This window comes from Balaenoptera acutorostrata, chromosome 9, assembly GCF_949987535.1.
Source record: "Balaenoptera acutorostrata chromosome 9, mBalAcu1.1, whole genome shotgun sequence".
Taxonomy (NCBI): Eukaryota; Metazoa; Chordata; class Mammalia; order Artiodactyla; family Balaenopteridae; genus Balaenoptera; species Balaenoptera acutorostrata.
In genome coordinates, this window is record NC_080072.1 from 105,255,879 (window position 1) to 105,380,460 (window position 124,582).

Consider the following 124,582-nt stretch of genomic DNA (forward strand, 5'->3'; position numbering starts at 1 on the left):
TTCTTTTTTATTTCCTGACTCGCCAGATATGAGCAAGTCAAAGCCAAAGAATGTGTCTTCTAATTCTTTACAATCGGGTCTGCACAGAACCTTTCACACAGTAAGAGTCCAATAAATGTTTTTCATTGGTGATTGCCTAAGAATGTGGGAATCTTTCATTACAGAAAATGGTGGCTATTTCCATTCCTTTGAGAATCTACAAAAATAAGTTGAAACTGTAAAGGAAAAGAATTAGGTTGAGGGCTCCTGTCAACGAATGGATGACCCAGTGAAGTGGTAGGATCTCCTTTAAAATGCTTCAAATATAGGAAAGTTTCTCTTGTGTCCAGGACAGTTTAGATCTGGCACCCCAAAGGACAGCAGAACGGATAAGATGAACTTCCAAGGGCCCATGGGTGCCAAGGATTCTCTTGTGTTCATAGGGCCCCAATAGAAGGTCAAAGACCAAGTCCTGTGAGGAGGAGAACTTACAAATTAGAGGAGTGGAACCAAAACGGAAATCCAAATCATTTGTTTGGCTTCCACAGCCCTTCTCAGCTGGTCCCAGCCTGTCTCTCCATCACATCCTGGTCATTCTCCCAGACACAGCTACATCGCTGCCACTTTGAACTTCCCAGTGTTTCCCAGACTCGACGGGTCCTTTACAACCCTGTGCCCTCTTACGTGCTTAGGACACCCTCTTCCTTCTTCGCCTGAGAACAACGACGACCCTTCCAAGAACCAACTCAGATGTCACCTCCGCAGTGAAGTGTTCCCTGACGTTCCCGGCAGAATTAGTCCCTCGGTTCACTCAGCAGCTCTAGCATTTTACTGATATTTCTCTCTCTGTTGTGACACTTGCCATGTCATATTAAAAACAAATTCATTAGGCTGTTTGGGTTACAAGGACAAAAGTGATCTGATTTCAAAGCCTGGACAACCTTCAGGGCACAGCTGCACTCACTCCTCAGACAGAAGCTCTGGTGCTAATGGGAGCCTCAGGCAGCAGTCACCTCCTAAAATCCGATGTCTCCACACCCCTCTCTGGCGAGTCTCCATTTCCATCACTTACCTTCCCGTCTTCATCCTCAATACCTCCCTGACCTCCCACCAGGCAACACTCCAGGTCCTATAAACTGAAGCCCTCGGTCCTTCTCCAGTCTGTCCACTTCTCCTTGCCTTTACTGCCACCGCCTTAGCCCCAGTGGTTCTCAACCCCAAATGCATATTAGAGGCACCTGGAGAGCTTTTCCAAACTTCCAGGGCTTTTCCCCTGCTCTTAGGTTAGAGGTCACACCTTTGCCTTGGCACCGAGGCCCTCAGGTCCGGCCCTCCCCAGCTTCTCCAACCTCACCTTGGGCCCCTCTCCTGCGCTCTCCACCCTGGCCTTTCTGTTTCTTACATGTGACATGTCCTTCCCTGCTGGGGCCGTTCTCAGGGGTGGTTTCCTCCACCTGGAGAGTTCTTTTCCTTTCTCCCTGCCTAGGTAACACCGCCTCTTCTCCTAGAGGGGGCAGAGGTTAAGAACAGGAGCTCTCGAGAAAGACAGCCGAGACCCCGAGACCACAGTCCCAGCCCCAGGACTGCATCCCCTGCATAGGTAACCTCGGGCATGGCTCCTGCCCTCTCAGCCACGATCTCTTCATCACAGCATTGCTGCTTAGGGCTACAGCTGCAGAAGGTGACTGTGGGCAGGGGAGTCACCTACCGGAGAACAGCATGGTAACTTATTTAGATGTCTGTCTTCCTACTTTCCCCTAATACTGATGGAAGAGGCTCGTGATTTGTTTACCTGGGACTTGTCACTATGCCTGACACTAAATATTCAATGTGCATTTTTTTTGGAATGAGAATGAGTCCTGTCTGCGTTCCTAAAACAGCCCCCTGCCTGGAGCTGCCTCGGTTCTTCTGGTGTTTGGGGTCCTGGATCATCTCCAGCTTTGCCCAAACTGGGCAATTTACAGCTAAAGAATCGTGACTTCCTCTCTCTCTCTCCCCCATAAAAAAGCAGAAAGTGAGTTGGACATCAAAGGCCTCTTTAAAACCAACATTTTGATGACTTAGGAGTAAATGAATGAGAAACATACGGCTTAAATTTCCTTTATGATACACGAGGGCTCTTTCTGGACTTGCTTCCCATTGCTGCCAAGCTCGTGATGAGGGTGGAAGTTGCCCAATTCTCACATCATCAACAGATGGCTCCCCATATTTGGAAAATGTTTGCAAGGCCGAGGAAGGAAATTGCCAGCTCCCCAAAAGAGTTATGTGCCTGGTGGTGCTTTTGCCTGCTTCTCCATCTGACCCTAGTCGCAAGCAACTCCACACCCAGTGGCCCCAAGGCCGGGGCAGTAGGGGATGCCCTCTGGAGCTAGCAGCAGGGCACAGAAGAGGGAGCGTGGGACCCAGCAAAGATGGGAGGCCCAGAAGCCAGTCCATATAACTTCACTGAGCTTCAGTCTTCTCAGCTGCAAGATGGAGATAGTGATCCTTATTCTATCCAGGACAGAGTTGTAAGGATAAATAAGATGACATACAGTGGTCACACAGCAAACAGTCAACACTAATTGACTAAAAACTAATACAAGTGTAAGGGCGCCAGGAGTCTTAACATTCTATGTTAAGTACATAATCATTCGCTGGCTTCTTCTGTTCCCTTTAGTTGGGGAATTGGCACTGCTCCAGCGGGGTGCAAGGAAGACCCATGAGGCTTGGCCTCATTTTGGTGCTGTGATCAGAAAAGGACCACATGCAGGTGCAGAGTCCAGATGGTAACTCCCAGGGTGCTGTATTCTCAGTGCAGTGACACCCCCATTTCCCCAAGGCCCAGTCTCACTTTCAGAGTCATTGGTGGATGGCTGTGATATGAATGCCATTTTTAAAACCTTCCCAACACCGACTTGGTCCGGCAGACAAAAAATATCTCAGAGTCACAGCCGGACCAAGCCGGCAGGCTTGAGACAGAAAGCATCAATATCCTGCAGCAGAAGGAAGGCCCAGCTGCATTCCCTGGGCAGGGCCATGCTCAGGCAGAGGCTGACCTGAGCTCTGTGGGCCCTCCCTTTCCTGTTAACATTAGTTGATGGTGAAAACCAGTTCAAGTGAACATCAAGCAAAGCCCAAGCAAGGGCGTGCAGGAGAGGTGGGGTGAGGGCTGGGAGAGACGGCAGAGAAAGGTGAGTGGCTGCGGCCAGGGCCGCAGAGGAGACACATGGCAGCCGCCTCCTCCTTCTGCCTCCACCTACTGTTTTCAAAATCTATTCACTGATTTCCCAAGAAGAGCCTGCTCTGGGCCAGGCTAGGAGCTGGGTCAGAGTAGAGAACAGGACAGGTAAGGTCCCTACCTTCATGGAACTCATCGTCTAGCAGAAACCAGACAAGGAGTGAGTTACTCCAAGGGCGCTGAGTATTTAGGAGACGGGCAAGGTGCTCCAGGAACTTATAGCAACTGGACTAAATGGTCTGGGGAGTCAGGGGAGGATTTCTAGAAAGAGTGATATTTAAGCTATCAATAGGAGTTTGCTAGGCAAAGGGACTGGGGGGAGGAGGGGGCCGGGGGGGGGGAGGAGTGTTAACAGGTGTCCAGGTAAAGGGACTGCATGTGCAAAGGCCATGGTCAATACTTTTGGCTTTGAGTGATTTTTTTCGGTCCCATTTTGCCTCCCTGCATTTACAGATTTGTAGATGGATCTGGACATCTGTGTAGATATCTGAGTTCTTTTCCATGGGGTTCCTGGGTGCCTTGCAAATGGGTATGTGTGGCACGAAACAGACGATTTCACCTCCCTTCACATTCTAGTGCATTGGAATTTTCACTCTGATGCGGGTAGCTCCCTGCTTATGTGCTTTTCTAAAAAAAATAAAATTAAAAAAAATAAAAACTGGTTTTTCTGTTTAAAAAAAAAAAAATCAGGAAGGGATGATGAAACCCCGCCTCCTCTCCAGGTCACTTGATGCCTTTTTCAGGCAAGACCCACCCTGCCGTGCTCCAACCAGGAGTCAGCCCAACCTATGACTACTAGAGTGTTGAGATAAGAAACTATCCTGTGGGGTAGAGGTGGGAAATCTAGGCACAACTGACCTTTTCCCCAGAATTCAGTGTGTCCTTCAGAGACATCCTCATCCCTTGCCTTCTCGCAGTTCCCCTCCTCAAGCAGCTTCACTGATCACAAAGCTGTAAAATGCTCTCTCTCCCCTCTCATGAGTGGCTCCTACAGCACGATGCTGTGGTTGAAATTCACAGGATCTGGAGCTCACAAATACCATGGGAAGTTTTAAAGCTGGCTTCCCTCTGTCCTCTAAGTAGGGCAACTACTAACATTGTGCAGGTTGTGCACTGCAAAAAGAGACACCAGTTAAGATGCAAATGCAGCTTCGGGCTACATTAGACCAGAAGAGGGTTGCCCTTTTCAAATTCACATGGAGACACGATATGAGCTGGTTGTAACCCTGCTCTCAAGTCCCCTCGTGATCTAGAGGCCACCACAGAGTCCAACTTCATCTAAGACTACAAGCAATCACTAGCCCTTTGTCTTCAGAAGGATCTTGAAGGGACATCATCCCTGCTTTTGAAGGCTTGCTAAGAGGCAAAGCGAGCAAGAAGATAAGGGTCAGCTCTCTCCTTTGAAAGGAGATCGTTTCCAAAGGGCAAGTTCTTCCCTTCCTTCCCCACTTCCTACAAGCTCTCAGTCCAGTTCGCATCCTCGTCTTCCTCCACATTCCTAGCCTCAGTGTGGAGCCACTTACCAGATCAGCCAGACAATTAGTGTCATTGAATCAGAGATAGATGGAGAGTCACAAGAAAGTTCCCTAAGAAGACTAATTCAGACAGATGAAGGGCAGAACAACAGGAAATAATAATACTTCCCACCATTGACTAGCACACTTACTTTATCCAAGTTATTATCCAGGTGCTTTACAGACAGTTTGATTGATCCTCACAACCACCTATGAGTCAAGCAGAATATCCTTGTTTGACAGATTAGGACATTGAGGCTCAGGGAGATTAAGTGGCTTGGTCAAGCCTATATTTAATAGAAAGGTGGTAGGACAAGTGACCCAATGTACACTTTCAACCTTGCATCTTCCTACAGACCTCCTCAGACAAAGACAGGGAGGTTTCAGATCACCTACTTCGTCATCCCTGTCACTTCCCATTTCCAGTCCATCACAAGTCCAGAGGTCCAGAGAGTTTTAGCTCCCCCACTAGTCTGTAAGCTTCATTTGAATGATTCATAGCAAGTGATGAAAATTATCAGATTAATTAACTGACTGATGGAGTGGGTGATGGGGAGGAGGATTAAGAGAAAGTGGAGAGAGGGAGCCTGGCCCATGGGATCACCAAGACTCAGCTCCAAGCTACATGAAGCAGGTGTCTCCACCTGCACTGTTTACCTCTCCTTATCTGTGAATAAAGTGCAACCCTCTTACTCATACAAAAGATGTCCACTGAAGGCTCCCCCTGAGCCTAGAACAGTCCCAACACATTGGAAATGCTAAAAATAAAAATAAAAAATAGAAAAAAGCAAAAGTCTGCCTGCCCTCGTGCCTCCTCAAGACAAAGTGTAGAAGGAAGTCCCATTGCTGAGGAAGAGTACAAAAGACCTACAAGTGAACACGGGATCCTGGGGAGCAGAAGTGACAGAGAAAGCAGAGTTCCTGCCATTTCATCAAACAAAGGGTGATGGGCCTATTAAAAAGTGCTCACAGAATTTTGTCCACAGCTGCCTCTATCATCTAGTTTACTCCTCACAGCATACCCTTTGAGACAGGAGTTGTGGAGATACTCATTTTACAGATTTTTAGAGATGAGAAGTCTAGGACCCTGAGACACAGGTGACTTGGCCAAGGTCACATGGCTGATCAATGACCCCACATTTCTTGCATTTGGGTGGGGATAGGAGCAGGAGGAGGGAGAAGGAAAGTCTAAAGAGAAAGGGAGCTTTCAACAAACAAAGCTGGGCCAACTGGATGTGCACATGCAAAAGAATGAAGTTGGACCTCTACCTCACACCATATACAAATATTAACTCAAAATGGATCAAAGACCTAAATGTAAGAGCGAAAACTAGAAAACTCTTAGCAGAAAATGCAGGCATAAACCTTTGTGATCTTGGGTGAGATGGTGGTTTCTAGATATGACACCAAAGACACAAATGACAAAAGGAAAATTAGATAAATTGGGCATCATCAAAATTCAAAACTTTCGTGCTTCAAAGGGCACCATCAAGAAAGTGAAAAGAGAGACTTCCCTGGCAGTCCAGTGGTTAAGACTCCATGTTTCCAGAGTTTGAGCCCTGGACAGGAGCTAAGATCTTGTGTTGCACGGCCAAAAAAAAAAAAAGGTGAAAAAATAACCCAGAGAATGAGAGAACATTTTTGCAAATCATATAAGAGACTTGTATATAATGAACTCTTACAACTCAATAATAAAAAGACAACCCAAGTTTAAAATGAGCAATAAATAAATAAATAAAATGAGCAAAAGATCTGAATAGACGTTTCTCCAAAGAGGATACACAAATGGCCAATAAGCACATGAAGCGGTGCTCAACATGATTAGCAACATAAAAATTCAAATCAAAACCACAGTGAGATATCACTTCACATCCACTAGGATGTCTAGAATCAAAAAGACAAATAATAGCAAGTGTTAGTGAGTATGTGGAGAAACTGGAACCCTCATACACTCCCGGCAGGAATATAAAATGGTGCAGCCTCTTTGGAAAACTCTCTGCCAGTTCCTCAAAGGCAAAACATATAGTTAACATTTGACCCAGCAACTCCACTCCTGGGTATATACCTAAGAAAAATAAAAACACATGTCCACTCGATATGTCCATAAATATTCAAAGAAGCATTATTCGTAAAAGGAGAAAAGGAGAAACATCCCAAATGTCCATCAACTGATGAATGAATAAACAAAATTTGGCATATCTATGCAATGGAATATTATTCAGCAAAAATATATATATAATATTGATACTTGCTACAACAGGAAGAGCCTGAAAAACGTGATGCTAAGTGAAAGAAGTCAATCAAAAAGGATCACATATTGTACGATTCTATTTATATGAAATGTCCAGATAGGCCAATCTTAGAGACAGAACACAGATTAGTGGTTGCCTAGGGCTGGGGAGAAAAGGGAGATTGGGATTGATGAATACAGGGTGTCGGGGTGCTGAAAATGTTCTAAAATTAATTGTGATGGTTGCACAATTCTGTGAATATACTAAAAACCATTGGATTGGACACTTCGAACGGGTGAATTTTATGGTATTGTGAAGTCTCAATAAGGCTGTTGGGGGAAGCCCATCATTTCCTCGGATAGAGATTCTTAGGGTCCATGAATCCCCTGGAATTGCAAAATAGTACGTGGGAGAGCATTTGTGCGTTTTCTAAGAAGGCCGGCAGCTTTCAAAAGATTCTCCAGAGGGTCCAGGCGACAGAAAGGAATCGCTGGCTTCAGGCTGACTGGAGGGGGAAGGGTGGGAAAGCGTGTCCTGCGAAGCCCCTTTACACCTCTTCCCGCGATCCGCTGTCCCGCACTGGTGGGAGAGGAGTGGTTCCGCCCAGCCCCCCCAAACCCCCCCACCCGGGGCGATTACACTACCGAGTCTGTTTACTTACTGCTCCACTGCGGTGTGGAGTCGGGTTGGTCGCAGCTCCCCACAGAGCAGCGCTCTGCCCACAGCCTGGCGCCTTCCCACCCGGGACCCTCCTGCCTCCCCGTCCCCCCTCCCGCTGCCCTGAGAGGCTCCCCGGAAGCCGGGAGTCCTGGCTTCCAGGGCCCCCAACTCTGATGCTGGGGTGACCCATAAGTAGGGTGACCACAGTCCTGGTTGCCTGAAGACAGTCTTGGTCTAAGCCTGTGTCCGGGGGTGATTGTTGAGTGTCACGTTTGTCCTCAAAAGTATCCTGGTTTGTAAGGCATTTAATTGGCCCTTTGCCTAAAGGGGGAGTGATTGTGGGGAGGACTCCAGCATCCCAAGGCTGTGCCCACCAGCAGAATCGTTGGGACAGCCTTCCTGGCTCTGTGTGTGAAGACCTTAGCATGTGGTCCTTTGCCACCGCTCTGGCCCCAAGGCCTCACCTCCTCCCATGTCATCTGTCCTCATCCCCAGGACTCTCCCTACACCTACAGACCTTTGAAGGCAGTGGTGACTTTCCCCTGGAGCCCCTGCAGCCAGCAGCCTTCCTTCTCCTCCCCAGGCTGAAAAATCCCAAATCCTCACATTTCATTTCTACCCTTCCCCAGCTCCCCGTCCTCTCTGCTTTTTACCATCCCAGACCACGTCCTTTCTACTTTATACAGCTAGTGCCTATATAAAGTAGGAGGTGCTCCAGAAATGATTCTTTTTGAAAAGTAATTTTTGAATGAATAAAGCGCTGGCAAAATTATGCTAAAGCCGCCAGTATATCGCCCTGGGCATGGGCCCTGCAGAGCCCGGCCTCTAGGCGTGGGCAGCCCTGGATGATACCCTCTCCGGAAGAGTGGCACTGAGGGCGGTGGATCCCACCGAAACCTGCCCTCGGGGATGCAGGCAGGAGGGCGACAGACCAGAGGGAAGGGGCGCTTTCTGCTGTCCCCATAGCTATGACACACACGGGACCCTCCCCAGAGCCTATCCTTTTCAGCCAAACCCACCTCTGCTGCTCAAAAGAAGAAGGAAAAAACTGTGGTTTTATGAAGCGGCATCCAATGTAGAAAGGGCCACCTTACACTTTGTATCAAGGGTCCTTTCTATTTTTTTTTTTTTTTCTTTTTTACAGTATTTACTATCCCTTTGACGAGCATTTATTAAGCACGTCCTACGAACCAGGCCTTGCTCGGCTCTGGGATGCAATCACGAATTAGATAATTATCTCTGCCTCGTGGGGCTGTATTCAGTCGAGTCCAAAACTGGCCCCGGGACTATGTTTAGAATGCAATAAGACCATGATTTCTTGGTTCCTACACACTGGATATCTCAATTAATGGCAACCTTTACATAGGTCCATAACGGCAATGGCATAAGTATCTACTTAACAACAGAAATTTTGGAGTCAGGGGGAAACATTTTCAAATGTCAGTCCTGTGTCCTCTTGGGCACAAAGTTATTTAATCTCCATCCCGTTTTTGAAATAGAGATAACGCCTTCTACCCTGCAGGATCATGTGAAGGGCACAGCGGGGCAATGGCTGTAAAACATGAAGCACAGTATCTGATGTGTGGGGACATCCATAGATGGAGGCAACAAGTATCCCTGAGAACCGGAATTTCCTAGCCCGGTGACAGGATGATTCTGGCCAGTCGACGTTGCTGTGTGTTCAAAGACAGTGGTTACTAAACTTGGTTTGTTTTTTTTTTCCACAGGGGCTCACCTTATTTATTTTTTAAACATCTTTATTGGAGTATAATTGCTTTACAATGGTGTGTTAGTTTCTGCTTTATAACAAAGTGAATCAGCTATACATATACATATACGTCCATATCTCCTCCCTCTTGCGTCTCCCTCCCACCCTACCTATCCCACCCCTCTAGGTGATCACAAAGCACCGAGCTGATCTCCCTGTGCTGTGCGGCTGCTTCCCACTAGCTATCTATTTTACATTTGGTAGTGTATATAAGTGCATGCCACTCTCTCACTTCATCCCAGCTTAGCCTTCCCCCTCCCCGCATCCTCAAGTGCATTCTCTATGTCTGCATCTTTATTCCTGTCCTGCCCCTAGGTTCTTCAGAACCATATTTTTTTTTTAGATTCCATATATATGTGTTAGCATACGGTATTTGTCTTTTTCTTTCTGACTTACTTCACTCTGTATGACAGACTCTAGGTCCATTCATCTCACTACAAATAACTCAATTTCGTTTCTTTTTTATGGCTGAGTAATAGTCCATTGTATATATGTGCCACATTTTCTTTATCCAGTCATCTGTCGATGGACACTTAGGTTGCTTCCATGTGCTGGCTATAAACTTGGTTGTTTTTAAGAATCACCATGGGAGCTTTTTAAAAATACAGGTTCCCAAGCCCCACCTCAAACCTACTGAACCAGAAACTCTGGGGATGGGGCCTGGGAGTTTGTATTTTTAGAAGTCTCCAGGTTTGCAATCTATGCCTCTCAAATCCAGCCCCCGCTTCTATTTTCCAGAGCTCCTCTTAGGGAGGTGGGAGGTGCAGGGGCGCCAGTGAACCCTAGCCTGAGCCCCAGTCCCAGCCCTCCTTCTCCCCACCCAGGGCTGAGCATCCCCAGGCTGCGGTGGGTCCCTTGTGAGGGAGCTGCTCACTCGTAAAGCTCCTGATGAAAGGCGAGATGGACAGGAGAGGTCAGAGTTCACACAAGCTGCGCCGCCTTCTGTTTCATTTACAAGTGGCAGTCACCTCATTAACCCCAGGCCCCTCCACCCACCCTTCTCACCCACAGCCCCCCCCACACACATGCCCACACCTGCCCCTCCTCCCCTCAGCCCTGGCCAGGTGGCAACACAAACACTTGCTGGAGAACAGTGGTCCAGAGGCAGACAGGTGACCTCCCGGAGGTTCCACCCACATCCCGTTTGGCAAGTCCAGCCCCTAAACTAGCCCAATGCCTGGGGTAGAGAATGAGCTCAAAAACGATGTTTGTTAGACTCGGGTATTTATAAATGGAGGGAACCGCGGGTTGAAGGCTAGCACAGCCTGAACTTGGCAGTCAGCGCTGATGCCTTCAGGCGGGGTCCTAGGAGGTGGTGGCCGTGGAGAAAGGAGGTCACCCCGGCAATGGGGCTGACTGCTCGCCCCTCTGATCCGCAGTTCCCTCCTGCGGGTTCCCTCCATCCGCAGCTCCTGGGATGACTAAATCAGGTAGATGGTAGGAAAGATCCTAGTTTAGCAACCGGCACATTGTGGATTTTCAGTAAACCCTCCCTCCCCTGAGCCGCCGGCGGGCAGTGTCTGAAGGGGACACACATCACACAGAGGGGCCTATGTGATGGGGCAGGGGCGTCAGACTGCATAGAAGGACCCAGAGTCTGGCGGAGGGTTGGGCGGTGGTCCCCGAGGTGGGGACGTTTATACTGACGTCGGAAGGAGGGGCTTCAGCCGGCCTGGTGGCGGAGGGGAGTGCAGTGGGGGTGAGAGAGAAGCCTCCACGCACACAGACGCCCCCCTCCTCCCCCTTCACAGCAGAGAAGCGACACTCTGTGTGTGGGACCTGGGGACTCAGTGTAGGTTTGGTGACAGCCTTTGGGTGGTGGAGGCTCAGCATTTCCACCCAGGAGGGGTTAGGGGCGGCAGCCCCTCTGGCAGAGAGGGCGAGGGGGCTGGTCTGGAAACGTTAGTCGGGCAGGCACCTTAGTACTTCGATTGTTTGCTGCGGGAGCGGGTGGAGATTATCAGGAGCTAAAGCCGCCCCCCCACCACCCCCCAACCACAGGGCTGGCTTCCCAATGCCTGGAGGAGAGCCCGGTGGTCTCCTGGTCTCTGTGAGGGGGTCCTGGGGACGAGTGAGGCCGCTGGGCCTGCCCTGAACCACTCCTGCTGTATGGGGGGCTGCAGAGAGGATGTGGCTGAAGCTGCCACCAGAGGAGAGGAGGGACTTCACACAAAGAAAGCCAATCAGGACAGAGAAAATGGGGGCGGTTTGGGCAGAGAGAGAGGAGGGGAGACTCAGGTCTAAATAGGAAGGAAAAAGCACTAGATAGGGAACAGCAGAGGGGTGGATGCCAACAACAGCTGCGAGAGAGAGGTGGGGGGGGGGCAGATACAGAGAGACAGAGACGGGGCACGGGGCAAGACAGAGAGACAGAGGCAGAGTGAGAGAGGGTGAGAGGGTAGAGAGAGACCATAGCAGAAATGACGGACAGAGAGACAGAGGCAGAGTGAGAGAGGGTGAGAGGGGTGGAGAGAGACCACAGCAGAAACGACGGCAGAGGCAGTGAGACAGATGATGGACAGCCACTCGTATTTCAGAGCTTGACTCTGTTATGAGAATTCTTGGCCTCAGTCCCGGGCCAGGACCCAGGAGTGTGCCTGTCAGTGGATGCCTTCCTCTCCCATCTTTCTGATGGGAGCCCTCGAGGCCTCTGCAAGCCTCCCCATCCTCTCTGTGAGGTTCCAGCTGCAGCCAGAGACTCCGGGGTCCAGCCAGCTGGGTGGGGCTGTCTGTGGGGCACCAGGAGCAGAGCCCCTGGAGAGGGCAAGAAAGACCCTAAGAACCACCAGTCATACTGACCCCCCCAGGCTCCTTCCAGGCCCACGTGGCACATAGCAGGGCTGAGTGTGGACCTCGGACCCAAGAAGAGCCGAGGACGGGGCATCTCTGGGGGTTTTGAGACTGAGAGGTGGCCTGTCTGCGGCTGCTGAGGCCATGACAGTAAAACAGGCAGCTCAGGAAACTGTCCTTTAGTCACCAGAGCCTAATTGCACGGCTCAGGCCTCCTGGTCCCCATAGCTCGGACCCAAGACTGCCCACGACTGCCCACCGCCCTGGGCTTCCCGGCCTCACCCTCAGACTCCCTTACCTGCAGGTCACCGGGCCATTGCTCCACTCCCCAGCCGTGCCTCTTCCTGCCCCAGCTCTGTGCTCCAGCTACACCAAACCCCCTGCAGACCCACCTGTAATCCCTGCCGCTGTCTCCTGGGAGACCCCCTTCCCCTCCCTCCACCTGGAGCTCCAACCCTCCAGGCTGCACCTGCACTGCCTGGGGCCTCATAACACCCTGTGTGTGTCTGAAACACGCTCTCGAGGGTGGGGCTGCAACTTCACGTGCATCACCACTGCCCGGCACAGAGCCTGGGCCCAGTGGGGTGAGTGAACAGATACGGCACGGTCAGATGGGAAGCCTCAGCTCACCAGTTACTCCTGATCGGTTCTCGCTGCATTTTTGTCTTTCCAGCTAGAGTGCCAGCCCCTCGGGTGCAGGAACTCTACCTCCCGCTCCTTACACCTCTGTCCAGGTTTAGCTCTGTTGACGGCAAGAGGAGTTGGAGTCTTGCTGTGACTCAGGGGACCCGCCTGGATTCTCCGAGGCCTTCCCAGAACCCTGAGTTCCCGGGCACCGGGAAGGTTCCAGGTCTCCCTAGGGCTTTACCCCCTTTCCAGGGACTGCCTCCTCCCACTCCTGCTACCCCAGACCCTGGCCTGGAGCCCACCCAGGTTGATTTTAGGGCTGGCCAGAAGGAGGGGCAAACGAGACAACTGGTGATGGGGCACTTTTCTTTGGACAATATGAGACAGAGGGGGCAGAACGCAGTCCTGGGCAAGTTTCCTGCTGAGACAGTGGCCATGCACTGCTAATAAGCCAGCGTGTTGGAGAGAAGCTGTCGGCCGCTGTCACCCGCCCCGCCCACTGCTGCGGTTACCTGGCCTCTTGGTTTGGGGATGAGCTGGGCTGGGGCTCAGGGCCTAGAACCTTAGTGTCCAGAAGGTCCTCACCAGGCAGTAACGCAAGCCCAGTAAGGTCCCTGCTCGTGTAGGGCTGTTGGGCCATAGGGCCCAGGAAGACTTGGGGACCACGAGGAGGCCCATCCCCAGGTGGTTTCTCTCCTCTCTGGTGGAGGCCCAGCTCCCACAGAGGCTCGGCTTCCTCCCAGGACACGGAGAGGAGGATGGAGGGCAGGGGACACTGCGTGCAGAGTCCAGGTGCGGGGAGGCAGGTCAGGGACAGAGCCCCCTGGCAGGAAGCTCTCCATGGCCAGCGCTGGTCAGGTGCGCCCAAAGGTTGCTGTGTCCCCAGCTGCACCGCCCCCTTCGGGCCCTGGACCCTGCTCTCCCGGTCCTGTCTTTCCCAGGTGTCCTGAGATGCCTGGCTTTGTCAGCAGTTGCTGGGACAGGACACCAGCCCTGACAGCTCTTGTCATGGCCTCTCAGGGCTCATTCACGCTGGGGAGGCGAGGAGAGCTAATTCCCTGACCCAGACTCAGGGTTGTGTGCCGGAGAGGGTGCGGGGCTGCCGACAACCCCCGCCCCTCCCCCAAAAGGTGGGCATGGGAGACAAAGCCGCCAGTGTCCCCCACGCCCCAGGGCTCCCCTCTGCTCTCCTCCCTGCTCTGCCTCCCCTTCCCTCTCCCTGCACCAGACAGCACCACTGGTGGCAGATAAATTGCCCAGGAATGAGTGATGCTGGGCACTGAGTGAACCTGCTTGGAGGATGGGAAGGAAAGAAAGCTTCTGATACAGCAACCTCACCCCTCCCCCTCCGATTCTGGGACAGGGAAAGGATTTGAGGCCAGATCTTGGCGGTTCCCTTATCCCCGGTATCTTGGGCTTCTGGCCTGCAAATCAGGAACCCAAGAGTCCTGGCTGCATATCAGCACCTTCAAACCACCGCACACGTCTCAAGGAATCGAAGGTTCTTCGGGGGCTGCCCGTGATACTGTGCTGTCCCTCGAATCTGCTCATTTCCCGGCAGGGGGGCTTGGCTGGGGGTGTCAGCCATGTCCTCCACTCCCAAGGTCTCCAGCTTCATCTTTGGTGAACCATCCAGTTTGGGGAGCACCTGTGTTCCCACCCTATTCTCGGGGTGATCTTCTGAGCTACGGTGGGGGCCTCCTCACATTCCCTCCTGAGTCTCTAACTGCTCAGTCATTGCCTGGCAACTCCCAGGTCCAGCTTGGGACTCCAGTCTTTCTCTTTTTTATTTTTATTTTTTGACCACGCCACGCGGCATGTGGGATCTTAGTTCCCCAACCAGGTATCAAACCCATGCCCCCAGCATTGGAAGCATGGAGACTTAACCACTGGACTGCCAGGGAAGTCCCCAGTCTTTCTCAAGGTAAGGAGGACCCAACTTCTTTTCCTTTCCTACTTCTCCCCCAAACTGTAGTAAAGGTAGCGTATTTAGGGCTGTTCTTCATCCCATGAGGACTCCAGAAAAACATACTAATGGCCCAAAGAGCCTAACCAGAGATCTGCCTCCTTTCTAGAAAAATTGGTGAAAATCTAAGACTACGTCTGAAATCGGGCCCATGATAGCACGGTGGATAAGAACGTGTGTGCAATTCTCAGCCCCCTCACTTCCAAGCTACCAGCCACTGGGCAATTTGCTTAACTCGATTTCCTGGTCTCTAAAATACCTACTATGTGGCAGTGCTGTGAGGATTTAATGAGATCACATAGATAAAACACACAGCACAGCATATACAGTAAGTGCTCAGGATAAGCTACTCGCTGTTGCTCTGATTCTCCTGTGATCACTCACTGCCTGGAATAGTAGGAACGTGCCTCCCAGCTCAGGTGCTGGGCAGAATGTTAAGGACACCATGTCCCCAGGGCCCTTCTGGGAGGCTCAACAGGCAAGCTTCCGAAGTTGGATCCAAATATTGAGTGATTACACTGTCTTTCTCTGAGATGATAAAGGGTCTTAGGCAGAAACCCTGTGGGTTCCAAGCAAGGGGCTGAGGGCATTGTTTCTTCTTCCAAATCAGTAGTCTCAGAACAATCAGACTCAGGATCCTGCAACTAGAAGTGATCTCAGAGATTGTCTTTGCTAGAGACTGGGATCATAGACTTTGCCCCATCCTACCCATTTTACAGGTGAGGACACTGAGGCCTGAGAGGTTGTGACCCAGCTAGCCATCAGCAGAATAAAGATAAGATGCAGCTGAATCATCCTCCATTATGAGATGCTCTTTCCTCTCTTCTCAGGGCTGCTGTCCATCTGGTTGGGACCTGGGAAGGCTGGAAGAGGACGCCTGGGACTCCTTTGTTGATCTCTGGGACACCTGGATCGCTGGGGAGATGCAGGTGAAAAGCAAGGGCTCCAAAGTTAGACAGATGTGGGTTAGAACTTAGTTCTGCTGTGTAACCAGATGTGACCTCAGGCCCAGTGGCCACTCTGGGCTACAGGGACCTCTTCTGTAAAACAGAAACCAGAATCAGAAAGAAGAGTGTATTCCACCCATGGCTATTATTGGGGGCTTTAAATAAGCTAACACAGGCAAGAGGTTCTGTGTGGGCAACAGGTGTTGGATGTTACAGGTACTGTCAGTTAGGCTCCGGGAACTCCAAGTAGGAGGGAAGAAGGGAAGGATCGGCCTTCGGTGTGATCACAGGCCCTCTGTCTGCTTGCTTTCCCTCTTTGGCTTTTCTTCTCTAGGCCAGAGAAGTAGGGGGACAGGAGAAAATCTGGTTTCTAACGCCGGAAAAAAAAAAAGACAGGGAAACTTCTGGAAAATTCTGTAACTTTAGACAGGAAAAAGGCCAGACTCCCTGGCTGCTGACAGCCTTTCAGGCCTGGCTGTAGGAGGTGTGTGTGTGTGTGTGTGTGTGTGTGTGTGTGTGTGTGACTCCGGCCACAGTGAGGGGAGCCGGTGGCTCTCTCCCTCTGTCTGTCCTTCTGTCTTCCATCTCCCTGCCTCCCTCCCTGTTCTCCCATCTCCTCCCTCCACCCATGAGTGCGGGACCCTCAGGAGATAATGCTCCTGCCGTGCAAGTGTGCAAGGCCAGGCTGGGCAGCTGCCTGCTACGAATGTAGCAGAAGGTAGAGATCCCTCCCGGCCCTGGGATTTCTGGTTCCAAAGGGAAGATTCTCTTCTCTCTCAGGCTGGGTGCTTCCTCCAGGAAGCAGCTACCACCTGCCCCTTAGAATCAAGGACGGATGAAGCAGGTGGGTTTGGTCCCCGCCCTGGGCACTACCTGCCCCCCCGCTGCCTCACTCCCCCTCCGAGGAGGGTGTGTGGGCAGGCGATGGGGCCACACCTGGGACACGGGCTGGAGGGGTGGGACCAGGAGCCCAGAGCAGTCCAGAGGCTTGGGCGGAGAGCTGGCCCCAGAGAAGGGAGACAGGAAAGGGGTGATGAAGACAGCTGGCATCTGCGTGGAGGCCTGGCTGGGAGAGGAGATTGCCGCCAGCAGCCCGGCCCTGGCTCTCACCTCCTGCTCCCTCCCTGACCCTGTTGCTCACATCAAAGTGGGGACCCCTTCCCCTTGCTCGCTCCCTGAATGGGTCCAGGTCATCACTTCTGGCTCCCTGAAGCTGCTGATGGACAGACGGTAATAGCTCCCAGAGCGCTGAAAGACCAGCTTCGGGTTAGCACAGCCCCGGCGGTCAGAGCTGGCCCTCGGGGCTCCCTGCTGCCCTCTCCTGCAACCACCCTCTCGGCTCCCCCGGGACAGACTGGTCAGTGGGTGTTGGGAAAAGGGGTTCACAGTCTGCTCTGATGCTGGGGCTCAGAGCCCACAGATGCAGGTGGGAGGTGTGGGAGAGGTGAGGGACCTGAGGACTCTGAAATCCATGTGAGAAAGCCTGTGGGGAGCAGGAGTGAGGCCCGTCCCCGGAGCAACAGAGGCGAAGGGAAGGGCGGCAGCTGAGCACACGTGTCCGGTACCTAAGGCACATCATCGCAGCCCAGGCTTCCAAACCTGCCATCTTTATTTCCCCCCATTATTTATTAAATGACATTTTATCGACCTGCTTTTATTAGTCAAAATCATAGACATCAATCAGTGCTTCTGATCAACAGAGAGATTGCAATTTTTTACTACCTTGAGCCAAAAGCTAAGAACTCTGGATATTTCAGCTGAGCTGTGCAACCACGTGGTGAGTAAATGCATATTTCCATTAGGCTTTTTTTTTCATTGGTGAAAAACTGAAAGTAGCAGTGTCTTATAAATGAATGGAGCCTGCAGACTATGGAATGGGCCCCATCAATAGCATTCACAGGTAAAATCTGCTGTCTCTAGGGGAATTGGGAGGAAAGGTGGCCCTTCAACCCCGTGCACAGTTAGGAAGCCCGGAGGTGAGGATGTAGCAACACTCCTCCCAGCAGATTCTGGGACTTCAGAACGGCTAATACTCTGAGAAACAGGCAAGAGAGGCCAGTGAGCCAGAGCGGAAGGTATTTATTCCTGAAAGGAAGGTAGGCGAGCGCTTTCACTTCCCACTCTCACTTCTCCCCTGGTGTACCAGGGACAGCGTGCAGGCAGTATGATTGGTGGGCTGGGCCCCATAATGCAGATCTGGGATTGATAAGGCAGGGCTCCCGTTATAGGGCTGGATGTCATTTTGTCATCCCACCTAAGATGTACTCTTATCTGAGTGTAGCCATTAGGCTTTTAGATAGTTGAGAACAGCTTGATTATACTTTTCATTTCTATAATGAACTTGTAGTACTTTTATAACTGAGTGTTTATGAGTCAAATTCTAGTTTGAATACACTCGGCCAGCCTAAACCATGACCTCCCCCCACTACCTCACTCTCCACCTGAGAACAGAAAACCCCACGTTTAAGCTAAATTAAAAAATAAAGGACCGAGATTTACAGTGCTGGGGAAGCCAATGTCAGGGGTTTCAGGAGGTTAGAGAAAAACAGGGAAAGACTCTTGTGGAGGATACTTGATTATAAAACGTGTTCCCACTTTCAGCCCAGTGAGGGATAAGAAATCTGGGAGACTGTTGCCATCTGGTGGCAAAATAAGAAGCTGCAATTATTTCTTATTTTGCCTCATTCACATTAACACTGTAATAAAACTAAATTGTACCCTATAAAATTATCTATATCTGACCCAGTGTGACCTTCAAAAATGGCAGCTTACCAAAACAATTCCATGGGAGAAAGAATAATCTTTTCAATAAATGACGCTGGGACCACTAGCTACCCACATGCAAAGTTAGGGACCTTAATACAACATGCTGAAAAATTAATTTAAAATGGATCATAGGCCCAAAATGTAACAGCTAAAACTAGAAAACTATTAGAAGAAAAAATAGGATTAAATCTCCATGACTTTGGATTAGGCAATTTTTTTGGTATATATGGCACCAAAAGCACAACCAACAAAAGGAGATATAAATTCAACATCAAAATCTAAAACTTTTGTGTTGCAAATGTCATAATTTTTTAAATGGAAGGACAACACACAGAAAGGGAGAAAGTATTTGCAAATAATATAAGGGACTAGCATCCAGAACACATAAAGAACTTTTACAGTAATAAAAAGACAACCCGGGCTTCCCTGGTGGCGCAGTGGTTGAGAATCTGCCTGCTAATGCAGGGGACACGGGTTCGAGCCCTGGTCTGGGAGGATCCCACATGCCACGGAGCAGCTGGGCCCGTGAGCCACAATTGCTGAGCCTGCGCGTCTGGAGCCTGTGCCCCGCAACGGGAGGGGCCGCGATGGAGAGAGGCCCGCGCACCGCGATGAAGAGCGGTCCCCGCACCGCGATGAGGAGTGGCCCCCGCTTGCCGCAACTGGAGAAAGCCCTCGCACGAACCGAAGACCCAATACAGACAAAAATAAATAAATTGATTAATTAAAAAGAAAATCCTTAAAAAAAAAGAAAAAAAAAAAAGACAACCCAATTTAAAAATGGGCAAAGGATTTGAAGACATTTCTTCAAACAAAATATATAAATGGCTAATAAACACATGAAGACATGCTCAATATCATAAGTCATCAGAGAAATGGAAATCCAAACCACAGTGAGAAACCACTTCACATCCACTAGGATGCCCATAGTCAGAAAGATAGGTAATAACAAGTGTTGGTGAGAAACTGGGTGTGTAAAATGGTGCAACCCCTTTGGAAAATAGGCTGGCAGTTCTACAAAGTGTTGAGTAGAGTTAACGTTTGACCTATAGTTACCATGTGACCCAGCAATTCTACTCCTAGTTATGTACCCAAGAGAAATGAAAACATACACCCACACAAAAACTTATACATGAATGTTCATAAGCAGCATGATTCATAACGGAAAAGTGGAAACAATCATCAACAAATGAATGGATAAACAAAATTTGGCATACTTATACAATGGAGTATTATTCAGCAATAAAAAGATGTGAAATACTGATACATGTTACAACAAGATGAATCTTGAAAACATGCTGAGTAGAAGAGGCACAGAAGATCATATATTGCATGATTCTATTTATATCAAGTATCCAAAATAGGCAAATCTATAGAGGCAGAAATCGGAGAGTGGTTGGCCCTGGCTGAGTGGGAATGGGGAGTGACTGCTAAATGCATATCGGGTTTCTTTTTGTGAGGATGAAAATATTCTAAAATTACATTGGGGTGATAGTTGTCCAATTCTAGGAATATACTAAAACCATTGAATTTTACACTTTAAATGGATGAATTTTATATAAAGCATGTGAATTTTATCTCAATAAAAATGGCAAATTTAACCTGCTTTAACCTAACATTACATTAATTGGGCACGTGCCATATGTCAGGAACTCTTCTGGGAACTTAACATGAATTATTTCAATTAATCCTTAAAATATCTGTGTCATAGAGGTACTATTATTATACCCATTTTGAAGGTGCATGAACTGAGGCTCTGATAAGTTAGATAAATTATCCACGGTCATACCAAATAAATATCAGAGCCATTTGAACCCAAAGCCCATCTGGCTCCAGAGCCTGAGAGCTACCACAGACCTAGGGCTGCCTCTCTGTTCAGTAGCCACTTTTCAAGGGTTTACAGGTATAGGGCTTGGGGGCCAGACACAAAGATGAAAGCCCTGGTGCCTGCCCCCGAGAAGCTCACAGGCTGGGAGAAGGCAGACATGATTACAGGTACTGGTTAGGATGCACTGTAGTAAGTGTGGAATGATGAAGGTGGGCACACCTCGCGGTGCTCTGGGGACACGGGGTAACCGCCACCCTCCGCTCCTCCCTCTTGGATGCGTGGATGTGTAACAGCACTGACATAGGACTGGGACGGCCACCCCACACCTCTTCCTCCCCCCTTTATTGTCAACCCACCTCATCTACCCCACCACTCAGACAGGCTCCCTGGGAGGCACCCTAGACGCTCCCCCTACCCCACCCATGTCAACCCCTAATCAGCTCTACCCATGCTCCTTCCCAGCTGTGTTTTGAGCCTGTTTACTGCGCGCCCAGGGCCCCACTCTAGTGCAGCCACTGTCACTTGTCACCAGGGCCATGGCGTGGGCCTCTTCTCCAGTCTCCCTGCTCCTAGTCTGGCACCCACAAGACATTCTGCACACACCCACTGAGGAGTCCACAGTGTGAGCAGGGGCAGGTCAAGAGCCCCACCGGTGTGAAGAGTGGCAGTGAGGTGGGTTGGGGGGAGTGTTAAAGAGAGGTGGTATGAAGTGTGGACTCCTGGTTTGTGTGGAGTACACACGTGTATGGACTGACGTGGGCTGGAAGGCATGGGGTACCTGTGTATTTAGGACATGTTTACTGTAACTGTGAACACACAGCATAGAAAATCCCCCGAGAAGAAGAGATTCACCCTACTGTGTGATCACCCCTGATTAAAACCCCAGGGATTTAATCTACGCTGTGGATCGTAGCAGATAAGAGTGCACCACGTGGTGTTTGAGAAAGGAAGTGAACAGAAATATCTCAAGACTGCTGGTCCAAAAGGACCCTAAGGCCCCAGCTGATGGAGGCATCTATACAGACAGCCACCAAGGAGACAGAAAGGTGAAGGGGTCCCTATGTAGGACATCGAGAGATGACTCAGGGAACTGGGGGTGCAGAGGGGAAACGAAGTTGTATAGTAAGGAATTTGCCTGGCTTTTGTCCCTGGCTCCTGGAATGAAGCGTCTAAATCCTTGGAATGATAGGAGTGTCTTCGTTACTCACGGTGGCCCTGACAGTTTGTGTAACCCCTGGGGACTGTCAGGGTGGAGGCTATGTCAATAGACCAACCTTGTATTTAGAGGGTTTGGGCTCCGAGATGGAAAGGGGAGTTGGATTGAGTTCAATTACTAGTGGCCAGTGATGTAATCAATCAAGCCTACATGATGACACCCCAGTAAAAACTCCAGGCACTGAAGCTACATGACCTTCGTGGTTGGCAATACACATCTGTGTGCCAGAAGGGTGATGCGTCCTGACTCCCCAGGGAGAGGCCATGGTAGCTTCATGTTTGGAACCCTCCCAGACCTTGCTCCGAGTCTCTTCTTTTGGCTGGTCCTGATTTGTATTCTTTTATTGCTGTAGTAAGCCTGTAATAGTAAGTATAGCACTTTCCTGAGTTCTGGGAGTCATTCTAGAGGATTATCAAGCCTGAGGAGGTAGCAGGAACCGCTGAATTTTTAGCTATTTGGTGATGGTGTTGAGGACATGCTACCCCGAAATTTGGCACCTTGAATATTTTAAGTTGAAGAAGTTTGAGAAAACAGCAGAAGCAGGAAACTCGCTTTGACCTTCTCCTCTCCTTGCCCTTCTTCCCTGAAACAGGTCATGAACCGTCACGTGAGAGGCGCCCTCCCCATACCTGGAGAAAAGGAGCATCCTTATCTGCAAAGACTGTGTGGCCAAGAAGAATCCTAACAAACAGGCCTTGTGAAGCTTCCCCCAGTTACTACAATTACTTCCTCCCCCTAACCCATCCCATTCCTCCCTGATGGGCCACTCTTCAACAAAACTAGCATGAAAATACACAGGTATTTTTCTGGGTCTTCATTTCTTTATGAAAACTCTCATGCCACGTAAAACTTATATCAAATAAATGTGTATGCTTTTCTCCTGTTAATCTGTCAGTTCAATTTTTAGACCCAGCCAGGGACCCTAAGAGGGCTGTGGAAAGCTCATTCGTCCCCTTGATTACTCGGAAGTGCGGTGGCCTGGGAACCCCCGAGCTTGCAGCTGGTGTCTGGCCAGGAGTCCTTGCAGCACCGTGCCCTTCACCTGTGGAGCCTGGCCTCACTCTGGGCAGGTAGCGTGGGAAGTACACCGCGCTGTCCGCCCCATTGGGGGAAGAGGTGTCTGCACCCCCAGGGCATGCTCCGCACAAGCACAGGCAGAAGGCCGTGTCTGTATATCCTACTGGGAGCTCTGGCTACAAGTGGCCCAGAGAGCCAAGGGCAGCTGATTGAGAAAACATGGGGGCGTGTTTTGCGGTGTTCTGTCGTAGTTACAACAGCCCTCCACTGTCCAGAGCCCAGGGACCCAGGATGGTCTTAGCACAGCCTGAGCTTGGTTTCTGGGGGAACAAGCAGGTTGCCTGTTATCCTACCTCTAAGCGGCTCTGCCACTCCCCCTTCCCCATCTATCCCCTCGCAGTTGAAGGCTGGGGAGGGTGACACTGGCGCCCAGGAAGCAGGACGTAAGTGCATATTCAGAGAAGGGGTTTAGAGGGAAGGAGAGCAGACTTGGTGACTTAACTGGATTTGGGGACAGGTGTGAGAGAGGAGTTGAGGTTGATTCCCAGGACAAGGGTGATACCATCTAACTAAGGCAAGAGCAGGGGAGGAGGACCAGGTCTGGAGGGAGAAGATGAGCAGTGAGCACGGTTTGGGGGGGCCGGTACGGGATCTCAAGGGGTGATGACCACGGGCAAATGGATATAAAGATCGGGAGCTCACAGGAGAGACCCGGGTCACAGAGAGATTTATGAGGCATCAGCACACAGGCAGAGGTTTCCAACGTCGATCCAGCTCTGCTGCCAGGTCACCTGGGTGAGAAACAGGATGCACAGATGGAGCGCTGAGGCCGGAGCCCTTCAAGGAGCCTGGAAGGAAATCAAGTGAGGAGATGCGAGAGGAGTTCACGGAATCAAAGCGAGCAAGGAGGCAGAGCAGGAGAGATGGGTTCTAAACGTACAGACAAGGTACGGCGTGATGATGGAGGAAAGTGCTTGCCGGCTCAGGCTGGGGGGTGCCCAGCCTGGAAAAAACCTACCTGGGGAGTCGCAGGCGGGCAGCGGCTTCCTGCAGCAGCGAGTGCTGGCGTGAGTCTGCCCTACAACCCCCTGAGCAAAGCGACTGGCTCTTCCCAGAGGCTCACAGTGGCCATTTGTGGGGAAGCTAAAAATAAAAGCCCAGACGGGCAAGGGACGCTGTTTTTCATTCTAAGCCTTTTAGTTCTTGATTTTTAAAAAAATCATGTGCATGTAGAACTTTAATAAAAAGAATGAAAAACTACTTTCTTATTAATTATATGATTTAATACCAAATCCAACCTTTTCACTGGCTCTAACCAATATTTCATTTTAGGCACGCTCCAGCCTCCCTTGGATGTAGCCCACCTCCCAGGCCACGCCAACCTGGCATAGAAGTTCTCTTAGATTATCCTGGATAACTGCTACACCCAGCAAGACTAGGAAAACACAGACAGGAAAGGGAAGAGCACCGTTACACTCCGCGCCCTGCCCTAGCCGCCCAGCAGTCGGGAATGTCGCCAGCAGACCGCTGCAGGCTGGTGCTGACCCACCTCTTCCAGCCAGACGCCTGCAGCCCGGGCTGCCCTACATCTGGACTGCCTGGTCCCTTTGGGGGCGGTTCCCAGGTTCCTGGGGTTTCTCCAAACACTCACAAAACCAGGGGTCTTCTTCAATTGCCTCCCCAATTCAAAGTCAATTATCAGTATTTTCTAAGTGTCACGTTCTTGTACCTTTATCTCGAGGAGCATGGTTTACTAGAAATAGAAACAACAAACAGCCAACATTTTTAGGCCTTACAGAAACAAATACAGTAAGTCCCCTACATACAAACCTTCAAGTTGCGAACTTTCAAAGATGCGAACGTGCATTTGCATGTCCAATCACGTTAGTTCACATGTCTGGCGTACATTGTCACATGCCTGCATCCTCTGTAAGTGGTTGTGCTTCTGTGTACTTCACTGTATAGTAATGTATAAAGTACAGTAGTACAGTATCTTTATTTCAAGCTCAAGATGTCCAGAAGCAAGCGTAAAAGCAGTGGTGATATAGCTGGTACTGCAGCTTGCCCTCCATCTCCTATTGCTGACAATCCTTCACCTCTACCGTCTCCCACCTCCTCTCCCTCCTCCAGTCAGTAACTCTTCTTGCCTGTTCACTCGATGCCAGCCCCTGGATGCCAGCTGTTGTACTGTACTGTAAGATTAAAAATGTTTTATTTTTTGCTTTTAATACATTGTGTGAAAAGTGTTATAAACCTATTACAGTACAGTACTATATAGCCGATTGTGTCAGTTGGGTACCTAGGCTAACTCTGTTGGACTTACGAACAAATTGGACTTACAAACATACTCTCAGAATGGAACTCGTTCGTATGGTGGGGACTTACTGGACAGTTATTTCATCTGGACTTTTAAAGTTCAATCCATCGTGCATGGTAACAGGCATCATGGAAATAGGAAAGTGGGTTTTTAGAAAGTTGTATTATCTACACAGAGAGAACACCTAACGACTGTTCTTGGGGCTTCTCCCCAGCTGTGCTGTCACTCTGAGTTTTCTCAGCTCAGCCAAAGTAACGTGAGGTGTACTTGTTTGCAAGATGGTACTGTTGCAAGAAATAAGATGGGAGCCAGCTGGACAACTGAGTGGGATGGCTGATAACTCCCTCCCGCGGGGTGCTCGGCTCTGCATCTCCCTCCTGAGACCCAAGGACAGGCTTGCTTCCAAAACAAAGGAGATTCAAAAAACCGGCAGCCCCCTCACAACCACATATTTACAGATTAATCAAAGCCATCCCCTAGTCTAGAAAGGACAGATGCTACATGGAGCTAAAATGCCAACTACTGATCCAGAACTTTCAAGATGATCCCTTTCCCCAAACTTCTACACCATTCTTTAGATTGCAAACAGGCAGCCTGCAGACCAAATCCAACCTACAAATATGTTCTGCTTGGCTATCCAAGTGTTTTTTTAAAAATTTTGATTTAGTTAGCAATATACTGGGAGATTTCACATAAATATCTGGGTTTCCTGACTCTCTGAAAAAAGTTAGGATTTCCCTGGTGGTCCAGTGGTTAAGACTCTGCACTCCCAATGCAGTGGGCCCGGATTTGATCCCTGGTCAGGGAACTAGATCCCACATGCCGCAACTAAGAGTTCGCATGCCACAGCTAAAGATCCTGCATGCCATAACAAAGATCCCGTGTGCCGCAACTAAGACCTGGTAGAGAGAGAGAGAGAGAGAGAGAGAGAGAGAGAGAGAGAGAGAGAGAGAGAGATAAATAAATAAATAAATAAATAAATAAAGTTAGAAAACCTGTTCCCACAGAGCAACTCTCAGCTGGAGCTAACAACTGCCCTCTTTAGACATGTGGGTGCTCCGCACCACGGCCTTACACCCTGCTTGCTCCACTCGTTTTTGTTACCTGCCTGCCATTTACACCTGCTTTGCTTGCTCACTGAACAGCCCTTTGCAGGCCCCATGGTCACTTGCACAGTAAGGGGCGCGAGCTGAGGCTGAAGAGAATCCTTGTAGTCTATGATCGCTGGCTACAAAATCTGAGACTGAACAAATAAAGCAGGAAGGCTTTGCTGATAGATCCTGCAGCTCCATGAGGACAGCAGAAGCTGCTTCTGAATCTCTGTGAGCTAGACAACCATTATGTTCTCTCCAACCACAGGAACTTTCCTGACAGACCAAGAGCTTTATTGTTGGGTAAAAACAGTTCCTGATCACAGATTCTGTGCTTTAGTTCTCCTGGTCTTGGGCTCTCTTCCACGCTGAAGCAGACAGACTGCCTGCTGGCTTTTCCAGCATGTGGCCAAAGTGTCGAGAAACAGACACTAGTCCCCAGTAAGAGCCCTGAAGCAGCTGTTTCTTCAACTCATCAGGCCTGGCTCTTCTGGAGTCTGTCCCAAGTGAGAAGTTAGCAGAGTCCCTTAAACAGAGAGAAGAATTCAGGGCAAACTGCCCAACTGTCTTCACTGTGCTCCTGAGTGTGTGGCTTCCTCGTCCCCATTTTGATCCCGACTCGGCATCTTTAAGCCCAGACGGCGCAGGGAATGGACAAAGTATCGAGGAGGCTTGCAGACCAAGTTGAGTTCCTCCTTCCCGGGCTGCAGGGCAGGCAGAGTCAGCTGGCAGGCATGCAGGTGAAGGGGGATGTGGCGGGCCTTGGACTGCGGCAGCCCCATCTTCTTCAGGATGCAGGCAGACAGCTTCTGTGCAGAGGAGACAGCTCGTGAGCGCAAGGCCAACAGCCCCGCCCTGACCAGCGTGCGGGGGCAGAAGACCTCCACTTACGGGGCCCCCTCACCAACTCCCGGAAGACACAGTGATGGACAGCCTGCTTCGGGGCCATTTCTAGGAAGGCTTCGGAGCCCATGTATGAGAAAACCCACCACACCAGGGAAGCTCTCCTTGGCCAATTCTCTGGCTTTCCAAGAGAATGGGCTGTAACAGCAACAAACAACGTTTCCACCAAGGCTCTTTAGCTGTAGCATGAAAGCCTGCTTTGAGCCTTCAGAAAGTCTCCTAACTGCTTCTCAATTTCTCCATAAGCTAGACAACTAGCACGGTACTGTGTCGGAAGACAATCAACACATCTCTGCTGTGACTCACTTCAGGGATTGAACAAGGGGAAAGCGTAAGTTCTGCCCCTTATTCTGTTGCATATTGGGTCAAACGTGTATTACCTGGGGGGCCAGCCTGTTCCAGTCCGAGTACTTGTGATCACCAAGGACTGGGCAATCCAACCCGAAAGACAGGTGAACTCGAAGCTGATGCTTTATTCCTTTAAAAAAAGAGAGGGAGGAAGCTTATGAGTAGCCATTGAAACAATACCACTGGTGGCATCTGCTTCTAATCATATTAAACCAAAGGACAGTAAAACCGGCAAAGCCCCAACTACAATAAGGTATAAAGAATAATATAACAAACAATAAGCTATTAGGAAATAAACATTATAAATACTGTTAAGCCTCTAAGTACCCCTTGCCATCACAGTTTCCTTTCCACCACAGATAACCACTGCTATCAACTCGGTGTCTATCATTGCCATGCTTTTTTTTTTTTAAAATAATTGTGTTGTATAACACTAAATAGTATCGCTTTGTACATTTATTTTTTTTATTGTGGCAAAATATATATAAAATTTACCATTTTAATCCTTTCTTTTAATATAAGTTTATTTATTTATTTATTTTTGGCTGCATTGGGTCTTTGTTGCTTCGTTGGGTCTTCTTTCTCTAGTTGCGGCGAGCAGGGGCTACTCTTCGTTGCGGTGCACAGGCTTCTCATTGCGGTGGCTTCTCTTGTTACGGAGCATGGGCTCTAGGCGCATGGGCTTCAGTAGCTGTGGCTCGCAGGCTCAGTAGTTGTGGCTCACGGGCTCTAGAGCACAGGCTCAGTAGTTGTGTCGCACCGGCTTAGTTGCTCTGCAGCATGTGGGATCTTCCCGGACCAGGGATTGAACCTGTGTCCCCTGCATTGGCAGGCAGATTCTTAACCACTGCACCACCAGGGAAGTCCCATTTTAATCGTTTTTAAGAGTACAGTTCGGTGGCACTGAGTACATTCACATTGTTGTGCAATCACTACTACAGTCCCTCTCCAGAACTCTTCCACTGCCCCCAACTGAAACTCTGTACCCAGTTAACAATAACTCCCCGCCCCCTGCTCTCTCCAGCCCCTGGTAACCATTACTCTACTATCTGTCTCTATGAATTTGACTACTCTAGGTATCTCATATAAATGGAATCATACAGTATGTGTCCTTTTGTGTTCCATTTAGCATAACGTCTTAACGTTTATCCACGCTGCAGTATGTGTCAGAATTTCCTTCCTTTCAAAGGCTGGATTACATTCCACTGCATGATGTACCACATTCTGTTCTTCCATTCATCTGTTGATGGACATGTAGGTTGTTTTCACCTTTTGGCTATTGCGAATAGTGCTGCTATGAACACCAGTGTACAAATATCTTTTCTGAATCCCTGTTTTCAATTCTTCTGCATATATACGGGGAGCAGAACTGCTGGATCATATGGTAATTCTATGCTTCATTTTTTGAGGAATCAATTTGCAAATTTTTAAATAAACGTAAGCAAACCATTTATTTATTTATTTATTTTTTGAAAGGAAGAATTGATTTATTCAATCATTTTAGCTGAATATTTCTCACCCACCCAGGAAACTGATTAAGAGTAGGAGTCTGCCTAAAGCAAACTATGTGTATCCTTCTGCTACCTACTGTTTGTAACAATCATCCCTATGGAAGCTCCCAGCCTCAGATCAGCACCGGAAGCACGCTCCGGTGCAATCCCAGAGCCCCCAGAATACCAGCTGCTCAGGGGAGGGGCGGAGCCCAGCACAAGGCCCTGGGTGAGGCTTCTCCGCCCACTGCAGAGCAGTGGGACCCTCACCGGTAACAGGCTGGAGCTCCACGAGGGCGGAGGAGAGGGTGCTGCTCAGCACCCGGTACTGAGTCACAGCCAGGTGTGCGTTCCTGCTGGTCCGCACCCTCACTATCTTCCCATTGTCCATGCAGTAGCTCGGGGACAGCGTCATCTGGAGCCAAAGAAATCAAGACACGATTTCGAAGAAAGGGCAGCAAACCCACCCCTCTGGAGGCGCTCACCCACCTTGTGGTGTCGTTCCTGGCCCTGCACCTCCTTCTCAATGATGGGAATGTCCACGACTCCCGCTGAGGGCACCGGCACGCGCATCGTGATGGCCCTGGGGGGACACACAAAGACCCTTGCTTAAGCCACAAAGGTGAGTGAGGCTCTCCTTGCGTCGGCTACTTAGAGGTTTTAACTCTGGACCTCCTGCACTACTGCGGTCAGTTCTTAAGATCAGAGGGTCCCAAATGATCTCTTGGTATAGTGCTTAGCCTGAGAGCTTGACACTATCCTTATAAGCCTATCTTTTTTACAACTAAACTAGTATGTGCTGATTGTAGAATATTTGGGGACAAAACAGAAAAACAAGAAAAAAATTATATTAATAACACGGTCACTCATTCAGCCTTTAAAAATGAGTATGTACAGCTTAAAGTAAAACTAGGGTAATACAGTTTTGTATCCTGTTTTTCTTTTTTAAATAATAAAAGACGGTAAGTTCGAGCTGCATATGAAATAAATGAATGAACTGAGTGAAAAATTCACAGGACTGCTCCTGCCCTATTTGCCAGGTCGATAAAACAGGGAGGAACTGTGCTCAGAAAAGTCCCAGGAACCCCAACCACAGCTCAGTAAGTCCCTCTTGTGGGAGGTTTCCCTCCATCACACCACAGACAGGCAGAAGACTCTTTAATCTGTCCTTATGTCCATGCCTCTTCCAGTCAATCAGCTCTCCTGGGTACTTGGTGGCCTAACACAGAATCACTGGCCCAGGAGTCACAAGCCCAGATATAACATTGCACACCCTGGACACCCCACTGCAGATTGGTAGCAGTTTAGGCTGCTATCTGATACATTTTATCATACTTACACTGAGTTGTAACTACGAGTTGACCCTTTCTAATGACCTAACACTACTGCTCAAAAACGTTCAGTCAGTAAATATTCACTGAATATAAATAGACACTGATTTCGGTAGGTATTAGTTCTAGATGGATGAACAAGACAAAAATCCCTGTTCCTAAGGAATTCCAAATCTAGTAAGAAGACTCAAACAAATCACTAGAATATAACAAATTGTTATCATACTAAGCCAGCAAGTGCTAATCAGTTAGTTGCCTGCTATGTTCTACTTCTAACTTCTATTTCCTGCACCTGGTATTTAAGGCTGTCAGTAACCAGGTTCCCGCCGAACCTTCCAGCACTCTCTGCCACCGCCCCCCGTCCCACACCAGACTGTAGGCCTTACTCCTACAATGTCCGCTGTTCCTACAATCTGGAACACGTTTCTCCACCTCATCTATCAAACCCTTCATTCATCAAGACCCAATTAACTGACTTCAAGTCTTCCACGAAGCCTGATACAGAAAATGGTGAGCGATGCTGAACTTTTACAGACAATTCTCACAAATAACACTTTTTATAGACTTACATTTTGATTACTTGTATACATAATAATAGTCTTGATTTTCCATCTTTCAGCCTTTACTGTGATGTGGGTACTGTGTTAAACACTTCACATGCACTGTCTCACTTAACTCTCTCATTGACTCCATTATTCCCATTTTCCATTATGATGACAAAGCTTAAAGAAGTTCAATAATTTGCCTAAGGTTCCACTCTGGTAAATGACACAGGTGAGAGCTGAACACAGATCTTGTTGAGCTCTTAGCTACCATGCCAAACTTCCTCCATTACCTGTAATCTCTTCTTACAGTGATTCTTAAACTTGATTCTACATCAGAGTCATTTGTGGAGCTTTTGAAAAATATAGATGCCCAATCCCCACACCCACCAGATTTATGAATCAGAACCTCTGTGGGTGGGTCTCAAGCATATAGATTTTTAAAAGGCTCCCAAGATTACAAAGCAGCTGCAAAATCAAGGACTAACAAGCAAAATCTAAAACGAATACTCACAAATCAAACAGAAAATAATAAACAATCTAACAGAAAATAGGCAAAAGAAAATAGTCTGTTCACAGAAGGGGAAACTCAAACAGCCAATAAACACACACACAAAAACAGTCAACATCACTAGTACACAGGGAAACAGAAAATAAAATATCATATATTTTTTTACCCATCAGAATGGCAAACCTTTTAAAAATGCATTGGTCAGGGATAAGGGGAGGTAGGTATTTACCACTCCTAGCGGGAGTAAAAACTGACATAACCATTTTGGAGAGCAATTTGGGTAGTAACCATTCAAATTTTAAATGTGTGTACCCTTCAACCCAGCAATTCCATTTCTGGGACTCTGTCCTAAGGATATACTCACATATTCTTTGCAATAGGCTCTGAAAATTGGGAAAGTACCTAAACACCCGTCAATAAGGAAATTATGATATCCATACAACAGAGCCATTAAAAAGGAGATAGCTCTAAATGTACAACACAAAATGCTCTCCAAGATATACTGTCCAAGCGAAAAAAGCAAGATGCAAAGCAGTGTAAAATATGCTGCTATACAGTAATATGCTTATACATGCCCCATATAACTCTGGAAGTTTACACAAGACACTAATAATAGGGACTGCTTCTGGAGAAGGAAATTGAGTAGGTGGGGGACAGAGGTAGGTTTCAGTTGTGCTCATGCATCTTTCTTCTATTAAAAAAACTGAGGTAAATCTATATGCACTAACATGGAAAGATCCCCAAAACAAAGAGTTAAGTTGAAAAAGAAAGTACAGTATACATTGTAAAGTGTGATATATATACACACATCTGTATGTAGACATACACAGGCATACACACATAGTGTATACACAAGACATATATGTAAGTACGTTGAGTAAGCACCAGAGGAATAAAAACCAAAGTACCCCAAGGGAAGAAACTAGAATAATAGAATGAGTGGATTCTCCAGGAGTTTTTTGCTTTATCTTTGTAGTCTGACATTTTACCACAGGAATGAAATCATGTATACTCATATAATTAATTTTTAATAATTTTTATGTACAGCCCTAATTAGGAACCACTATGCCACCAGACTCTAATATTCTAAGTACTAAACCTGTTTCCTATAATTTTTATATGCCCACACGTCCGAGTACAGTGCCTTCTATTACTAGGAGTTCCTGCGGTATGAACGGATGAATAGATGGAAGGGTGCCTACACCACCTCGACCGCTATCGATGGGCTTCATACCAGTACTTCTTTGTCACCTGACGGGTTCTAAACAACTCTTGGACTTTATGCGCCACTTCTTTTTCCCAAGCCAACACCATTACGCCTGTAGTTTCCTTGTCCAGCCGATGGCACAGATGCAAGGGCTCTGCCTTGTGGCCGTGAAGCATCTTCGCCAGGACAGGCAGTGCATCACTGATGCAGAGCCGGACCCCAGGGCCACCTAAGAAGGAAAAAGCCAGAGGTTTGAGCGGCCAGGAAAAGATCCCACCAAAGACCTCTACCTGGGACAACAGCCCTTACTGGATTAACAGTAAATGCTTTCTAGAGCCTTATTACTGAATTGTGGTCCAGGGACTAGCAACGTATCAGTCTGCCCAGGGAGCTTGCTAGAAAGGAATCTCAGGCCTCCAACCCAGACTAATTAATCAAAATCTGCATTTTAACAAAAGGCCCAAGTGACTCATATGCATATTAAAGTTTAAAAAGCACCATCCTAGAGCAGCATGTGGCTTTCTCCTCAGACCTATATGTATATATATATTTTTAATCTACTTATGTACTCATACTAAAATTAGCAACCAATATGATGAGATCTGATATTTCACTATATAAACAAAAGCTTGAGAATTTGCCAAGTAAACCCTAGTGAGAAATGCAAGACCATGAGGCCCTCCTGAGGCATTACAGAAGAGCTGAGAGGCTGGGCTTTGGGGTGAGACATTCCTGGGTTCCATTCTATGGACCCCCACAACTAGCCATTGACCTTGGACAGATTACTTACTCTTTCCAACTTTCAGTTTTCTCATCTATAAAATGTAAATATCTTGATAATAGTTATCTCTCAGGGAACGGAAAGGCAAGCTACTGGAAGGATCAAGAGAGAAAAAAAAACATACAAAGCACTTGGCACTGTCTGATTTAATTCGTTGTTTTCATGTACAACCTTCTCCATACCTCTCCCCAAAACATTCGTTCTTCTAGCTAAAATATGCCTATTCCCCCAGCAAAACCCTTTCCACAAATGCATTTTTTTCTATCAGTCTTTCCTGACTTACCCTAGCTGTCTCTGACAACTACATTTAACATTTATTCAAAAACATTAGGGTTTCCATTACGTTCTAGGCACCCTGGGGTTTTGTTAGGTATACACCAACACGCGTTATGTCCTCTTTCCCAGTTCTGATGGAAAATAATCTGAAGACAGGAACCACACAGCCTTTGTCCTTCTCTATAGCAATCCTCGGTGGAGGTCTGCACACAGCAAATTCCATAAATCACTGCTGGCTGCCAGATGTTTGGAAGGTGGGGACTGTCTTATTTATCTCTGCGTCCTTACTGGTTCCTCACAGAGGACAGTGCCCCACAAAAGTTTAATTACTTTGAAAGCAAGGCTTCAGAGAGCCCCCCCGGGTAATGTTAGAGTTGCCCCTACGCGTAGCAGAAAGCAGCAGCGGCCCGCCTCCCTTCCCCACGTGCTGCTTACCATGCACAGGGAGACCGTAGGGCTTATTGATGACCACAAGGTCCTTGTCCTGGTGGACAAGTCCTCGGCTCAGCGCCTTAGCAAGCACGTTGGGGTGGACGCGCTGCAGCTGCTCTGTGAACCGCAGTAGTTCTTGCACTCTCCGCTGAACAGGGTTTGTGGGCACCTGCGGGAAGAGAAGGAGCGACGGTAAATGCCTGGTGGGGAGGACTTTCAGTAAGTCTGGGTGAGAATTTGGGAAGGGAATGCCTGTATTTTAACATTAGACTCGCCCCGTCCCCGAGGAATTTGAGCGCAGGGGTGGGTGTCTGTCTCGCCTGTACCCACGTGGTGCTTAGGGCCGGGGTCGGCAGGAGCCAGAGACCCAGCCCACAGGAAGATACCGCACCCTTCCGACCTCTCCCCTCCGCTTTCTCCTCATTGTCCCACCACAAGTCCTCGACATTGATTACTTGACACGTGTCAGAGGACCCTCCCACCTCCCTCCCGGCCTGGGAAACCAGTGAGCGCACTGCCTCTTGGGAGTTGTGGTCCTTCTGGGCTCACCGGCTTCTTCGTCTTTTGTTCCTGTTTCTGGGCTCGAAGCCTCTCCGCTAATCGCTGGGCATCCAGGGGCCGAGAGGCAGCAGCAGCGGAACAAAGTGGCTTTGAGACGAAAGTGAAGAGATTCCCCAGACGCTGCCAGGAACCCCGGACCCAGAGGCCAGGGGCACCACAGCTAGGAGCCGCCATCTTGCCGAGAAAGGAGGCACGAGCCAAGCCCACGAGCAGAAGACGGACTAGAGGGAGGAGGGAGTGGGTGGGGCCTTCGGGTCACGTGGGGCGGACGGCCCGGGGTCCCGGGCGAGTCACGTGGGGGCGATGCGCGGTAAGTGCGGCTGCGCCGGCGGGTAGCTGCAACTGGAGCGGTGGTGCTTGGAGGAGACGCGGTGAGTGTGTGGGGAAGCCGGGTTGGGGCTGGGAAATGCCGGTGCCTCAACGCTTTAACGTTTCCGCGTCCCCAGGGCTTCCGTTCTCGGAGACCCCTGTCTTGGGAAACCGTTTCTCCCTTTAAGAGACGACCCCACTCAAAACCACCTCCCCGCCCCCTTGCTCGGGAGAAGCGTGCCCCGTGAACACTCGCCCCAGAGCCGTCTGAGGCGCCCACTTCGTCCCTTTTGGCAACCACGTCCCGGGTGCTCGGCCAATCCCTCGAGGGACGCCTCGCGTCCTTTCTTTTTTCCTTACCGCTCGACCTTCGGAGATGCGGGATCTCTGAAGCCTCTCCACCCCTCATCTCCTGACTCCCAACCTCTTTGTTTCCCGTTGTAACTAGTCCTTCTCTCCCAGGGGTGACGGGGAGCCCTTCCGTTATCCACGGGTCCATATTTTCTTCCTAGGGAGTACCTTGAGTCTCTTCTGCCTTCTTCCAGAATTCATTTCGTGGCGTCTCCTCCGTCCCTCCCCCAACTGCTTCCAAAGAAAAGAAAAAGTACAGAGCAGGAATCTTCCCTTCCCCTTTCCACTTCCTTCGTTTTCTCCATCCCTGGTTTGTAACTTGCTCCAGACCCTCTCCTTCTCTTACAAGGTGCAGTGTTGGGACTTACATGCCCAAACTGCCAGGGGCTTCACTAAGTCAAGACCTTGTGACTTCACTAAGGGGTGGCAGGGAAGAGGAACATCTGGTTGGGATGGTAATGTTAAAAGTACCTGGAAACAGACCTGCCATTTACTAAGAAGAAAGCTGATGCCGAGCCCTGAAGAGATCTCAGGAAATTAACGGAACTGTGCTGACGATAGAGGAAACAGTTTTTAAGACTGCTTAGAATGAAGGCTGCCTGAGGAGCTAGAGGAGGTAGTGGAATTAAGTTTGCGTCCTACCCCTCTAAAAGGGATTGGCAGAAGGGAGCCCTGTAGAGCATGAGATAAAGTTGAACAGGTAAGTGGAGCTAGCCTACAGAAGACTTTAACTGGAAGAAGGGTTTGAACTAGATGTGGTAAGTAGGGAGGAGTCTTTGAAGATGCTAGAGCAGGAGAGAGACTCCTTGAAAAATGGAATTCTGGGAATGAATCTGGCAGTTGAATGCAGGACAGAGTGAAAAGGAGAAGGCTTTGGTAGCTGGGAAATCAGCTAGGACGCTGCAATCTGAGTGCTCAGTAGAAAGGCTGTGCTTGGTTCAGTGGTCTTTTTCCCTACACTGTACTGTCCTTGGAGTGTGAATTGGTTTTGAGTTGTACAGGTCAAGATGTACTATTGACAGCTGCTGTTGAACTGTGAGTGCCTTAAGAACGCGTTCATTTTTTTTAATCCCCGCATCTGGTACGGAGTGAACTCACAAATATCCCTTGGCTGGCTGAAGTGCGTCACAGGCATGGGTTAGGTGTGTCTGAACGTTTTGAATGATCTAATTTCTGTCCATTTTTGACCTGAAGAATGGAGGTAGGAGTACATGTATTTGTAAAGATGGGGAAAGAAGACCTGTGTATGTTTCTGTAATAAGAGAGGTGATCGGGGTATAAATGTGAAGAATTCGAAGGGAGATTGAGAAACAGCTTCTCTCCTACTGTTTTTTCCCCCTGCAAATTCCCAGGAAAGACACAGATCTAGAGAAGTTGAGAATTACTACCTTTTACTGATAACGTCCCAGACCCAGGTTCTAATTTCACTAAGCAGTCGCGCATCACGTGTTACGTAAGTATGTGAAGGCTCCTTTCCAGGGAGTCTGAAATTTGGACATCAGGACTTAAATTCGTATCGTTATATTAATTGCAAGCCTGTTTTAGGTGTAGGACTTTTATGGTTTTGGGGGGGGGGCTGGGGAACCTTCTTCTGCCTTAACCTGTCCTTAATGGCATTCAAGAAGTGACCCCTGTTCCTGCAGAATTGGCCTTCTGTGGCAGGAAACAAAACGAAGAACCAACTCAGATGTCATTGCCAGTGACACAGAGCTTGTGTTCTTGGGTTTCAGGTTAACCCAAGGCACACATTATAGTGCCTAGGCATAAAAACACTGGTCCTTTTTTTCTGAAGAAGGAACTTTTAGGTTTTTCTTGTTGAAACTTTGTAAGAGAAATTTGAAGAATTCAGAGTTTTTGTTTGCTTGGTATCACAGTACAGCTTTAGCCAATGTGGGTACAGAAGTTTGGTTCCTTAATGTTTATTGTTTGAGTCTAGGCACTTGCTGATTTGAAATAGAGTTGCTCTCAGTACACAAGAATTTATGTAAAGATATATATTGCCTCCTTTCTCTTCCTCATTCAGTTGGTCCTGTTTTAGGTAGCTCATTTTTCCACTTCTGCACTAATCTCATACTCTCTTTTTGGTTGGGAACTCTTCTTATCTGGACTGTTTTCTCAGTGTAAGGAGGGAAATTCTATTAGTGGTGTCTTCATTCTTATAGAGTACAAACGTGGCTTATCTACCTAGATCTTGATATATCATAATATGTGCCCCCCCCATAACCATATAAAGAAGAACTTGATAATTTGTTTTTAAGGATATTTTCTAACCTGTGCAAGAACAACAAAGCCTTCTTTTTATTTCATAAATACAAACAGGGACTAATAAAAGAACTTGTGTCTAAATATCCCAAATTTAAGGTTAATTAGTGGCATGAGGTTAAATTCTGGTTCCTTGAACAGCAATTTGCTAGTTGCAGATTAACCAGCGATTCAGTTTCCCTGACGAGCAGGAAGTACTTGGATATTGTTTTATGGTTTTAGAGAGATTCAAAGAAGCAATTAGCAGTTCTCTGGAGGTGCCCTGGAAAGAGCAGTTGTCGGCAGCTGGGAGATCTGGGGACTGGTCCCAGTTCAGCTGCTTGTGAACTTGAGCGAGTAATTTGGGCTTCAGTTATTGTTTTTTAAAAGAAGATCCTTACTAGCTCTAAGCTTCTATCAAGATTTTCCACTGACACTTAAGTGCTTCTCTTTCTTAACAAGTGGAATTTATTTCAGACTTACCTTGAGTACATTTAGCATTGGCACAGAGAACCAGGATTTTAATCCTGTCTGCACAATTTAACCTTATGCCACTGAGCTAACATTTATGTTTGGAGGTTACTTCATTGAGTGCTGCTGGAATACACCTTCAGATTTCCTAGGTGGGTTGTGGAAAGGAGTGCAGATAGAAAAAAAGTTAGAAAACAATGGTATTGACCTATACCATGTGTGTTAGTTCTTTTTTCCATGCCAGCGTTTCAAAGAGATTCCATTGTACTGTTGCCCCTTGTTTCACTTTTTTTCAGCTTTTGAGCAACGATCAGGGCAGGTCTAGCTTAAATGCCTGCTTCCCAAACTTTTTTCATACTGTGACACACATGGAAATTATTGTTGTGTCACTGAGGAAAACTGGCGGCGACACACAGAAGACAGCTGGCCTGGGAGCTGTGGCTGTCCCATCCCCACCTGGCCATACACTGGCGAGGAGATCCCTGTCCTGCGGCCCATGTGACCATTAGGAAGGTCAGCATTACACATTCAAAGTCTTTGTCCCAAACTCTGCCTATCAAGAGGAACTGTCTCACTAGTTAGTCTTTTTTTTTTTTTTTTTTAAACCAAAGCATGTTATATATTAATTATCCCTTGAAATGTAACCCATCTTTACCTGACCGTATCTGGTTTTGGGATTCAATTTCTTTTTAAAATTATTATTATGTAAGTTTCAGTTGTACAGCATTATAATTCAACATTTATATACACTACAAAGTGATCACCGCCACAAGTCTAGTTACCATAATTATTTTTCTTAAGTCTGTGTCTAATCTGTTTTGCCCTTATGTGCCTTTATGCTCTTGGCTAGTTTAATATTTAAAGACCATACTTGTCCTTAAAAAGTGGCCTTTTTTTGAAGTGTGTGAATGGTAGTTAACTGATAAAGAGGTGGGAAATGCTTTCGTCATGATGCTTTGACCTCATTAGATTATGGGCAGACTTGCTCTGCCTATTTTTAGAAGATAGGGAATTTCTTTTTTTGGGGGGGGGAATTTCTTTAAGTAGCTTATTTTATGTTTTCCATTATAAAAGTAATATAGAAAATGTGAAAATACAAAAAGTAGAGTGGGGGAAAATCATTCATATTTCTGTTTCCCAAATACTGTTAAAATAACATGGTTTTTCTCATCTTTTTCTCTTTTTTTTGGGGCATTCTTTCTGAATTGTGGAAATTTTCAAACGTTTACATGATAGAGAAAACTCTAATAAACCCCATGTACCCATGAGCCAGCTTCTAATACATCCAGCCAACACAGGGCCAGTCTTGTTCTACACCCCAAACTCCCAGATGGTTTTGAATCAAATCCCAGAAATAATCATTTCATCTGTAAACACTTCAGTATGTATCTGTCAAAGATAAGAACTAGTTTTCAACATAACCTCAATACCATCATCACACCTTAAAAAATATATTCCTTGGTATCACCAAGCAACCAGTCAGTGCACAGATTTTCCTGTTGGTCTCACTTTCTAACACTTCATTTGTTTGAATCATCAGGTTGAAAGAAGGGTCCACACATCATGTGTACACTTTTAATTAGACTAAAACCATATGGGCATTCAGAAGAGATAATGTGGACTGTAAACCATGGAGATGCTAAGAGCTTGCACTTCGGAGTCATGCAGACTGGGTTTCAGATCCAGCTCTGCCACTTGCTAGCTGTGTGACCTTGTGCAGGTTACTTAATCTTTCTCACTTTAGTTTTTTTATCCTGTAAAATGGGAATAATATCTACCCTAAGACCACCATGAGGATCGATTGAGTTAATGCAGGTTAAAGCACTGTAGAGCCCCATACGTAGTTCATGCTCAATAAATACTAGCTCTGTCCAGCACCTAGTATAGCATCAGTGCATAGATCTGTGGAATAAAAATAGAGTAAGAGTCAAGAGCTATGGAATTTGGTTTCATTCTGCCATTTAGGGGAATCACTTCAAAGTTTTGTACCCTAAATTTCTCGTCCAAAAAAGGGGGTGGAGTAAACAACCTGATGATCGCTGAAATTCCAGTGCTTGCAGGAAATGAGGCAGGCTTAGTATTTTAGAAACAGCATGAGCTTCAAAAACAGACTGGGGGGACTTCCCTGGTGGCGCAGTGGTTGGGAGTCCGCCTGCCAATGCAGGGGACACGGGTTCCAGCCCTGGTCCGGGAAGATCCCACATGCTGTGGAGCAACTAAGCCCGCGAGCCACAACTACTGAGCGCGCGTGCCTAGAGCCCGTGCTCCACAACAAGAGAAGCCACCGCAACGAGAAGCCTGTGCACCGCAACTAGAGAAAGCCCACGCGCAGCAACGAAGACCCAACACAGCCAAAAATAAATAAATAAATTTAAAAAAAAAAAGACTGGGATTTGCATCACACTTTGTTATTTACAAGCATTTAATCTTCTCAGCCTCAGTTTCTTCATATGTGCAATGGAACCAATAATACCTACCTGATAAGATTGTTGTGATGAGCAGCAAGATAAATATATCTGGTTCCTACTGTGTAGTAGGTACTCACATTATTAGTCAGCATTTTATGATTATAAAACAAGAATGTTACATTGGAGCATTTTCAACATCTTAAAGAGCTATGTATTTTGTAGCATTTATATAAATGAAGATGACCAAGTATCTTATGGGAAAAGGAATATACACTGGAAGGGTGAACCTGGAAACTATGGTTCCAGAACATGGACAATGGAAAATTGAGGGATTATTCAGCCATGTTGATAAAAGCCAGAGGATATGAGGATCCCTAGAGAAATTCAAGAAGGTCTTTGCAACAGATAGTTGGTTAAGTTGAATAAACCTATTTTCTGTAGCATTTGAAAATTTCATCAATAAGTTAAAAGATGTGGCTTTTTTTAATTGAAATATAGTTTGCATACAGTGGTATGTTAGTTTCAGGTGTGCTAACATGGTGATTTGATATTTGCATACTTTATGAAATGATCACTGCATTAAGTCTAGTTACCCATCTGTCCCCATACAAAGTTATTAGAATATTATTGACCATATTCCTTACGCTGTATGTTACATCCCTGTGGCTTATTTATTTTATAACTGGATGTTTGTACCTCTTAATACCCTTCACCTATTTCTCCCCCACCTCCACCCCCCCTCCCCTCTGGCAACCACCTGTTGTTCTCTGTATCTGTGAGTCTGTTTTCATTTTGTTTTGTTTTTTTAGATTGCACATGTGAGATCATATGGTATTTGTCTTTCTCTGATTTATTTACTTAGCGTAATACTCTCTAGATCCATCCATGTTATTATAAGTGGCATGATTTCTTTTTTGTTATGGCTGAGTAATATTCGTGTGTGTGTGTGTGTGTGTGTGTGTGTGTGTGTGTATCTTCTTTATCCATTCATCTATCGGTGGACACTTAGTTTGCTTCCATATTTTGGCTATTGTAAATAATGCTGCAGTGAACACTGGTGTGCATGTGTCTTTTCGAATTTGTGTTTTTTCTTTGAGTAAATACCCAGAAGTGAAATCACTGGATCATATGGCAATTCTGTTTTTAATTTTTTGAGGAATCTCTGTACAATTTTCTGTAGTAGCTGCACCAGTTTACAATCCTACCAACAGTGCACGAGAGTTCCCTTTTCTCTCATTCTCACCATAAAGACACTTGCTACTTCTTGACTTTTTGATGATAGCCGTTCTGACAGGTATGAGATGGTATATCATTGTGGTTTTGATTTACATTTCCCTGATGATTAGTGATGTTGAGCATCTTTTCATGTGCCTGTTGGCCATTTGTATATCTTCTTGGAAGAATGTCTATTCAGGTCCTTTGCCCATTTTTTAATCAGGTTGTTTGTTTTTTGATGTTGTGTTGTATGAATTCTTTGTATATTTGGGGTATTAACCCCTTACCTGATGTTGTTTGCAAATGTCTTCTCCTATTCATAGGCTGCCTTTTTGTTTTGTTGATCGTTTCCTTCACTGTGCAAAGGCTTTTTTTTAGTTTGATGTACTGTAGTTCCATTTGTTTATTTTGCTTTTGTTTCCCTTGCCTGAGGAGACAGATCCAAAAAAAATTGCTAAGACCAAGGTCAGAGAGTGTACTGCCTATGTTTTCTTCTAGGAGCTTTTGGTTTCAGGTCTTACATTTAACTCTTTAATCCATTTTGAGTTTATTTTTGTATATGGTGTAAGAAAGTGGCCCACTTTCAGTCTTTTGCAGGTAGCGGTCCAGTTTTCCCCACACATTGACAAGACTGTCTTTTCCCCATTGTGTATTCTTACCTTCTTTGTCATAGATTAATTGACCATATAAAAAGATGTGGATTGGGTGTGTGTGTGTGTGTGTGTGTGTGTATGTGTGTATTAATTGTTAGTGATTGGAATATGCTGTGTTTGCTCTAATGATATTGTTGGCTTAATGAAAATGACTTACACTAGCTGTTATAAAGAGAGCTGCACTGTTAACTGACTCAGAAAACCAAATCCACTCTGTTTACTGACTCCAAAGTACTAGTCAGCATTTCCCCAACTTGCTTGATGATAAGAATCACCTGAGGTACTTTTAAAGCTACAGATCACGCCTCTAGAAATTTTGATTCAGTGAATGCTGAGTTAGGGCCCAGGAATCAGTCTCCCTCCCTCCCTCCCGCCCGGCAGACACTCCTGTATTTATACCTCTGCCCAATGTCGTCCACCATTGGTTGAGCCAGGTGATCCTGCGTTGCTGTTCCCTGTATGTAGGTTCACCTTTGCCTGGTTATTTCACTTACCTATGTTAATTTTTTCCCAAATGCTCTAATGTATTAATCCCATTCATATCAGTAACATTATCTCTGGGCTCAAATGTATCACTTCCATTTTTTATTGGAGCCCCGCACCACCTTCCTCCTGCCTTTACTGCTTCCTGTCACTATCATTCAGGAACTGACCTTTACTCTCCTCCTGGGCTGGCCCCCATGCCATCCCATTTCTTGGCTCACATCTTACATCCCAAGAAGTATCTGAAAGACTTTATTTTGCCCACAAACTTGTTTGATTGTTTGGAAGTGTAATCGAGTCCCAGGTTAGAAATAATTTTCCCTCAGAGTTTTGAAGCCCTCGTTGTACTTCCCGGTGTCTGTAAGTGTCCTGGAGGTGTGGTGGTTCACACCTTTTCTACAAAACCTTGTTTTGTTGGTTTGGTTTTTCTTTTCTCCCTCACTGGAAGTTTGAGGATATTCTCTCTCTCCCTGGTGGTCTGGAGTTTCATGATGATGTACCCTGGTGCAGGTATTTCATCATCGACTATTCTGAGTGCTCAGTGGACCCTTTCATTCTGGAAATTCATGTCCTTCAATCCTGGGACATTTTCTTCTATGATTCTTGTGATCTTTCTCCCGATCTTTTCTTTTCCTTTGATCATTTTTCATAATATCCATTCTTGTCATATGGATATGACAGCTTTAATGAGAGCCCATTATAGTTTTCAGTTTCCTGCTCTCCACATTGGAGCAGGTTTGAGATCTATTGCCAGAATGAATGCGATAAGAACTTAGCGTTTCACCACAGCTCTGTAGACCCCACTAAGGCATGTCCATGGGGACCTGGAGGGTCCAGCCCTCTCCTCACTTCCTCCCGGTTCCCCCATCACCCCAACTTGCCCACTGGCCTCAGTCACTGCAGTGCACTGCTTCTCTCTTTCTTCTGCTCTAGAAACATGCTCTGCTGCTCTTTGCGTGAATCCACAAGTACTTAATATTTTAAAAAGTTAATTTTACTAAGACGCTAAGGTAAATGAAGGAAGAAAAGTTAAAAAAAAAAAAAACAAAAAACCCCGAAGGGGATTTACGTATAAGAAAACGTGTGGTGTAAAAGCAGGGGCAAACTCTTAAGAATACAGTTTTTTTGAATTGATGTCAACATGAAACCAGGATGCTTACACTTGCTCCAAGAGTTCCTCCTCAAAATTGCTTTTCTCCACAGAACCAAATGGGATCACTTGTTCTTTCTACTTCGCTGTACCCTAAACGTATTCCCGGGTGCCTACATGCAACCTGTTCGTTTTCTCAGAAAGCAGAAGTGCTTTCCCCGACTACCTCTGCCCCCATGCATTGTCCCCACCTCGGGGCCCAGGCCATCCAGCCCTCTTGTCTCTCCCTGTGACTCCTCAGTCTTGCATTGACCTCCTTCGCTCTTTATGAAAGTATGTTTTTAGGTCTCCCTAACCTGTTTTTCTCTCATCTATCTTTTTTCCTTAATTATTTTCACTGGCCACTTTTTAAGTCTGATGCCGCCTGCTCTGCAAAGCAATGCTTTTAAAGCTGTTTCTTCTAAGTCAGCCTAGTCTTTCTAGCTCTGGTGGGCCTCTGTGGCAGATAATAACCTCTTTTTGGAGCTTTAAGATTCTTGTTTCAGGTCTAAACAATGCTTTCATCCCTCAGTTCATTTACAGATCAAAGAGAATATTTTTCAGTTAATTTTTTATTAGGAAGAAATCCAAATACCCTGAAAGGAATATCAGCTAGTTTACAGTTACAAGCTTAGCCACTTTCCTACATTCCCACTGGTCCATCATTCTCTTGTTCTTAAGGGATTACTGAGATTGGTCCAGGAAAGGTACTTGCAAGAACTTTCCTAAAGTAGATGACAGTTCTTTCAAAATCAATAAATACTTGTGTTAGTGCTTGAGACAGAAAGAAGGAAATAATCACCTGTAATCCTATCTCCCAGAGATTATTTCTGCCATTCAGAGACCTCCAACACATGATAAGGAGCAGGTTTTTGAACTGTTTTGATCTTTAAGTTTGAAATAGGACTGTCTAAAAGTATGTTTGAGTTTTGAAGGGCTGTAATGAAACTTCTGAGTAGGTATCTCATGGGTCTGAAACACAGGAGGGATCTGAGCTGAAGACACAGATTTGGGAGCCATTAGCATTTAGTTGGCCTCGTAAACCACTGGAGTAAGTGGGGTGGGGAGAGCAGGGAGTAGGTAACGTGGTTAAACTGGAGAGCCTCAGGTGGTGCTGTGAAGACAGTCCACATTCAGGGAGTGGGCAGAGGAAGAGGAGCTCTCCCTACGGGGTTGGGAGGAAGGCCAGGAAAACACAGTGTCCACGGGAGATGAGGATGGGATTAAGTGTCAGGTGCTTCTGAGAGGTAAAGGAAGATAAGTCCGAACTATTTCATTGAATTTTGCCATAATGGTCAGTACATGTTTACAGTTCCGTTGCCCCTAAAAGATGGAGACTTTTCAAGGGTTTGGCCCTTAAGGGTATGACGTTAGTCATCTCTGGTGAGACAGTATTGAGTTGTGTCTCTACAACGTGGACTCTGGCATCAGCATCCCGTATCTACTATGTAATAAATAGCCATGTGACCACTAGCGAGTTACTTAACATCTCTGTGCTTCCGTTATCTGTGATATCTGTGACATGTGATGGTGATGGTGTCTGCTTCATAGAGGAGTGAACGTTGTAAAGCGCAGAAAACAGTGCCTGGCTCACTGTAAACACTACAATGGTGTTTGTTGGAGGTGAACTGGATGCGGTAATAGTATCACTTTTAGCCCAATGCCTGGCATTTAACAGGTATTTTAACATGAAAATTCAACAACTTGTGACTGCAAAGCAATGGATTTGCTGTGACTAATACAGTTCCAGTCATTTTAAACTCTACCAGCATATACAGAATATAATCGTGCCAGGCCAGAGGAAGAACTCAGGGGACTGAGAATTCGCTGCATGTAGCTTTGAAACTGTGTAAAACTCAGATAGGGACTTGAACCCATGTGCCGAGACTTGAACCCAACCTAAATCCTGATTGGGACTGAACCCAGCCAAAACCCAAGGTCTTCCAACTGAGATCACACACCAGGTTTCAGGACTTAATGAAGTTCAGGTTCTTGATGTCTCATTGCAGAAAGAATTCAGTGAGAGACAAAGTGATAGGTAGGAAGTGGATTTACTTAGAGAGAAGCACTCCACAGAGTGTGGGCCATCTCAGAAGGCGAGAAACGCACCGGGGCATGGGGGTTGTCAGTTTTTATAGGGGTGGGTAATTTCATAGGCTAATGAGTGGGAGGAGTATTCCAGCTATTTCAGGAAGGGGCGGGGATTTCCAGGAATGGGGCCACCATCCACCTTTTGATCCTTATGGTCAGCCTTGGAACTGTCATGGTGCCTGTGGGTGTGTCATTTCGCTTGCTGATGTGTTACAGTGAGTGTATACTGGGGCTCAAGGTGTAGTGGAAGTCGACTTGTCCGCCATCTTGGACCCATTTGGTTTAAATCAGTTTATGTCATGTCCTCAGGCTATGTTATTCTTTCAAAGGTTGTGCCCTGCCCCCTTCCCTCCTGTTTCATTCCCCCCTCAGAGATTTTAGTCCCATATTCTTATGGGAAGCAGAAGGGTGATGGTTCCTCCTCTCTAACTGCTTCAAGGCTGAGTAGGGGCATCGACCCTGCCTGTCAGGGAGTAAAAACCTCTGGATGCCTGATCTAGGGGCCCCAGGGGCAGGACAGCTCCTTGTTTTAAGTCAGTATAGGCTGGAGTCCTCGCATAGTCATCATCTTGGTATAGAACTGTTGTAACGGCTTCCATAGCCTTTCTATGAATCTCCTTGATGATGAAGCACTTTTTGTAACAGCATCAGAGTACAAAAATATCTATACATGGTAAAAGACTTAAACGGCATGGTTACACATCAATTACAGTGTAATCGATAAAGAAACTTCGTTACAATAACCAGAATTAGGAATGATTACATTTAACTTAACATACCAAATAATCCTAGTTACATATTTCTCTTTAAGATGCCTCAGGGCCCCTCTAAAGTACCCCAAAAGTTACCTGGAAATCAAAAGAAACTTAATTAAAATTTGATATTTGGGAAGTTTGTCAAAAAGTTTACAAACACCTGGTCAAATAAGATCATAGGTCACTGTGAGACAATATTTATTTCTTAACCAAAGTTACAAAAGCTCTCAAAAGTAAATACAGATCACTTAAAGGCAAAGAAACTCACACTATCGCTTATTAAAAGCAGCATTTCAAGAAAACTTTGGAGGGAGAAACCGAATCTAGTCTTGTCCCAGCCCACTCCCAACAAAATTCTTTTATGCAACTAAACTTAATCCAATCTCAGAGAATCTTGATCATGCACAACTTTTTTCAGTTTTTTTTCTCATTCCTCCCACATTCTTTTACTGAAAACATGCATGTTACTTTCCTTAAAAATGTTTTTTTTCACATTGAGTTACTTTTCTTGTTGACAGATTTATAACAGATAGAATAAGGTTTTATTTGACTTCTAGTAAAGCTAGGTACAAAAGAAGTACTATACTCAACATTGATGATTTTAAAGACATGCCTATATTAATCAAACCAACAAGTTTAAGCCACCTTCAATACTAGATATCAGTTTAGTACTGAATATTTTCCAGATGACATGTACCTGAAATTTATTCTGGCCATTTTATTTTCTATTTCTGGGTATTTACATAAGTGCTTAATTTTTTTAAAGCCAATTAAGTAGAGCTCTTTTATGAATTAATTTTTGGTAGTACCGTACACCTACAACACACGTATAGATACATATGAACACACAAACACAAAGACCTCGTAGTTCCCATTCCAAAGTTTCAGTCCTGAGACAGGTACACCATAAAACCCGTCAGTTACAAGAGGTTGGACTCAAATTTGGCTTCTGGCAGATGGAACAAATCAAGGTCACTAACCTAAACCCTTTTTACTAGTGTTTACAGAAAAGACACTTAAGATTTCTATATATCCTTGACCAGTCAAGTTCTAAATTACTTGACCCTCTTTTGATATTGAAGGACTGACATACCCATTCACCTATGTTGGAAAGTTTTACTTTTCCTTGTTTAGCTTAGGGGAGAAGGCCTCTTCCACAATTCCTATCAGGGTCTGAATATCAGCTATGGTCAGTTTAGTCAGAGCAGTGGCCTCCTGTTTTGGTAATCTACTTACAAGCATTTTTGAGGATCTCCCCTAGGTTTAAGAAATTTGTACCTTATATTTAGATACTGTATAACCCTTTTTACTTAATAATCACCGGCTGGATATCTTTGGCCAAGCCCGGAACCTCAATATTCCACATTCCAGGGTCTACTAAGCCTTCTATTTTAGCTTCAGATTTTATCTGTTCTTTTTTGCTTTTTGTTAGAACCATTTGGTGATGAGGGTGGTTCCCTTGCCCCTCGAGAAACAGAGTGGCCCCTAACTTAGTTCATACATCTCTTCCTATTAGAGGGATGGGACAGTCAGGCACAAACAGAAAGGAATGTAAAAACAGCTGGCCATTGATCTTGCACAAAAGGCGTTCCAGGAAAGTGCCCATGTCTCTTCCCTGACAACCCCATCACGTATTCCTTATGATTGCTAAGGTTTCCAGTCCTTTGGGTTAAGACTGAGAAGGTTGTACCAGTGTCGATAAGAAATTCTGTCAAGTGGCCTGCCACATCGATGACCGCCGGAGGCTCTACATTAGTTACATCGATGGTATCTCTAGGCAGAGCCACTTTTGGCCTTGTCCCCCTTAGTCTTCTGATTGCAAAACCATCAATGGCCGAGGGGTCCCCGTCGCTCTCTGGCATCTGGGGCGTTCCTTCTTCCAGTGCCTGGCTGTTTGCAATGGGCACATCGATCTCAGTCCTCCCTCCGGTGCCCCTTTTGTCCACACAGGGTACACTGGCCTTGTGTGGGGACCCGTGGGCCTTGTGGTCTGCCAAGGCCGGATTGGTCCAGAAAAGCCGGCTTCCTCTTTGGTGGTCTCTGAACGAACAAAGCCACTGCAGTCATTCGGCCTTTTGCATATTTCTCTGGGAGCGTTCAGCCTTTTGGGCCATATCCCTATTACTGAAAACCAAATAAGCCAATTGGAACAAGTCATTCATTGGAGTCTGAGGACCAGCAGTTGCTTTCTGAATTTTGTGCCTGATGTCTGGGGCAGACTAGGCTATGAAATGCATAGCCAAAAGGGCCTGTACCTCGGGGGAGGAGGGATCCACGTTCATTTGGGATCCACGGCTCTGTAGGGTGGGCCAGTGAAAATGCCCTCTGTGTCTTCCTAGACTTATCCCTCCCGAGCTACACACCCCTTGAATTCCTTTTGGGTTCCCTTGCCTAGATACAAGGCCATGAAAATTTGACCATAGGTTACTTCACTCCATTTTAAATTTCCTAACTCATATGGTGGCCAAACCTGATTACATAACCTACTAAGTTTTTTCCTTTTAATTTCTGTTGTCCAAATCTTTCCCACTCCTGGAATATATGGCCCGGAGGGGTATTGGTTGAGATTGATGCAGCCTGACCCATTTCAGACGAGCCTGAGGTGACGTCTCTATCTCCCAAGCTATCCAGAATTCCACTCTTAAGTCAAAATCCACCGTGCAATTTAGTCAAGATTTGCACTTACAATTTTAGATACTATCGCTTCCAAGGTAGTCTCCCAACCAGGTGTTAGAGCCCCAGATGTCACAAAGAAACGGCACAGAAGACGTCCCCAACAGTGTTGACGATGAACGGGAGTTGGTCTAGATATAAGTTGGGAATAAAGGGTCAGTATTTGTAAGGGTCAGAGGGAGGGGAGTAAGAGCAATAAAAAGCACACCTAGGGGCTTCCCTGGTGGCGCAGTGGTTAAGAATCCGCCTGCCAATGCAGGGGACATTGGTTCGTGCCCCGCTCCGGGAAGATCCCACATGCCGTGAAGCGGCTAGGCCCGTGAGCCACAACTACTGAGCCTGTGCGTCTGGAGCCTGTGCTCCGCAACGGGAGAGGCCACGACAGTGAGAGGCCCGCGCTCGGCGATGAAGAGTGGCCCCTGCTCGCCGCAACTAGAGAAAGCCCTCGCACAGAAACGAAGACCCAACACAGCCAAAAATTAATTAATTAATTAATTAATTAATTTTTTTAAAAAAAGTACACCATGGTGGTCACACAGGTCTTCTGGGGTTAACAGAAGAAAGAAAGAAATAGAGCAGGAATGAACAAGAATGCAAGAATGTAAGAGAGAAACCTGAGTTAAGGAGAAAAATTCAGAGATCAACAATTCTGTTCTGGACCTGCTGTTGGATGTGCATAAGTATACAGGGTTGACCCGCCGGTCAAAATGGAGCAGACATCGGCAGAGCGTCCCCCCCAGTATGGCTGGCTCATGGCATCCCACGGGCCTCTTTAAGACTGAGACCTAACTCTCAACATTTTCTTACCTTATCACTGTTTCTTCGTGGTCGCTAGTTGAAACTGTGCACCTCAGATTGGGACTTGAACCCACATGCCAGGACTCCAACCTGGCCAAAACCCAGATTGGGACTTGAACCCACGTGGCCGTGACTCGAACCCAGCCAAAACCCACAGTCCTCCAACTGAGATCACACACCTGGTTTCAGGACTTAATGAAGCTCAGGTTCTTGATGTCTCATTGTGGAAAGAATTCAGTGAGAGAAAAACTGACAGGTAAGAAGTGGATTTATTTAGAGAGAAACACGCTCCACAGACAGAGTGTGGGCCATCTCAGAAGGTGAGAAAGGCACCAGGGTATGGGGTTGTCAGTTTTTATAAGGGTGGGTAATTTCATAGGCTAATGAGTGGGAGGAGTATTCAAGCTATTTCAGGAAGGGGCGGGGATTTCCAGGAATTGGGCCACCACCCAGTTTTTTTTTTTTTTTAATAAATTTATTTATTTTTAGCTGTGTTGGGTCTTCGTTGCTGTGTGCGGGCTTTCTCTAGTTGTGGCGAGCAGGGACTACTCTTCGTTGCGGTGCGCGGTCTTCTCACGCGGTGGCTTCTCTTGCTGTGGAGCACAGGCTCTAGGCGCGTGGGCTTCAGTAGTTGTGGCACGTGGGCTCAGTAGTGGTGGCTCGCGGGCTCTAGAGCACGGGCTCAGTAGTTGTGGCTCGCGGGCTCTAGAGCACAGGCTCAGTAGTTGTGGCGCACTGGCTTAGTTGCTACACGGCATGTGGGATCTTCCTGGACCACGGCTCGAACCTGTGTCCCCTTCATTGGCAGGCAGATTCTCAACCACTGCACCACCAGGGAAGCCCAACCACCCAGTTTTTGATCCTTATGGTCAGCCTTGGAACTGTCATGGTGCCTGTGGGTGTGTCATTTAGCTTGCTGATGTATTACAGTGAGTGTATACTGGGGCTCAAGGTGTAGTGGAAGTTGACTTGTCCACCATCTTGGACCCATTTGGTTTAAATCAGTTTATGTCATGTCCTGAGGCTATGTTATTCTTTCAAAGGTTGTGCCCTGCCCCCTTCCCTCCTGTTTCATTCCCCCCTCAGAGATTTTAGTCCCATATTCTTATGGGAAGCAGAAGGGTGATGGTTCCTCCTCTCTAACTGCTTCAAGGCTGAGTAAGGGCGTCAACCCTGCCTGTCAGGGAGTAAAAACCTCTGGATGCCTGATCTAGGGGCCCCAGGGGCAGGACAGCTCCTTGTTTTAAGTCAGTATAGGCTGGAGTCCTCGCATAGTCATCATCTTGGTATAGAACTGTTGTAACGGCTTCCATAGCCTTTCTATGAATCTCCTTGATGATGAAGCACTTTTTGTAACAGCATCAGAGTACAAAAATATCTATACATGGTAAAAGACTTAAACGGCATGGTTACACATCAATTACAGTGTAATCGATAAAGAAACTTCGTTACAATAACCAGAATTAGGAATGATTACATTTAACTTAACATACCAAATAATCCTAGTTACATATTTCTCTTTAAGATGCCTCAGGGCCCCTCTAAAGTACCCCAAAAGTTACCTGGAAATCAAAAGAAACTTAATTAAAATTTGATATTTGGGAAGTTTGTCAAAAAGTTTACAAACACCTGGTCAAATAAGATCATAGGTCACTGTGAGACAATATTTATTTCTTAACCAAAGTTACAAAAGCTCTCAAAAGTAAATACAGATCACTTAAAGGCAAAGAAACTCACACTATCGCTTATTAAAAGCAGCATTTCAAGGAAACTTTGGAGGGAGAAAGCAAATCCAGACTTGTCCCAGCCCACTCCCAACAACATTCATTTATGGAACTAAATTGAATCCAGTCTTAGAAAATCTTGATCATGCACAACTTTTTTCAGTTTTTTTTTTCCTCATTCCTCCCACCTTCTTTTACTGAAAACATACATTTTACTTTCCTTAAAAGTTTTTTTTTTTCACATTGAGTTACTTTTCTTGTTGACAGATTTATAACAGATAGAATAAGGTTTTATTTGACTTCTAGTAAAGCTAGGTACAAAAGAAGTACTATACTCAACATTGATGATTTTAAAGACATGCCTATATTAATCAAACCAACAAGTTTAAGCCACCTTCAATACTAGATATCAGTTTAGTACTGAATATTTTCCAGATGACATGTACCTGAAATTTATTCTGGCCATTTTATTTTCTATTTCTGGGTATTTACATAAGTGCTTAATTTTTTTAAAGCCAATTAAGTAGAGCTCTTTTATGAATTAATTTTTGGTAGTACCGTACACCTACAACACACGTATAGATACATATGAACACACAAACACAGAGACCTTGTAGTTCCCATTCCAAAATTTCAGTCCTGAGACAGGTACACCATAAAACCCGTCAGTTACAAGAGGTTGGACTCAAATTTGGCTTCTGGCAGATGGAACAAATCAAGGTCACTTACCTAAACCCTTTTTACTAGTGTTTACAGAAAAGACACTTAAGATTTCTATTTATCCTTGACCAGTCAAGTTCTAAATTACTTGACCCTCTTTTGATATTGAAGGACTGACATACCCATTCACCTATGTTGGAAAGTTTTACTTTTCCTTGTTTAGCTTAGGGGAGAAGGCCTCTTCCACAATTCCTATCAGGGTCTGAATATCAGCTATGGTCAGTTTAGTCAGAGCAGTGGCCTCCTGTTTTGGTAATCTACTTACAAACATTTTTGAGGATCTTCCCCTAGGTTTAAGAAATTCCCCTTAAGTTACATGTAACTTAAGGGTTACATATTTAGACACTATGTAACCCTTTTTACTTAATAATCACCGGCTGGATATCTTTGGCCAAGCCCGGAACCTCAATATTCCACATTCCAGGGTCTACTAAGCCTTCTATTTTAGCTTCAGATTTTATCTGTTCTTTTTTGCTTTTTGTTAGAACCATTTGGTGATGAGGGTGGTTCCCTTGCCCCTCGAGAAACAGAGTGGCCCCTAACTTAGTTCATACATCTCTTCCTATTAGAGGGATGGGACAGTCAGGCACAAACAGAAAGGAATGTAAAAACAGCTGGCCATTGATCTTGCACAAAAGGCGTTCCAGGAAAGTGCCCATGTCTCTTCCCTGACAACCCCATCACGTATTCCTTATGATTGCTAAGGTTTCCAGTCCTTTGGGTTAAGACTGAGAAGGTTGTACCAGTGTCGATAAGAAATTCTGTCAAGTGGCCTGCCACATCGATGACCGCCGGAGGCTCTACATTAGTTACATCGATGGTATCTCTAGGCAGAGCCACTTTTGGCCTTGTCCCCCTTAGTCTTCTGATTGCAAAACCATCAATGGCCGAGGGGTCCCCGTCGCTCTCTGGCATCTGGGGCGTTCCTTCTTCCAGTGCCTGGCTGTTTGCAATGGGCACATCGATCTCAGTCCTCCCTCCGGTGCCCCTTTTGTCCACACAGGGTACACTGGCCTTGTGTGGGGACCCGTGGGCCTTGTGGTCTGCCAAGGCCGGATTGGTCCAGAAAAGCCGGCTTCCTCTTTGGTGGTCTCTGAACGAACAAAGCCACTGCAGTCATTCGGCCTTTTGCATATTTCTCTGGGAGCGTTCAGCCTTTTGGGCCATATCCCTATTACTGAAAACCAAATAAGCCAATTGGAACAAGTCATTCATTGGAGTCTGAGGACCAGCAGTTGCTTTCTGAATTTTGTGCCTGATGTCTGGGGCAGACTAGGCTATGAAATGCATAGCCAAAAGGGCCTGTACCTCGGGGGAGGAGGGATCCACGTTCATTTGGGATCCACGGCTCTGTAGGGTGGGCCAGTGAAAATGCCCTCTGTGTCTTCCTAGACTTATCCCTCCCGAGCTACACACCCCTTGAATTCCTTTTGGGTTCCCTTGCCTAGATACAAGGCCATGAAAATTTCACTCCATTTTAAATTTCCTAACTCATATGGTGGCCAAACCTGATTACATAACCTACTAAGTTTTTTCCTTTTAATTTCTGTTGTCCAAATCTTCCCAATCCCGGAATATATGGCCCAGAGGGGTATTGGTTGGGATTGATGAGGCCTGACCCATTTCAGACAAGCTTGAGGTGATGTCTCTATCTCCCAAGCTATCCAGAATTCCACTCTTAAGTCAAAATCCTCCACGCATTTTAGTCAAGATTTGCTCTTAACGATTTTAGATGATATCGCTTCTAAGGTAGTCTCCCAACCAGATGTTAGAGCCCCAGAAGTCACAAAGAAATGGCACAGAAGACGTCCCCAACAGTGTTGACGATGAGCGGGAGTTGGTCTAGATATAAGTTGGGAATAAAGGGTCAGCATTTGTAAGGGTCAGAGGGAGGGGAGTAAAAGCAATAAAAAGTACACTTTGGTGGTCACATAGGTTTCCTGGGGTTAACAGAAGAAAGAAAAAGAAAGGGGGAGAGAGAGAGAGAGAGAGGGAGGGAGGGAGGAAGGAAGGAAGAAATAGAGCAGGAATGAACAAGAATGCAAGAATGTAGGAGAAAAACCTCAGAGTCAAGGAGAAGAGTACAGAGAGTAACAATTGTGTCCTGGACCTGCTGTTGGATGTGCATAAGTATACAGGGTTGACCCGCCAGTCAAAAAGGAGCAGACATCGGCAGGGCATCTTCCCTAGTATGCCTGGCTTGCGGCATCCCACAGGCCTCTTTAGGACCAAGACGTAACTCTCAGCATTTTCTTACCTTATCACTGGCCCTTCTTGGTTGCCAGCTGAAACTCTGCACCTCAGACTGGGACTTGAAACCACGTGCCAGGACTCGAACCCGGCCAAAACCCACGGTCTTCCAACTGAGATCACACACCTGGTCTCAGGACTTAATGAAGCTCAGGTTCTTGATGTCTCATTGTGGAAAGAATTCAGTGAGAGACAAAGCGATAGGTAAGAAGTGGATTTATTTAGAGAGAAACACACTCCACAGAATGTGGGCCATCTCAGAAGGTGAGAAAGGCACCAAGGTATGGGGTTGTCAGTTTTTATAGGGGTGGGTAATTTCATAGGCTAATGAGTGGGAGGAGTATTCCAGCTATTTAGGGAAGGGGGATTTCCAGGAATGGGGCCACTGCCCACTTTTTGATCCTTGTGGTCGGTCTTGGAACTGTCATGGCGCCTGTGGGTGTGTCATTTAGCTTGCTGATGTATTACAGTGAGTGTATACTGAGGCTCAAGGTTTAGTGGAAGTTGACTTGTCCACCACCTTGGACCCATTTGGTTTAAATCAGTTTATGTCATGTCCTCAGGCTATGTTATTCTTTCAAAGGTTGTGTCCTGCCCCCTTCCCTCCTGTTTCCCTGGCAGAGTTAGGACTCTAAGCAAAGACTGTGTGAGCCGGGAAGGTGTGTGATGTGTTCTGTGTGGGTGAGGCAGAGGGCTGGAAGGGATGTTGTCAAGAGGACTGGAGAGGCCAGGCCAGGCCTGGACTTGCAGGCAGGATGAGGAGTTTCATATTATTAAACACAGAGAGCCTTTGAATGATTTTAAACCGTGACTTAGTCCAATTTGTGTTTCGAAATCCCTTTTGCTGCTACAAAAGACTTTGACTTCTCTAGTTGTAAAATACTTAGGATAGATTTAATATATTAAATAAAAGAAACTGATTTCTTAGCCCTAAATACTAAGGTCTTTGAGTTGTTTGCCAGAAAGAGTTCCTGCGTTAAGAATCTACATGAGTTTACATCTTAGATATCAGAAGCTTGAGTTATAAAAATAAAATTATTTACATCTAAAATTTTTCATTTAGTGTCAGAGGATAGTCTTAAAACTTTTAAGTCTGAAATCCTTCTTTTGCCTGCTGGAATCAGATTACCTTCACTCCCTGTTGTGACTGTTGGTGTATCTGAAAAGTGATAGCCTGAATGTTGATTTACTGTGCACTCAATTTTCACAGGAATTTGTCTTTTCCCATTTGTTCCATTTTAAAAAGAAATGGCCTTTTATGGTCCTAGTTGCATTAAAAGCAGTCACAGGGTGTTTCTTTTAATTAGAAATGCATTCTCTGTTGCACAATAAATTTCTTTCTTGTAATTCTGATCATGAGCAACATCTTACATTTCAGTTAGTTCATTCAGGAAGTATTTTCACGCCTACTCTGTGCCAGGCACCGTCTAGCATCTTGGGCTACATTGTGAACTAAACAAAGATCCCTACCTTTGAGGAGTTTATATTCCAGTGGGAGGAGGCAGATGGCAAATAATAAGCGTAATTAATATCTTTATTATACTAATAATAAATATAACTAGTATACTGGGGGTGGTATGCGCTATGAAATTAAAAGTAGAGCAGTTGATGCAGTGAGTGAGGAGCCTGCAGTTTCAGATACGGTGGCCAGGGTCTCATCATTGAGAAGGTCTGCCTTGAGCAAAGGATTGGAAACTTGTGTGGATTGGTGGGGGGGTGTGGGGTGAAGATCCAGCAGAAGGAACAATCATACAAAGAAAGGCCCCAGGCCAGAGTGCTCCAGGCCTGTTTGAGGGACAGTAAAGAAGCCAGCAGGTCTAGAGGGAGGGAGGGAGTTCCTCAGCGTTTTAGGAGCAGGCTTCTCAGTCAAATTGAAAAGCTCATAAGCCAAAATAAGTGAATAAATTAGGGAAAGAATTTTCATTCTGTGAATGCTCTGCAGGTGGTAATCTATAAATACCCCGACTCATGTCTTAACTTGATTTAGGTAATTCCAAAGTAACAGGAAAGTTTCTTAAATTCTTTTCAAAGGGCAGCTAAACAAACAAGCCAAAAATCTCTTTTTCTGTGAATGAGAAACTGATGTTAGATCACAAGCTCATATGACCTAGCATTTAGTAAAAGCTGAAAATTTACCTTTCCAATTTAGAGAGCTCAGGTTAAAAAGTCAAAGGCTTTGTTTTACAGCAAAGGATGGCAGAGGTGCCAAATGCACTTACCTCCAAGAGGGGCAGTGATGGGGGTGAAGACTGGGCCGAGTCTGGGAGAAACTGCCCTGTAAGAGCAGGTTTGGTCACCTCCCTTATTTCTTTCAAGCTCAGTTGCTCCAGATCCTTTTTTAACATTTTCATTTGGTGATCTATGTTTTCTGTTCTTTGACTCAGTGAGATTTTCCATGTGTTTCTTAAGTTTGCGACCTAAATCAGGCACGCTACTTTCATAAGGTCCTGTTACCAAATCAGGTCTGGCTGCTGGCCGCTCAGAAATCAATACTCAAGAGAGAGAGAAATGTTGGTAGAAAGGAAAGTTGCTTTTAATTATAGAATGCCTGCAATCTGCAGAGATGGTGGACTCAGTGTCCCCCCAAAACCATCTCCAGAGATTCTGCTTGGCCGTGAAAGTTTTTAAAGGGAAAAAAGGAAGTAATCTCAGTCAGTCATTCACATAGGGGGTCACAGTCATCGACATCCCACTGTGTGCAGGCTTGCTGACGTCTTGTGATGATCCCTCCCCGCCCCACTGCCCAGCTGTGCAGCGTGTGGGAATCTTATTCCCCCACCAGGGATTGAACCCGGGCCACGGCGGTGAAAGCACCAAGTCCTAACCACTGGACTGCCAGGGAATTCCCATGATTTTTCTTTAGATGCTATCGTGTTCACAGTTTGTTCGCCGGATTACTGAAGGGGAAGCTGGGGAAGAGATCTGGTTATCTGTTACTTATTCTTCATTTCTACTCCTTTGATCTACGGAAAGAACCAACAGACTAGGATTAGGAAAGGTATCATGTGGTCAAAAGGTCTGAAAGGTGTACTAGGGCCGGAGATGAGTAGAGCCGGGGTGGGGCGGAGCGGGGGGGGGGGGGGGCGCTGGGGGCTGGTTTAAGGTTAGTGACAAGGCAAAGGGGCCTCCTGCAGAGAGCTCTTTCCTGCCAAAAGCTGCTTACAAATCCCCACTTGTCAGAACATCATTCCATTTCTGTGGGATCATGGGCAAAGGTCTGTCTTCTGTAACTTCTTCCTGCTGACGTAGGGTGCCGTGTTCTTAGAGTGGAAGATGTTGACATGGGTCTGTAGCATCTCTTTGCTCACAGTTGTAGTTGCCCATTTCCATACAGGGGCAGAACAAGCTACAATTATTTTGATGCCCACAAAGATACAGATTATTTTCAGCAGTAGTGTTAATCCCATTCTCTTAAGGTCAGTTCTTGGCACTGTGCTAGCCATAGATTCCGTAATGCTTAAGATGGAGTGGTTTGTCATAACTGCAGTCTGGTCATCATGCAGTCAGCCTTTTCCCTCTGGTGGCAGTTACGGTATCTGTAAAACAACTCAGGAACCTGCATCAGACACTGAGTCTGTAGCTCTATTGTCCTAATCATTAGCTGCTTGAGCCTGCTCCTTTGTGACTCAGGGAGGCCTGGGAGACTTCAACTTCTCTGCAGACAAGAGGCAGGAGACGTGGAGGGGTGTTTGTCCTTGGGCGGGGTTGGGGTGCAGGGTTCTGCTCAGTTCCAGTCCTAATCAATACTAATGTAGTAGAATACTGCCAGAGTTGCATGCATATCAAGTGTATTTTGTTGGTGTGTATATTCAGTATCATCTTTGTTTTGCACATACAGTATTCTTTATAAAGAACCAGGCTTAGTTTATCCAGGGAGGTGTTCTGCCGTACTTGCCCATAACTGATCTTTTCCCATGTTTCTGAATTTTATTTTTCAGAGTATCCTTTCGTGGTTTCTTAAACTTCTTTCTTACTGATTCCTTTCCCAATTTGTCGTGGTTGTTTCATACTTGAGTCCTCTCTGTGAAATTGCTGTTTATTGTTTTGAGTTTAGTTTCCCATGAGGCTAAAGCTGAGGTATGATCACTAAAGAAAATGCTGAGAAGCACACATCTTTGACTTTCTGAAACAAAACATTCTACATTCATCTCACAGTAAAAAAGGAAAATGGTACAGGTTAATATAACTGAGTTAGACAGGCCCTAGAAAAAATTTGCAAGGCCTTTTCTCTCCTTCCTTTAGATAGGACTGCATAAGCATCACCCCAAAAGGTAATGGTCTGCCCTCTTTTTCTTTAAAAGGAAATGCCATGACCTCTGTAGGCCTCCAGTTCCATTGCCATCCTGAGTGGGAAGTTCAGGAGCGAGCACTTCATAGACATTTAATCTCTGTTGAATGACAGAATGAAAAGATTGAATGCACTCACAGCAAGCTTTTTGCGAAATCCCTCTTTACTGGGTATTTTGATAATTGAGTTTTAAACATAATTAAGAACCCAAGATGGGTATCTATTCAGTTCTTTTTTATCCGTTATGTCAGTTTAAGATATTGTGCAACGACAAGTCTATTTTGTGTATCTTTCCTATATTCTGTCCTTGGTTTTACTGTGAACGGGTTTTGGATTACTTGGCCACAGCGGACCTCTGAGATGTCTCACCCGGTGTTGACGTTCACTTAATCACTATTAACATTCAGCTACACTTGAAGTTTCTAACCATAATATTTGCCAAGCTCCATGTCAAAATGCAACTTGAAAAACATTTTTTCAAACTCAGTGCTGTTTAAGTCAGAAATCCTCAAGAAAGTAAAAAGGAGTGGAAACTAGGTGGGATATTCTTACTAAACATTTTAATTTTTATTATGACAGGAAGGTCTTCCCTTCTTTACGACTTGTCAAATTTCAGCTCATAGAGAGATCCTCTATAATGGTGACATGGCCTGAGCTCGCCCAGACTTGAAGGAACCTGTGTCTGTATGCGGCACATTGTGTGTCCTCTTGGTGGCATGAGAAGCAAGCAGTCGAGGGTCCAGCCATTCATAATTCACACTGTCTTAATAGGGGACTTTAGTTTTCAAGGACTGGCTAGAATGTAAAATCTTACCCTTGAAGATTTATTTAATCTTATTTTTAATGAATTGCCTAGGTCACTTGTGATGAAATTGTATGATCGTACTACTTGATACATGGAAAATATGTTTTTTTTAATAAAGACCATATTTTTTTTTATATATACAAATTTATTTTATTTATGTATTTTTGGCTGCGTTGCTACGCACAGGCTTTCTCTAGTTGCGGCGAGCAGGGGCTACTCTTCGTTGGGTTGCGCGGGCTTCTCGTTGCAGTGGCTTCTCTTGTTGCGGAGCATGGGCTCTAGGCACACGGGCTCAGTAGTTGTGGCTCGCAGGCTCTAGAGTGCAGGCTTAGTAGTTGTGGCGCAAGGGCTTAGTTGCTGTGCGGCATGTGGGATCTTCCCAGACCAGGGCTCGAACCTGTGTCCCCGGCATTGGCAGGAGGATTCTTAACCACTGCGCCACCAGGGAAGTCCCCATGGAAAATATTTTTATTAAATATTTTTAAAGTCTCCTTCCTTAGCAACATGTGTCATTGTTTTCAGGATATACCGTCTCAGATACAAGATTCTCAGAAGCTTCACAGGAGGGAAAGCTGTGACAAAGAAGGAATTCATTAGTTATCATTCTTTGCATGGTAAAATCATCAACTTCCATCACCAACTTCTAATTCAAATCAGATTTTAATTTGGATGTTCCATTAGTCCTTCTTGAAACACTTTTTGTTCCCTGTACATGCATGCTGTGTTACTTTGGTTTTATAATTGAAAATAAATGATATAAACAACATCTGAGCTCTTGAGCCTGGAATACCAGTGTAGTTTATTTTGGGACTCGAGTTAAAAGGCTTTCTGGAATTTGTGATTATACCTCTCAATCCTTAAAGTCTTTCCAGAAACCCTATATCTTATGAGTTCATTCTCACATTTTTCACTGATAGGTCATTGTTTGCTGGTGAAATCCCAAGAATAAGTGGTATCAATCTGGCATTTTATCAGTGACTGTATTAAAGGAAATGAGTGTGATACAGATCTTATCTGACATAAGGTAGAGGGTGTCAGGCACATACAATTTAGGGATAAAAGTAGGAGCAAACTAGGTTAACCAGAGGTAGAGGAAAGACTTCAAGACTGGGGTACACAGGGATTGCATCCTGGCACATCTAGATACAGTTCTTATATATCAGTTCCATTTCTTTGTATGAATGAGAAGGAAGAAAATGGAAATTTTGTTTTATACAAAACAAATAGGATAGGCTGTAATCTACATTATAGAACTGAATTCATCAACTGCCTTACTAAACTATTTTAATTATATTGTTAAATTGTCAACAAGCTTGTCGGGTGCCCTTTTGTAGTACCTTACACTGGCTATCTTTTCCTTCTTTCCTCTCCCATAGTTGCTAAAAAAAACAGATGTGTTGAAATTAGTCCAAAAGCCACAATCAGAGGGGCTTGGTTTCTTCCAAGTCGGAGGATGACTGTCTTTTCCCTTAAAAAAACAAAGTTAACCCTTTTCTATGTTTATGATAGAGAAATAAGCCAGTCTCTATTTCAGTCACTGTTTTATTTTTATTTTTAATAGAAGAGGGGAAAGCTTGCTATAAATACAGCTGATCTTTTAAAACAAGAAATGTACCATCTTTGCAAGCTAGTCATTTGTAGATCTTTTATTTCCAGGCAAAAATGCCATCATTAGAACTTTTCTTTCCTTTTTATTCCATCCACCCATATCTGCAAGTGTATTATTCTGTGTTCCTTCTGGCATGTCGGTGGTTTGTTTGGGCTGAAGACCACACACTGGAAGCGCAGGGAAACCTCCGGATCAGCATGAGGAGAGCGGGCTGGGAGGCCCCACTCTTATCCCTCCATGAAAAAAGAAGCCAGATTTTGCCATCTTTGCTAGCACCAAGATGCTGTGAAAAGAGGAGCTGGAATTCTTTCATGTTTTCAAATCTACAACTGCTGGTTTATACAATCTTAATTTCATTCATATAACCAATCCTTTTTCTCTTACCTTTTCCATGTTTCTTAATGGATTTTTCCTAGAACACTTGCCTTGATTTTTCCCTTTTTCACCCACCAGATATAAGCATTCTATTTCTTGCCAAGCTGACAGATTTCAAAGTAGAAGTATCCTATCTGATATGAAGACTTAGGCCTTAAAAAGTTTGTTAATGAGGTTACTTGTCTTGGTATTTACCGAACGTCTAACTTTTATTTTGCTGAACTCTGTTGGCCTTAAAGGATTTCTCAGTGGCTTAGCAGTAATTGGAGTAATGAAGACACTGGCACAGGTAATTGCCTTTGTTTTCTTGTGGCAGAAAAGCTTTTTTCCACCTCTGCTAAGTCCCACTAAAATGAAAACTCAAATAGTGATCACATAAAGAAATTAATGTGTGAACTAGTTGATGCATATTAAGAATTCTGTGCAAGATTTTAGCAATTAGCTTAGAACCTCTTTAGCGGTACCTGCAGATTGTTTAAACAATGGGGTAAAATAGATTTTTTTTTTCCTGAAATAACACTCTAGAAGGAATAAGATATGGTTTATGCTTAGATGTCACTGAGGTATACATGTAAGATTGTATCATATGAGGCATCTTTTAGACTGAAGAAAAGATGTTATCCTGTTAGAAAACAGAATGAATGTATGGTCAAATTTAATGTGGGCATATTGAATTACTTCTCGTTCAGTTCCTAAGAGGACCGAGAACATTCCAGTAACAACTTGTCAAGAGTTGTCGGCCATATTTAACTCTCTTAAATTATGTAGATGGAATGGACCTTCGGAACAGTTGGCTCTGTAAAGAAAAAAATTAAAAAGCTTAGTATTCAGGTGTTGACACTAAGAATTGACCATCTGTCAGAAAAGAGAGTCCAGCAGAATGACCTTGCATACTTTCCAGGAGAAAATGATAGGACAGATCTAGGGCTCTGGTAGGTTGTTGATGGTGGGAGGTACGTGACAAGTAGTGCTTACCACCAGAAAAAAATGGCTTCATTTAGCTCCTGAATTTAGCCGACTGCCGTGATTGCATCAACAGAGCACCTAATCATGTAGCAGCTATGAAGCGTTACAATTATTTAAAGTAAATCTTTCTAGAATGTGGGAGCTCCGTTTTTTGATAGTTTTGGACTGTAAATTAAAAATGGGGTGGGGGGGCTTCCCTGGTGGTGCAGTGGTTGAGAATCTGCCTGCCAATGCAGGGGACACGGGTTCGAGCCCTGGTCTGGGAAGATCCCACATGCCGCGGAGCAACTAGGCCCGTGAGCCACAATGACTGAGCCTGCGCATCTGGAGCCTGTGCTCTGCAACAAGAGAGGCTGCGATAGTGAGAGGCCCACGCACCGTGATGAAGAGTGGCCCCCACTTGCCGCAACTAGAGAAAGCCCTTGCACAGAAACAAAGACCCAACACAGCCAAAAAAAAATAAAAAATAAAAACGGGGGGAAAAAAAGCTGAGAAGCTAATACTTGGAGAATGTTTTTAGGTTGTAATAGTGCGATTAAGAGCATGAACTTGGAAGGCAGACCGCCTTGGTTTGAATTATGGTACCCAGCCTTTCTGTGCCTCAGTTTTCTCATCACTAAAATGGGGCAGTAATAGTACTTCATAAGGTTATGGGGATAACATGAGTTAATATTTGTAAATAGTGCTTGGCACGTGGTAAGCACTATATAAGAGTTAAAACTCTGGTTTAGTAGCTGAATTAAACATTGGATTATGAAGATGTCGATCTTCAAAACTTAATGAACATTAAATTACTTTCCTCTATGTTTTACTTTCATCTTTCTCAAGACACAGTATTTTTTACATGAGTGTAGTTTGTCCAGATTGCAGATGGGTTTATACAGCCATATTTAAGGAAAGAGCATAAGCATATACACTTTTCATTGTGTTCTTTTAAAAAACATCCCCAAACTGCTGGGTTGTCGCATATGTGGTAGAAATTCCCACTCTCCTGCCACGACTTCTCCAGTCTAGAGCATAGGTAGACGTCAGAGAAATAAAAACCTCATGGAAATATTTTAATGGCAGTTAACTCCTAACTCTTGGTATTGGCAACTGGGGAGCTGTGAGACTGTAATAAGTGATGTGTACATGTAAAAGAAGGGAGTGTGGCGTGTGGTGTGCATCCTTTATTTAGCAAAACGTTGGATTGTGGGGAAATTGTTTGCATTTCATTTAGGTGTTCCCTGTTTGTCTCATCATAAGAATCCCCTGAAGATTGTGGAGATTCTCGTTCAGTAATGTAGGATTAGAGCCTGGGAACATATACTATCTTTTAAATTAACTAATAGACTTTATCTTTAAGAACATATACTTTTAACAAGCATCTCAGATGATTATGAAGCTAGGGCAAGGTTTATTGAGTTAAGTAGTTCGTCTGTCTGCTCTGAGCCCCAGCTTTCTCACCAACAGAACCAGAGATTTGACTGGAAAGGTGTTCTACTTCCTCACTCACTGTTAGGATTTTGTGATCCCTATTTTCCAAGTGATTATGATACCAAAGAAGAATTCCAGTATGTGTGGTGGAATATGAGTTGAGGGAATTAGCCTTCTCTTTACCAGAAAAACTAATTCAGCAAACTTTTTAAAATGTCTTAAGAAAGAAAAAAGCTTTCTGATAAAACAGCAAGCTTCAAGTAATTATTACTAATTTGGTTTCTAAGTACTGACAATGTAAGGTAATAAAACATCCAGGGACTTCCCTGGTGGTGCAGTGGTTAAGAATCCGCCTGCCAATGCAGGGGACACGGGTTTGAGCCCTGGTCCAGGAAGATCCCACCTGCCGCGGAGCAACTAAGCCTGTGCGCCACAGCTACTGAGCCTGCGCTCTAGAGCCCGTGAGCCACAACTGCTGAGCCTGCGTGCCACAACTACTGAAGCCCGTGCACCTAGAGCCCATGCTCTGCAACAAGAGAAACCGCCGCAATAAGAAGTATGCGCGCGGCGGCAACAAAGAGTAGCCCTCGCTTGCCGCAACTAGAGAAAGCCCGCGCGCAGCAACGAAGACCCAACACGCCAACAATAAATAAATAAATACAATTTTTTTAAAAAAGTCCCAAACTCTGGTAATGTGTATTGTCTTCTGTTCATTGGGGGGGGGCAATATTTAAAGTATAGCTATTTTAGAATTAACAGTCCTTATATTTAGCAAGTTTAGTAAACTTTTGAGCAGTTAAAACTTCTGTTTATTGATCTTATTCTAATCCACGATAATTCTTTCACTTTGGCTAGTTATCACCTGAGTATAATTGCTCGGTAATACCTTTCCCATTCTTCACAGTGTCTCAGAACCCACTCTGTGTTTAGCTAGAGAGTCATGCCTTGCTGCCCGTGAGGACACAATTGTCCAGCAACAAGGGATGTTCAACAATCAGCAAATTAGTATTGATTATGCTATTCTTGAGCCAGTGATTTCTTTAGGTGATAGTAAAGGATAATTGGGGGCATTTAGCACACTTACCCGTGGGTTAGTTTTAAATCTTTTTTTTTTTTTTTGGGCTGCATTGCGTCTTCGTTGCTGTGCACAGGCTTTCTCTAGTTGCGGAGAGTGGGATCTACTCTTCGCTGCGGTATGCGAACTTCTCACTGCGGTGGCTTCTCTTGTTGCGGAGCACGGGCTCTAGGCGCATGGGCTTCAGGAGTTCTGGCACACGGGCTCAGTAGTTGTGGCTTGTGGTCTCTAGAGCACAGGCTCAGTAGTTGTGGCGCATGGGCTTAGTTGCTCCGCGGCATGTGGGATCTTCCTGGGCCAGGATCGAAACCCTGTCCCCTGCATAGGCAGGTGGATTCTTAACTGCTGTACCACCAGGGAAGTCCCTGTGGGTTATTTTTATCCTCTAAGTCTTCCCCAAGCCTGTCTCATGGGAGAATAGCAGGTATTTCTTAGGCTCCACAAAGTGATGGCCAACAATTGACATGAGTTGATGTTGGTTTTGTTTGGTTTTGGAGGGGGAGGGGAAGCCTTCAGAACTTACATATATCTGTATACTTTGGATAACAATATAGAGCTCCAAAGTCATAATTTTGAGGTTACTTTCCTTTGGATGAATTTAATTCCTTAAGTTTGGGACACATTAATTAATGAATTTCCGTTAAGCCAGTTATACATTTAGAACACTTTTTAGGATGTACAGCTTGTTAAAACTGTTTAATGCATGTGCTATTTTGAATGGTACACCTTACACATCTAATTGTGGTCCATGGTGTTTAATCTCTTTTAGAAACTGGATGGCTTCTACAGGGAGCCAGGCCTCGGATATAGACAAGATTTGGGGGTTCTTCAGTGATGGCGCACCTCCCACCAAAAAGCCCAGGTAAACAAAGGAAGGGGATCCGAGGAACAGAGGAAATCACCACTGATGGTAGATAATGAAAAATAATGAACTTGCCCTACATCCCAGTTGGCGTCACTAATTAATATTGGCCTTCATATAAAAATTAAATTATTTTTATTTTGCATTTAATTTCTATTTTTTATCAAGGTCAGAAATGTATATAATTTTAAAAGTCAGTTCTTCAAGGCTCATAGTGCCTCACCCCTCCTCAGAGGCAATCGCTTTCAACTTTGTCTGTTTCTTCTAATATTTACATCCAGATTTTTAATACTGTATGTGTACTGCTGTTTTTTAGTTTTGGGTTTTATCTGTTTCTGCTTATGGAAGGTAGGGTTAGGCTTGCTGTCCTGAATCCTCCCCTCATGTCCCCAGCCGCCCTCCCCCACCACACACACCATAGACTCTCCTCACAGCCTCCTAGTGTGTTTTATATCACAATTTTTGGTTTAATATTTACATTGTATGACTGTATAAATAGTATTCATAGCTGAGCCTAATGTGTTATCGTTATGTTTCTTTTTCTTGTCCATTTTTTCCTCCAGGTTATTAAAGATTGTCTCATTTTTTGGGGGGGTGGTTTGCTTTGTTTTCTTTGAACCTATCCACTTAAATTCAAACTCTGTGACAGAGAGTAAATCTCCTGATCTGCTGACACACGTCAGTAATGTACGAGTTTAAAGTTGCTCCGTGGGTTCTTCCCTCTGGTCAGTTGTGCCCCAGGCCTGCCACAGTGCTGCTGTCTGCCATTTTCCTTTCCTGTCACCCTGCGAATTCCTTTCACGTCTCTCCTGTATTGGATCCTCTGTTTCCTAGATCTTATGCCTTCCTTTTTGGCGTACTCCTTCATTTTGCTGAAAAATATCTCGTTAGCTTCCTTAGTAAGGATTCAGAGGAGAAAAGTTTTGGGAGACATTTGAAAATGTCTTTATCGTACTCTTACATTGATTTGATGATTTGGCTGAGTGTAGAACTTTAGATACGGACTCATTTTCCTTACAGTTATGAAATCATTGCCCATTCTCTGCTAACGTCTTAAGTGTTCCTGCCAAAATAGCCACTCTCTTCTAATTCTTAGTCCTTTGTATTATATGATCTCTTTTTCTTTTCTCATTAGAAACTTGTAAGTATGGTTATTTTATTCTCAGTAATCTGAAATTTCACAATGATATATCTTCATATGAATCTGGATATCAGGTAGCTCTTTCAAGCAGGCTACTAATAATTTCACTTTGGAGGAATTTTCCTGTGTTACTTATTTGATAATTTCCTTTACAGTTCTTTCTGTATTCTGTCTTTGTAGAATTCTTGGTATTCAGATGTTGGGCCTTTTGGATAAGTCTCTAATTTTCTTACAGCTTTCTATGACTTTTGTTTTTATCATTCTACTTTCTCAGAGATTTTCTCAGTTGTATCTCCCAACTTTATGAATTTTTTATTTCTGTCTTTTTTTTATAGAAATAAGAAATGTTTTCATTTGCCCAGTTTTTTTTATAGCATCCTGTTCTGTTGCACAGATGCCATTTAAAAAAAAAATCTATGTCAGGATGTCACTGTTTCCTTTTCAGTTTTTCTCCCCTTTCCCAGATTGTCTCTTATTTCCCCCAAGTTCCTTTCTATCTGCTGGTTTGTTTGGGTATAACTCTCATGCTGGGGATTTTGTTCAAAGGTAAGGTGACCCTTATTTTTCTGCTCATATTTAAGAGAAAACACTGAAAAGCCAATGGAGACTCTGTGTGTGGCGAGGGGCTTGGTGGCTGGTGGGCCTCCCTGTGGGTAACAAGCGTGGGCCGGGTTCCACAGCCTGCTGGACTCTGTGGGTCTTTTCTCTCATGCTGGCCATTTTCCCCAGAGGGAACTCCTCCCACCTCCTGACCCAGTGAGGTTGAGGTGTAGGCATAAGGTTGACTGCCAACGTCCGGGAGTCTTCCTTTAGGAGAGGGGGGCAGGGGAGAGTCTCATATTTCTTACACAGAATGTACACAGTCCCCCTCCCCAAGCTGTGCACGGTGTTCTCAGATGCAGAACCCTCGGGTGGAAGCTCTCTGGAGGACAGGCCTCCTGTCCTAGAGTTCTGACCACTTCTGACACAGCCTTGCAGAGAACTGACCCTCCACCTTCAGCTGTGCCTGAACATTCCCAAGCTTCTGCAGAGGGAATCAGCTCTTACTTGACCGCTTCTAAAATCTATTGACCTCTTCTGTCTACTTTTCCTATTTTTGTCATCTTTTCCTATTCTGCTTTTTATGAATGTATGCCTTCTTAAAAAATTACTATTATTTAGTGTTTTAGGAAGAACCAGAGGTGAAACATAACTGTTAAATTTTTCCCTTTTAACTGGAATCTTAAATTTGGAAAAATCACATCTCAAATCTATAATGTATGAGGTAAAGAATTCAAATAGCACAGCACATTCAAATGGAAAGCAAAAATCCCTGTTCTCCCCAATCCCCAGAGTTAACCACTATTTACAGTTCTTATGAATCCTTCTAGAAATTTTTTTTTCTTTTCCATTATGGTTTATTAAAGGACATTGAATATAGTTCCCTGTGCTGTACAATAGGACTTGTTTATTCATTCTATGTGCAGTAGTTTGCATCTGCTCGTCACCCCCTTCTAGAAATTTTAAGTATATGTTTGTGTGCGCTTCACTTTCTTGATCCCCTTGAACTGAAGTGCATTTTTCATTGTTTGCTTCTAATGTCTATTATCAGTCTTCCCCAGCAGACTAAGCTTTTGCGGCCAGGGACTCCATGTGTACGGTGCTTTATGAGTTTTTCATGGAATTGGGAATAGGGAAGGCAGTTCTAGAGGTGGTTTCTTCAAAACCAGCTTTCTCAAGGCTAAAAGTACCTTTCCCTTCTTGCATTATGCCAACATGCAAATCCTTTTTCTGTTCATTGTATTATGTGGACAAAAGGTCTAGAAGGGCAGTTTCTTAGGAAAACACATGCCATCAGCAAAAATTAAAGTGCATAAACATATTTCAAACAGATTTTAATATAGTTTCAGGATGAAGGGGGCGTGGAGAAACAAAACACAAAAATTTGTACCAAAACACAAAAATTATCTCACACAGAAGTCAGGGCAGAACTCAGTGTTTATCACGGGAAGAAAGGAATGTTTTCCACCTTCCGTCATATCCATTGAATAGTTGTTTCTTTATTTAGGTATGTAAAGCTTTTGTGTTTTCAGAATTCTCTTGGCCACTATTTTTTTTTTTTTTTCCTGCTTGGGGATATCTAGAACAAAGCCGAAGGCAAATGTGTTCCCGTATTTGACTATCTCATGCTCAACTTTAGTCATGTTCATTTTCATCTTTGTGTTCATAAACTTTGGACTTACTTTTTTTTTATTGGCTTTTCTTTCATCTCCTGTTTTGCATTTCTCAACAATAGGAATTTCACATGTGGGGGGTTTCTTTTCTCTCTGGAATCCAAATCAAATCAGACGTGTTTTTTTAAATTTATGTTTGTTTAAAATATAATTTAGTTATCAGAACTGAACTGAGTGGTGATAGTTGGACCTTTTCCTGATATTAGTGGGTTTTCTTAGGTTGAGAGGACTACAAAGGAGAAGATTGGTCTTACGGTGGCTCTTTAGGATTTCCACAGTAGGGTTATTACTTTCTCAGCAAGCACTGGCTGTGCTCACACTACTTTGGAAAGGCATCAAGCCTGTGCTTGTCATCTTTGTGGCTGTAGGAGTTAGAGCTGAAAACCGTGGCTTTGGACGGTCTTCGTGCCTCGTGCCTGTTGGACGTTCCCAGTCCTCTCATTTGTTTGACTTTTTCAGGAAGCTGCTCCCAAGCCTGAAAACAAAGAAGCCTCGGGAGCTCGTGCTGGTGATTGGAACAGGCATCAGTGCTGCGGTCGCACCCCAGGTCCCAGCCCTGAAATCCTGGAAGGGGTTGATTCAGGCCTTACTGGATGCGGCCATTGATTTTGATCTTCTAGAAGATGAGGAGAGCAAAAAATTTCAGAAATGTCTCCATGAAGACAAGAACCTTGTCCATGTTGCCCATGACCTCATCCAGAAACTCTCTCCTGTGAGTACCCTTGTGTGAGCCCTGGCGTTCGACCTTTCCTAAAACCAGACACACATGCTGAATGCAATAAGGAGATTTATGTTTCTAGCCTATAGATTTGCATAACATTTGGCTCTTCTGCAAAATGTCCGTTTATGGACCCAAATCATGGTAGTTTCCTTGACCTCATTTCAGTGTGTGTGGTGGTGGTGGGGGGGGTGGTGATGATGGTGATGATAATGTTGTTGAGGCCTTTATATGTACAAAATGAGACCACTGTCCCATTACTGCTGTGTTTTAAATTTACTTTTTCTACACTCACTACTATAAAAGCTGTGTTCCCTGGCATCCGTGCCTTTCAGGGAACCTCAGAGAGATTAGAGATAATTCTCATTTTGTGGATGAAGCAACGCCAGTTTTTAATGTTCCTTTTAAAAGCAATCATTCATACATATTTTTATATATATATATATATATATGGAATTTTGCTGCGTTTCAGCAAACTGAGCTGGAAATCGATTCCTGAATGATTTATTTAAGGGCCTCCTTGTCTTGCTTCGTTTTAAAAATGTCTTAAAAATCAGGATTCACTTAAGATATATTTGGAAATAGTAGAGTAGCCAAAGCATATTTTAAAGCTTAATGAATTAAGTGCACCTTGAAAAAAAATGTAACTCTTATGCCTTAAACAGTCAATTATCAGTGTTGATTTTTTCCCCCTACGCCCTAGGGCCTATAGGAAAGAAGTGTCATTAAGTGTTAACCTGAAAGGCATTTAAAAGTATTGATAATTCCCTCCTAGATCATGACTCATTCAAACACTTAGGGCCTTTTACTTCATCTTTTCATTTCTTTGTCCTTAATTGGGGTAAAATGTTACTAACCTAGAACAATATAAAAAATTAATAGACTTTAAAGAGCTCATGGGACCTCCACCTCATACCATATACAAAAATTAGCTCAGTGGATTAAAGACCTAAATGTAAGAGCTAAAAACTATAAAACTCTTAGAAGAAAACATAGTTTTAAAGCTTCATGACCTTGGATCTGGCAGTAGTTTTTTAATCATGACACCAAAAGCACAAGAATCAAAAGAAAAAATAGATAAACTGCACTTCACCAAAGTTGTAAAAGCTACTAGGCTCACTGAGCATTATCAGGAAAGTGAGAAGACAGCCCCCAGAATGGGAGAAGATGTTGACAATTCATATATCTGATAAGAGTGTAGTGTCCAGAATGTATAAAAAAACCTCTTATAACTTAATTAAAACGCAAATAATCCAGTTTTTTTCTATTTAATTTGTTTTTGAAGTATAGTTGATTTACAGTGTTGTATTAGTCTCTGGTGTACAGCAAAATGATTCAGTTATACATATATTCTTTTTCATATTCTTTTCCATTATAGTTTATTACAAGATACCGAATATAGTTCCCTGTGCTATACAGTAGGACCTTGTTGTTTTATCTATCTTATATAGTGATTCGTACCTGCTAATCCCAAACTCCTAATTTATCCCTCCCCCTGCTTTGCCCTTTGGTAACCATAAGTTTGTTTTCTATGTCTCTGAGCCTGTTTCTGTTTTGTAAATAAGTTCATTTGTATCATTTTTTAGATTCCATTTATAAGTGATGTCATATGATATTTGTCTTTCTCTGTCTGACCTACTTACTATGGTAATCTCTAGGTCTATCCATGTTGCTGCAGATGGCATTATTTCGTTCTTTTTTATGGCTGAGTAGTATCATTGTGTATATGTACCACATCTTCTTTATCCGTTCATCTGTGGATGGACATTTAGGTTGCTTCCATGTCTTGACTATTGTAAGTAGTTCTGCTGTGAACATAGGGGTGCATGTGTCTTTTTGAATTAGAGTTTTCTCTAGATATATGCCCAGGAGTGGGATTGCTGGGTCATATGGTAGCTCTATTTAAGGAACCTTCATACCGTTTTCCATAGTGGCTGCACCAGTTTACATTCCCACCCACACCCTCTCCAGCATTTAAAATAATCCAGTTTTTAAATGGCAAAGGATTTGAATAGACATTTCTCCAAGGAAGATATACAAATAGCCAGTAAGTGCATGAAAAGATGCTTAACATCATTAGTCACTAGAAAAACGCAAATCAGAAGCTATGTCAGATACCACTTCACACGCACTGGGATAGCTAGAATCAAAGAGTTGGGTAATAATTGTTGACGAGGCTGTGGAGAAACTGTAACCCTCGTACGCTGCTGGGATTGTGTAGTGGTGCAGACAGGATGGAAAATAGTCTGGCCCTTTCTCAAACAAATAAATAGAGTTGTCATATGACCCAACGATTCCACTTATGCATATATATATACATATATACACACACACACATATACCCAAGAGAAATGAAAGTGTATGTCCATACAAAAACTTAGAAACAAATCTTTATAACGTTACTCATAATGGACAAAAGCTGGAAATAGTGCGGATGTCCATCAACTGTCAAATAGATAAACAAAATGTGGCATATTCACACAATAGACTATTACTTGCCAATAAAAAGGAATCAAGTACTGATACGTGGTGCAATGTGAATGAACCTTTAAAACATTATGCTGAGGGGAAGCCAGTCACAAAAGACCACATGTTAGAGGATTCCACTCATATGAAATGTCCAGAGTAGGGAAATCTGTTAGAGCAGCAAGTAGTTTAGTCGTTGCCTAGGACTGGAGCAGAGATGGAGGGTGAGAGGGTGATAGTTAAAGGGTACGAGATTCCTTTTTGAGATGATGAAAATTTTCTAAAATTGACTGTGATGGGGAGTTCCCTGGTGGCCTCGTGGTTAGGATTTCGGGCTGTCCCTGCTGCAGCTGGGGTTTCATCCCTGGTCAGGGAACTGAGAACCGGCAAGCTGTGAGGCACAGCCAAAAAAAAAAAAATTGACTGTGGTGACAGTTGCACATATCTGTGGATCTACAAATAACCACTGAATTGTGCACTTCAAATAGGTGAATTGTGCTATGTGAACCATATCTCAATAAAGCTGTTAAAAATACAGGTAAGAGAATGGAAAAGCTGTATGATCCAAACACTAGTCAATGAAAGTGAGGGTGGCTGTGTTAATAACTCATAAGTACACTTGAGAGAAAAGAAGAAGAAAGCATAATTTTTTAATGTTCAAAAAAATACAAAATTGTCATATAAAAAGGTAATTAAAGAGTATATAGACCCAAAATATAAGGGAAAAGTATTAAAGAAGTGTGTCAGCCCAGTAACAAAAATGTTGTCTTTCTGGGGGAGAAAAGAAAGAAAGAGCTCATGAGGACAAAGAGAGCTGTGTTAGTCCAGCAAGTCTTGTCTGCATGGTGCTGTACCACTCGGCTGGAGCCTTCATTCTTCCGTTGAAAAGGTCTCCTGAGACTAGAAAGCATGACCTTGCTAGGTGGGTTAGTCATGTTTGAAAGTAATGAGAGGATTTAAAGTCAGTGTCAATAAATGTATACTAACCAAACATCAAAGTGGAGTCACTAATTATCTTTGGATGAAGGTTTAGTATTCACCTTAAAGTGTAGTCGTAGTGTCACTTCCAGTAGAGTAGCAATTATCAAACTTTTTGGTCTCAAGACCCCTATACGCCTAAAAATTACTGAGAATCTCAAACAGCTCTTGTTTATGTGGGTTATGTCTATTCATATTCACTATATTAAAAATTAAAACTGAGAAATTTTTTAAACATTAAATTCATTTAAAAATAATAATAAGCCTGTTACCTGCTAACATAAATAACGTGTTTATGAAAAGCAACTATGTTTTCTAAAAACAAAAATAAATTAGAAGAGTGGTATCATTTCACATTTTGCAAATCTCTTCAGTGTCTGGATTAATTGAAAATGGATTCTCCTATCTGCTTTACGTAGTCAGTTCGGTGTCTTTGTGAGCTTTTGGTTTAACTATGCAAAAAAATCAGGGCTTACAGGTACATACTTGGAAAAGAGAAAAGTATTTTAATAGTCTTTTTGGATAATTGTAGATACTCGTTGTTGATACTACACCAAAAATTCAGTAAGTGATGGCTTCCTAAAGATTAATAGCCATAAAGAATCTGATATCAGATCATATCCATGTTATTGGTGATATGGAATCTGAACTTCCCTTATGCTGCTGCATTAAGATCCATGATCCATCTTCTACCCATGCACGGTTTTGTAACATTACCCATTGGGAAAATACTGCTTCACTGAGTTATACGTATCTTCTAGATTTTGACACATTTCATTACACCATCCAAAAAAATTGCATCCATCAATATCACCACCAATCTCCTCACAAAGGTATTTGGAAGCTGTCAAGCTCATGGTGGCAGATAAAAGTTTTCTAAAAATCTGATTTTTGCTTGAAAGCTCAGCTTTTATCATTGGCAACAATGGCAGCGATCATTGGCTTGTTTTCCCTCGAAATGACAGGCTCACTTCATTTATTTTTGCAAGAATGCTGAGAATACTCAAATCTGAATAGTCATCGTTTGTCTGCCAGTCATTCTTTCAAGGAAAAATGATGTTTGATGAAAAAAAGGTGGCTAGTTCAGTTTAAAACTCAAAATACGTTTGAAAATGTCCTTTTTGGGTTTTTTGTTTGTTTGGTTGGTTTTTTTTTTAAGAATCTAACAAACAACAGTAATATGACAGGGTTAATAGGCCCATCTACTGAGCCAGTTTCTTACAGTAGGGAAATGCCATTGCAGAAATCTTGGGTTTCAGAACCGGAAAGACTGTGCCATTTTTAAAGGCACTGGGACCCTGGGCAAATCACTTAACGTCTCAGAATCTATTTTTGAACCTGTAAAACTCGGATGATGCTACTTATCCCACTTGAAAAATAAGTGAGAAAATGTATGGGAAGTGTCTGGCACAGAGTAAATGCACTGTAAATGTTAATAACCTTGGTGAAAATGAGTCAGGATTTTTTTTTTTGTAGTTTTTACTGTGTCTGGGATCAGAAGGATGGGAGTTACAGGGTAGGAGGAAATGAAACAACATTGGATTCAGTTCACTGATTTAAACGAATGAGAAAATGTCCATAAATATGTGTGGGAGTTTGGCATTTCCTTTTGACCTTGGAACCTCCTTGTTTGTTTTCATTCTTTTGTCTTTACTTAGAGAGGCCACTGGTGGGAAATTCAGTTCTAGGGTCACCTGTTTCAAGAGAGAAAAAGTTGATTTTAAGTCTGAGGAAATCGATGCAGCTATAGAAGCCTCTTTCCTTCCTCTCTATGTTGATATGCAAAATGTAATAACTCAAAGAGGACCCAAAGATAGTTAGCTAAAATAAGTGACTCATGACTTTTATTTCCAGACTTTAACCTTTTGTATTTCTTTTCTTAGAAGCAAGGAAGTATATTCCACACCCATGCTTACCTGGTCGTATACCCAGGTGTTTTTATATGTGTGCATAATAATTAAACTGGTGCTGGCTTATTAGTGTTGTTCAACGGTGTGTGTGTATGAATCAGAGTACAAAATGAAGGTATGTGGGCTTCCCTGGTGGCGCAGTGGTTGAGAGTTTGCCTGCCAATGCGGGGGACACGGGTTCGAGCCCTGGACTGGGAGGATCCCACATGTCGCGGAGCAGCTGGGCCCGTGAGCCACAATTACTGAGCCTGCGCATCTGGAGCCTGTGCTCCGCAACAAGAGAGGCCGCGATAGTGAGAGGCCGGCGCACCGCGATGAAGAGTGGCCCCTGCTTGCCGCAACTAGAGAAAGCCCTCGCACAGAAACGAAGACCCAACACAGCCATAAATTAATTAATTAATTAATTAATTAATTAAATAAAAAAAAACCCCTGCTTTCTGATGGCCCTACCATCCTGGAGCAGTGCTATTTAAAAAAAAAAAAAAAAATGAAGGTATGAAAGATGAGGAAGTTCCTAAAATCACCATATTCTTTAATTTTAAACTTAATTTTCCCTTTTTGAATGGGTATTGTTTATACACATTGCAGAAATCAAAATGGTATAAAAGGTGTGCATACATCATGGCATCTCACTCGCACCCATGGCTTTGTCTACCTCCTTTCCCCGACTTGCCCCCAGTTGGTCACCACTCTTTTTGAGTATCCTTCCAGTGTTCTTTTGTGCAAAAACAAGCGAATAGGATTCTATGTATTCTTATTTCATTGCTTCCATCCCCATGTCAACAGGTAGCATTCTAGACATACTGATCTGCACTTGTTTGTTTTACGTGACAGTATATCCTGGAGATCTTTCCATACCAGTTTCCTGTATATGGATACTTGGCTCATTTCCAGTCTTTTACTGTCACAGGTAACAGAGCAGTGATAATGTTGCATATGTCATTTTATTTGTTTGCAATTACATCTGTGGGATATACTCCCAGAAATGAGATTGCAAGATTATAGGGTACATGGATTGTAATGTTGATGGACATTAAAGGGGCACCATATTTTTGATAACAAATCTAGAACAGTGCCTGGCATTCAGTAGTGGTTGACTCTTGCACGTAGTGAAATTCAGTTTCTTCACTGTTCGTTTCTGATCAGATTGTTCATTCTGATTCAGTGTTAGCGTCCCTAGTTGGTTGCCTGTGGGCTGCTAATATGTGACGTAATAATTTATGCCATGATGTAAAGAGAGCGGACAAAAGTTGAAAAACATGACCCACGTTCTTAGCCACATAAATCGTGGGCTGTACCATCTAGTTAGCCCTAGAAAGGAGTCTGAGCCCACTGACAACAGGGTACACCGAGAAGCCTGTCTTGTGGTAAATGTAGCACAGAACAGCGATCGACAGAACTAGACAAACTTCTGGGTGTGTCATCACCAGGCAGAGGTACTGTTTCACCTCTGTGCTCTCATTTTTCTCCTGTGAAAATAATTTACCATTTACTTGGAAGGTATAATGAAAAAATGGATAATTTTTTTAAATACTTTGAAAAAAATAGGAAGCACATTTGGCGAATTGAAGTGCGCTTTATGAATCTGCTTATGTGGTTCCGTGGAAACAGATCTTTATGGGCTATTAGAAAGGTATACAAGGGAAACCAGGAAGGTAGGGGGACTACTTGGAGGAATAACAGAAGGATTATGGCTCATCTGCTATCTAGCAGCTAATTGCAGTTACTTGGAGTTTGAATGGGGAATAATGGGGCCTTTAAGAACTGATTCTTGCTTAGATATTATCTAATGGAATGGTGTTGCAGGGATAAGATAGGGATCAGATATTTGTTATAGCACACTGCATAGTTACTTTCCTGTTTCAAATTCCTTTTGTCCTAGGGATCACTTTGCCTTTTAAGTTAGAAAGCCAACTTCCCACTTGAGATTGGTATTATATTTCCTCATTAGTTCTCAGAGATATTTACATGTAGTATTCAAAACAAACCTGGGGAAGCAGTTATCGAAATGAAACATTTGTTAAGAAATAGGGAGTCTGTTCAGAACTGATTAGTTTTGGTATTTTTAACAGTTGCAAAATGCAGACTTTTGGTAACAGTTATCATGTACTAAATATTCTCCCTAGCAGCCTTGTAAACAAGTTGCTGAATTATACCAGGGAAAAAAACAGGCAGGGAGAAGGTAAGCAGTTTGTCCTAAATCCATCAGCATCTGTAAAAAGCACCTAGGATTAGAAAAAGACATGTTAAACCACATTTACAGCTGTCTTTTAGTGGTTATTCCCTAGATAAGGAAAGTTTAACAGAAAGTATTCTTACCTGAGGCCTGCTTAAAGGGTAGTTGGAGCTGTGCTTTCTGCCCCAGTTTTCCTTTAGTCCGGGTAATAGTCACCACTCCTCGCCATGCCCATCTTCTTCATTCTATAAAAATGTCTATTTAGAGAGCGTGTGCTTCTTTGCATATGATGTAATAGTGCAGATCACTTGCTTTGTGCTAAAGTGTTGAGCTGGCACTTGGCATGTATCCTCCTATTTTCCTTATTAGAACCCTGTGAGGGAGACAGTATTTTACTTTTTTTTTTTTTTTTTTAATATTTTGGCCATGCTGCGCGGCATGTGGGATCTTAGTTCCCCGACCAGGGATTAAACCCATGTCGCCTGCAGTGGAAGCACAGAGTCTTAACCACTGGACCGCCAGGGAAGTCCCAGAGACAGTATAAGTGCAAAGCACTCTTCAAAAAGTTGCTGTTATTTAATGAAAACAAATGACCTACCAAAACGCTAGAACTAACTTATCTCTTATATCCCTCCCCAGCGTACTAGTAATGTTCGATCCACATTTTTCAAGGACTGTTTATATGAAGTATTTGATGACTTGGAGTCAAAGATGGAAGATTCTGGTAAACAACTACTTCAGTCAGTTCTCCACCTGATGGAAAATGGAGCCCTGGTATTAACTACAAATTTTGACAATCTTCTGGAACTCTATGCAGCAGATCAGGGAAAACAACTTGAATCCCTTGACCTTACTGATGAGAAGAAGGTAAGAAGCAAAGGATTCGTTTATATCTTCAGGCCAGTGGATTGTATCCTCATGAGAAATACTGTTTTCTGGTTGGGATATTGTATAGTACTGGCGTTTATGGAGAGGTAGAAAGGGAGACTGTTATCCCTGGTTGGATTTTTGTTTTTTGTTTTTTGAGATAAAAATCAATGTACAGTAAAAAGCACAGATCTTAAAAGTGTTCCGTTCTGTGAGTTTTGACAGTTTCACCCGATTTTAAGCAAGATTATAGGAAGCCATTTGAACTGTGAAATCTAAATCTTTTAACACTAGATAATATCAGGTGGGTGCAGTATTGATTTAGAGTTCTCTGTTAGGATATATTCTTCATGGCTTCTGTTGGAAATGTACGAAAGCTACTTTTTGATGTCTGAAGAACAAGTTTCAAGCCAAATGACAGCTGAGTTGAGATTAGTATTCAAAGGACACATCAGCAGACTTCTTTTTTTAATGTAGCCCATACTATATACCTAAGCCATCTCCCATAATATGGAATTACAGATGTCCATCTATGTCATCTAATGAGAGAAGGCTTTTATTAGAATGGTCACCAGAGGTTGTAATTTGAAATCTAGCACCAATGGAATATTCTATAGATAACACCATTTAATTGATGAAATACACTGAAGCCATAAAAGGGAAAATGTTTTCATTGCCATAAGAAGATGTCAGAGATGTAATGATTGAAGAAGGAGGGGGGAAAAAAAAAACAAACAGATTATAAACCGCCACAGGGTCTCATTTGTCCTGCCCTGTAGTTTTTGTAATTTGCCTTCATACTTCGTTTTCCTGGGAGCCTGCTTGCCTGCCTTTGTGTCCCACTTAGAGCCCAGCTAAGTAGAGTTTGAAGAGACAAATGACTCCCCCACTGGCACTCATGTCGCAGTACTGCCTCTGCTAGAGCAGTAGCTATAATGCCAGTCTTGTGATTTTGCTGACCTTGAATTCGAGTCATAAAAGGAAATCCAATTTAGAGAAATGGTGCTGAAAAGACTGGTTTTCTCTGGCTGGAGTGTTTTCCACCTGCTGCCCCCATGCTTTGTATGGCCAGCTCCTTCTTCACCTGTAAGTCTTCACTTACGAATCACTTCCTCTGAGAGGTCTTCTCTGACCATCCTAATTAAGAAAGGACCCACCCTTATTTTTTGGTTCATTTTTTCAATGAAGCACTTGATATAACTTTCCATTTTCATCTTGGTTTGTTTGTTTTCTGCCTGTTTGCCCCAGAGGAATAGCAACTCCATTTGGACAGGAACCATGTCAGCCCTTCTTACCCTAATGCCTAAGATAGTACTTGGTACATAGTAGGTGCTCAGTAAATATTTTTGAATTTATAAATGGTTGAATGAAATTAAAAAATGAATGGCAAGAAACAGCTTCCATGCTGTTTCTGATACAATCTCCAAAGGTCATGACCAGCATCAAAAGCATAAGGGCCTTTTTAAAGTTAAGGGTATCAATCAGACTTGAAATCTTCCTTCTCATCATTTTCATCCTAGAGTCTCAAGATTTGCTTTGTATTTTAGTCCACATTAGGGGCAATATTGAAGTTTAAGGGTTAAAGCCATTGACTGGCAGTCAGAATAGAGCCTGGTAATACTCTAATTCTAAATCTCTGTGCCTCTTGACTGTTTTTCCCTAATCCATATCTTATTTCTCTAGAATGTTAGAAATAAATTTATACTGTCTCAAGTCCTTGGGAAAATGGAAACATGGGATCCAGTTGGCCCTTATTATCATTGTCATCTAAATAATCGTTCTTCACTGGTAGCCTTTTAGGTAACTCAGAGGTGACTGAAGTGATTCTTTTATCGCTTATCAATTGCTGCACAAGAAATCACCCTGAAAACTTTGTGATTTAAAACGATGTTTTATTTGCCCGTGATAATGTGAATTTGCTATTTGAGCTGGGCTGATCGGCTCAGCTGGACAGTTCTGCCGGTTTTGCAAGTTACACACATGGCTGCAGTCCTCTGGGGGCCAGACTAGGTGCTGTTAGATGGCCTTGCTTGCATGGCTGTTGGTGCAGGCAGTCGGCTGGGCCATCAGGCTTCTTCACATGGTAGCTGGGTTCCAAAAGCAGCAAAAGAGAAATAAGACTCATTGTGCCAACATTTTCCAAGCTTCTGCTCTTGTTTGCTAATGCCCTCTTGGCTAAAGCAAGCCATATGGCCAAGCCTGGAGTAAGTGTGAAAGGGGACTAGACCAGGGCATCAATACAAGGTTTGACATCTCGGGGATCCTTCCTGAGATGGTCATCCAGAGCTGTCATGTATGTCACCAGTGGAAAGAGCCCTGTGGTTCCTGCAAATTATGACAAATAAATTCTAATTTTTGCTTGTTACTCTCAAAGAGAAATCACCAGACTTGCTGCCCTCATTCCTAACAGTCATGCATGAAGTAGAAAGTGAGGCCACATCGGGTGGCCACGTTCTTGGCCTATAGTATCATGAAGCTGGAGATTTATGTCAGAAGCCTTGTCCTCAAAAGAGCCTCTTGCCCTTTGGGACCTCGAAGCAAGTGCTCAGCCCTGCCCACCTGGTTGAGCTGTGTTTGTGTTGTGCAGGTCCTCGAGTGGGCTCAGGAGAAGCGGAAGCTGAGCGTCTTACACATTCATGGGGTCTACACCAACCCTAGTGGCATTGTCCTTCACCCAGCTGGGTATCAGAATGTGCTCAGGAACACTGAAGTTATGGTGAGTGGTGCTGACCTTGCTGCCCTTGGGAGAGCCTTCCTGGGAAACCTCTAAATACACCACTAGTCTTCCAGGGATAACAGTTTCTTCTCATGAATTAAAATTGGAAGGCCAGGATTTCCCTGGGGGTCCAGTGGTTAACACTCTGTGCTTCCAATGCAGTGGGCTCGGGTTCTATCCCTGGTCGGGGAACTAAGATCCCACATGCCATATGGCAAGGCAGAAAAAAAAAAAAAGGAAGGCCAAGCATTCTTTCCTGTGCTTCTTAACTTGTGGGTGTGCATGCCATCTTTGGAAATGTCAGACATCTCTTCAGGTGTCAAACTCTGAGGTTTTACTTTGTTCTTGATTGACACCCAGCAGATGGCACTGTGTTATTGGTGTCATTTTCACGTACAAAGAAGACTTACTACCCTTCATTGTTTGGTATATATAGTGTTAATGGCCCTCTCTATGCCAAAACTACTTTATGCAGCTTTTCACTGACCAATCACTACTAGAGCATACATTCTAAAGAGATTTTATATAAATGGTGATGGTTTTATATTGAATCATCACACTTATTCACTTATTGCTCACTGGAAAACATAGAAAAAAATTTGGATAGGGTGATAAAATGGAGGCTTTCTTTGTGAAAAAAGACCAAGAAAATGTGATGTTTCTAAAGCATAAGGGGACTTTTTTTCACCTGTTCTTTCCCTGACATCTGTTATAGTTGCATCTATCGTCACTATCATTTCTAATATTTTTATATTTATATATGTGTAGTGTGTGTGATATATATATATATACACACACACACGTATATTAATGTATTCACACATGTATATATTAATGTTCTAAGTGTCAGGCTTTCTTTGAGCAGATCTGGTGATGGAATTCTCTTCTCTAGTTATCCACGGCTTATTCTGTTAAGCAAAAAAGGCAGATATGGTCAAGAAAATGGGAAGAGTAAGCTATACTGAAGACCACTCATTGCCTTATGGCCTCTGGGCACATAGATCTAAAAAAGTAAACTGTAAGGCATAGACCAGTGAGACCCTAAATAGAGAGCCTGCAGGAGAATTCCAGGTAAAGATACAATTTTAGGGCAGTCATCAAGTTACAATAATAAACAATGAGGAGGTTAGACTCCTTCACGGGATGCACCTCCCCTCTTAAATGCTGGTTAATCGGTCATCACAGTCTGCTAAATGCAGCAGTTATGACCTTGTTGACTCTTGTTTCAGACACGTCTTCACGGTGTCATTAATATGTTTCTTTTCCTACAAGAGAGAGATTCAGAAGCTCTATGAAAACAAGTCGTTCCTTTTCCTGGGCTGTGGCTGGACTGTGGATGACACCACTTTCCAAGCCCTTTTTCTGGAGGCTGTCAAGCACAAATCTGACTTAGAACATTTCATGCTGGTCCGGAGGGGAGATGTGGACGAGTTCAAGAAGCTTCGAGAAAACATGCTGGACAAAGGGATTAAGGTCATCTCCTATGGAAATGAATATGCTGACCTTCCAGAATACTTCAAGCGACTGACATGTGAGATCTCCACAAGGGGAAGGTCAGGTAAGATGCGTTTTGAGACTGAGAGGGGTCGGAGGGCAACCGCTCTTCAGCCTCTTATGTGTTTGTGGTGGGTAAAGTCATCACCAAGATGAGGAATATAATCCTAACCAGATTATGAAGGGAGATGGCGGTTAGTCTTCAGATTAATCAGTGAAATGCAATTAGAGTTTAGATTTCAAAATAGAGAAGAATGATAACTCCCTTTCGGCTAAGGCCGTGAGGAAAGGAATACATTCATGTAGTATTGGTGAGAAGGTAAAGTTAGTACAACTTTTCTGAAGGGGAAATTTGGAATATGTTCAGAAGTTTAAAACCTTTGACCCAGAAATCCCACTTGATACAACTTATCTTAGGAGAAGTTTCTCCTAAGGAGATCACCAGACACTTGCACAATTATACGACACAGTTGCACAAAGATACAAGTGTAGGGATGTAATCAGTGTTGTAGATAAATGGCAAAAATTGGAAGCAATCTAAAATGTTCCAGAAAATGGAGGATTCTATAAATACACCATTTATTAATTGATGAAATACATATGAAGCCATAAAAGAAAAAATGCTTTTACTGCCCAAAATAATGTCAGAGATACAATACTGTGAGTGACCAAAAAAAAAAAAAAAACCGGTTGTAAAATGCCACCATGGTCAGTCCCTGGCATACAAAATTGTAGATATATTCTAATATTTTGTTTCTCTGTTAGCATTTTCTATGATTATGCTTCGTCTTTATAAACAGAAAAAAAAAAAACGACACACTTTGAAAATGCTGTTTGGAAACTGTTATGGTGGAATTAAAGTCAGAGGGTAGGGGTACCACTCACTTGACATTTTACCTCCAGGTTCTAACAGGAAAGCCAAGTGGGGATAAAAGGTTCAGTTTATTAATGGCTCCAGGCAAGTTCTCAGTTACTCTACAAAATACAAAACCTTTTGGTATGGCTAAATTGAAGAACGCTTTTTAAAATCTCAGTTTGAATAAAGCCGGACCCCAGGGTATGGCCATTCTGACTCACCACGCAGTTCCAAAGGAACTTTCCTGCTGTAAGTAGAATATGTTCTCGAAAAGTCATGTGCCAGTATGCATTTTCATTGTCAATCTGAATACATGTTAGGGAGCCTGTTAAGGTACAGGTAATTTAATAGATTAAATTAATCTATTAATTAATCTATTTATTTATTAATCTATTAGTAGATTAACAGATTGATTTAATTGTCCTATACCCAATAATCATTCCCAGGTTTCTCTTCTGAATCAGATTGCTTCAAGTGGAATTCTCCTGTGATGAGTAATTCCACAAGCTCTTATTATCCATGGCTGTGTTTTGATGGAACAAGATCTGTAAAAGGCATCACCATAACTGAACACTGAAAACTAGGTCTACCCTTTTTCCAGAAGACTTTTTTTTAAAACCCTTAAAAAGAAAAATCTTCTGGTTTATCTCTTTTGTGAAAGCAATTTGCTATTCTTTCTTGGGGGTATGTTTTCTGCTGTCCTGCAGTGTTCCGATTCTTCTGCTGTTTGCCCACACATAGGACTCTCAGCAGGCTTCTCCACTGGGCAAGGAGTACATAGCCAAGCTCTACTTATTTCTTTTGATCTGTGTTCTGAGATATTCCACGTGGGGAAGATGCTAGGGTGGAAAAGAACAAAGTCCTGCTGGACAGCTGTTCCTCTTACACTGTGTCTTTTCTTGACAAAAATCATCAGAAGTATTGTGGAGCAGCACAGACTCTTTCATTAGCTGCGTGGGCTTCCTAACAGAGCAGCTCTCCCCAAAGTTATCACTCATTAAGGTATTGTGAATTGTTAAAGATCAAGGATTTTCAGTGTGGCCAGGGGCTTTATTAGAATGGTCAGCTAAGTTTGTGATCTAAAATCTAGCAGAGCAGTTTTAGGTTAAAAACACTTCTTTGTTTTGAGACAGGTCAAGCTTACCTTCCGTCCATGGTTATGTTTTGAGTCTCTATAGATAAATACCGATGAGAGGTCCAGGGTCTTTTGCTGATGGTTTTTTTTTAACCCTGACCTCTTGCTGTGTGCCTGGCGTTGTGCTGCGTACTCGCTTTTGCATAGTGAGAATTACTTGGGTTCAAAAGATTCTGTAGGATCCCAGTACATTTATTTCAGAAAAACCAAGTAATGGGGAAAAGAAAATAATTCTTTTATAATTCATTACTGTAACAGAAGCAGTTACTTTGGTATATTTCAGGTAAGTTTTCCTTGTGCATTTCTTCATGGCTGTAAACAAAGTATGCATACACTCCTGGTACTTTTTTTTTTTTTTTTTAATTAATTAACATATTTTTGGCTGCGTTGGGTCTTTGTTGCTGCGCGTGGGCTTTCTCCAGTTGTGGCGATCAGGGGCTACTCTTCGTTGCAGTGCGTGGGCTTCTCATTGTGGTAGCTTCTCTTGTGGCGGAGCATGGGCTTCTAGGCACGTGGGCTTCAGTAGTTGCAGCACACAGGCTCAGTAGTTGTGGCTCGTGGGCTCTAGAGCGCAGGCTCAGTACTTGTGACGCACGGGCTTAGTTGCTCGCGGTATGTGGGATCTTCCCGGACCAGGGCTCAAACCCATCTGCCCTGCATTGGCAGGCAGATTCTTAACCACTGCACCACCAGGGAAGCCCCCGGTACTTTTTTTTATTCAGTGATACATCATACATTTTCCCACATGGCTGCAGTCTTCATAACCAGTATTTCTTTTTAGATTTCTTTTTTCAAATTTAAAATGTAGCCTTTTATTTTTTTATTTTTTGAATTTTTTTTAAATTTAATTTTATTTTTTATACAGCAGGTTCTTATTAGTTATCTATTTTATACATATTAGTGTAGATGTGTCAATCCCAATCTCCCAATTCATCCCACCACCACCCCCCGCAGCTTTCCCCCCTTGGTGTCCATACGTTTGTTCTCGACATCTGTGTGTCTATTTCTGCCCTGCAAACTGGTTCATCTGGACCATTTTTCTAGGTTCCACATACATGCATTAATATACGATATTTGTTTTTCTCTTTCTGACTTACTTCACTCTGTATGACAGGCTCTAGATCCATCCACGTCTCTACAAATGACCCAATTTTGCTCCTTTTTATGGCTGAGTAATATTCCATTGTATATATGTACCACGTCTTCTTTATCCATTTGTCTGTCATTGGGCATTTAGGTTGCTTCCATGACCTGGCTATTGTAAATAGTGCTGCAATGAACATTGGGGTGCATGTGTCTTTTTGAATTATGGCTTTTTCTGGGTATATGCCCAGTAGTGGGATTGCTGGGTCATATGGTAATTCTATTTTTAGTTTTTTAAGGAACCTCCATACTGTTCTCCATAGCGGCTATATCAATTTACATTCCCACCAACAGTGCAAGAGGGTTCCCTTTTCTCCACACCCTCTCCGGCATTTGTTGTTTGTAGATTTTCTGATGATGCCCATTCTAACTGGTGTGAGGTGATACCTCATTGTAGTTTTGATTTGCATTTCTCTAATAATTAGTGATGTTGAGTAGCTTTTCATATGCTTCTTGGCCATCTGTATGTCTTCTTTGGAGAATTGTCTATTTAGGTCTTCTGCCCATTTTTGGATTGGGTTGTTTGTTTTTTTAATACTGAGCTGCATGAGCTGTTTATATCTTTTGGAGATTAATCCTTTGTCTGTTGATTCATGTGCAGATATTTTCTCCCATTCTGAGGGTTGTCTTTTCGTCTTGTTTGTAGTTTCCTTTGCTTTGCAAAAGCTTTTAAGTTTCATTAGGTCCCATTTGTTTATTTTTGTTTTTATTTCCATTACTCTAGGAGCTGAATCAAAAAAGATCTTGCTGTGATTTATGTCAAAGAGTGTTCTTCCTATGTTTTCCTCTAAGAGTTTTATAGTGTCCGGTCTTACATTTAGGTCTCTAATCCATTTTGAGTTTATTTTTGTGTATGGTGTTAGGGAGTGTTCTAATTTCATTCTTTTACATGAGGCTGTCCAGGTTTCCCAGCACCACTTACTGAAGAGACTGTCTTTTCTCCATTGTATATCCTTGCCTCACTTGTCATAGATTAGTTGACCATAGGTGCATGGGTTTATCTCTGGGCTTTCTATCCTGTTCCATTGATCTATATTTCTGTTTTTGTGCCAGTACCATATTGTCTTGATTACTGTAGCTTTGTAGTATAGTCTGAAGTCAGGGAGTCTGATTCCTCCAGCTCTGTTTTTTTCCCTCAAGACTGCTTTGGCTATTCGGGGTGTTTTGTGTCTCCATACAAATTTTAAGATTTTTTTGTTCTGGTTCTGTAAAAAATGCCCATAACCAGTGTTTTTAATGACTGTGTTATAATCCAGTGTGGATGTCACAGTTACCTAATTATTCCCCTATGTTAGGCAGTATCTAGTTTTTTCTATTGTAAGCACTGTTGCAGTGAATGGTATATTCATCACTACAGTTTTTCCTTTTGCCAGTAGGATGGGTTCTCAGTATAATTACTAGGTCAAATGGCATGAACATTTTAGTGGTTGATAAATATTGCTAAAGTGCTTTCCAAGAGAGGAATACCAATTTGTGTGTTCGGGTGCTGTCTTTTGTTTATATTCTAATTGGCCATGTTTCTGATTGCTATTCTTTCCTCCCGTGTGTTCAGATTTAAACCTCTTCCTATACATTATCTATCCCAGTGCTGTCCAATAGAATTTTCTGCAGTGATAGAAATATTCTGTAATCTTCTCTGTCCAGTACTGTAACCACAAGCCACATGTGGCCATTGAGCATTTGAAGTGTGGTTAGTGTGACTGAGGAACAGATTTTTTTTTTTTTTTTTCTCCTGACCGCACCACTCGGCTTGCGGGATCTTAGTCCCCCAACCAGGGATTGAACCCAGGCCCCTGCAGTGGAAGCTCGGAGTCCTAACCACTGGACCACCAGGGAGTTCCCTGAGGAACAGAATTTTTAATTTAATTTAAAACTAAACAGCACATGTGGCCAGTGGGACAGCACAGCTCTAAACCCATTTTATACCGTGGGCGTGTCTGCTACTTCTCACTCTTCTACTTGGTTGAATTTGCCCCCTTGCATGCTGCTTCCCGACCCCGGCTGGAGTAGTTTTTTTTACCTAAACTTGGCCTTCTGGACTAGTTAGGGACAGCAAGCACACTTGTTTTTTTCACAAGTAATGTCCGTGTACGCGGGGACCTCACTGCTTCCCTGTTGTTTAACCCAACAGTGTGAAGACTAACCGGTTTACTCTCCTGCCTAATGTGTGCATTCCTAAATAATGTCATCCTTCTTAGTCAGCCATGTACTTTCATCTCCCTTTACTTGGTTGCTTTTCTGTTATTAGTAGTTTTAGCTTTTCAGTCAAATATCTGATACTGATGTATGTTCTGTTTAGCAGGGATGGTAAGAGAAGGCCAGCTAAATGGGTCAGAAGGCCAGCTAAATGGGTCATCAACAGCACACAGTGAAATGAGAGGTATACTGTTTCCTGTTCTACTATTTGTCAGTTTGTCAGCAGAAAACGCTTTCCCAGAACTTAGTTAAGACCTTGGAGAACCTCTCCTACCTGTTAAAGAGTCTGTATTTTCCTACCAAGTCTGTTACAAGTTTCCTAGTATCTTGTGTCTTGTCTTCTGAAGGGTTAAGCTTGACTTTAATTTCTGCAGCTTTAGATGTGTAAACCTGTTTTGTGAAACTTCACTTACTCTCTCCCTTCTCTCTCTCCACAGACTGTAGTACATGAGAGGGCTAGAGGAATCACCACCATTAGACCAAGCTGTAAGGGCCTACCGTGGACAGTGTTTAACAAGTAAACTCACAAGAACCCAAAGCAGCTCCTAGGAAGTACCAGAACGCAGAGGCTGAAGGCCGGGGCTGGTGGGCGGGTGTCGCAGCTTATCCCTTCGTGCTGCGCCGGCTGGTTCCTGATCCTCCGCGGCCTGTTCCAGTTCAATACCCAAGTGACAAGGGACCCGGACGTCGCCCTGCCCCACCCCCAGGCTGGACAGGCCTGTGTCCACACGGCAGATCGACGGGACATCTCTACTGACTGTGGCCCCGCTCTGCGTGAAGGACTCGGGATCTAGATGCCACGGGGTCGCCGCGGCCCTTGTTGCAGTTTTGTACTCTATACTTGGTGTTTCAATTAAGCTTAATGGCTTTTTTAAAACATGGCTTGAAGCTCTAGTTTTCTAGATCTTTTACAGTGTACAGTATTTTACATAATTGAGCTGTATTAAAAGCTTGTTCATTTACTTCCCAGGGCCCCACCTCTGCTTTGAGTCACTTTAGAAAACTCCTAACCTGCAAAGGTACAAGCCGAATTTAAATTTTAAAAGTTCTCTTCTTTCACCTTGGGGAAAGGTGATCTCATTCTTGGGACAACTACTTATTTTTACCTGATTCCCCAGCATTATCAATTCCTGTTTCCCTTCTTACCATAAATCCTAGAACTACAGTTAGTGTGATGTAGGATTTTAGTTTTGAATCCTCCTGTAAAATAACTCCAAGACCTAAAAGGCAATTTATTTATGAAATTTATTTTCTTATATAAATTATGTATTTCTCTGGGCAGACAGCCTTCACCTTATTGCACTAATAGCACATCTGTAATACCAAGCTACAGGACAAGTCTTAACAAGGTCTGTATTCAACGTAGCACTTGTCTACCAGGCACTGTAGAGGAGGATGAGGAAAAGCCAGGATCCATCCCAGGTGAAGAAGGGGGAGGGGGCAGTGTGTCTCCCCTTCTGACAGTTGGTTTTCTCCCGGGAAGGGGAACATGCAAAGTTATGTCTGGATTCTGGAAGTGGGAGGAGATCTTGGAGGCTGAGAAGCCCAGTGCAGCACTGCAGCTCGGCTCCCTTCATCTCTGAGGGAAGCAGGGACTCCTCTTTCACTCATCTGTAACACATCACTGTGGCCTCGCTGATGCTTTGGGGAAACGGGGCCAGGGGTCATCCTCGAATCAGCAGCAATTAAGAACAGGCCACACACTGCCACAGTGTGGGGGTGTCGTCCTGGCCCCAGGGACCTGAAAGCTGTGTATCCTAGGGGGAGGTGCCACTCAAGACCCAGAGCTGGCTCTGGAAGTCTCTCTAATGGAGCTGGGGATGATGCTTGGACGTGCCCACGACCACACTTAACTAGCAGAGCTCTGGTGCTGGATCTTCTAACCACTGGTCAAAGCTGTACTGAGACCGAGTCTGTAGGCAGAGTGAAGGGATGCCTGAGTGAGTAGGAAGGGGGAGGAGCATGGGGCTGGGGGCGGGTAATGGGCAGTGACTGCAACGTGATTAGGCCCTCCTCGCAGAGGGAGGCTGGGCTGAACAGGGAGTAGGGTGAGGAGGGGCTGCAAGCCCCCGCCTGGAACTCCCCTCACTCTGCCTTTGAACTGCCCTGAAGACAAGTTGCTCACGTTCTCTAAAGCACATTCTTGATACGGGGGTGGGGGCTTTGGGGGGAAGCGGTGATTTGGTATCGGCCGAGAGCCACGTTAAGCCTTCATGAGCGCGGCCACCACGGCCTTGGCGTTGAGACTGCGTAGGTCACAGTAGGTCTGGCCGGTGCCCACAAAGACGATGGGTTTGCTTGTGATGTAGGTCATAGAAATAGCAGCTCCCACCTGAAGCAGAGAAAGGGGATACCCAGTCAACCCCAGGCCACTCCTTTTCACTCCCTTAGCAACAGGAGGCTTCGGAGCCAGTGTGCCCTTAAGAGCCTCTGCTCCCTTGTGAAGGATGGCCATTCCCCTCTCCCAGTCCCACTTTGCCCTGTGTCCTCCATATTTACCTTGTCGTCGATGGTATCAAATTTGGTAAGGACAATGCCATCAATGAGCCGAGGTGTCTGGGCCATAGAATGGTCAGCCAAGGCTCTGTTGAACTTGACCTGGAAAGGAGGAACATGACGTAAGTAATAAGATGCACCTAAAGTGGCCAAAGCTGAGGTTGGAAAGAGAACCAAGCCCTAGCGCTCACCAGCTGGTCCACGGCCTCATTGCCTACTAAGGCCTCCCCCACAAACAGCACCAAGTCGGGTGTGTTGACAGTAATGAGCTTGGCCAGGGCAGTCATCAGAGGGGCATTGTCCTGCATGCGGCCAGCTGTGTCCACCAGCACCACATCAAAGCCTTGGTTACGTGCTAGAGAGAAAAAAAGAGGTCAAGTCAAAACTCCTGGACTGTCACGTGTCCAGCTTTCCTCTCAGTAAGTCCCAAACTGGCCATATTAGAAGTCTACCTGTTTATTTTCCTTAGGTTACAAGGTAGTGTAAGAAAAAATTCCCATACTCAGCCATCAAGCACATTTAGGAAAAGGATGGCGGTAGGATAAAGGTGGCCAAATAGAGATAAACAAATATACTAGGTTGCCTGCAACTACACTTGTTACCCCAAAGCAGAGCACGGCACGTCACTAATCCTGAGCTGTCACTGAGCAGAAAGTTGGTGGTAGGGTAACCCTGGTCCTCTGCAAGTTCCAAGAGAACCCAAGGAGAAAAGGGGCCCAGACAAGCCCCCCAGCTTTCTGTGCACTGTACCAAAGGCAATGGCTTCCATGGCGATGCCAGCGGCATCCTTGCCGTAGCCCTTCTCAAACAACTGCACCATGGCGCGGCCACCGTGATTCTCGGGGGGGTGCAGGGCGTGCAAACGCCGGGTGTGTGTCCGCAGCTGCTCTACAGCCCCAGCACGGAATGTATCACAGGCAGCAATGAGGACACTGAAGCCATTCTCTAACAGCCAGAAGGAAATCTGCAAAAGAGGCAAAGAAAACTGTCACCTAGACCCAGAGTTGCCAGGAAACGCAGAGTGAAGAAATGATGTCAGAGACGGGCTGCGGAACTGCACCGACCTTGGCAAGGTTAGTAGACTTCCCCACGCCGTTCACACCGCAGAAGGTGACCACGTAAGGGCGCTGATGACGCTGGGCGTCCATGATATCCCGGAGCATGTCCACACGGCGCTGTGGCTGCAGAATCTGCACCAGGGACTCCTGGAGAGCTAGCTTTACGGTGGAAGTCACCGCTGAGGTGGGGGGAGAGGTACATATACCCGTGAAGCCCCAGCAATGTGCTCCAGGAATGCCCAGCCCCTTTCTGAGCTAAGGGAACTAGGAGCCTGCCCAGGAATCCTAAGCACTTTACAAGTATTAGTTCATTTAAATCCTCCTAATTTAGCGGTCATCAACACCCAAAGTCTAAGTTACGAAATAGAAATTTAGATGTTACGGGATCTGTCAAAAGTCACGCACCTAGGAAGAGTGGAGGTGGACGCGGCGGCCTGCTGGGGTGCTAGGTGCTAGTGCTGGGTGCGTAACGCCCACCCAGCACTTCCAGGCCCAGCGAGATACTTACTGCTGAACGTCCCCATCACCTTCCCCTCCAGCTTGTTCGCAACAGAGTCACAGAGTTGGACTGCAATGTCTGCTGCCACGTTCTTGGCTGAGAAGAGGGGCACAGGCACGGTATGAGTGCTCCAGCAGCAGTGAACCACCCCTGTGGTACCGCCATTCTGCCCCGCACCGTCCCTACCCCAGAAACACGAGTCCACCCGTTCCTGACTCACCAATGAGATGGTCACGCATCTTGTCCAGCACAGATTCCATGTCTTCACGACTCAAGCTCTTGGAACCCACAAGGCCCTTCAGCATCCCGAACATGCCGCCCAGCGTCCCCTTGGCAGCACTGCAGGCACAGAAGGTCACAGATGCACATGTGGCCAGCAGGCAGCAGGCGAGTCTCCTCGTTCTGGCGCCACACCCACCCGCCACCACCTGGGATCCCCTACCTAGGTTTGGTGGAGTTTTGAGCCGCCCCTTCGTCATCTGAGCTGCTGCAGTCCAGATCCTGAAGCTGCCTCCCAGACCCAGTCCCTCGAATCTGGAGGGTATGCGGAAAGGAAGGAGATGGGATCAAGACACGATGGACTGTGGGGGGAAAAGCCTGGATTTACCCTGTCTACACTGCTCTCCACCTCTTCGATTCAGGAAGCTCCCAAAGTAACTCACCCCTCAGAAGCTCCAAATGTAACTCACCCCTCGCTCCAAGAAGTCAAGAGTACTGCCCTCCTCATCTCTCCTTCCTCCCCCATTTCTTATTAACATTGGCCTTCACTCTGGCCCTGCTGCCTCTTACCAAGTTGATGTCCTCGGGAGGGGCCCCCTCGGGGGCCCCGTTGGCGGTTGGAGCGCTGTAGTCCAGGGCTTCCTTGTTGGCAGAGCCACCCAGCGCCCACACCCGGGGCGCTTTTTTGCCCTTCTCCTTGGGAGCGTCTGACTTACTGGACTTGCTGCAAAGGGTTACAGCACAAAGGGTTCCAATGAAGAAGCAGGAGAGGAAACATCCACCCCAGAGACAAGGACTCCCTCCCCACAACGTGTCTAGATAGCAGTACGTATGGCAAAAGCTGGAATGCTCACCTGGACTTCTCCATACCCCTCCCATGCTTCTGAATGAACTCTTCTCGCTTCCTGCGGATCAGTTCCTCTTTGGAAAGTTCTATCCCGTTCTCAGGCCCCACTGGGAGACCTGACTTTTCTGCAGGGACTGCTTTGCTGGTAGCCAAAGGGCCATCAGAACCTGCCAAGGAGAAAACTCACTGAGTAAAAAAAGACCAAATTCCAACAAAATAGACAAATGGGGAAAAGCCTTCCAAATCAGTAAGACGAAACTAGGAACACACATCTGGGGGATCGCGAGGACCGGGGACGATGGTGAGGGTGGTGGGCACCCGAGCGAGGGAGGCACACAATGACAAAGGCAAGGGCGGGGAACCACTCCAGCCCACCTTAACGACTTCTCATGCCCCCAGGTGTCCAAGTTCAAACTCACCTTCCTTCTTGGCCCCCTTGTTTTTTTTGCTGTTCTTGGCTTTTTCCTTAGGCTTTTCACCCCGTGTCTCAATCATGGACCTCACAGGTTTCTTGGCCTTTTCAGAATCTTCAAATTTCTTCATGGTTGTGGGAGCACGGACCTTACTGCTCTCCTCTGCTTCACTGAAGAGAAAAGGGAACAGTCCAAATCCAGGAAAAGGGCCCTCAAACCCAGAGGACAATCAGAACTGGGCAGCAAACTCAGGAGTGCCTTTCAATCCACAACATAACTACCCTTCACCCACCCTCGGGAAGGAAGGAAGCTCAAGTCACAGAAATTGATTTTGGAGAGGGGGGGGCCTCTCACCGAAGGAGCCGCAGAAAGTCATTTTGGAAATCAAAAGTGCCATTCAGTAGACTTAAGGCACTTTGCTGTTGGATCTCAGTGCGGTACTTGTCACGAAACAGCCGGTGCACATCGTCTATCAGCTTGTCTACATACGTCAGTGTTAGGATCTTCTGAAAACCTACCTGTTTAGGGAAAGAAACAGAGCCAAGAGATCTGCTCACATGCCAGCCCAGAACAGAGGGAAGCCAACTCAACCTAGGCCTTCAGAGACTGGCTCAGCCACCTGGCAGGTTTCCCTGACCTGAGGAGCAGCCAAGCCCTCTGACTGCGCCCGAGAGCGTCTCCCCTTTCCCCCTCCACCCTCCGTGTCTTCTCAGTTACTTCATCATAAACACTGGGTGCAATTAATCAGGGTTTTCTGAATAATCAGGACTCCGTGGTGACTGTAATCATTGCCCCTCTAAAATACCCCCACTTACCACAAACACCAGCTCAAACTGGTTGTCCAGTTTATACTTGAGCGTGAGTGCCTCATGGGTGAAGGAGTTGTTACCTCCCCTTTCCTGGAAAAAGAGTATGTCTCAGAGTTCAGACTGTCCCAACACCTAGACTTGGGCCTCTCCAGGATTGCCTTTGGAGAAGAACTAGACATTCCCCCAAACTCAAACCTGTCCCCAGGGCGAGAAGATTCAGGGGAGCTGCTCTTCAGCATTCCTCCTGCGAGAAAAGGAGACAGCCAGCCTGGGGGAAAGGGGCAAAGAGGTGGGAGGGGAGGACACGTGCGAGCCAGAAAGGAAGGAGTCCTCATCTCATATAAACAATCAGACTTACTAGCAGCTGTACACTATCTACAGTTCTTAAAGGACGTTTTTCCATCCATGATCTCACCCGGCTTTCGAAACAACAGAAAACCAAGCTGCTGGGGGCGAATGGAGGGAACGACGGTTAGTCTCAATAGGCTACGGATTCCGGCCAGAGTCCCAGAAAGAGGAGGGGGAGGGGACAGCGCAAAGTTGCCGGATGGTCTGATGGGGGCGGGAGAAAGAAGTGGAGTCACAGTTACAAGTGAGCGGCCAGTTTGAGGTGGGCCGACGGGGTGGGAGGGAGGCGCGGGATCAGTCGAGGGGGACTAGGGACCGGGTCAGGGGGACGAGCCCGGAGTTCTGATCCCGCGGGGGCAGTACCTGCAGCAACACGGAACGAATCAACGCGTTAACTGGCCCGGTGCATGAGTCGCTCACGCCCTGGAAGCACCAGAGCACGAGCCCGCCTTTGGAGAAAATGGTGAAGAAGTCGAGCATGGCGGCAGCGGGAAAGGAGCCGGGGCCGGCGCCGGGAACTCAGGCCGCGATCGCCGCCGCTTCCTGCTGCGCCAAGCGCGGGACACGTCACACCAGCGGCCCCGGAAACCTGCTCAGCCGCACTTCCGCTCAGCGCAGTGGCCTGGGTCCCTCCCCAGCTCGGCCAGCGGGCGCGCAAGACCGACGTAGACGCCGGGCTCGCCAATGGCGGGTGGGGGCGGGCCTGGGCGGGGCTCTCAGGCAGTCAAGGGACAGTACGGCCGCCTATAGGGTGGAGGGGTGGGACCCGGAGGGGTCGCTGGCCAATGGGCGCGCTCGAATGAACAGCCGGCGACGCGTAGCAGTGACGGCGGGCTGGGACCGTGCCAGGGTAGGGCGCCCCTCACTTAGCGGCCAAGAGCAGCGGGGCCATGCTTCGGGGGGCGCTGCGGTTCGGCTTGGGCCCGGGCCTCTTGGGCCGGGGGCTAGGCACACACAGAGGAGGCTCTACTCTGGGTAAAGCTGAGGGCAGCGGAGGGTGTCGTGGTTCTGGGGTGTCCCCAGTCTCCAGCCATGTGACCTTCAGGACTTGAGGTCCCGGTCCGCGCTGGGAAGACAGCGGGTCGCTGGGAGCAGGAGGTAACCTTGCCTGCCGGAGCTGGTAGAGCCTGGACAGGGGTATGGATCCCAGGGTTGCCTTTCTCAGGTGACAAATCCCAGATCCTTCTGTGCCTGAGCTTACCACCAGAATAGCAGCCATGCTGATTCATTGGTGGCACAGAAGTGCATGAAGTCCTGCTCGCGTGCAGGATGCTGTGCTTAGTGTTGTGGCCGTGAAGGAGGAAAGGAGAGAAAGAGAGGATTCGATAGATGTCCTGCAGGTGCCTGAAGTGTAGCTGGAGAGGGAAGGCTTTAGTAGACCGGTTCAAGACTGGAGAGAACCCAACTCGGAGGGTACCCTGCACTGCCAGTGCCAGTAACTAGCGTAATTGTAGCAGTACATGGAGCAGGTGGGAACGGAGATCAGCCTTGAAAGATGATGTTTACTGGCTCAAGGAAAGCATGAGTTCCAGGTTCTGGGGAACTGAGCAAAGGTTAGGAGGAGGAAAGTATTGTTCTTGTGCAAGGAATTAGCAAAGGCCATCCAGATAGAGAGTTTGAGTAGTAGTATGAAATGTACTCTGGACAGGTAAGGTTAAGTCCAGATCAAAGAAAGATTCGAATGCTGAGAAGAGTTTGAACTTTGAATTGGAGACAGTGAGAGAAGACCTGGAGATTTGTGAGTTAGGTGTGAAAGACAAAAGGATTCATGTATTCAAGACATTTATTGAGCACTTAGGATGTGCCAGGTCCTGTTCTAGACTGGAGAGTCTATGGAGAAGGTAGACATAGTACAGCATGAAGCAATCGCAGATAAACTCAACGTTGCAAGTGTGTTGCATGCTGCAAAAGAGCGGTTCACGGAGCTATGAGATAGCATGACAGGAGAACTTGGCATAGTCTAGGGGGTCAGGAAAGAAGGCATCCCTGAGAAAATGATAACTGAGCTGAGATCTAAAGGAAGCAAGGAGTTAACTGGTCAAAGAAGTGGGCACCGAGTTTCAAAGCAGGGAGAACACCTGTGTGGATCCCCTGTGGCAGGCATGAAGGGGCTGAGGCTGGAGGGTTCGGGGAGGACAGGGTAAACAGGAGCCAGATCATGCAGTGTCTCACAGGCCACGTGAAAGATTTTGGACTTTTATCCTTAGGGTAATGGAAACCCACTGGAAGGTTTTAAGCAAGAGGGTGTGTGATTAAATTAGTGTTTAGAAAAGATAGTTCTAGCTGTGATATAGAAAAGAAGTTGGGGGGTTGGACAAGAGGGGAATGAGTGGAAACAGGAGCTTTTAACAGTTTAGGTGGGAGAGACATCGTGGTTTGGTCTAGGGCAGTGATGGTAGAGATGGGGGAAAAAAGGGGACAGATTGGGCAGATTGGGGAGATATTTAAGAGGCAAAGTCATCAGGACTTGATAACAGACAACATGAATGTAGGTTTGCTGATGGTGATGGATATCCAGGATAAGGTGCCACTCAGAGGTCCGTGCTTTAGAGGGCAGTGCAGCTCTAGGTGTGCCGGGACCTCTTGGTCCAGGAGCCTGGGCTCAGGGGAGAGAGAGGTCTGCACAGGAGAGAAATATGTGTAAGTCCCCTAGCCAATGGAGAGAATAGAGAGTGTCAGTTTTAGGAAGTTGAATCTTGCAGTGCTGGGTATAATGCACTCAAAGGAAGCGAGACTCTGCTGTAGAGAACATGAAGCCACGCTGTGGAGTGCTGCTGGGTGCGAGTTGGCCTCGTGAGAAGGAATGGCAGTGAGGACTGAAAACTCGGTGTTCAGTTTAGCCCGCCTTCTCCGGTGCCCATCCTCTAACACACACCCCCCCTCCACCTCCTGAAAAGGAGATGTATGGCCCTCTTTGACCATAACTGTATCCCACAGACTGGGATGGAAAGGTGTCGGAGATTAAGAAGAAGATCCAGTCCATCCTTCCTGGAGGGGCCTGGAGTCCACTGTGTGACACCAGCCACCTGCCCCCTGAACACTCCGATGTGGTGATTGTTGGCGGTGGGGTGGTCGGCCTGTCCGTAGCCTATTGGCTGAAGAGGTTGGAGAAGCAGCAAGGTGCCGTTCGGGTGCTGGTGGTGGAGCGGGACCACACGGTGAGGTCTGGGGTGGGGCAGAGTCAGGAGTGGGGTGCAGACTCGTATTTTCTTAAGGACTCAAGGGGAGGAGAGGAGAGGAAAGACCTCATTGTTTGAAGGGCCAAAGGGCAGGGACTGTGCTTTGGCCCTTGTTGAGAAATAGCCCCCAGGTTCTTCCTCCCTCAAACCAGAGACCTTGACAATAAGGTTTTTGCTTTTGGAAGCAAATTTCACAACGTTGTATGTCTTGTGATCTCAGAGGTCTGGCCTGCGTTCAAGCTGTGGTTAACAAACAGCTGTCACGACGCCCTTGTAGGTTACATTACTTCTGAGGTTTTTGCACTTTAATTGTTCCTGTTTACCACTGTCAGCTAGTCATGAATCTTGCTCCTTTGGCCACATCCCTCTGTTTTCCAATCAGTAGAGCTAACGTCAGTCTCCTGCCTTGTACTTCCAGGCCATTACCATGTTGTACGACGGCGCCCAGCCCTTTTTAGATGACTGAGCCTCTCTGCTCTGTGTATCTTGTAGTAAGGATTTTAATAGCTATTGTCCTTGATGGGCTGCTGGTGGACTTGCATATAGGTTTATGCAAGTTTAGATTATAAACTTGCAAGTAGGGCTCCCCTTTAACTTTGGGTACGTGGGACTTCCCTGGCGGTCCAGTGGTTAAGACTCCGCACCTCCACTGCAGGTGGCCCAGGTTCCATCCCTGGTCGGGGAACTAAGATCCCGCAAGCAGCAGCGCGGCCAAAAAAAAATTACCTTTGGGTATGTGACTCTCACCCTCCAGTACAGTATTCTGCTCGCGTGGAACAGGGCCCACGTCGCCTTCTCTTGTCTTTCCACAGTATTCCCAGGCCTCCACCGTGCTTTCTGTGGGTGGGATTCGCCAGCAGTTCTCGTTGCCTGAGAACATCCAGCTCTCCCTCTTTTCGGTCGAATTTCTCCGGAACATCAATGTACGTGCTGTGAGATTTAGGGGTGGGGTGGTGACCCCTCCTTTAGCCCAGAGAGGGGAGCAGCCCAGCTGGCTGGGCGAGCACGGGCAGCTAGGAGTTGGAACCCCCAGTTTTCTTCCCAGTGGCGGTGCCCGGAGAGGGCTTCCCTCTGGGTCGGGGCACCGAGCCTGGGGGCTGTGGTGAGAAAGCCAGGGAAGCTCTCCCTCCCTTCTTGAAGTCAGCTTCTTGGAGGAGCTTTTCTTTGCACACAGGAGTACCTGGCCGTGGTCGATGACCCTCCCCTGGACCTCCAGTTCAACCCCTCTGGTTACCTCTTTCTGGCTTCAGAGGAGGGGGCTACGATCATGGAAAACAACGTGAAAGTGCAGAGGTGGGCGCCCGGCACGGCTGCCATGCTGCGTCTCAGCTGCCCGCACGCAGTGGGCTCTGACTCACTTTCGGAGCCGGGGTGACAGAGCCAATGAGACAGGCCCTGCTCCCTAGGAGCTCAGTCCGTCAGGAAGACGGACACGGGCAGACCTCCGATGCCCTGTGCTAAGTGCTGTGACACAGACACGGACAAAGCGCTGCCGCGGTGGTTCCTAAATTCCCAGGTGATGAGAACCACCCAGGACACATCCCTCCTAATAAGTCAGGATCTCTGGGGAGGGGCCCACAAATCTGCAAATGTTTTCTCTAAGAGCTGGAGAGCTAAGCTCGTAGGCTTTGCCGGCCATACCGGGACTCGTGTAAAAGGCCGTGGGTCTCATGACCAGTCAGTCAGGACTATCATCTGGGCCTGTGAGCTCTTCACTGGGCCCCCAACGCCCCATCTGTCACCCTGGGCTCTAATCCCGGCCCGGGTTCACACCTCCTCACGGCTAGATTGCTCCCCAGCACCACGCCAGGGTCTCCTCCGCCCCCCTCTCGTCCAGGCCATCCCGCCCCCATATGGCTGGGCAGGCAGGTTGATCACTGTGCCTGAGACCCTTCAGCAGAACCTTCTACGAGTTTCACTAGTGACATCAGGTCACATCCTAAATGCATTATAAATATTAACTCGTTTAATCATCAGAACATGCCCATTTTACATGTGGGAAAACTGAGGCCCCCAGAGCTAGTAAGCGGTGGCGCTGGGACTTGAACCAGGCAGTCTGGCTTGTGAGTGTGTCCTTTTAGCGCATACAATGCTGCCTTTGGGCATGAGGGTCCCAGAAGGAGACAGTTGTGCTGGTGAGCAGGATTGTTCTAGGAGGTGGACGGGAAGGCTGTCCTGGGCAGAAGGAGTGGAGGGAACAGAGTGACCCGCCCTGTTGTGAAAGGACGAGGAACAGTTAGGGGGTGATAAGGTGTTTAGCGTGGCCAAAGGGAGGCTAGGGTGTCGTAAAGGAAAGGGGGGTCAGATGCTGAAGAGCCTTGACTAGGAGCTTGCTCTTTTCCAGGAAGCAAGGAGGATACGTGGGGAGTTGGGGGCAGAGGAGTGACATGAAGGAGGTGACTTGTGGAGCTGGGGCCCATACTTCTCCCCCCGTACACTCACCCAGCACACATACGTAGACCCACACATTTCTCCAGGCAAGAAGGAGCCAAAGTTTGTCTGATGTCTCCGGAGCAGCTTCGGAAGAAGTTTCCCTGGATAAACACAGAGGGAGTGGCTTTGGCATCTTATGGTGAGGCTTGCTTGCAGAGGGCGTCAGGGGTTGAGCGGCACCTCAGGTTACGAGTCTCAGCACCCCACAGCCAAGTCAAGGAGGAATGCTTCCCTCCCGGCTGGCAGGGCCTCCCCCGGGCCAGGTCGGCTCTCTGTCCTTCCGCAGGATCTGACTCTGGTGCAGTTGGTCAATGTGACTCCCCAGCTTACGAGCCCTAAAGAAGAGTTAGGGGTGCAGGAGAGACAACAGGAGAGGAGGGTCCTAGCCCACCTTCACGCATCCTCTTTCTCCTCACAGGGTTGGAGAACGAAGGTTGGTTTGACCCCTGGTGTCTGCTCCAGGGGCTTCGGCGAAAGGTCCAGTCCATGGGGGTCCTTTTCTGCCACGGAGAGGTGACACGTGAGTCTGCGGCCCCGTGTCCACTGCTTGTGACCTCTGCCAGCCAGGACGCCAGCCCAGACTGGGTTTTACCTTCACGCACAGGCTGAGCAAGGCCTGTGCTTGCTCAGGATAGGGGGTTCTCCCCCGGGGACTGGTCCTGGGCATCCTGACTCTGGCTCCTAACTGCATTTGTCCGTGATTCGTGATCTGCTTGAAGATTTTGGCACTCTCCTGTCCTGTGCGGCCAAGTTCATCCCGCTTACCCTGTCTCTTTGCTTCCGTGTCTGTGGGAAAGCTTCCAGCCTTCCAGCTTTCTTTCCTTAGGAAACCGGTGGAATCTCCATCTGCTTCCTCTTTGAGGCCTCAAGGGCTTATTTTCTTCCCTTTTTCCTGCAGGTTTCGTCTCTTCATCTAACCACATGGAGACCGCCAGTGGGGAGAAGGTGACTTTGAAAAGGATCCATGAAGTCCATGTAAGTTCCCGGCCTAGGTGTCTCCTTTACCAAATGAGAAACGTTAACGGCTGTCATTTTGATCTTCTTCTACCCACTTCCAGTGTGGGTAAACTGAGGCTCAGGAAAAACTGGACCGCTCCCTCCTCCCCCCTCTCTGGTGCCCATAGGTGAAGGTGGACCATAGCCAGGAGTACCAGCCCGTGGAATGCGCCATAGTGGTCAATGCAGCGGGGGCCTGGTCTGGGCGAATCGCAGAGCTGGCTGGCATTGGGAAGGGGCCGCCTGGCACCCTGCAGGGCACCAAGCTGCCTGTGGAGCCGAGGAAAAGGTGACTTGCCCAGGGCCGCGGGGGGGTGAGAGGAGAGTCGGGGAGGGGAGTCGCTGTTCTCGCCGCTTCTAACGCCGCTGGTCACGGCAGGTATGTGTACTTGTGGCACTGCCCCCAGGGACCAGGCCTGGAGGCTCCGCTTGTCGCAGACCCCAGCGGAGCCTATTTCCGCCGGGAAGGATTAGGCAACAACTACCTGGGCGGCTGTAGCCCCTCTGAGGTGAGCTCTGTGGGGTCGGGGTGCCGGGGAGAAGACAGAGACCGGGTGTCGCTGAGCAGTCAGGCTTCTTTGGCGGGCCCAGTGCTGGTCCTGATGTCACGGTCCCCTCTGGCTTTGACTTGGGGTCTCTTCCCCCTATCCGCCACTTACCAAGCGGACAGGTTAAAGAGGCCGGCGAGGCCTGGGTCTGCCCGTGCGTCCCGGGCAACGTAAGCCTTGTCCCCACCTCTGCCCCCAGGAGGAGGAACCAGACCCAGGGAACCTGGAAGTGGACCATGCTTTCTTCCAGGAGAAGGTGTGGCCCCGTCTGGCCCGGAGGGTGCCAGCTTTTGAGGCTCTGAAGGTAACTGGAAGGTGACAGGCGACCCCGGAGCACCTGGGCCCCGCGGGAGGGCCTGCCTGCTGTGTTTGTGCCTCCGCCCCACGGGACCCGTCCCGCGAGCGTGCTCAGCGGTGGTGGAGGGTACCGTGCGCCGACCCCAGCCGCGAGTGGGTGGGGCGGAGCGCGTGGCAGCCCTCCCGAGACCCTGCGTCCTGTGCCCCGCAGGTTCGGCGCGCTTGGGCCGGCTACTACGACTACAACACCTTTGACCAGAATGGCGTGGTGGGCCCTCACCCCCTCGTCATCAACATGTACTTTGCGACAGGCTTCAGCGGCCACGGGCTCCAGCAGGCCCCCGCCGTGGGGCGGGCTGTGGCAGAGGTGATGCTGGAGGGCCGCTTCCAGACCATCAACCTGAGCCCCTTCCTCTTCAGCCGCTTTTACTTGGGAGAGAAGGCCCAAGAGCGCTGTATCATCTGAGCCTGTGAGCTCTTCGCTGGGCCCCGACGCCCCATCTGTCACCCTGGGCTCCGACCCTGGCCCACGTTCACACCGCCTCACTGCTTGATTGCTCCCCAGCACCATGCCAGGGTCTCCTCCGCCCCCCTCTCGCCCAGGCCATCCCCCCCCCGTATGGCTGGGCAGGCGGGCCGACCACTGCCTAAGGCCCAGGCTGACAGAGAACGATGGGGCGGGACCCCAGGACTGATCATGGCCCAGGCTGATGCCACCCACCAGGAGCCCAGCCGGACAGAACACCTCAGGAGACCTGAGCACCGTGGCCCAGGACTGGCTCCTTCGTGGGACCGACCCAGAAAGACTGCCTCTGCCCACCTTTCGGCAGAGCCCAGGCAGGGAGCATTCTGGGGCAGCCTGGCCCAGGTCTATGGACTTGTCTATTTACCGTATTCATCGATCAATAAATGTGATTAACGCCTTCCTTTCAGTCTTCTGTCCCTTCCTCTTTTCACCTCACGTTACCCCATTTGCCTTTGATACCAGGCTGGGGGGAGCACAGGAGCATTCTTAAATCCTAGATGTCAGGCATCTGGTCTGCAGGTTAGTGCCTCCTTTTCTTGAGTTCCTGCAGGGGGATGATTGTAGAGGGAAGGAAGGTGTTCATTCATCAATTCAATACGTATTCAGTTCCAACTCTCGGCAGGCCCAGGGCTGCATATTAGAGATACACCAGCAGGCAAAGCATGGCATGTGGTCTCACTGGGAGTTCTCACCTCTGCCCGGCCCCTCGCCCCTAGGTCAGTCCCTGCGGTGCTGCGAGAAAGCACAGGACGCAGACGCCTCTCCCCAGCTGGGTGTTTCTCCCTGAAGGTTCCCAGGGAAGCTGACCTCTGAGCTGAACCTAAAGGACGAGCAGTTTAACACGGTGAGCGCAGGGTGATCCCAGGCTGCGGGAGAAGCACATACAAAGGCCTGGGGCCAAGAGTTAGCAACATTCAAGGGACTCCAAGTGGTGTGTCCCAGCACAGCAGGGCCGGGGCCTGAAGAGCCAGCTGTGGAGCTTGGCTTTTTCTCTGTGCACAGGGGGCCGCTGAAGGGCTTTCAATAGGGAAGCCACATGATCGGATTCTCCTTTTAGAGAAATCACCCTGCCTGCCTGTGGAGAAGAGTATGAGGCCAAAGCAGGAGACCAGACAGCAGGCTGTCACTATAGTCCACGTGGCAGGGACAACCAGGCCTGCACCATCACGGCAAGAGGTGCGTGGACCCAAGAGGCAACAGCAGCAGCGAGAAATGGGCTCAAGTAAGACTGCAGGGTTCTGGCTTGGACAACTGGGTGGACGTCATGCCGTTCGCAGAGCTGAGGAGCAGTGTGAGGGACGCTGAGTGGGATGGTTTGGGACACGTTTAGTTAAGGCTCTGCCTGCAGGACGTCTGGTAGAAATATCTAATAGGGGCTGACTCACGGTGGTGGCACTGAGGAGGATGTGGGCTGTAGGTAGAGATGTGGGCGTCAAGGAGAACGACGGCATCACCCTGGGAGGGGAGAAGAATAGGGGACTGGTGTGTGTGTGTTGGGGGGGAAGCTGGAGGGGCTCCCGCCACATTTAAGAGATGAGGATGCTGAAGAGGTGGCCAGAGGCAGGAGAAAAGCCCAGAAAGTGAGGTGTCTCCAGAGCCTGGGAGGAAGGGTCAGTGGTATAAACACACACATGAGGGCTGGATTCAGTACCAAGAGGGTCCGTGGGGACCTTACGGAGGGCAGCCCCAGGGAGAAATGCACCCAGTGGGGTTGAGTGTGGATACTCGTTCAGAGGGAGAAGTGAGTGGGAGTAGAGACAGCTAGTAAAGTGCCCACTCCCTCCCAAAGTGGCCTGTGGGGAGAAGAATGAAACATAAAAGATGGAGGTGGTGGACCTCCCGATCATCAGTTGGGTGAGGGAGGGAGAAGAGGGCAGATGTGCTCCCAGGGAGGGAACAGTAGAAGCCCCTGAGTGGGGGGGTGGGGGGGGGGGGCGGTGAGGATGGGTGGGGAAGAACCAGGACTAGTTAGGTGAGCAAAAGAGGAAGAGCCACCTGAATGCGTAATGAACTCAGTGAACTCACGCTGAAAGAGAGGAAGGAACTTGCCAGGGCCCAGGGGCCAGGATGAGGCTGGTTAAACCCAACATCCGTGTTAACCGTGCAAGGCAGCCTCCTTTGGTGCCCAGTATCCACTCACCCTTCCTTCAGCACAGACGCCCCTATCTACTGGTCCGGAGGAAAAAGGCCTTCATCTGGCTCCTCCCCCAGAAGCTGCTTCCTCCAGGACAACAAATGCTGCACTTGTTAGGAAGGCGGTAATGAACCCTCTGCACTCCCACAGGGCTTTATTCAGGCTACAGGACAGCACTTACCCTCGCATCTGTCTTCCCTGTGTGAGGGACACTGGGACCTAGCCTTCACGCTTGTCCCAGCACTGAGCTTGGCTGTCCTAGGCTTGTCCTAGCCTTGGCTCTCAGTGTGTTTACCTGAGTTCCTCTTTGCTTCCACTGGAGCCAGATCGATCCCTGGCCTCAGGGAATTTTCACTCTAACAGAGGTAAGCTGCTTGAGCACAAGTTCCGAATAACATAAGGTCCTAGCGGGGATTTCAGGGAAGAAGGTGGGAAGGGCAGGGTTAAGAAAAGATTTCCTGCATAAGCTGCAAAAATGACCCTTGTCAGAAGATGGGGGTTTTTGAAGAGCAGAGTTGGGAAAAGGGAGGACACCTTGGGTGGAGGGGACCTCGGAGCACAGGCACAGGGCAGGGAAAACGGAGGTATACTCCATGCAGAGTACAAGGAACCCTTTTACTCTGAGCACCTGGGCACTAGGCTAGCTGTCTGACAGGCCTTATCTCATCTACTCCTTCCCACAACACTAGGAACCAGATATCATAATTTCCATGATGAAAGTGAACCTCGACAGGCCCCGCGCTTCCCCAAGGTCTCACCTCTAGCGTGATGCACCCTGGATACGAACCCCAGCCATCTGACTCCTGAGCTCCCCCGGTACGGCCTCACACCACACTCCCTCCCAGGAGTAGCACTAAGTCCTTTTGGCTGGCTGGTGAGAAAAGCAGGAAATCAGATGGAAAAGGAGATCATGAATCTTAGATCGGCCCTATTAAACCACCTCCACCCTCCGGCATTTCACCTGCACAGCAGTAGGCGTGTTTCCCAAACCGGCATGCGAGGAACACTGCTCAGGAAGATACTGGCATTCCCACTGGGGTGGAACAAGCTTGGGAGATGCCGGGTGCTGTATCCCCGCCCGGGTGCTTCACGCTGCTCATCAACACCCCAAGGGCGCTGAGAAGTCCCTTCACTCTGTCTAAGCCAGGCCTCGCCACCGTTCGCCCGTCACACTCGGCCAGGCGTTACTGCCCGCAGAGCCGTGCCCGGCCGGCCGTGCGCTGGGCCATGAACTTCAGGGGCGCGTGCCAGGCGCCCCGGCCCCGGGGGCTACCCTCACGGCTGCCACGGCCGCCGACCTCCCTGCCTCACCACTGACTGTGTGTGGCCATTGGAAAAGTTCGGCATCATCGTCCTCACTTGCCTGAAAAGAAAAAAGGTATAAACGCTTCCCTGGCAAGGCGTCGAGAAGACTCAATGAATGAAGTAAGGGGTTTCTTTCCGTGTCCGCGACAGAGAACACAGCCGAGGCTGCAGGTTCTCCTGGTGGGTTTCGGGGAACTCGGGAGGAAAGACTCATCTCCAAGCTTCCGCCCGGTCCTCAGCTGCGCAGATGCCCACGAACCTCCCTGCGAGCCCGGGGAAGCGGGCGCGGAGGACCCGGCTGCTGGCGGGCGGGCCGCCCCCTCGGGTCGGGCTCGGGGCGCGGGAGCGGCGGGCGGAGGAGGAGCCGCGGGCCGGGAGCCTCGGCGCTTCCGGGGCAGCGGGCGGCCGGCTGCACTTCCCGTGGGCGAGCGGCCCGCCGGGCGCCGGAGCCCGCGCCCCGCACCGGCCGCACCGAGGCAGCGCCCCGCGCACCCAGGCGCAGGTGAGCGCTCGGGGAGGCGCGGGCGGGAGCGGGCGCGGCGGGGCCCCGCGGGCCGGGCGAGCGGGCGAGCGGGCGGGGCGGGCAGGCGGCTGGGCCGGCAGGACTCCCGCGGGCAGTGGACCCCCGCGTTCGGCCCCGTTAGCGGCCCGGTCCCCGGTCCCCGGTCCCGGACTTGCCCCCTCCCTGCGGCACCTCTGGCCGGTTCACCGCCGTCCCCTCTGCGCCCCTTCACCTGGCCGCTCGTAGCCCCCACAACGCGGAAACGGGTGAAAAGGCCCTCGGAGAGAGCTAGCACCTTCTCTGTCGCCAAGAAGCTCGTGCAGGGAGTCCTCCCTGAGCTTGAGGAGCCTGCCTGGTTCAGGTGGCTTCGGTCTTGAACTGTAGATTCTTTTTCTTCCAGGCTCTCGCCTCCTTCTCTGCTTTGGTCGCAGCCTCTCCCTCTGCTCTTCTGATGGCCTTTGTGACAGTGTTTCAGCAAGAACAGGGCTTTACTTAGGGTTACAGGCCTACGGAGCGACCCCTTCCACAGTCATTTCACGAACCTCTCCGATGGGCTGGGCATCGTGTGACAGCACTGAACAGGACAGAGTCAGCCCTCGTCCTCTACCTGGGGACACTAGGAACCACACACACCCTGACAGGTGCAGCTAAGAGAGGGGAGGATGGAGTACAGGCTCCCCAAGCCGATGCACCTAACCCAGGGGCCACGAGGGTCAGGAATGACCCATTGTCAGAGGAAGTCACATCTAGTTATTTTTAAAACCTTTTTTAAAAATTGAAATACAACCCCCACACAGAAAAGTGCACAGATCTTAAGTGTACAGCTTTCCCAGTGTCACGCAGTGACATTCCTGTGCAGCCCACACCCAGAATAAATAAAACATTACTCACACTCCAGAGTTTTTTTGACTGCACCAAACAGCTCGTGGGATCTCAGGCCCCGGCCAGGGATTGAACCCTGGCACCCAGTAGTGAAAGCCTGGAATCCTAACCCCTAGGCCACCAGGGAACTCCTCAGATGCCCTCTTATGCCCACTTCCAGTCACTACTTTCACCCATGGGTAACTGCTATCCTGGTTTCTAACATCATAAAATAGTTGTATTTGGTTTTGAATTTTGGATACTTGGGATCATACTTATGTACTTTTGTGTATGGTGTTTTATACTTAATATATAGATTGAACCCTGTTGCATTTAGCACTCGTTCATTTATTCTCACTGACGTGTAATTTTTCACTGTATGGATAGACCACAATTTATTTCTACATTCTACCGGATACTAGGATTGATGGATACGGTTGTTTCCAGCTTGGGGTTATTGTAAATAGTGCTGCTGAGGTATTCTTATGTTTGTCTTTTGGTGAGCATATGTTAGCACTGCTGTTGGGTACATTCCTAGAAGTGGAATGTAGCGCCAGACAGTTTTTCAAAGTCCTCCTACCAATTTGCACTCCCACAGGCAGTATATGAGTTCCTGTTTCTCCACATGCTTACCAATACTTGATATTGTCTGTCTTTTTCATTGTAGCCATTCTGCTGAGTGAGTGGGAAGTGGGGTTGCATTGAGGTTTTAATTTGCATTCCTCTGGTGACTAATAAATTGTGCATCTTTTCATACATCTGTTGGGCGTTTGGATACCCTTTTGTGAAGTGTCTGTTCAATTCTTGTGCCCATTTTTCCAATAGGTTGTCTCTCTTTTTCTTACCAGTTTGTAAGAGTTCTTAAATATTCTGGATATGAGACATATTGGATATGTATTTTTAAAATATCTTCTCTCTCTCTCAGGAGATTGCCTTTCACTGTCCTAATGATGTCTTTTGAAGAACAGAAGTTCTTCATTTTAATGTCGTCCAGTTTATCATTTTTCCCCTTATGGTTCTATTATTTATGTTCAGTTTTTTTGAAAAACTTGTTGCCTATCCTGGGGGGTAGGGAGTGGGCAAAATGGGTGAAGGTGGTCAAAAGGTATAAACTTCTAGTTATAAAATAAATAAGTCCTGGGAATGTAATGTACAACATGGTGACCATGGTTAATAATACTGTATTGTATATTTGAAAGTTGCTAAGACAGTAGTACTTAAAAGTCCTGAGGACAAGAAAAAAAAAATTTTGTAATTATGCATGGTAGTGGAAGCCAATTAGACTTATTGTGATGATCATTTCTAAATACATACATAAATCGAATCATTGTGTTGTTCATCTGAAACTAATATAATGTTGTATGTCAATTATATCTCCATTTTTAAACATCAGGAAAATAATCAAAGTCAGGAAAATAATCTCCTATATTTTCTTCTAAAAGCTTTATTGTTATCCTCACATATATCTACTATCCATCGGAAATTACGTTTTTGGTATGGTGGCATATATGGGTCACGATTCATTTTTCCCACAAGGCTGTCTAAACTGACCCAGCACCATCTAGTAAAGAGACCACCTTTCCCCGCTGCACTGCAGTGTCAGCTTTGTCATAAACCAGCAGACTGTATAGATGTGGGTCTGTTTCTGGACACCCTATTCTTCCATTACTCTGTTTGTCCTTGTGCACAAATTATCACTGATTGTTCCGTATGTCTGAAGATATAAGCTAGAGAGTACGGAGTGGAGAAAGAGAGTGATCAAAAGAACATGAGGCTGGGAAGGTAAACAGGGACCATATATTTAAGAGCTTGGTAAGTCATTATAAGGAATTTGGGCTTTAAAAGCAATGAGGAAACATGGATATTAAGCGACAGAATGATGTGATCAGAGATGGGAAAATCAGTTAGTAAACTGAAGTCATCCAGGTGACAGTCTATGGTGGTCTGAACTATTTAATATTGAATAGGTATAATTGACAGGTTTAGTAATTGAAGAGATGTAGAGGAGAGTGGCAGTCAAAGATGATTCCTAGGTATGTAGATAAGGCAAGTGAATGGGTTGTGTGTAATTCACTGAGACAGAGAATACATAACGAAGATCAGGAACAGAAAGTGATAACAGCAGAAATATGGGAGAATCATCGGATTTTGGCAACTTTTGTACAATGGATAGTTGTACTATCCATTGAAATCAAGACTATTTTTCTAATTTAGAGTAGAATGTTTTAATTTCTATTTTTGAAGCCTAAACAATTCAGTTTAATATGAATCTTTTGTAATATATTTTCATTATATTTGGCATTTACTTAATAGATATCTCTTACCTGCCCTACTGATATTGGTAAATTTTACTAAGAAACCAAGTTGAAGGTAGATTTTAACAAAGAAGAAAGGCCCAGTGAAAATAATAAAATGTCTGGTTTTAAAATAGCACAAATAGCAGTAATAATGCAGGTATTCCAATAAGAATATAGACTTGTATAGCCTAGAGTTACTATTATTTCCTTCTGGTAAATACTTCTGAACAATATGCTTTGAAGTTATTTGAAATTATTCTCTGTTAGGAAGATACAGATTGCAAATTTTCATCCTTCTTTGGTCCCCAGACATTACTAAGACTTTCTGTCTGGTTATGGTTAAATATGAACAGAATTAGATATTAATGAAATATTTGCTAATGAAAGATGAAGATATTATAAAAAGTTAGGGAACAGAATCTTAAAGCTAAACGTTGCTGATTCATTTGCTCTAATAAGACAACTATTCATGAATCAGTTCCTACAATTCATGTTCTCTGACATGATTCTTTGGAAAATAATGCCAGTCTTCTGTTAAATTTTTAAGCATGTGACGTAATCATTGCGCTTTAACTTGGGATGGTATTTCAATAAGTAATTACGTGTGATAGTCAACCTATTTTGTAGTCAGCCTATTTAGTTAAAAGTGTTATAAACGTACTGAAATCTCCTGAAAAAGAAAAACAAACAAACAAAAAAACCAGTAAATCTTGTTTTCTGTTTATACTATGATGTTACATCTTCCCTTCACTTCACAGGCAAAACTTAAAAAGTGTATAATTAACTGTCTTCATTTTCTAGCAGGCATTTCATTTGTTCCCCATAATCTAGTTTCTGTTCTAAATGAAAGTGGGGTATTGTGTAGGCAGTTGGTCTCTCCTAATTTTCAAATTCAAATGCTTCTTCTTAATCCTCACTGGGCATTTGACATTGTTCACCAACACCATTGTAAACACCATCTCATTTTCAAAACTCTGTTTCCTTGCCTATCATAACATTGCACTCTCCTAATGTGTCTGCTTGTAAAACTTGCCCCTCTCCATGTTTTAACTGTAGGTATTCCTTAATGCTTTGTCTCTTTCCATGCTACGCTTTCCCCAGATGATTTGAATGATCACATACAGGCTGATGACTACCACATCTATAATTCTGGCCCTGCTGCCTTCTTCAAACTCCAGACTCATTTTAAACATATGGCTTGGCATGTGTCTGCATGCAAATATCCCACTAGGATCTTAAACCTACTGTTGCTTTATAGTAAGTTTTTATTATTCTGGTAGTGGAAGTCTTCTTAAAGTTCCTCTTTAAAAATCTTAGTTTTTTTTTAATCTAACCGCCCCCCCCCCAAGCCTTTTTCAAAAATATATAAAAAGCAGTCATTTTGTAAGCTCAAAAGGGAACTAATGTATAAAGGCATAATTTGTAAACTACATCCGTCATTAAATTCACTGCTGGCACAATCTATATTATTACATTCAATGCCTGCGTATTTACTTGAGACCTACAGCAAATACAAAATAAGTTCACACCATTTCAGTTTAAAATGACCTTTAGTACGCATATGACATAGTTTCAAAACTAAGGCAGTTTTTTAAAACTAAGGAGCTGTTTTCCAAAGACCAATTTGCTACATTTTGCAAAATACAGCAACACTAATTAAAATGCTTCACATTCCGTGTTTGGTCAGTAAGATATATTCCCATGTGACTAAAATACAGCTAAGGTTTTAGATTTTAACAACCAAGTAACAATACTTTTGATATATAATTAAATTTAGGGAGTTCCCTAGCGGCCTAGTGGTTAAGATTCAGTACTGTCACTGCCGAGGCTGGGGTGTGATCCCTGGTCGGGGGGCTGAGATCCCGCAAGCCTCACGGCCAAAATATTAAGAAAAATAAAGCAGTGGGTGCTTTTTTATACACATACACACACACACTCACACATATATTTGAAATGTTTAAAAGTCTTCAAAATTTACAAAATGTAGTGCTGAAAGCATATGTACCTTGTTATATATGCAGCAAAAATTCAGCAAAATGATTTAATTTAATACAGGCTATAAGACTTCAGCTTTCTGCCTGCTAGAGTCCCATCTTAAATCTGACTTTATAGCAAAATTAGTAGTTTGAAATTTATTTCACAAAATCAAATCCCAAGATTTGCCAGGCAGTTTTCAGTTATTCCACTGCTTATATAAATCGAGATGAGTGGTTCCTTGTGTCAGAATTACCTGGAGAGCTCTTAAAAAAGTACAGATTTGGGGGCCCCACTTCTGAACTATTGAATAAGAATTTCCAGGGGCAGCTATATTTTTAAAAGCTCTCTAGGTGATAATTGTATACAGCTTAGTTTAGGAGTCACGGCTGCAGCCCACTAGACCAATCCTTAGTTACATCAGAATCCTGGGGTACTTGTTTTTTGTTTTTTGGCTTTTGTGCTTTTGGGTTTTTTTTTTGGTTTTTGTTTTTTTTGACGCACTGCGCGGCTTGTAGGATCTTAGTTCCCCAACCAGGGATCAAACCCAGGGCCCCAGCAGTGAGACCGCTGAGTCCTAACCACTGGACCGCCAGGGAATTCCTGGGGTACTTGTTTAAAAATCACATTCCCAAGTCTTACACCCAGAGATTTGATTCAGGAGATTTGGGATGGGGCCCAGGAACTGGCATTTTAACCCATCATTTTGGTTGGTCCCTGTGTTCATTTTCTTTTTTTTTTTTTTTTTTTTTTAATTAATTTATTTATTTTTATTTATTTATGGCTGTGTTGGGTCTTCGTTTCTGTGCGAGGGCTTTCTCTAGTTGTGGCAAGCGGGGACCGCTCTTCATCGCGGTGCGCGGGCCTCTCACCATCGCGGCCTCTCTTGTTGCGGAGCACAGGCTCCAGATGCGCAGGCTCAGTAGTTGTGGCTCACGGGCCCAGTTGCTCCGCGGCATGTGGGATCTTCCCAGACCAGGGCACGAACCCGTGTCCCCTGCATTGGCAGGCAGATTCTCAACCACTGCGCCACCAGGGAAGCCCCCCTGTGTTCATTTTCTGTGCTGCATGACAAATTACTACGAACTTAGCAACTTAAACCAACACCTATTTGTTATCTCAGAGTTTCTGTGGGTCAAGGGCCTGGGAAAGGCTTGGCTGAGTCTTCCGTTGGAGTCTCACCCAGCTGCAGCCCAGGTGTTAGCTAGGGCTACGGTGCCATCAGAGATGCAGATGGGAAAAGACCCACTACTAAGCCCCCTCAGGTTGTTGTTTGTTGGCAGAATTCACCTCCTTGAAGTTGTAGGACTGAGGTCTGCTTTCTTGCGGGCCATCAGCTGCACACCACTCTTGGCTTCTTGAGGCTGCCTGAAGTTCCTTGACACTTTGCCCTCTCATGACATGGGAAATTCTTCCAAGACAGCAAGGGAGCCTCTCTCCAGTCTGCTAAGATGAATTTTTACACCCACACCTACACCCATGCACATACGTACATATGTACATACTATTCATTTATATGTTATATTTACATATACACATCTTATATAGCAAATATACATACCATATGTATGTATATACACATATACACACACACGATTATGTTACTATATATATGATGTGTATATACATTTATATACATATGCAAACACACACACCCTACAGAATAACACAGTCATGTGAGTGACATACTACAACCTTTGCCATATTCTTTTGGTAAGAAGTCATGGGTCCTGCCCACACTCACAGGTATGAACATGGGGCCACCTTAGGGTCTGCCCACCACAGTCCGTAACTCCTCAGAAACAGTGTATTGTGCCTCTCTAGCTATTAACAATTAATTTTAATTAATTTTAATTAACAATTATTAATTATTGTGCCTCTCTAGCTATTAACAATTAATTTTAATTAATTTTAATTAACGTTGTCCTGCAAGTTCTAACGCATCCTGCCCTGACAAGTGTTTCAGCAAATGTTTGAGAAGCCAGTGTTGGAGCCTTTGAAACCAGTGTTCTTAAAGTCAAAAATCACATGAAGAGTAGATAATAATTTATCCATCAAAGAAGTGAAAAACTCCCTCAAACAATTTAAATCTTTAAGCAGACCAGTTTTTTGTTTGTTTGTTTGTTTACTTTCTGGCTGCACCACATGACATGCAGGGATCTTAGTTCCCCGACCAGGGATCGAATCCGCCCCCCGCCCTGCAGTGGAAGCGCAGAGCCTCAACTGCTGGACTGCCAGGGAAGTCCCAGGCAGACCAGTTTTTAGCACTCAGATTCAATGCTTTCCCCATTCATTAGCCTCACATACAATCAAACATAGTGTAGTAGTTTCCTATTGCTTCTGCAATAAAGTACCACAAACGTAGTGGATTCATACCACACACACTGATTATCTTATACTTGTGGCAGTCACAGTCTGAAGTGGGTCAGCGGGGCTGCATCCCTTCTGGAGGCTCTAGGGAGGAATCCAGGTCCTTGCCTTTTCCGGCTTCTAGAGGCTGCCGCCTTCCTTGCGCACAGCCCCACGCTACACCCACCTCTGCTTCTGTTGTCACATCTCTTCTCTCACTCTGACCCTCCTGTCTTCCTTTTCTAAGACCTTTGGGATTACATTTGGCCCACCTGGATAATCCAGGCTAATCTTCCCATCTCCAGACCCTTAATCACATCTGCAAAGTCAGCTTCTGCCAAGTAAGGTAGCTTATTTTCACTGGTTCTGAGGATTAGGGTGTGGATGTCTTTGGGGACCACTGACAGTGATTCCAGCTTAACAGAAATGTGATATGAGTTATATAAGATACATAATCATATGCCTTCATAGGTTTCAGAACATTCCCTATATAATAGATACTGGAGACCAGTTAGATATTGAATAATACTTAATACACTTTGGATTTTATACAGTGAAACTTTATTTACCTCACATATTAAGTTCCTTCATGTAATATTGAAAAAGCATTCTAAAAACACTGATGGTAACAGGCTACTGCTTTTTTTTTTTCTTTTGAAGAAGCTCTTTACTAATTTTCTATCAAGTCTTTGTAATTATCTACAAAGTAGGTATTTAGGTCTATATCATTCTACTTGATGAATGTTTTAAAAGCACAGGGAAAGGTGACTACATAACAAATCAGAGAATAGACGGAGTGAGGGATGAGACCTTCCAGTTGGAGATTTGGGTTCATTATCTTCTTACCTGCCTGACAACTATGTCTCCCATATCTCGACCATATCTCGATATAGACTGTTACTAAATCTTGTAAAGATTAAAGCGTATTTGAATGTGATTGCTCCACCGCCTCAGCTGTACAGAACTGAAAAAGTAACAAGGAAAATGCAGTATGGTTTTAGACTCTAGGAAGTAGACAGTGTATACAGTTAATGGAACTGATCTGCATTCTTGCTCAATTATCCTTTGTCAAAGATGCTATTTCCTGTGTTTGAACTTTTCCATAATATCAATCACTAGGGCTTATACCAATCTACTTCCAGTGGCTGTTGGGCAATTGGATTTCTTAAACAAGCAATGAAAAAAGGCAGCTACCCAAAATCAGCATGTATCACCAAAAAGACACGTCATTTGATAAAATGAGAAACTGAAACTTAGATCTATCTACATCTGTTAAGTGTTATGTAAATTTTGAACCTTTAGGCTGTCATTAAAAATATCAAATGATTCTCCAGTTTGTAAGTGTATCAAGGCCAAATAATGAATTTTCAAATTAAAACACAATTGAAAAAAAGATTTAAATAACATAAAAAGCAAGTAACATTGTGTCTACTGCTGGGGGGCGGGGTGGGGAGGGGAAGGACATCTTGAATGGTTGAAATGAAGATGTCAAGAAACAGAGACTCCTGACCTGGAAAAGGATTTCAAAACCTAACAGTGGTTACCAGGCACTGCCTCAGTCTCACCACTTAGGGGCTGAAATCCAAAGAGTGTTAGGTAGGAAAAGAAACCCATGTCCTTGTTAATGTTCCCCTTTTCATGTCTTTTTGGCTTGCGTAGCAGCTCTCTGCTTTGCTCTTTCAAATGTACTTCTGGTCCCGAGCCCGTCGCAACTCCTCCTCCTCCTCCCGCACCCCTGCACCCACTACTGCTGCAGTGGAAGTTCTCCTTTTTTTGAACTTTGGTATATTTTCATGAATCATCAGTATCTCTTGTCTTCTCTTCATCAGCTTAGCATAAGGGTGTTCAGCATTTAGCAGAATGAAGCATTTTTGTCCAACATTGAAGGACATTCTTTTTTTTTTTCTAATTTATTTATTTAATTTTATGTATTATTTTTGGCTGTGTTGGATCTTCGTTGCTGTGCGCGGGCTTTCTCTAGTTGCAGCAAGCGGGGCTTCTCTTATTGCGGAGCACGGGGTCTAGGTGTGCAGGCTTCAGTAGTTGTGGCGCACGGGCTTAGCTGCTCTGCGGCGTGTGGGATCTTCCTGGACCAGGGCTCGAACCCGTGTCCCCTGCATTGGCAGGCGGATTCTTAACCACTGCGCCACCAGGGAAGCCCTGAAGGACATTCTTTAAATTTTGAAAACTCTTATCTCAGCGCGTCTGTTCAGACAAGCCGTTTCTCTGTGAGTTCCTGGGTGGCGGGGTGGGGGGGGTTGTTTTGACCTCTGCAGATCCATCAAATAGTGAGAAAGCAGTCCTTGCTCTAGAACCAAGTTCTCCACCAGCCCCTCATCTTCAGAATCCACTAGAACACAGTGGCCCCATCTTGGATCAGGGTGGGCTCTGCCCCACGCAGTGTCCTCCCAGAAACCTAGGCAGAAAGAGCCTCCACCATCAGGGACATCAGGTCATTGTGGTGGGAAGAGAACATGGCCATGGCGAGTTGCCCGTCTAATGGGCCTTTGCATTTCCATATAAATTTAGATGCCGTTTGACAATCCCTTCCCTCCCCCCCCAAAAAAAAAACAAACCAAAAACCTTCCGGAATTTGGAATAACATTGAATAGATCCCTCCAATATCTAGATTATTTTAAATACATACTAACCCACACTATTTTCTGAGCATTGTATGCCATGCGTTTTACATAAATCATCTCATATAATCTTCACAGTAATGCTGAGCAGGCTGTAGTATTATTTCCATTTCACAGATGGAAAAGCTAAAGTTTAGGGTTTCCCTGGTGGCACAGTGGTTAAGAATCCGCCTGTCAATGCAGGGGACACAAGTTCGAGCCCTGGTCCGGGAAGATCCCACATGATGCCGAGCAACTAAGCCCGTGTGCCACAACTACGGAGCCCGCGTGCTACAACTACTGAAGCCCACGCGCCCTAGAGCCCGTGCTCAGCAACAAGAGAAGCCACCGCAATGAGAAGCCCGTGCACCGCAACAAAGAGTAGCCCCCGCTCACCACAACTAGAGAAAGCCTGCATGCAGCAAGCAACGAAGACCCAATGCAGCCAAAGATAAATAAATAAAATAAATTAAAAAAAAAAAAAAAGCTAAAGTTTAGCAAGAGTAAAGTAGTTTACCAGAGGCCACAGTTCATAAGAGATGAGATCTAGGACCTCTGCCTGCAGAGTCTGCAGCCTTTACCACTATGTACAGCTGAGGGAGGGAGGGAGGGAGTGGAGGGAGGATGGGTGGGTGGATGGAGGGAGGGAGTTATTCAGGGGAAGGCAGACCTGGAGGAAAAGTCCCCCAAGGTTTCTTACATGTGCTCTCTCTCTACTGCTCAACATCTGTCTACCCTGATATATAATTATTTGTCCAAATAGTAACCGACCGTCTTCTCTGATTTCAGCATTTACACAGGAAGTCCTTACAACAAGCTGCCTGCCAGCCGCCCTTCCCCAGGTCCCGAATGCAACCCTGGCCAGGTGGCGCGGAGAACCGTCACTCTGCTGGTCATGCTGAGCTCATACTCTGTAAGTCTGATGGCTACACAGTCGGGGTTCAGCTGGCAACCAGCCCGGATCCCAGTGGTGTCTGTCCCTAATCCCCTAAGGGATGAGGGGCTCATCTAGAGACTGAGCCTCTGTCAGGCACCAGGAGAGAAAGAAATGCCAGAGCCCACCCACTGGGACTGGGAGTAAGGTTAAGTACAGCTTTTGTGATCCTGTCTCTCTGTCTCTTGTAGGATGGCTGTTGGATGAGGTCAAGACTGGGTCCCCTCCCTTCTCCCACTTTACCAATGCCTGATCTCATGGGGTTAGTTTGGAGCCCACCACTATGGCATCATCACCCTCCTTGCCAGCTCCTCGTTCCAGGTCCAAGAAGCCTCTGGGCAAGATGGCTGGTGAGTGGACACAGACTCCTAATTCCAGGAAGCTGCCTGGCCACCAAGCACAGGCCCTGGAGAGATGCAGGGAGGCTGACGGGGTGGGCGTGGGGGGGGGGGGTCCTGCCTTGACCTCAGTGCCCAGAGGCTCTGTGGGGAGTGAAGGGACGTGCATCAGGGAGCCTTCAGTCCTTTTGGCTCACAGGTTTCCCAGGTGTGCTCAGCTAGTCTTCCCAGCCTGGAAACCACTGTGCTGAGTGCTTAACAGGGTGTCTCTTTTTATCTAAATCTCCCTGAACCATTCAGAGGTAGGAGCCAAGCAGAGAGAAAAAAACAAATCAACCTCCAGGACACCATACTTTCTGTCCAGGTCAAAAGCTGAGGAAGCTGAGTTGAAACCATTTGGAGTACTCACAATATGCCAGACACTGCATTATCTCTGCTGATCTTCAACAACAACTAAAATGAACCCATTTTACAGATGAGGAAGTGGAGACATTGACTTGCTTATGGTCGTATAGAAAGCAAGTAGCAGGTCCACAATCAAATCTGTGTGCCCCACTCCAAAGTGTGGTCCCGGATCACTCAGCTCTAAGGTCTTCAGGTACTCTGGGCAGTGAGTGGTCCTCTCCCACACTTCCGTTTTACCCATTTAGCAACAAGCTAGGATTTCTCAGGGCCAAACAGATGCCAATCCCTGCCTCTCTGCCCCCCATAATGGGTAGCCCCTTAATCTAAATCCACCTCCCCTCAATGCTGAAAGTGGGTTTGGGGACTAATTGATCTTTACCAGCTTAACATAGCTCTACTTACTGACTCACAGATGGTTGACTAGTCAGCTTGTGGGAAGTTCTGGTTAGGATAGGCTAGGGGGGTACCAGCAATCGAAGGGCGTGGAGCACACAAAGCCATCTTTCCCAATCAGGCTGGTGAAACAGCCAGAGTTCTTTTCTTTCTTCCTTCCTTCCTCCCTCCCTTCCTTTCTTTCTTTCTTTCTTTTTTCCCTCATATTGTTGTTATACCAAAAGCTTTACAAAAAATTATTGAGGTATAATTGACATACAGCATTCATTAGCATAATGATGCAACATTCGTATACATTGTGAAGTAATCACAATAAATCTAGTTAACATCCATCACCATACATAGTTACAGATTTATTTTCTTCTTGGGATGAGAACTTTTAAGATCTATTCTCTTAGCAACTTCAGAATATGCAGTACAGTAGGACAGGCTGGCATTACATCCCTGCCGACTTATAAAACTGCCAGAGTTTTTAATGTATTCCCAAAACCTTTAAAGACGAGGGAAACTTTTGGGCAAGTCCTGAGGGATGTACACAGTCGCAGAGCAGCAGTTGTGAGAAGGTGGACAGGGGAGATGGGCTGGCCTCCTCCCCGAGGTGGCTCCTCTCTGGGGGGGTCGCCAGGAGACCCCTGCTGAAAACTCCAGGCCAGAGCAGTGCTTCTTCCCCGCAGACTGGTTCAGGCAGGCCCTGTCGAGAAAGCCCACAAAGACGCCCGTCTGCCCAGAAAGCACCCGCAGTGACGTCTCAGAGCCGAGCTCCTCGGACAGGCCCCCACCCCTGGGCCCCAGCCCAGCGGTGTCTCCCACCCCGCCGCCGACACACGTGGGCGCCCACGGCGGCAGCAGCGGCGGCAGCGGCCGCTGGAGCAAAGACTATGACGTGTGCGTGTGCCACAGCGAGGAGGACCTGGCGGCCGCGCAGGAGCTGGTCTCCTACCTGGAGGGCAGCGCTGCCGGCCTGCGCTGCTTCCTGCAGCTGCGCGACGCGACCCCCGGCGGCGCCATAGTGTCCGAGCTGTGCCAGGCCCTGAGCAGCAGCCACTGTCGCGTGCTGCTCATCACGCAGGGCTTCCTGCGGGACCCGTGGTGCAGGTACCAGATGCTGCAGGCGCTGAGCGAGGCCCCCGGGGCGGAGGGCCGCACCATCCCGCTGATGTCGGGCCTCCCCAGAGCCGCCTACCCCGCCGAGCTCCGATTCATGTACTTCGTGGACGGCTGGGGTCCCGACGGCGGCTTTCGCCAGGTCAAGGAGGCTGTCACGCGGTGTAAGTTACGGGGAAGGGAGAACGGGAAGGGGCGTCAGCCATCGCGCCCGCTCTACTTGGGCTTTTAGGAGACACCCAGTGTGGCCTAGTGCAGGCTTCAGTTTAGAGCACTCAGCAGATGCTGCGCTTTTTTTTCACAAATAGGTTTGTGGCAACCCTGCGTTGTCAGATGATGATTAGCATTTTTTTTAGTAATGACATATTTTTAAATGAAGGCATGGTCATTGTTTTTTTAATCCATTTTTTATTGAAGTGTAGTTGATTTACAAGGTTGTGTTAGTTTCTGTTGCACGGCAAAGTGATTCAGATATAGATATAGATAGATATAGATATATATACACACATTCTTTTTTTAAAATATTCTTTCCATTATGGTTTATCATAGGTTATTGAATATAGTTCTCTGTGAAGGCACGTACATTGTTTTTAAAAACATAATGCTATTACACACTTAATAGACTACAGAAAAGTGTAAACATAACTTTTGTATGCACTGGGAAGCCAAAAAATTTGTGTGACTCACTTCATTGCAATATTTGCTTTATCGTGGTGGTCTCGAACTGAACCTGCAATATTTCTGAGGTCTGCCTGTAGTTCAGAATGCAGGCTCTGGAAAAAAACTGTGTCACTTGGGCAAGTTACTTAAGTGCTCTGTGCCTGGGTTTTCTCATTGGTTAAACGAGAATGAAACTATATACCTAAATAAGTATGTACACTAAGTAAGTTCAGAACGTGGCCTGGCACATGTAAAGTACTTGTGACAGGCCGGGCCTAGCGCATTATCAAGTCCTCAATAAATATAAGTCACTATTATCATTATTAGTATTAATAGTATTAGGTTTCTCTCACTGAGGTCAGGTTGGAGATGGCCACCAAGAGCTGGGAAAATGCCAGGAGGGACCCTGGTTTAGTATTGGTTTAGTAACGCAAACAGGTGCAAAGTAATAGGAAAGAATTGCCTACCATAAGCGTATCCGGGGAGGGGCATTATATTACAGTGGGTTTAGAAGTAAAATAGACTAAAAGGTAGCGAAGGTAGGGACATGTGGGGGAAACAGAGATGCTGGGATTTGAGGAGGGTGACAAGCCATGTGATTCTCTTTCGTCTCTTTCAGACCTGCAGACCCTCAGCTGACACTTCTTACATCAACACGGATGCAGACAGTTGGAGCAAAGCTGGAAATGGAGTTAGAGGGCCTAGGACCTTGGATTCCAGCAGACGTGCCAAGTTGTAAGGAGTAAGTTTGCAGCACGTTGTATGTGACCCTGGGATCAGATTGTCCGTGGCCTCCATAACCGTGGGCCCCCAGGAAGGCCTGGGGAAGCCAGAAAGTGGAGGTGGAAGGAAGTGCTGATACCAAGACATCACCCACGTGTTGCCTCCTGCGTGACTGGACGTGAAGCCTGGCACATCGTGCCTATGTCTTCTTCCCCTGGAACCGGGCACTGGTGTCCGGGTGCCTTCCTCCCGAAGAGGTGACTCACCTGAGTAAGGAGCTGGAAGCCTGGACTGCTCGCCTCAGCTGGGTGGTTTTCCCAGTTGCCTGGGGAAGCCCTGAACAGGTGTCAGGAGAAAACAACAGGTACAGCGTCTTTCACACTCACACTCTTGCCGGCGTCTCCCAGTGAGTCGTTCACTTCCGAAAGCTGCGTGGAAGATGCCCTCAGCACGTCTACAGGACAAATACTGTCCTGTATTTGTTTTCACTGCATGCCTGTCATTAAAGACTCACACCTAGAAACGAGTCTGAATAGACAGAAGAGGGGAGGGAGCAGGTGGGGTGAAGAGAAGGAAAGCTCAGACCCTTTAGCTGGGATCAAAAGCCCACCCACCAATGCTCTGACATATGGGGGCCTCATCAGGCGTCTGGCCAGAACTCCTGCTTTTACAGTAGTTCCTTCACCTCTGCACTCAGAGGAATCAGCGTATTTCTTCTGGCAGATGATTGTCTACCTTGTAGGACAGGCAGAGTTTCATTCATCTGTTCTCAGTAAAACTTGGTTGTTGAACTGAAATGAATTTATGATTCCCCTGATGTGTACTTCTGTGTCTCTTCTCCCACTTCCCCCTACCACATCTCCTCCTTTTACTGAAGAAAATGTATATATATATATATATATTAAATTGAGATATAATTGACATATAACATATTAGTTTTAACTGTACATGATTCGCTATTTGTATATATTGTGAAAAAATTTTATTTTTAACTACAGATTATCTTATTACATACAAAAGGACTAAAGGATAATACAGTGTACACTCATGTACTCAACACCCAGCTTAGAAGCCAAACCTCACAATCCCCATGTTGCTCCCTTTGTGCCCTTACATTCTCTTCCCTACTCCCACCAGAAGTAACCACTATTCTGAATTTTGAATTGATCATTCTTAGCATTTCTCTAGAAATTTATTACATATGTATGCATCCCTGACAACATATTAACTTTTACATGGTTTTACACTTTACATAAATGGTGTTATATTCTGCAAATTCCTTTTTTTTTTTTTTTGCCATGTTTGTAAGATGTGTCCATGTTGATTCATGGAGCTGCAGTAAATTCACTTTCATTCCGTTATGTAAATATACCACTATTCAGTCGCACGTGTTTTTACAAGCGGGCATTTGGTTGTTTCCAGGCTTTTTGCTGTTGAAAACAATGAGCCTGTGAGCATTTTTATTCTTGTGTATGTTTCCAAGAGCAAGATTTTCTAGGATTTAACCTAGATGGGGAAGAGCTGGGTAGTGAAGAGTGCGCACCTTCAGTCTTGGTAGAAGATACCAAATTTTCTTCCAAATTGGTTGTGCAATTTATGTTCCTGCCATTTGTGCTTAAGAGTTGCCACTTCTTCATGTTCTTGCTAACATTTAGGATTATCAGATTTTTTAAATTTTATTTTTTTGCCACGCTGCACGGCTTGTGGGATCTTAGTTCCCTGACCAGGGATTGAACCTGGGCCCCGGCAGTGAGAGCACCGAGTCCTAACCACTGGACTGCCAAGAAATTCCCTAGACTTATCATCAGTTTTTTAAGTGTTTAATAAGCTGGTGGATGAACACTGGTATCCCATTGTCATAATATTCTTTTTTTCCTTTTGCCTTTTTTATAAAAAAAATATATATCATACACTAAAAGGAAGGAGGAAGTTTGATGAATCCCCATATACCTATCACCCAGTTTCAACAATTACCAACTCAGAGATAAGCTTTTATTAATAATAACCCTACCCATTAGTCACCGGAAGATCATTTTGAAGCAAATCGCAGGTATTATTTTATTCTAAATATTTAAGTATGTCTCTCTAAATTATTAGAATTAAAAAAAAAAAATGACCACCATACAACAGTATCTTTTAAAGAACAGAAGCTTTATTTTTTAATGTGAAAACTTTTATCTATTACTTTGTAGTCTGTGCTTTTTGTGTCTTCTTTAGGAAATCTTCCCTACTCTTGTATTTTCTTCTGGAAGTATTTCACATTTAGGTCTTTAATCCACCTGGATGTTTTGCTTGGGTTTGTTTTTGTTGCTCTTGGTTTATAAGTTAGAGATACTTTTTTTTTTTTTTCATTTGAATAGCCATTATTTACTGACTAGTGCATCCTTCCCCCACTGATTGTGATGTCACTGCTGTCATACGTTGTCATACGTGAGGATCTGCTCCTGGGTTCTCCAGCCTCCTCCCTCTGTCTGTTGATGTATCCCTGTGTCAGTGGCACCGTGGCTTACTTACTGTTGTTGTTAGTAAACCTTGATAACTTAATAGGTCAGCTCTTCCCACTCCTCTTAATCATGAAAATCACTTCAACCCTTCCTGTTCCTTTACTCTTTCATGTAAATTGTTTATTCAGTTTGTCAGATTCCAGGAAAAGGCCAGTTAATATTTTTATTGGACTTACATTGAGTTGAGAGATTAATTTGGAAAGGATAGATGTTTTAATGATATTGAATCGTTCTCCTAATAAAAATGGCATGTCTCCATTTATTCATGTCTTTAAATGTATTTCAATAAAACTTTATAAATCTTTTCCATATTGGTCAGTCACATTTTTTATGAGATTTATTCCTTAGTACGTTGTATTTTCTGTTGCTACTGTAGAAGGTTTTTCTAAAAAAAATATTTATTTATTTATTTACGCATTCATTCATTTTGGCTGCACCGGGTCTTTTTTTTTTCTATAAATTTATTTATTTTTGGCTGCGTTGGGTCTTCGTTGCTGCGCGTGGGCTTTCTCTAGTTGCGGTGAGCGGTGGCTACTCTTCGTTGTGGTGCGCGGGCTTCTCATTACGTCCACCGGGTCTTAGTTGCAGCACGCGGGATCTTTTTTTTTAGTTGCGACAGGCGAACTCTTAGTTGCGGCATGCGTGTGGGATCTAGTTCCCCAACCAGGGATTGAACCCCGGGCCCGCTGCATTGGGAGCGTGGAGTCTTGACCACTGGACCACCACCTCATATTGATTTAATATAAGCAAACTGCTGAATTATTTATTCTATAAGACTATAGATTTTGTTGGGTGTCTACAAAGACAATCATATAATA

General features: G+C 45.7%; 5 protein-coding genes and 2 long non-coding RNA genes across 22 annotated transcripts; 3 read left to right on the forward strand and 4 right to left on the reverse strand.

Annotated features, from left to right (window-relative positions):
- Nucleotides 1–23,815: 23,815 nt before the first annotated feature.
- On the reverse strand, nt 23,816–34,541 carry RPUSD4 (RNA pseudouridine synthase D4). Of its 3 annotated transcripts, none has more exons than XM_028166826.2 (7): nt 34,308–34,541; nt 33,762–33,927; nt 32,297–32,498; nt 29,168–29,261; nt 28,949–29,093; nt 27,221–27,318; nt 23,816–26,743 (listed from the first exon to the last, which is right to left on the reverse strand). In XM_028166826.2, exons 1-7 carry the CDS (start codon nt 34,491–34,493, stop codon nt 26,507–26,509), a joined length of 1,128 nt encoding a protein of 375 aa, XP_028022627.2. In that variant the 5' UTR covers nt 34,494–34,541; the 3' UTR covers nt 23,816–26,506. The 3 variants fall into 3 exon arrangements, with proteins under 3 accessions (XP_028022627.2, XP_007183443.2, XP_057408614.1); XM_007183381.2 differs by having other exon boundaries at nt 23,816–26,746; nt 34,308–34,539; XM_057552631.1 differs by lacking the exon at nt 34,308–34,541 and adding an exon at nt 34,150–34,197 and having other exon boundaries at nt 23,816–26,746.
- A 3-nt stretch (nt 34,542–34,544) lies between these two features.
- On the forward strand, nt 34,545–88,957 carry FAM118B (family with sequence similarity 118 member B). Of its 6 annotated transcripts, XM_057552632.1 has the most exons (9): nt 34,545–34,690; nt 35,329–35,679; nt 65,894–65,986; nt 69,800–70,052; nt 78,228–78,455; nt 81,043–81,171; nt 82,444–82,729; nt 88,099–88,179; nt 88,433–88,957. In XM_057552632.1, exons 3-9 carry the CDS (start codon nt 65,901–65,903, stop codon nt 88,444–88,446), a joined length of 1,077 nt encoding a protein of 358 aa, XP_057408615.1. In that variant the 5' UTR covers nt 34,545–34,690; nt 35,329–35,679; nt 65,894–65,900; the 3' UTR covers nt 88,447–88,957. The 6 variants fall into 6 exon arrangements, with proteins under 6 accessions (XP_057408615.1, XP_007183444.2, XP_007183450.2 ...); XM_007183382.3 differs by lacking the exon at nt 35,329–35,679; XM_007183388.3 differs by lacking the exon at nt 35,329–35,679 and having other exon boundaries at nt 88,102–88,179.
- LOC130708826 (uncharacterized) lies at nt 41,690–50,207 on the reverse strand. 3 transcript variants are annotated; one of them, XR_009009222.1, is made up of 3 exons: nt 49,906–50,207; nt 49,112–49,229; nt 41,690–41,741 (listed from the first exon to the last, which is right to left on the reverse strand). It is a non-coding gene; the product is annotated as an uncharacterized LOC130708826 (long non-coding RNA). The 3 variants fall into 3 exon arrangements; XR_009009221.1 differs by lacking the exon at nt 41,690–41,741 and adding an exon at nt 46,366–46,518; XR_009009220.1 differs by lacking the exon at nt 41,690–41,741 and adding an exon at nt 48,323–48,549.
- Nucleotides 88,958–89,222: 265 nt separating the features above from the next.
- SRPRA (SRP receptor subunit alpha) lies at nt 89,223–95,290 on the reverse strand. 2 transcript variants are annotated; one of them, XM_057552626.1, is made up of 14 exons: nt 95,048–95,289; nt 94,343–94,426; nt 93,882–94,045; nt 93,534–93,697; nt 93,122–93,281; nt 92,838–92,991; nt 92,491–92,582; nt 92,269–92,387; nt 92,058–92,144; nt 91,556–91,728; nt 91,242–91,455; nt 90,683–90,846; nt 90,495–90,593; nt 89,223–90,327 (listed from the first exon to the last, which is right to left on the reverse strand). In XM_057552626.1, the coding sequence occupies exons 1-14, from the start codon at nt 95,162–95,164 to the stop codon at nt 90,199–90,201; spliced, it is 1,920 nt and encodes a 639-aa protein (XP_057408609.1). In that variant the 5' UTR covers nt 95,165–95,289; the 3' UTR covers nt 89,223–90,198. The 2 variants fall into 2 exon arrangements, with proteins under 2 accessions (XP_057408609.1, XP_057408610.1); XM_057552627.1 differs by lacking the exon at nt 94,343–94,426 and having other exon boundaries at nt 95,048–95,290.
- A 157-nt stretch (nt 95,291–95,447) lies between these two features.
- On the forward strand, nt 95,448–103,063 carry FOXRED1 (FAD dependent oxidoreductase domain containing 1). 4 transcript variants are annotated; one of them, XM_057552629.1, is made up of 12 exons: nt 95,448–95,534; nt 97,622–97,804; nt 98,519–98,595; nt 98,676–98,786; nt 99,038–99,156; nt 100,341–100,435; nt 100,715–100,816; nt 101,195–101,271; nt 101,421–101,581; nt 101,672–101,801; nt 102,040–102,144; nt 102,349–103,063. In XM_057552629.1, exons 5-12 carry the CDS (start codon nt 99,131–99,133, stop codon nt 102,601–102,603), a joined length of 951 nt encoding a protein of 316 aa, XP_057408612.1. In that variant the 5' UTR covers nt 95,448–95,534; nt 97,622–97,804; nt 98,519–98,595; nt 98,676–98,786; nt 99,038–99,130; the 3' UTR covers nt 102,604–103,063. The 4 variants fall into 4 exon arrangements, with proteins under 4 accessions (XP_057408612.1, XP_057408611.1, XP_007183442.2 ...); XM_057552628.1 differs by having other exon boundaries at nt 95,528–95,659; XM_007183380.2 differs by lacking the exon at nt 98,519–98,595 and having other exon boundaries at nt 95,528–95,659; nt 97,622–97,842.
- Nucleotides 100,816–107,407, reverse strand: LOC103009917 (uncharacterized). Its single transcript, XR_451102.2, has 7 exons — nt 106,900–107,407; nt 105,759–106,160; nt 105,556–105,668; nt 104,049–104,118; nt 103,356–103,483; nt 103,028–103,207; nt 100,816–101,295 (listed from the first exon to the last, which is right to left on the reverse strand). It is a non-coding gene; the product is annotated as an uncharacterized LOC103009917 (long non-coding RNA).
- Nucleotides 106,118–121,357, forward strand: TIRAP (TIR domain containing adaptor protein). 3 transcript variants are annotated; one of them, XM_057552635.1, is made up of 6 exons: nt 106,239–106,604; nt 116,908–117,290; nt 117,493–117,616; nt 117,829–117,987; nt 119,448–120,041; nt 121,157–121,357. In XM_057552635.1, exons 4-6 carry the CDS (start codon nt 117,921–117,923, stop codon nt 121,174–121,176), a joined length of 681 nt encoding a protein of 226 aa, XP_057408618.1. In that variant the 5' UTR covers nt 106,239–106,604; nt 116,908–117,290; nt 117,493–117,616; nt 117,829–117,920; the 3' UTR covers nt 121,177–121,357. The 3 variants fall into 3 exon arrangements, with proteins under 3 accessions (XP_057408619.1, XP_057408618.1, XP_057408617.1); XM_057552636.1 differs by lacking the exons at nt 106,239–106,604; nt 116,908–117,290 and adding an exon at nt 106,118–106,175; XM_057552634.1 differs by lacking the exon at nt 116,908–117,290.
- Nucleotides 121,358–124,582: the final 3,225 nt, after the last annotated feature.

Coding starts and splice junctions, on each gene's coding strand:
- FOXRED1 (XM_057552628.1), top strand. CDS start 95,575: ATGCTTCGGGGGGCGCTGCGGTTCGGCTTGGGCCCGGGCCTCTTGGGC. Junction 100,436..100,714: donor AGTGGCTTTGGCATCTTATG/GTGAGGCTTGCT, acceptor TTCTCCTCACAG/GGTTGGAGAACGAAGGTTGG. Junction 100,817..101,194: donor CTGCCACGGAGAGGTGACAC/GTGAGTCTGCGG, acceptor TTTTTCCTGCAG/GTTTCGTCTCTTCATCTAAC.
- SRPRA (XM_057552626.1), bottom strand. CDS start 95,164: ATGCTCGACTTCTTCACCATTTTCTCCAAAGGCGGGCTCGTGCTCTGG. Junction 92,145..92,268: donor GATGCGTGACCATCTCATTG/GTGAGTCAGGAA, acceptor CCCTCTTCTCAG/CCAAGAACGTGGCAGCAGAC. Junction 91,456..91,555: donor AGTCTACTAACCTTGCCAAG/GTCGGTGCAGTT, acceptor CCTCTTTTGCAG/ATTTCCTTCTGGCTGTTAGA.
- TIRAP (XM_057552636.1), top strand. CDS start 117,921: ATGGCATCATCACCCTCCTTGCCAGCTCCTCGTTCCAGGTCCAAGAAG. Junction 117,988..119,447: donor GCCTCTGGGCAAGATGGCTG/GTGAGTGGACAC, acceptor TCTTCCCCGCAG/ACTGGTTCAGGCAGGCCCTG. Junction 120,042..121,156: donor CAAGGAGGCTGTCACGCGGT/GTAAGTTACGGG, acceptor CGTCTCTTTCAG/ACCTGCAGACCCTCAGCTGA.
- FAM118B (XM_057552632.1), top strand. CDS start 65,901: ATGGCTTCTACAGGGAGCCAGGCCTCGGATATAGACAAGATTTGGGGG. Junction 70,053..78,227: donor TCATCCAGAAACTCTCTCCT/GTGAGTACCCTT, acceptor ATCCCTCCCCAG/CGTACTAGTAATGTTCGATC. Junction 81,172..82,443: donor TCAGGAACACTGAAGTTATG/GTGAGTGGTGCT, acceptor TTTTCCTACAAG/AGAGAGATTCAGAAGCTCTA.
- RPUSD4 (XM_007183381.2), bottom strand. CDS start 34,493: ATGGCGGCTCCTAGCTGTGGTGCCCCTGGCCTCTGGGTCCGGGGTTCC. Junction 27,319..28,948: donor GGAGCTCCAGCCTGTTACCG/GTGAGGGTCCCA, acceptor CTTTTTTTAAAG/GAATAAAGCATCAGCTTCGA. Junction 26,747..27,220: donor GGAACAGGCTGGCCCCCCAG/GTAATACACGTT, acceptor TCCTCTGCACAG/AAGCTGTCTGCCTGCATCCT.